The following is a 144,179-nucleotide window of genomic DNA, read 5'->3' on the forward strand; positions in this document are numbered from 1 at the left end:
CTTAAAATTAATAGTTAATTTTCATCAGTCACTGGGCTTTGCACAGGCCTGTCTCGATCTGTATTCATCAGTAAGTTAAGAAAAAACTTTTACCAGTGATAAAACAGACAACACTTCTGCACCCTCACATTAAAAGGAAAAAAAAAAAAAAGAAAGAAAAAAATACCAAATTAAATAAGTGATGGGGAAAAACCAAGGGAACAGCAATGGCCCTTGAAGACAGAACTTCTTCCCACTGTAACTGGAATTTATGGAGGGGAGGAGCAAGATTACTATTCAATCAGAACTACTTGGTAGTACAGAGCAGAATAGAAGAATAAAGGTAGAGGATTCATGATGGGACACTTGATAATGGAAAAAATAATCTGAGAAAGTTTTGGAAAGGACAGATGTTCTCATACAAATACAAATATGACATAATTCATAATAACTGACACTCTCTTTAGGGTCTTCTAGAGATGTCCATCACTATCAGTGACTTTCCAGAGTAATACAGTTGGGATTTTGGCACTCTTACTAATCTAACTAAGAACTATCGATGTAGATCTGTATTTACTTTTCATGTTTTCACTTCATATGCTTCTGAAGGTTTGTACATTAGACAATAATTCACATCATATTTTTTAAAATATATCTTTTGGCACACGCCTGAGTCATTTCCAATGAAATATGTGGATTCAAACATGTTACAACAAGCCCTTATTTAATTAATAATAATAAATCTAATAATTGTAGACTGATCTCTGTACAACAAAATAAATGGCATAACTGAATTATGGTTTTCACTCACTGTCTGTTAGAATAACACAAATGTTCTATGAAGCTTGGAGAACAGGAGAACAGAAGTCCACACAGCGTAAACAGTTTTTTATTTTCTGTGTTATTAAAGCTTTTTGTCTAGTCAGTTTGAAGCACCAATTAAAAAAATAAATAAATCAACTTTCACTGGCAAATGAATACTAATGTATACATATGTGTGAATACACTCATACCCACAAAATTTTGTTGGGGTTAAAAATACCACATACATGACAGTAAAAATCACTCTGATTATTTCTCAGGTTTTAAAAGTCTAATTACTGTGAATTATTAATGAATACAAAAAAGCCATATCAATAACCAAGTTAAAATTACTGCACAAATCACTTTCCCTAGTATTCCTCTTTCCTTTTCTCTGCTGTTGCATCTATCCTTTCTAAGTGCCTGTAAATTCAGCCTGCCCTGAAAGAAGAAAAAGGGTTACCCACAACTTGTGTACTCTGTCAGCAAGAGAGAGGACCTAAAAGTAGATGCAGCTAACTCATCTTGGACTCTGATAGCATATTTTTGCTTAAACAAGTGGCTGCTTTCCCCAAGAAATGATAATCACAAGTGGAAATGTTGACCAGTTCCAACTGGTTAAGGTCACCCCATCCTCCCAAGAGAGACCTGCTCTCACCTGACTCGGGCATTGGATGGTGATGACTGATGGGGGAAGCCAGACATTTCAGGAAATAAAGAATGTTAAAAATTGTGTGTTATATTCTGTAAAACAGATTCTAGTCCATTCTTTTCAAATAAATATTTTTCCACAAACCCAAGCACAGACTGTTGATTTATTTACTGCATATAATGGAAAGTTTCCTGAAAAATGCATTACTACTTAGAATTAATTGCACTTCTTGGAACTGATAAATATATGCATGGATTGTTACAACATGCTTTTGAATATTTTCTGGCCTTAGACTTTCTTTCTGCTGTGCATACAACAATGCCTGGTACTTACTCAGATAATTTCAAAAAAATAATTACTTTCTGGATGTTCCCCCCCCACCCCCCAAGCATTTTGGTACTCATAGTGGAATTTAATTATGCATGAAATAGCATTGTATTCCTGCATAAAGTAAAGTAAAGAAGGCCCTTTGCATTACTTCTTGTCCTTAGCAAGGAGCTACAGCAGCTTAAAGCTGACATGAGCCATATCAGCTGCGTGATGGGCCTGCCACACAAATAGCTCCAACTTGCACAAATCAGAAATAATAAAAAGCCTTCTACAGATTTAATACCCACATTTAATAAGTGCTAACAACTTCCTGATTAAATGCTCACTTTGAGAGCTGAGAAATCAGGATCTTTTTTCAGAGTGATTCATAATTGTTTAACCAAACAAAACTGTACTTGAAGTATTTGGATAGAAAAGGTTCAACTTTCTTTAAAACTGAAGGGTGTAAATAAAATATGTCACTGGCAATTTAGTATAATGCTTGTATTCTGGTTTAAAGTGTTGTAGTGTTTGAACTATGCTGTAACTGCTAGAAATCTGAAATTTCTTTGGGACAGTTGGTGAACTGTGACTATCAGTTTGCATTTGGTTAAAAGATTTTAAATAAATCTGTTGTGCATGAAGGCTGTATTTGTATGGGCAACTGTTTGATAATGAAAGTAATGATCCATCAACATTTTCTCTTCATTATGATTAATGTACATTTTGTAGAAGTTTTCAGTTAGAAAGAGTATGTTCTTCACTCAAAACTGAGATGAAAATTGAATAATGTTAAAGTTTGACAGGATTTTTTTTTTCAAATAGGTGAAAGATGTTCATAGCACTTTCAGCCCAGAGTAATATCAGAGTACTTCTTACATAGTAAAAGCACTGTTACAGCAGTTATTAGCTTCTTGTGTGCTGAGAAAGCATTATATGAAATGTTAGGGCTTTCTCCAATGGAGAAAGCAGACCCTTGCTAGGAAGGGCTAGAGTTCCATCTGTAGATGGATAGTCTGAAGCAAAGCAGAAGCATCCAGGAAGATACATTTATGAATGCTAGTACAGAAGGAAATTTGCTTGTATAGTTATTGTGATGCCTAATGCAAAGTATGATGAGCAATTACATTGTATCACCAAAGAAAATCTATAGTATGGCACTGTCTTCTACAGATAACCTAGTACATTTTATGAAATAATTATGTTTTCTTAAATATAGTGGCACTCAAATAAATAAGCAAATACTATAAATTTACAAACACAAATACTACATGTAACGAAGAGAAACTGTGGGCATTCTTCTGCAACCATGTTTTTAGAGAGTAGGTACAGTATTCTAGGAATTCATCCAACTGAATATGCACGTATTCTGTTCTACTTCATTCTCCTCATACAATACTATCGGTGTATTCCTGAAGTTAAAAAGTAGAAGAAACAGGCATTTAAGAGAAATAAAAAAGTAGATTCAGATTTAAAAATTCAAAAGCACTCCAATCTACCACTTGGCTGCCTTTCCCTTTCTAATTTTCATAGCAACTACGTTCTTCCTCTCTGTTTTCTTAATATTATTAATATATATATATATATTTTTAAGTGAGATTTAAGACAAGTAAGGCCATTTAATAAAATACAACACAGCTACTTAGACAGAAGATATATTATCATATTTTATAGTGCCTAAGATTTTCCTGTTTAAAAAAAAATGTATGGACACTCATTTCTTTGGTTTTCTTAGTACAGAACTAGGGTAAATACTTTTGAACTGTAAGTACATGTTGGTCTGTATCCATCCTGTGACAAACGGACTGCACTATTGCTTTTGGATAAAATTTCAGTTTAAGTCTATCACAAAGTTTCTATTAAAATCATGTCAATTGGAATTCCTTTTTGTTTCATTCTACTTCTTATCTAAATGATTGAGAGCACTTGAACAGAATCCATACAAGTGATCTTAAATCTCTGACCATCATTATGTACTTATTTACACTCCAACTCACTAGACACCCAGTCACATTTTTGTTCAGTGGAAAGGAGGTTTTAATAATCCTAAACATTTAAGACTCATACCTTCTGCATTATTACTCAGACAGGTACAGGACAAAAGGACAGAATGTTCCACTAATAAATGATATTCCTAACTCTGACTGATGGTATTATTCTACCCTAAAAAGTCCTTTCCCAGGGTATGAGGAAGGAGTACATTTCTTATATCATCATCAGCTTTTATTATGTCTTAATCCATATGTGGAGGTCATTTAAGTATAGTTATGTACTCAGTTCTCACTTTTTCCTTTTTTTTTTTAATGAGACAAGTGTTTTCTATAGAAAATATATAAAATATTAGAAAAAATCTAAACTAAACCCTAACTCCAAATACTTTCAAAACACACATTTAATTGTTAAATCTGGATTTAGTTCTAATTAAAATTATCTACTGCTCAAAAGAAAAAAATCAAAACCGAAGTCTTTTGCCTTTTGAGTCATGATTTACTCAATATACAGTTTTAGAACACAGGGGTAGGTGGATGAGATATACTGTTCCAGTAAGGAAAGTTAGAAGAATACAAAGGAGATTAAATAGGCCTGAACAGGAGGTTAACAGTTAGGGTAAGAGCCACTGAAAGAATATTGGGATGTAATAGAAGCTCCAGGAAATAATGATCTTGGAAACAAGTTCCTTCTAAAAAAAAAGTATATATATATATATATATCTTTTTTCTTCCCCTTCCATTTCTGTCTAGACAGTTTCAAATGCCCAGAATTGTTTATAAGTACTAAGAAAATTCTGCAGAAATTGGAAGAGAGGTCTTACTTAAAAATCCTACAGAATGATTTAAATTTTTCTAAGTAACAAGTTTTATGTGTAGGAATATGTGAACATTAATTGTTCTCAAAAAAATTATAAGTTTTCATTTTACTTATAAGAATATTCATGGAGATTTCTTCTAAAAAAATACAAATGTAAAGGTGATATTCTTTGTGTGAGTAGTACTTGAAGCTATAACTCAGATAAGAAAGCAAAGTGCCATGTTTCATTGCATGCCATGAGAGAACATTCTTTGGGGCATTATTTGAGCGTATGGTTTTATTTATTTATTTATTTATTGAAGTCAATTGCCCAAAGTTATATAGGACTGTGAAATAAGAATCATTTTTATAGTCAAAAAGAACTTGAGAAGGAAATGTGACAGGACAGTTTCCATACTCGCTGTGTTGAAATTTGCCATAAGGATTTTGCCCAAGACAGGAGATAGAAATACATGCTGAATTGTGCACAAGTTTTCTGATGCAGGGAACTGCTCAATAGGTTCCAAAATTCACAATCATTCCCATATGAAAATGAATGCTCTTTTTCGCTTTTGAAAAACGTGAATTTCATAAAGGAAAAGGCACATATACATTGACTTCTGTCATATGTCCAAACTTAATTTTGACTAAAACAAGTTTTTAAAATCGTATCGTATAATATTTTTACTGCAACACTGAATTACTATACAGGCTGTCACATGTGGGTGGCTGTCAACAAGCTGTACTTCATTACATTATGCCTCAGATCTGCAGTGAGCCATTATGACTCATTAAGGATCAGAATCATTTGTGCTTAACTGTAGCTTCTGCACTTTTTCATCTCACTGTCTATTTTTGTACATAAGATGTGTTTCTATATTTGTGTCATGCATAAAAATAAAAATTAATCGCAGTGATCCAGAGTGAATATATTAATACAGATTAAGACCGAGTTTGTAATTACAGGGTCTTCAGTACATGAAAAACAGGTGATACTAAAAGTCATCATTACTTTACAGCTGAAACTAATGAACATAACATGAATCAAACATTCATTTGGAATTTATGTAACATAAACTAAAATGACCTTGAATGTACAAGTGAATCTTGAGAAGTATGAAGCCAATGAAGGTAGGGCGCTTAACACTTCAAGTATCTTTCTGTAGAACTAAGCCTAAAGTGAATATACCCTGCAGTATTCATGGTGAAGTATCTGCGTAAATGCAATTAGTCACAGCACTCAGGAAAAGTAACACATTATTTTCCTCAAAACAGTCATATACAAATACTTGTGTTTATAATTTTTAATAAAGCTGACACATAGAACAGTGTTAAAATAGTGCTTTGGTAATGTCGGTACATGGAAAACGCTTTAAAACAGTTTGTCAAAAGGTACAATTGAAAAATTTCAAAATCACACTTTGAAATGTATGAATAAATTATGTCACTTCTTTAAATGAAAGGAACAAAAGTTATGCTTTTATTATAACAGTTCAGTCATAAATAGTATGAATGTACTAAAAATAAGGACTGGTTTGCCTTCAAATCAGAATTTAAAGTGGCTTCAACTTTGTTCTAACTTAAATATTCAAATTCTTTCTAGATAAAATCTGTTGTATACCAGTTTGCCTCTGAAAATAAAATGTTTGCTGAGCTCCACAGCCATTTTTGAATCAACATTAATATCATACATTTCCACGCAGATACACTGCCTTAGAGTCAGTAACAAGTCTCCTTGTCCTGTCTTTCTGAGAAGGACAGAAGGAAAACTGGTGTAGGACAAAGGTAATATAAAGAGGAGGAGGATCTCTTGTTCCTTACTACAATAGGAGTAGATGTTTTATTTGAAAACTGACAGTACTTAAACACAGGATGCAGCGCTGAAATATTGCTTCCAGGCGCAGTCCAAATAACTATCCTTGCAGTCTAAATCATTTCCTTTTTATAAGTCAAACTGAAGGTGACTGTTTTACCAAGCTGCCTTTCTAGTTGCATTATAAATGGAAGTTGAAAGAATATCTGTGTCCAGGACACAGGACTCATACTGACAAGAGTATAAAAGCCTAGCAATGCAACTGTGAGTCTGGGACACAAATGAGATTTATTCTGTCAGACTGGCCTCTGAATATATTTTGCAGAACAGTTCTTTGCCTCCCTTCATCATCACTTACTCTTAATAAAGCACTGCCAAAATGCCTTTTTCAGAACTGAGGGAAGGTGTTTTATGCACAAGAAAAATAACTTGCAAAAATCTATTCTTATTTGATATTCTGCCATCCTTAACCACTGCTGTTAACAGAGAAGGATCAATCATCAGTTATTATTTTAGGTTTTATGGGAAAAAAAATCCAAGGTTTTAAAATTATTTTTGCTTTACAAATAGCCCTGTAGATTTTTCTGTGTACTGAATAGCATTTTTGAACTATTTACATACCAGATCTTCAGCTGGCCTAGATCAGTGTAATTCTATAAAATCCAGAGGAGGTATGCTGTTTAAAGCAACAGTGAAAACTGGACTATGTTCTAGCCTTCAAAGAGGACACTGATCAATGAACATGCTTTTAATCAATGGGTCTGTTTGTAAAACAGGCTGCTTTTTAGTGTGAGATGTGGGGCTATACTACCTGATCTATACTCTGAAAAATGCTTTAATAATGAATAAAAATTCTCTTGTATTACAAGCACCCTATGGATTCTCACCCCAAATAGTATTATTTGAAATGAGGGAAAACTTTGTAGAGTCACTTGAGGATGCAATTTAAAAAAGTATAGCTGAGAGCAAAAATAAAAATATTTTTCATAATGGTGTTCATTTTCAGAAAGATTCACAGCAGCAATCACTCTCTAAACCTATTGCTTACCTTTACCTCAGGCAGAAATGCAAAGAAGATTAATAAGGTTTCTAATAAAAGAAAAACTTACAGCTTCTTTAATAGATATCCTTCTTTCATAAACACTGAAACTAAAATATTGCTAAGTATCATACTATTAATGCTTTGAACATGATCTTTAATACTTTATTTACTATTTTGCATGCTTCAAGGTCATAGAATTGTGAAGTTCATGTGAATAGACATACAACTAATTTGGGACTCTGAAACATTTTTAACTTCCTATATGAATATAGATGTGAATCATGATATTCAGCACATGTTGACCTTGGTAATAGAACTGGCAAAATAGACCTGGTAATAGAACTGAACAAAATAAAGTTATTCAAATCACTGTATTATGTCTCAAATTTAGAGAGGATAGCTGTTGTAGCCACAGTATATTACTTGATCATACCCTTTTTCTGAAACATTTCACAGTGCAGATGTAATACTACATAAACTTTTCCAGACAATTTCAATACAAAACCAGGAAACAGGTTAATGCAATTCACATTCACCAGCAACTGCTATATCTGAATCTCCAATACATTTACTAATTTCTTAAAGGCAAAAAAATTAGTGAACCAAGTCCATCTCATTGAAAAGAGGAGGAACATCACACCTCCCTAAAGCATCCAGTACTTTGAAAATCCATCATAGAACATATTAACTTCTAGTTTCAATTAGCATTGTCTATTATCCCTCAAGGTCAGTACTTTAATTTGAACTTCATTAATTATAATTTCATCTCAGAAAAAGTCATTATCTAATTATTATTTAATTGTACATTATTATTACTTAGCTTTATAAGGCAGTTGAGGGTAGACTTAATATAGGGGGCTTCAAGCAAAGTTGAACATGTTTCTTTTTAATGCACACTGTTTTAAGAAATGATAAATACAACAATCAAATGGTGAGCAATGGGATAAAACAGGACTGTGAGAAAATAAGAAAGGCTCTGTGATATTTCTCATGGATACAAGATATGCATCATGAACACTGTGTTTTGTACCCCACAACAAATGTTCCAACTCAGGCATAAAAATGCAGCTTGAGTCTTGAATAGCCATGTAATTCTCTGCTGAGAATCACTCAGCAGGAGGCTGAATGCACAGTTGTTATCTCACCTCTACTACCATTTTGATCTCTCTTACCACTAGGAGAACAGTTTAAAACATCTAAGCCAGTTGTGATATATACTAGAGTATTTTAGTCTGAGTTGCAAGCTACTTCTTTCTCTTCATACTGTTGAATTTAGTATGGCTTGAGTTTGCCAAAAGACAGTTCAGTGAAGTAGACATGGTGAGAACTAAAAGAAAGTCTCATTAGATTACACTCCCATCACTGGTCTGATTCACAGTCCTCTATTTAATATTTACTGAATCAGGAACAAATTGCCCATAGAGGAGGTGGATGTTTTGTTGATATTCAAGATCAGGCTGGCTGGGGATCTGAGCAAACTGATCTAGCTATGGATGTCCCTGTTCATTTCAGGAAAGTTGGACTAGATGACCTTTAAAGGTCCCTTCCAACTCAAACAGTTCTATGATTTCATGACTGTCACTGTGTAGTCCGTAACGAGTATTCATTTCCTTTTTCTCAAACTAGACAGATAGCTAATGAACTCAGAGTATATCATATTAATATCACTATGATATGCAAAAAGATATTACCAGCTTAAAATCTATCACATGAAGCTTTTATTCACATCTAACAAGACTGAAATGATGTTAAAAAGTGAAAGGGAGGAAAGCTATCTTTGCAGAGGATTGAGCTATCTGTGCTTTAATTTGTGATTCTTTTGAGACCAAAACAGACCATCATTGCCACTGAGAAGCTTAGTTATTTCAAATACAAGGGTCATCCACTACAAGAAAGATGAACTGTGCAGATCTATCAAATAAAGGACAGTTGCTTTGATTATTTATTAAAAGTAGTTATGACTAAAGTACGGATGTTCTTCAGGATGATAACTTGAAGTGTCATCTGAATTTCTGTTACCATTATGAATAAAGTACTCTTTTATGTATTCCTTGAATTTGCCTTCTGAGAATCATTCAGTTGTCTTCAGTTCTTGCTAACAGCAGCTTTCTTGGTATCCATAATTTTATAATTCACAAATTATGCATTTTTTGAACATTTACAGCTAATTAACAGATAATATAAACCTTCACAAATATATTCATATAAATCTGAATCAGATATAATATGCTAGCCAGGCTAAAAACCTTTTGTTATTCTTCTGCAAACGTTGGGGTATTCAAGTAAAACAAGCACTTATACTCATGGAAACAAGTATATTTCACCAAAAATATTTATTAAAAATGCATTTTGTGTTTCGTGTAATTCGTGTAGTGAAGGAATAACAACAAAAATTTATTTGGGTTTGTAACTAATGGAAAGCCTGCCAATTGATTAATTCTAATTAGTGTTATGAATTAAAAACTCATATACATAAATTATAAGTCAATATTTACATTTCACTTACAATATTTGTACTCCAATTTTTTATTTGCAGTAATTATTTTGTTGAATGTCTTTTAGTCAAGGCAGCTACCTGGGATATCTATTCGTATTGAGCAACTTTTCTATATTTCTCATTTTTTTCCACAAAGATCCAGTGCTTAAATTAAATACTGACTGTTTATTACAAGACTCAAACTCCATTAGACTTCATCTAAACACCTAAATAAATCAGATATTTTGCCTATAAAATAAATATTCTGTTCAATGAAGAAAACCTTAAAGATTTTTTTAAATGTAATTCTCTCTAGAGCATTATCTCAAGTGAGTTCCCTTTTCGGTGTGTTGGATTCATACTGTAAACAAATGTTTTGTACTTCACTAAATCACAGAATTTTATTTTATACATTTTAATGTATTTTATTTAATAAATTTAAAATTTATTGAATGAAGTCACTTGAGGCTAGACATCTAAGAACATCTCCAAAATAATTTCTAATATTGACTAATTTGTTAAATTGTTTACTTTTAAAGAAAATTATTTATTTTCTTCAGAATTATTAAGACCTCTGTTCTGTAAGTAGTCCATAAGAAACGAATTTTATTTTCCTATGTCTCTTTCCACTGGCTGACAACATCATTATATTCTCCAGTCTTCTTAAAGCTGCACTTGAACAATAATATGATCTGCAGCATTTAACAGACATCACTATGAAATCTTCTCTAGGAATAGGACTGTCAGCAAGTTTACTGATGGCTCCAGGCTGAGTGCAGCTGACACAACAAAAGGGAGGGTTACCATTCAAAGGGATCTCAAGAAGTGGGCACACAAGAATCTAATGAGGTTTAACAAGGCCAAGTGCAACATGTTGTGCTTCAGTTGAGGCAAGCCCAGATATGAGTACAGACAGAGAAGAACTCATTGAGAGCAGACGTGCAGAGAAGTACTTGGAGGTACTTATGCACGAGATGCTTGACTTTAGCCAGCAGTGTGTACTTGTGGCCTGGAAAATGAACAGTATCCTTGGCTGCATCAAGACAGAGGGCAAGTAGTGAAATTGTCCCCCACAATACTGCCCTTGTGAGGTCCCATCAGGAGTTCTAAGTCCAAGCCTGGGGCCCCCAGCACACAAATTATATGGAACTGTTGGAGAACCTTTCCGGTCCTACTCTGGAACTGATCAAGGATCTGGAGCACCTCTTCCATACAGAAGGTTGAAGGTGCTGGGCATATTCTGCTTGGAGAAGAGAAAGCACTAGAAGAGACCTCACTGTGGCTTTCCAGGTTGATTATGAGCAGGAGATGAACTGACTCTTCACATACCCTGATAGTGATAGGACAAGGGAGAATTGCTTTAAACAAGAAGAGAGGAGATTTAGGTTAAATATTGGGAAGAAAATTTCTACTCAGAGGGCAGTGAGGCACTGGCCCAGACAGACTGTAAGTGTTTCATCTCAGGAGACTTTCAAGGTCAGGTTGGATGGAATCCTGGGCAGCCTGATCAAGTGACTGGCAACTCTGCTCATGGCAGGGTGGTTGGAAGTAGATTATCCTTAACGTTCCCTCCCAACTAAGTCATTCTATGATTCTGTGACTTCATTTCTGAAGATGAAAGCACAGGAAGTACTTACCAATCTTTCACCTGTAGCCAGCTCAGAAAGAATGACAAGAGATTAAGCTGACTTGCAAAAGAGTGGTATGTGTTTTTGAAAGACTGAGAAAATGACTGGAATAAAATAACTGGAATTTAATTTCTGCACCTGCTTTTATTTGTCTTTGAGGGATACTTGGACACTTAAGGTTATTTAAGAGAAATCATTTACTTAACAGTGTAATGAGAGATTAAATAGTGAAATTCTGATAAATTTTAAAAGCCTGCTATTTATTCTTATTAAGTGCCTCAGAAAGGAAGAAGCTTGCAGAGGCAGAACTAGATGCAGACTGAGGAATACTCCAGAACAAGTTGTCTTCAGATACTTCTGAAGAGATCTATGTTATCGGGCCATCATCCCTTTCAAGACATTTTCTGCTCCAATAGTACATAGTTTAGTAGAGCACTAAGTCAGTAATACTTTGTTATCTAACTTTTGATCAGAATGGCAATGAGGCTTTTGCACTGTTTGAATAACAGTAGAAGGCTACAACTGTTATTTGGCATAATTAAAAAACAGTAAGTCAGATAAGGAGTATCCAGCAATCTTTCTGAGGCTGTGATAACCGTAAAACACTAAAGATGTCTGAGTAAAGATGGGAGAAGAAAAAAGATAGTCCTTATGTCCTGAATTCTCATATCAAAACTTCAGAGACAGGTCATCCTAACCTAGATGAATATATGGGAATGTAGCTATCAATGCTAAGTGTATGACATAATCTCTGTGGAATTACATACAACTCATACACACAGAATGCTAACACAGAATAAAAGTACTAGGAGTGAAGAGTTTATGTAGGGACCTGGGTGTCCTGGTGGACGACAGGTTGACCATGAACCAGCAGCGTGTTCTCATGGCCAAGAGGGCCAATGACATTCTGGGATGCATTAAAAAGAGCATGGCCAGCAGGTCAAGGGAGGTGATCCTCCCCCTCTACTCTGCCCTGGTGAGGCCTCATCTGGAGTACTGTGTCCAGTTCTGGGCTCCATAGTATAAAAAAGACAGGGATCTCTTGGAAAGAGTCCAGCACAGGGCCACAAAGATGGTGAAGGGCCTGGAGGATCTCTCCTATGGAGAAAGGCTAAGTGAACTGGGTCTGTTTAGCGTTGAGAAAAGAAGGCTGAGAGGGGATCTGATCCAGGTTTATAAATATCTGAGGTGTGGGGGACAAAGTGGCGAGGCCAGACTCTTTTCAGAAGTGTTTGGAGAGAGGACAAGGGGAAATGGACAGAAACTGCAGCACAGGAGGTTCTGCACGAATGTGCACAAGAACTTTTTACGGTGAGGGTGACGGAGCACTGGCACAGGCTGCACAGGGGGGTTGTGGAATCTCCTTCTCTGAAGATATTCAAGACCCACCTGGACGCCTACCTGTGTGACCTGGTGTAGGGAACCTGCTTTGGCAGGGGGGTTGGACTCGATGATCTCTTGAGGTCCCTTCCAACCCCTATGATTCTATGATTCTGATCAGTTACAGGTAAAGAAAAATAGTTACTATGAAATGTTTTGCTAGTGAATTAATTTAGAAAAGCTTTACTTTAAACTCTAGCAGTAGCCTGATTTGCCAGGCCCTTAACTATTTCCATCACAGTGATCTCTTAATACTTCAAAAATGCACATATTTATTGAGTTGCAAAGAAGGGAAGCTAAATAGTCTAGACCTCAAAACTGCTTTGAAAGAATCTCGGAGCTAGTACTGATACATTTCTGTGGTCTACATTTTCCACAGGGTAAGAACAAATCTCCTTCCCTTTCCTGAATCACTTGTACATGTGTACCTTCCAACATTCTATTGTACAACTCCATAATTCATAGACAGGTCTACACCACCCACAGGTACAGGGTTGCAATCTTAGGATTGCAACGACCATATTGCATCTGCACAAACCGTGAGGAGATGCAGCTTAGTAAGACCTCAGGTTATGTCAGAGGCCACAGCATCAGCATCACAAGAAGAAAATGAGCAGATAAAAAGAAAACCAGCATCTAAGATAATGTAATACTGAAGAATATTACTAGAGACATGCATCCTCCTGAAGTAACAAGGCAGAAAAGCTATTGAGTAAATGATATCAAACATCACTAGAACTTGTTGCAGGCACAGCAAGATCTCGTGAGAAGAGACAATTCCTCGCTTTTGCAAAGTTGCTTCTAGAAAGTTTTAGAAGGTAGAATGCTGCGTCACTTAGGAGTAGTAATGCGCACGCGCGATCCTAACTTATATAGTGATGCTGCTGCTAACAATAAACACCATTTGCTGTTCACCACATTGGTGTGAAGTGCAGTCATTTGGCTCCAGCCAGGCAGGTCAGTTGCGCAGACGCTAGCGGGGCTGGATCCGTAGGCCACTAACTCCTCGAAAGGGCAACAAATGGTGACCCTGACATGATAAGTGATGTCGTCAGGAGTTTGACATTGCCTGCGAGCCTGTGGAACCAAGACCGTGGAAGGCCAGTGTGGCGACATTCCGCCGAAAGGGTGGTGCCTGTGGCGTCTTGAGTGCCAAGTCCGTCGGTAGCCACAGAAGTTGGGAGCGGTGAAGATACTGCGGCCAGCAGCTAGGCATTCCCGAGCGCGTGATATCGGAGCCGTTCCAGTATGGAGCAATTAATTAAGGTACTCCTTTATTTGTCTAAAGATTACTGTAGCAAAAATGCACCTTCAAAGAAGGAGATTGCTAAGCTTATGTCTTGCTTGATGGGGGAGCAGATTATCTTCGCCCCCCGGGATGTTATTCACCCCGAAAAGTGGGATGACATCATGGCCGCCCTAGCACGGTATTCTATGCGGGATACTGCGACTAAGAAAGCCATGGAGTTACAAACTTGGGGGTTGGTGCTGACGGCACTTAAAGTGGCCAGGGAGGAAGGGAAGCTCACACGCACTGTGCGCAACCTTGACAGCCTTGAGAATGTTACGGGGGGCAAAGGGGGTTGGGAGGCTCTTCTCTTTTCACAGTTGATCGCGTGGAGAAAAGTGCGCAACAAGGACCGTTAGACTCGAATAAGATGGTGCCCTCTCTGAGGCTAACCGGCAAACAGAAATCCTGTCCAAAGCTATCTATTCTCTCAATCACTTTGAAAGGGGCGATAACAACCAGTGTCCAGTACAGAAACACTGGCAGCCGAGAATCATAACGGAGGGACCACCGGTGAAGATTAAGACAGATGGAGGACTTTGGGAAAAGGGTTGGTCAATATTGGTATGGGGTAGAGGATTTGCCGCAGTAAAACATCAGGAAACAGGGAACATCTTATGGATCCCCTCGAGAAAGATTAAACCAGACACGGCAAGTAAAACACTAGACACCTCAGTTTCCCATTTAGGTTCTTCTTGTGGGCCGAAGGCGACCTACGAAGGAGAAGCAGCCGCTGCTGATGAGGCCTCCAGCTCTCAACCTGGATTACCGACAGAGCGTGAAAAGAACGGTACCTCAGAAACACACTGTTTGGTATAATCAGTCTCTTAGCTCTGTTGCAAGAGGCACAAGGGGTAATTATGAAACTGCAGCCAGGCAATGTATGGGTCACCTGGGCAAAGCAAACTGGGCAACAAGATTTTTGTTTGGCTTTACAATCAGCTACCTCTCCATTCCAAACCTGTTTGATCGGTGTCCCATTAAATTTTCCATTAGACCTTCCTCTGTTCCGGGGTTACGTGTCCAATCTCACTCGTTGTGAGTCGCTATTTAGAGACACCCCGGCTAATGCCACGAGATGTCTCATACAGCTCCTGAATATGACTTCCCTACGGTTTCCACAGGAATTACAATTGCTTGGGTCAGAAGGGGTACCTGATGCCCGAGAGACATGCATCGGTTTTGCAGGGTTTGGGACAGATGGACAATTAGGGAGGCTTGATGTATGGTGGCGGTTGAACGGAAAGACAAACCCGTACTGGGACAAACAAAAGGGGCGCCCCACCACTTATGAATTAGTTAATCCAAGGGACATATATACATTCTCATGGGAAGGTTCTTATTGTGGATACACAGCAGAGGTAACACGGCATGGTTTCCCAAATAGTATGAACAGGAGTGATAAGGAATGCCGTGCATGTGCACCAAAGCAACAGACTTGCACACCAATCACTTGGAGCTGTTGCTGCAATTATACCAGATGGTAGAAGCAATATGGGTGGGGTATCCATACTGTCCATACAGTCTTAGCAAGGGTCCAAGATACAAAGAAATATTATGGGCAAATATAAGTAGGGTATTACCCCCGGTAGTGTTCTTGATTTGTGGAGATCGAGCGTGGCAAGGAATTTCAGAAAAGGCGATTGGGGGGCCGTGCTGCTTGGGAAAATTAACTATTCTATCACCACAGATGAGGGACTGGATGAACATAGCCCAGAGTTTCACACAGCGACGGAGCAGAAGGTCAATGCACACATTGAAGGAGGACTGTGGTGACGACGTACGGCTATGGGGACCTACTGCTCGGATTTTTGCCTCCATTATCACCCCAATTGGCACAGCCCATGCCCTGAAAAATATTGAGAGACTGGCGTGTTGGTCAGTGAAGCAAGCAAATGTCACCTCGCAGCTTCTGACGGATCTTCTAACGGACGTCAACAGTATCAGACCGTACTGCAAAACAGAGCTGCAATCGACTTCCTGCTTTTGGCTTAAGGTCATGGTTGTACAGACTTAGAAGGAATGTGCTATTTCAATCTTAGCGACCACTCAGCATTGTTGCATAAACGGTTGGACTGGTTGAAGCAACACATGCAAAAGATAACAGTTCAAAACAACCCGATTGGGGACTGGCTGAGGAACATCTTTGGGAACTGGGCTAGTTGGTTATCCCCTGTATTCAAGTGGCTAGGAGGTGCCCTCCTGACACTTGCCATATTATTGCTGATCATTCCATGCATATTTCGATGCACACAGAATTGCTTGCAGAATGCACTAGATCGCGATTTTGATCAGATAATAGATTATCATAGGGTCAAAGAAAGCTTGTAGATTAAGGCATAAAAATAGCCATTAGATAGAAGGGTGTAGGATTGGGAAAATTGCGTTCGCGGTGTAATGGGGCAAGGCTTACATGGCTTACTCGAGAGGACAATAGTATGTATAGGTGCAATGCGTAGATTTCGGGATGTACGCGACAGGGTCCTCTTGAGTTGTATTAGACTTGCTTTTGCAAAAAAGGGGGGAGATGTTGCAGGCACAGCACAAGATCTCACAAGAAGAGACAATTCCTCGCTTTTGCAAAGTTGCTTCTAGAAAGTTTTAGAAGGTAGATTGCTGTGTCACTTAGGAGTAGTAATGCACACACGCAATCCTAACTTATATAGTGATGCTGCTGCTAACAATAAATGCCATTTGCTGCTCACCACATTGGTGTGAAGTTGTCATGGTTTTATGATTTTTGGTACTGGTATTCCACATCATAACATCATGTAGTGCATTTAGAGTTAAAGAGTTAATGCTCCAGCTCCGTGGATCATCGATAGTTCCAGGTATACCTGTCTCAGAAGAGAAGAAGAACTACATTCCCCAGAAGATTTTGTGATGCTTTGCGTTCTTACATGTTTACGCTCAGAGGGAAAGATAAAAACTGTCTGCGGTCACGGGACACTTCTCTTTCCTTTGGGATCGACTGAGCAGTGGGTGCTCGCTGCCGTCCGCCTTCAGCGTTAGCGTAAGGCCTTCGGTTTATCGGACACTCTCTCTTGCTCATTTTACTTGATTTATTAGCTTTAATTCCAATTATATTGTATTATATTGTGTTATTTTGCTTTCCGATATCTATTTAGTAAATTAGCTTTCCTCCTCAGATCGTTGCCACTGTTTTGTTTCTGGGCCCATCTCCCTTTTCCCTTTCTCCCTTCCCCTTTTTTGGGGCGTGGGTCCGTGGGTCCCCCGCACCAATCGTCACGGAACCGGGCCGAACCTGCCCGTAAACTGTTGACAGAAGTGCAGTCATTTGGCTCCAGCCAGGCAGGCCGGTTGCACAGATGCTAGCAAGGCTGGATCCGTAGGCCACTAACTCCTGGAAAGGGCAACAGAACTCAGCTGGAGAGACATATCAGGCTCTCTCAGTCTACCATTAATACTACCTTTACAAGCTGTTTGCTTATTGGTGATTGGATTTAGATTACTGTACAACATTGTCACAGTAATTTTACCATCTACCATCAACACAGGCTGTTTTAAAATACTCTCAAGAAATTAATTTTATTGCATAAATACCATTGGTAGCATCTGGTAAATATTTTTGATACCTTTTGTGAGCAAATCATATTGTCCTAGGAGAAATCTTAATAAAGGCTTCTGTTATACAATAAACACCATTTGTCAGCCAAATATTTATTTACTGAAAATATTAGAACTTTTAGGAACTGCTTCATAATGTTGTGATTTAACCTAGTAGACAGATAAATATAATGTAGCTGTTGAGTCGCTCCCTCCAAGTGGGATGTGGAAGACAGTTGGAAACAAAATACAAGTCGGGTTAAGATGAAAACAAAGAGAAAAATGGAAATAAAAACCCCACAATTATTACTGCATATACAATGATGTTATATATATATATATATATACATATACACAATACAATCACTCACCACTTGCTGACCAATGCATAGCTAGCAATACAACTGCCTGTAGATCAACATCCTGCTAGCAACATAACACCTCACCACCCACAGACACAATATCCTGCAACCCCCAGGTAACAGCCACCCCTACTCTAATCCCCACAGCTTTATAGCCTTCTGCACAGAAGAATAACCCCTGACCAACATCTTCACCTGCTATTCACACCAACATCTTCACCTGATATGTATTCTGATAATAACCAATAACCACAATTAATAACTAACAAACAAACAAACAAACAACAACAAAAAAAACCCTGAATATCAACTATGGAATTTTCCAGAGGGTTAGTGTAAACATTTTTCATTATGTGATTCATTTCAAGTATCCTGTGTTCCTTTCACTGCATCAAGTGCATTGAGTACCATTCAGTATCTTTGCTGTACTGCACAGTACGAATTCCCTTGCTTTTCAGATTTGCTGGCTATAAATAGGCAAGTATTTGGTTAATCTATCTTCACTTTTATCACATTTGCAAAATATGGATGCCAAAGTATGAAGAAAATGTCTTTCTGTGATTCATAAAATTTTCTCTCCTCTCAGACTAATACCTAATTGAAACACTATAAATAATGAATATAGCAGCACATACTTTGACTACAATTCTAGAGATGTTCTGAAAAAAAAAAAAAAGATAGATAGATAGATAGATAGATAGATAGATAGATAGATAGATAGATAGATAGATAGATAGACAGACAGATAGAAATAGCACAAGAAAAACAAAGGAAATATAAATAAAATAATAATAATAAAGGTCTCCGCCAATCTATAGCTATTCTAAAATTTAAGAAAGAGAAATAATTTGTAACTTATTGTGTAATGTATTACTATTTTGGCATTGTAAAATATTTCATTTTAACAAGCTTCTGAGAAATATTCTAATTAAAAAAATAAGGCAAATCATTATTTTATTCATTAAATTACAGTCATATAACTCTGTTTGCAAGCTACAAAGATTTGTAACAGATTGCTTGCCATATTGCTGCTCTTCTACTTCAAGAGCAGTTACATGAAAGATTGTATCAAATTGTAGCATTAGAATTCAGATCTTGTCATACTGGATCAGAACATCTGGTCCACTGTCCTAACCCCGACAGTAGCAAATTCATATGCTTAATATCCATAAAGTTTCTGAATACTAATGGCTAATCTGCCATCCAGAGAGAAAAATTTTCATTTTTTTAGTTAATGCCTGGCCTAGAACCAGAACTTTGAGATTTTACTTCCTTTTGTGCCTTTGCATGTGTGCATGCACACATGAGTATGTGCTGTGTGTGTGTGAATGTATATGTGGAGGGTACATGGAGATATATGGAGGGACAGTTAGTACTCCGTACATAGGTATTAATTTTTTTTCTTGTTATTTTTAAAGCAAATCTTGTTATCTTGTTAAATCTTGTTATTTTTAGATAAATTGTAAATCTTGTTATTTTTAGAGCAGTTTCCAAATTGTTAAAAAGAGAGAGAGACAGAGAGAGAGAGAGAGAGAGAGAGATGAGAGAGATAAGGCTTTTCTCATATTTTAATCCTGCTACAAAAGGAACATCAGAAGTTAAGTTTTGATCTTTCATTTGTTTAGTTGTGGTTATCTTAAGAAGGTGATCTATGGAGTCCTGTAATACATATGTCAGAAAGCAATCAGTAAATGCTTATCTCATTCTAATCAATGTTTCCGAGTTATAATCTACACAGTTTTACTTCATGTTGACAGTCTCAGCCTGTACAAAATGAAATCCTCTTTAGAAGCATATATGCTTTATCGTCTTTTAATATAATATACACTAGACATCTGTGACAACACTGTAACATATTATAAGCATGTTTATTCTCCATATAATTAATTATCTTTTATGCATATGTCAATATCAGAAATTTGTGTGATTATGAGAACTTGCATTATGTGGGGCTTTATGTGTTCACATTTTCTTTGTTTTGTGTAAGTTTGATAGTGTGTTGGTATTTTTTCTTCTTAAGCCGCACAGACAGCACTGGGGATAAAAGATCCAGTAGTTTTGAAAGGCAGTAAAAATATCATGAAGTTGAGGAATGGAAATAAAAGAATACTACAAAAGCACAAGCAAGCAAGCAAACAGACAAACAAACAAACCTCAAAGGAGATATGTATTCTATGCTTTTATAAGATATTTTACATTGGATATATATTTTTAAGATATAAAAAAAGGACATTCTGTTGGAGTCAACTTTAACTAAATTCTAACATTTGCCAAAGATACTAGCTATGTCTGCATCCAGACACAGTTCCTACACCTTAATATATATATATATATTATAGGTTACTCCCTACTCTGAAGATACTGTAACATTCATACCTTGGTAAATGCCTCTTCTGGGGAAATAAGTTACTTTTGCAAACAAAATTTTAGTGACAGGGCGCCTAATCTTTCCTTATGTTACCAGAGAATTCCAAAGCATTAACTTTATCAAATCTATAGCTGATTTCATTAAGAATGTTGCACATAAGTTTTATGAGAATACATAGTTCAAATTATTCATTCAATATACTTGAGATCTACTTTTTAATCGGGGCCTTTCTCTTCTAGACTATGGAAAAAGTTATTTCTACAGCCCAAGAGAGTAACTAAATTTGTTTGTTGTTAGGTGATCTGGGAGAGAGAGAAGAGAGGCTATACTTGAAGTTAATGTACAGTTGGGAATATCATTCAATCAAATGATTGTGCTTAGTGATAAAAATACACTGTTACACATAACACTTTGAATCTCCTCCTGGACCCTAGGGATGGTTTTCTTGAGCTGTCTGGTGTTTGTTTGCTTTTTGGAGGTTTTTTGCTATCTTTGTAGAGTCAAAGATATTCACTTGTTAATTTGCAGAATGTGGGGTTTAACCACCCTCTCCTCTCCATTTTAATACCCTTTCACAAAATTAGAAATTAAAGCTGTCTATACTTAAGGAATAAAAATTTACCTCTTATAAACTGTTTATTTCTGAAATGCAGAGCATCCAAAATGTGTAATTATGAGTACTAAATATTTCAAACCTGTTCTGAAATGTTGACTAGTCAAAGAGCTCAGAAATCAATTAATTTTTCATTCTGATAATCTACTTTTACTTGAAGATTTTTCATTTTTAATCACAACAAAGAATCTTAAATATAATAAGCTTGAGATTCCCTTTGCAAATGTATTCAAGTACAACAGCATCTGGACATGTCTTAACAAACATTTTTTTTAAGTCCTTGATTGAGCCTTTTCATGGTAAGTTCAAAAGCTTGAAACATACAAAAAGAGAAGTCCATATAAATATTATTCATTTGGCCATGCTTATTTACTCTCTGTTGACAGCTATGAAATGAAATTCCTATTATATTTTTCAGATGAGATCTGGCTTGTATATTGAAGAATCCCAAAACACTGAAGCAAACACATATTTTACAGTGTCTGCATAATAAACATTTTGCCTCCAGGGCAGCTGTCATTTGACTACAGAATGTTTTAGATTTACATTCTGAATATATAATCGCTATTATAATGTTTCATATCAATAAATTAAAAGATAAGAGTTATGATAGGAAAGCAGCAAAATAACATGTCAAGGTCTGTTTGCTTTCCTATTTACCTTATCAATCATCACTCAATAGTAAGTCTTCGGGCAAATAAATCTGTCAACATGTTTATTTTTGTTGTGAGGTTTATCTATATGCTTTTATTTGCTCCCCAGAAAATGTTTACATAGTGATGTGCTTCCCCATCATGTGATAGTTTCCCATATTAGTTGTGAAGAAAATGTAAAATTGGTGGATGGACTATTACATACTGCTTTGACATTGCTGCAATGCATGTCTGGATCATTGTCTGGACAACTGAATTTATGGCTTCTCTATTCAATTTTATTTCAGGAATACTCTACTTTTACTTTTGAATGGTGATTATCTTCCTGTTGTAAGCTTGAAACAATCTTGTCCAGCAGACAGTGATTCAGTGGTATGCTAGAGATTCTGTTACTTGCCACAAAATGAAAAATAACTTACTGTGAATGGCTGTTATGCAGTCCTAAATGTTCCTTCATTGCTTCTGATGACTTAAACTGTTCTGCTATTAGAAATATATTTTTGAGAAATTTTCCATTAAAAGGTTTCTCACAGAAAAGAATTCAACATTATCCAGCTTGGTTTAAAGAGAAGTTTTGAAAGAAATTACTTAAACCTTTTTAATAAATAAATTATTAAAAATTCACATGCTGATTTACAGCCAGGTTGGAAGCATATATTTCAAAAACATTCATTTTTCTTATCTTTCTCATCATAAACATGAAAGTTTAAGCATAACATATATTTTCTGTGCAGGACTGTACATCTAGAAATAAAAGACTTGATAAAATGTAGCAAATCCAGTGGAAAGAAAAACATTCACTAAGATAGGTCCTGACTGCACACCTCCAAGAAGAAAGTTTCATGTTATATTTTGAACGATGTACAGGAAATTACTGAGATGAAGTGAAATAATGACAAAAGATGAAGATAAAATTTATCACTTCAATGACTTTCTTCTGCTGTCTCTCTGTAGCTCTTTCACACTGTTCTATTCCCAACCTACTTACAATATGCATTTTGAGCTGCTACAGTCTGCCATTTCAAACATCACATTTTCATGGTCACAAGACCATGACCTTAACTCAGACAGAACTTAAGAAAGTGGATGTCATCATCCAGGTCTTAAACTGCAGATCTTCCTATGACTGGAACAGCAGTGGGTGGCCACATCTGTGTAAGATGTTGTCCAGACATGAGAAGCCTGGCTGCCCTTGAAGACTGAGGCAAAAAACTTCCTGAGTATCTCAACTATCTCCATGTGTGTTGTAGCCTTTTCTCCCTTCTCATTTATTGGAGTGGTAAACTCTCTTTAGGCTGTTTATTCTGACAAATGTACCTGTTGAATCCCTTCTCTCTGTTTTTCATATCTTTCACCAAGATCAGTTTCATGCATGCCTTGACTTCACTCATCTCATCTCTCTGCATTCAGACAGTATCTCTGTATTCTTCTGAGCCTACACATCCCTACTTCCATTGCCTGTACAATTCCTTTTTCTCTCTCACCTTGACTAGTAGATCCCCACTCAAGCATGCCAGTTTCCTGTCTTCTGTACTTAATTTCTTATACTAGAGCATGGACAGCTCTTGTGTTAGCAGAAAGGCATCCTTAAAGACCTGCCAGATCTGCTCCACTCCTTTCTCCCACAGGACAGCTCCACAGGGGATCTGATTCAGTAATTTCTCAAACAGCTGTAAGATGGTTATCCTGAAATTCAGGGTCCTGACTTCGCTTTTTTCCAGGTCTATATTCCTCAGAATCACAAACTCAACCAGGATGTGGTTGCTACATCTCAGACTGCCTCCAGTCTTAACTTCCTTACTGTGTAACAGGTGCATTAATGTTTCATCTATGAATTGTCTAATAGCTGGACCAGGTAGTTATTCTCAACACACTCCTGGAGTCTCCTGTATTGCTAATGCTCTGTTGAAAGCCCCCATTAGGATGAGACCTTAAGAGTGCAGTACTTCCTGTAGCTCAAGCAAGAAGGTCTCATACACAGGCTTCCACTGATCAGGTGGCCTCTAGTAGACCTCTACCACCAGATGGCCATAGTAGGTCTGGTCCCTGATTTTTACCCACAGGCTATTGACCTGGTCATATTTTTTTCTCAGATGCCTTGCTATCTGAGACAGATTATAACCTAACTGGTCATAGAAATTACTGGGGGTGGCAGGGGAAATAGAGAACTTTGGACTGCGTAAAGCTTACTAAGAGACATTTTCGGTGGACTGTTTGAAATCTATTGCAATATATGTAGGGTGAGGATCAAAGTGGAAGAATGAAATTTTCCAGATTAATAAGGGATTATCTGTGGGAAAATACGAGGAAAAAAATTGACTTTTTTGAGAAATGTTAGGTTTTTTCAAGTTGGGTATGTACAGCACACACCAATTCTGTTTCACATGTAAGCATGAAACTTAATAAACTGTTACAGTGATCCTTAAATCAAAATGTAGATAATAAGATTATAAGCTCAATTACTATATTTTGTTTTTTATGAAAGGATGACATTTAAATAGCTTTCTCATCAACTCTTGATAGGACCACACACCATCAAAACTGTATCCTCAATTTCACTATCTTTCTGAAGGCCATCTGCTTTATTATGTTATCACATCAAAAATCTCATTTTTCTTTAATTTTATTAATCATTTATTTATTGTTATTGTGTAGTTCATTTTACATAGATTTGGTGATCCCAGCTTCATCTCCATACAGTAGATCTGCTCCTCTTCTAAAAGGGATATTCCCTTTTTAGTCACTTTCCTTTAGCTAGTTGGCTTATTATCCTTTGAAACTCATTGAATTAGCATGAGAAACTCATTATTGTCATCATTAATGTCAAGATGCAAAAAGTATAAAATTTTGACAAAAGAATTAATTGTTTCAAATGTAGCTAACAAATATACAGTGAAGTTGTATCTCTTGACTTAGTCCTGAGCAGTATGAGGGACTCCATTCTCATATGTGATAACACACTAAAATTCAGTACTTTTGAATAACAACAGCAACTAAGACAAAAAAGGAAAAAACTAGTAAATATGGTAACTTTAATAGGCATATGTACATAAAACTGAGGAAGACAGTTAAAAGAAATATCTGAAAACATGTTATCTAAGGACAGAATAAAGGTCAGGTTAAGATGATATAACCAAAATTCAGAGTAAATATGTAGTGTCTATCAGAACTCATTTGAAAACCAATATAATTCAGCAGGGAGAATAAATGGTTCTTAAGGATATAAAGTTGAAGGCTTATCCAAATGAAGAAAATAGTGGCATAAACTCTAGCAAGATAAATATAAAATTGTTCTCTAAAAGTGAACTCACAGAACTCAAACTCTGTTTAAACCAGCTTTTGTAGTAAAACAAATATTGTCACATTTAATAGCACCACATTTAATAGCACATTTGAGAAGAAGATCTTTAGCTGCTAAGAGGAAGCTACAGCAAGATGATTTTCATCTGTAATGAAAGATGGAATTAGTAGACAATATATTTATAATCTAAGAAGGAAACTACACAACCTTTTTATTAGAAATTTTTTATCTCAAAAGTATATATGAATTCTTAAAGCAGTCAAGTAGCACATTGTTTTGTCATCTATTCTGCAGTGCATTCAAGTTTCAGAAACAAACTTCATCTGTAATGTCTTTTAAATACAAGCATATGAAAGAAAAAAGAAAACAATAGGTCTAGTAAAAGATTAATAACTGAATACAGTACAGGAAATACAGGATATGATGTGAAAATCTTCAATTTCAAGGGAATTTACCATCTTAATAATCAGAAAACTACACCATTCAATGTAGTAGTAAATGACTTGGAAAACAATGTAGGTAGTGTTAAATTATTCAGGATATATATATCCACAGAGGTATTTAAACAAATATACCACAATACTGACAAAGAGCACAATGAAAGGCAAATCTTCTGCTTATAATTGCAGAACAATAAGGTCTCAATAAGGTATATCATTGATCATCAGATGAATCATTATCATTTTAGGAATGAGGTCACGTAATTAATCTGATTACTTAATTAAAAAGAAATAGGAAGGATGAATGAGAATTTGCCAGCATTTATACATGTGAAAGATATTACACAATTAAAACAAGACCAGAAGCGGTCAATAAAGGATAGATATAGTAGTGGCAATCAAGAACAACAACAACAATAACAAAGCATAATCTGCATCTGGAAAAGTCCTTCCTCCCAGATGTAATGACAGAGAAAATACTGTTCTTCATTTATTGTTGTTTTGCTTTTCCTAAGTATATGCTAATAAATTTTGTTAAGTCATGATTGCTTTTTAACCCTTTTGTACTATAAGAATTATAATACACTTCAAGTTTCCACTGTCAGGATGAACTACACTTCATAAAACAAGCCTGACTGATATTTTTGTATTTGTTATTAATATGTGTAATTGCATTTTGCCCTTTCTGAACTTGAAGATTAAGATTTAAAGCTAGTATAAAAGGAAATTCCAAAACTGTACTACAGCATACTTCAAATTCTTTTTGAAGCTCAGAACCAGTTGTTATAATTTATTATCTTTTAATTAAACAATAACAGAAAGTTGTTATTATAATCTTAGTCTCAGACTATCCAATGTGTCAATGGATGTAGTTTTCAATCCAGATTTGCACAAACTAATTTCATTGATCTATAATTATAATTTATTTCAATATTTATCATACCTTGCTTTAAATAGTCCACAGAATCCAAGGAAACACAAAAAACTTATTCTGCCATGCTGTCCAGATTCAGTTAATAAGCAGCATACTTACAGTTTAACTGCTTGCATCAACAGAAAGCAAACCTTTTAACTATACCTATATATATATAACCTATACCTTTTAACTAGAAACAAAGCAAAATAGATTTGCATAGCACCCCCTTTCCATGTCAACTAAATTTTGAATAGAACATTTCTACAAAATTTCTAATATGCTCAGTTATCTGGGAACACTCAAAAGTATCAATTCACAATAACTTAGAAGATTGTGACTCTAAATTCTGTTCTGTATATTTCATTTTGTTTAAATGAAGAATGAAACTACACCTATTACAATGCATAACCCTCCTGAAAAGGACTTTGGTGGTAACAAATATAGCTTCACCAAGGAAAAGTCTTTTCTGACCAACTAAGAGGTCTTCTGTGATGATGTAACTGTTCAGTGGACAAGGGAAGAGCCACAGACGCCATCTATCTGGACTCCAGTAAGGCCTTCAACATGTTTTGTTGTTGTTCTTGTTGTTATTGATGTTTTGTTTTGTTTTAGTAGGAGCTGGAATGTAGCTCTAGAGATCATCTAGTCCAACCACCCTTCCAAAGCAGGCTCCGTAGACCAGGTTGTACAGGTAGGCATCTAGGCAAGTCTTGAACATCTCCAGAGAAGACTTCACAACTTCTCTGGACAGCCTGTTCCAGTGCTCTGTCACCCCTTACTGTGAAGAAGTTCTTACACACATTTGTATGGAACTTTCTACGCTTCAGTTTGTGGCTGTTTCCCCTTGTCCTATCACCATGCACCATTGAAAAGCAGTTCCCCACTACATCCTACTATTCAAATTAGAAAGTTATGGATTGATAGGTGGACCGTTCAATGGACAAAGAACTGTTTGTGAGATTGCATACAGAAAGTGGTGGTCAACAGCATAATGTCCAGATGGAGATCAGTGATAAGTGGTGTCCCTCCGGGATTATTACTGTGCCCAATGCTCTTTACTATCTTCATCAGCAACATTCACAGTGGGATTGAATGTACTCTCAACATGCCTGAGGAATGAGATGCCATTCAAAGAGAGACCTAGACAGGCTTGACCAGTAGGCCCGGGAGAGTCTCATGAGGTTCAACAAAGCTAAATATAAAGCCTTGCATCTGAATCGCAGCAGCCTAGTAGTAAATATAGTAAATATCAATAGAAGCTGGGCCATGAAAGGACCAAGCCCTGATGAAAAGGACTTGTGGGTACTGGTGGATGGCAAGCTGGACATGAGCCAGCAATGCACCCTTGAAGACCATTAAGCCAACTGTACCTTGAATTGCATCAAAAGAAGCATGGCTAACAGTCCAGAGGTGATTCTACCCCAGTTATCTGCAGTGATGAGACCTCACCTGGAGTCCTGCATACAGATGTGAAGCAAGTATAGGAGAGACATAGACCTGCTGGAGCACATTCAGAGGAGGGACACAAAAGTGAACCAAGAGGTGGAACGCCTTCCCTACATGGACAGACTGAAAGAGATGAAAACTGGAATGTTTTCAATCTAAAAGATAAGAGATTTAGACTGGATATAAATTTTTTAAAATAAGGAAAGTGAAGCACAGAAATGGGTTACCCAGAAAGATGGTGGATGCCCTGTTCCAGAAACATTAAAGGCCAGGCTGGATAGGGATCTGTGCAACCTGATCTAGCTGTGGGTGTTCCTGATCACTGCAGAGGACTAGATGATCATTTTAAGACCCTTCCAACTCAAATAATTCTGTGATTCCACGATATCTCTATTGTATTCACAATAATTTTGCGCAGAAAAGAATCATTAAGTGCTGTAAATTATCTAAAATTACACTGTAATAAATCATTGAAATATTACAAGGGATTAGAATAATCAAATCAATTATAGAATATCCTAAACTGAGAGGAAACCATAAAGAACATTGAGTCCAACTCTTGGATCCACGCAAGTATCTAAAAATTAAACCATGTGTCTGAGAGTGCTAATTACAGATAACAAATTGTTTTTCAAATACCCTAGAGATTCAACAGAACATTATTGGAAATAAGTTATTAATAATTCAGTTGACAAAGATTAAGAAAAATAATGGTATATATGACTTCATCTTTCAACTGTAAAGGTTTTCCATTTTTCTCTTAGATTTTCTTTCTTGCATTTTTTCCCTTGCTTAGCAATTTAAGTAAGATTTCTTTTATCATCTATTACAAAGAGAACTAAAAATATGATACTGGTTCAATCTGATATATGGAAGTGACAACACTATTCAAGGGAGACTAATTGAATCACACAATTATAATTCCATAATACAGAGAAAAACTTGCTATTCCAGCAAGTGGGAGACCACCACAGCTATTAACTACAAGTTTATTCATTTTATATATTACTTTGAGAATAAATAGCTCCATATTGGCAAGACTATCAGAAATTCTCTTTAATTATTTTATTGTAAGCTGAAGGAATGTTTTTGTCAAGAAATTGAATGAATCTGTAATTAAGATGCTGCTTGTGTATCATAGGAAAATGCAACAAAATAACAACGAAGTTTTAAAAACTAAAAAAAGGAAATTAAGAAAATCTTTCTGTGAGACTAACAAATTAATGTAAAGAGTAAAGCACAGAACTGAACAATAAACGAACCTGATCTGTTCATTCACTTTTCCATTTTCTATGTTAATAGTTACTTCAGTGCTTAAAGCACAAGTCACTAGAACTGAGATATATGCCATTAGAAAAAAAAAAAAACAACAATAAAAAAAAACAACTGTAACTGTGAATTACTTACCTGAAAGATGTTTTATAATTTAAGGCTCAAGGTAAAGAGAACAGCTAATCAGTGTTAGGTAACAACCAAGTACTTATAGACAGAGAAATCATTCTACATTAAATTGATAAATTCATATCCAAAATGTTGTATATGTTTTCTTTCATGATTTACGTATGAATATCACCTGGACATTATAATAGTGTCTTTATTTGAAGTGATCTTCCAAAAACAAATTTTTTCATCTTCAAATGCCTCTCAAAGTTCAAATTACATGGTTTCTCCAGGGAGATATGATCTTTACTACCCTACTTCCATTTCATTTTTATCTATGATTTACTGATGCATGAGGGTCAGAAGTCATACCCTAGTATTAAATAAATAAATAAATAAATTCCACAGGAGACAAAGTCAAATAATATTTAAAAACATTAATATTCATCTCCTTCCATCTTTTGGAAGATGAATCAGTCCCTATGTGACAATAATATTAATCATAAATTTTTGAAAAATAGATGTCCTCAATTATTCAATATAAATTGAAGAAAAAAACAAAACTCTTATTAGTATGCATCCTTACATTTCTTTGTCCCTCTGTACATTACTCATAATAATATACTTTCTTTTCCACTTATCTTAAAGAACTGCTCCCTCAACACCTCCAGAGACTTTATAATAGCAATGCATTTAGCTCAAAAGCACCTGGATTTGGTATGTTTCTGAATGGCTGAGGAGAATTTTTATTTCCCCTTAGGTTTTTTTATCTTGCACAAAAGAAGAGTATTAAATTAAACATTTGAATGTTACAAGTATTCAAAAATATCACCTCAAGAAAACTGTTATCATATATATGCGATTTGAAAAAGTTTTCATTATTATATTTGTTTTTATTTTAGATAACTGTGATGTTAATAAAGACGATTAATGAGTAGTGCTATATTTCTGAACAGAGCTATAAAATGTCCTCCTTCCTATCTTTTGTTCAAAGCTTTTCCTCTATAAAATGTGAAACCAATCTGACTTAGGGGAATTAGGATGCTGTAGCCATAAGAACAGAACCACTGCTTTCAGTTGTACGTGGTCTTGAATATATTAACTAAGCAGGACTTGCATAGCAGGTAGTGAACTCTCTTCCAAGCTTCTAAGCTACAATGAACAATACTTCAAATTTTTAAAAAGGAAGGCAGCAATCCCCTGTTCCAATTTAGAACGCTCATGGATCCAGAGTATCTCTGTATCTAGAGACAATTGGCACTTGTAATTTGTGCCATAATCAAAACCCTCAAATTAATTGCACAAATTTGAAGTTGTCAACAGTAGATAACTTTGGTCGTCTGTACATCTTTCCTTCTTATCTGTGAATACTGAAGTAACCATAACAGGCAGAGCAGCACAGACATAGTTCAGGTTTCATTTTACCTGATCGGTGATTTCAGGGACAGGACTCGGCAATAGCAAAGTTATGACTGATCAAGGTCAAAAGGCTTGCATGAGAAATTAGCAATGATGAGAATCCAGCAATATGCCACAAAAGAGATTAAGGGACAGATACAAGGTACATCTTTCATGTAAGAAGTAGCTGTAAGAACTGAGATAGTTCAGCCTGAAGAAGGGCAAGCTCAGTGGAACAAGGAAAAGGGAGCCAGATTCTTCTCACTGGTGCCAAAAAGCATCATGCACAAATTAAAATGGATACTATTCTTTCTGAACATGGAAGAAAGGTTGTTCACTCTGAGGGCAGCTGAACAGTAGAACAGGTTTTCCAGAGAGGCTGTGATGCATTCAAGAGCAGAGATATTCAAAAACTAACTGGATATAACCCTGTGTAACCTTCTGTAGTTTAACATAACCTGCTAGAGGCATGACTGAGAGTTTCCAAAAGTGACTTCAAATGTTCAGTGTATCATCCCCAGTCACCTCAGCACTTTCATTTATCCTCTTTGCCTTCTCACAAGTAGCCATCATAAACCAAAAACAGACACATTAGCTTCACACTATGTGTGCCACTTCTAATGAGTTCACACTAGTTAACATCTTGTACTGCATTTTTAACTGTGTTAATTAATGACTGATTCTATACTAGTAAGGCTGCACAGTCTCAACAGGGGAATCCAAAATAAATATTATTTAAACAAAATTTGCATTTCTTACTGTAATAACAAATGGGAAATCACTCAGGGTTAGCCATTATTTGTTTTTATACTCAAAAATAACTCGCTTATCTAGGCTACCTTGAGATATTATTGATAACAAATTATGTTTGATTTTGCTTTTTTTGTTTGTTTGCTTTCTGGACATGCTGAAATACCATTGAAGATGCCTGAAAAATTCAGGACTTCATTCAGGACATTCTTGATCATGCCTTGTTGTTTTACAATTATATAGATTTTAAAAATGTAATTATATTAGTAATAAATTCCAGATATGTCTTAGAACTGATGTGATGTGACATGAACCCTGAAATAAATTCTTGATATTCACTTTTAAAATAGGTATTTAATAGTAGTAAAGGAATTAAGAGCTAGAATCAAGTTATCCTGTATAGACTTTACTGTGTAACCATAGATTAAAAAAAAAATAAATCTATTTTTGAAGGTTGTGCAAATCCAAACCTGTCTATGTTGTTCTAGCATAATACATCTACTATCAGGAAAACTTAGAAAATATTGTCTGAAGAATTGTGTATTGTGTTACTAAAAAGAAAAAAAATAAAAACAACAACAAAAATATTTAGAACGATCCAGTCTGTAAGCAATATAAATCTGCTATTTACTTTTAACATTCCTAAATCTCCCCTGAAATTGTCTAAAATCAATCCCCCTTGTCCTATCACAATCAACCCATTTAAACAGTCCTTCCCCTTCCTGTTTATACACACCCTTCAAGTATTGGAAGGCCACAAGGAGGTCTTCCCAGAACTTTCTCTTCTCCATGCTAAACAAATCAAATTCCCTCAACTTTTCCTCATAGAAAAGGTACTCCAGCCTCCTGATCATCTTAGTGGCCCTCCTCTGGACCCATTCCAAGAACTCTGCATCTTGTGCTGGGGCCCCCAGTCCTGGATGCAGTACTCCAGATGGGGACTCACAAGAGCTGCGTAGAGTGGGACAATCACCTCCTTCTCCCTGCCGACCACCCCTTTTTAATGCAGTCCAGGACACAGTTGGCCTTCGAGGCTGTAATCACACACTGCTGGCTCATGTCCAGCTTCCCATCCACCAGGATTCTCAAGTCCTTCTCTGCAGGGCTGCTCTCCAGGAGTTCTTCCCTCAGTCTGTATAAATACCTGGGATTGCCCCAGCCCAAGTGCAGCACCTTGCACTTGGCCTTGTTAAACCTCATTAGGTTCACGTGGGCCTATTTTGCCAGGGTGCCTAATTCCTCTGTGTAGCTTTCCTTCCCTCCAGTGTATCAAGTGCACTACTCAGCTAGGTGTCATCCACAGACTTGCTAGGGGTGCACTCACTTCTGTCATCTATATCATTGATAAGGATACTGAAAAGCGCTGGTCCCAAGACTGACCCTCAAGGGACACCAATTGTGACCAGCCTCCACCCAGAGATATAACCATTGTTCACAACCTTTTGGCTGTGATCTGCCAATCAGTTCTCAGTCTGTCAAATAGTCTGTCTTTCAAATCCATTCCTCTACAATTTAGAGAGAAGGATGTGGTGAGGGACCATGTCAAAGGCTTTGGAGAGTTCTGGGTAGATGACATCTGTTGCCCTTCCTCTGTCTACTGAGGTTGTCACTCCATCAAAGAAGGCCCCTAGATTGGTCAGGCAAGGTCTGCACTCAGTGAAACCATGCTGGTCCTGGATCACCTTTTCATCTCATATGCGCCTTAACATGGTAAACAGGGGGATCTGCTCCATGATCTTCCCAGGCACTGAATTGAGGCTCACCGGATGCAGAGAGATTAAAACTCAAAGGATTTATAGAAGTTTAGTTTTGTGTTATGGAGAAAAGAAGTTTTTCCTGCTTCTTAGAAACTGCCAAAACACAGAGAAAAGCTTTAAAAGGTCTCATCAACCTAGATTCCACTCTATCACAAACATTTCTATCAAAACCAAATTGTCAGAACTGTGAACTACAAACTTCCTTCCAAAGACATGTACTTGATGTGTGCAAATGGCATACATACTTCGTTAGGATGATCAAAACCAACAAAAAGAAACTCAGCATTACATTTTTCCAACAAGATGAAGTCATGAACACTGCATAGAAAAGCAGTGTAGAAGTATTTTTTTAATTGCTTAACACTTGAAATTGACTTTTCAGTTTTCCAAATATATTGTTTCGAATGTTGTAAATTTAATTACATCTTTGTAGAATTAATATACCTTTTGACTGCTGAATAAAAGATTGTGTCCAAACTGTGGAAGCTTTATACATGCTGAGCAGCAATTAGTACAACTTGTTGTACTAATATTACTTGTTTTATTTCAACAGAGGTTGTCCTCAAAACAATTCAGTATGGTTAAGATATCAAACTATGCTGGAAGTAATTACCAACCTGCATTCTTATTATCTGTGAGCTGTAATATTTTTTCAGCATTTCCTGCTTTTTAATTATTAACTGAAATCTTCCAGAGAAAGATTGATGAGTTATATTATTTATTTATGTGCACAACTTTAGTACTTCCCTATTGTCTCAGACTCTATATCAGTTTTTCAGGAGAAAATAAATATATTCAAAATAAGTTTATTTATGAAAAGTTTATATAATACCTAATCTTCACCCAAAACGAGATATATATGGGAGTTCCTTCATTTATAACTATATGACACTGTGATTTTGTGACACAAAGGTGATAGAAAAAATCCTTGTGTAAATGAGCTATGAGTTTTAGAATAGAATGTTACATAATTTTTAAAATAAGATAAATTTGTCAATGCAATAAAAATCTGTGCTTTTCCTTGTGATCTGAATATATCATTACCAAAAATGTTCTGAATTATTTTTCATATGTGACAAGAATAAAATATCTGTTCATTTGCTTTAAAGAGCTCTAATGCTTATGCAATCAATCTGGTTTCAAAAGTCACAGTCCCATAAAAAGCAGCAGACATGAAAAGCAAGGTTTTTATTGCATATCTTTCCTTTCTCTGGGTATGATTTGCATTCAAATACATGTTTCTTGGTTTTTTTTTGTTTTTAACTTAGTAGCCAAAGTTAGGGTTGAAAAGTTAGCAATATACTTAGCAATTAATATTTTCTTTTTATGAAGCAATGTCTGCAGATTAATTAAGCTTCTACAATTGACTGCACTTCTTATTAAAAAAAAAAAGAAACAAAATATATGACAGTAACAGTATTATTCGCAAAATCATCCTATGGACTAAAAGGAATCATATGGTGTATGTAAACAAATCACACAATGACAGATTGGTTTGAGTTGTAAAGAACTTTAAAAATCATCTAGATCTAAGCCAGCTACTCACTACTATGAGTAGGGACACATCCCACTAGAGCAGGTTACCCAAAGCCCCATTCAAACTGGCTTTAAATATTTTCAGAGATCAGGCATCTTCAGCTTCACTGGGCAATCTGTGTCTCACTACCATCATGGTGGAGAATTTTCTTTTTTGTATCTAATGTAAACCTGCTTTAGTTTAGTTTAAAACTGTTACATATTGTCCTATCATTACACTCCCTGATAGAGCCCTTGACAGTTCTGTAAGTCCCCTTTAAATATCAGAAGGCCACTATAAGGTCTATCCAGAGCCTTCTCTTTTTAGACTAAACAAGATCAACTTTCTCATACCTGTCTTCATTGGAGATGTGTTCCAGTCCTCTGATCATCCTTGTGGCCATTCACAACAACATTAATACTATGAGTCAATCATCCTAACCCATAAACAGCAAGCAGCCCAAGAGCCCCTTTGCAACTCTCCGTCCAGGCAGTTGGCTGTACATTAAGATCTCCCCTGGAGTACGGTCATATCTTTAGGCTATTTACGCCTGCACAGAGATCCACCTTGATGTGGTGGCAATTGCTTGCTGAGTTAACAGTTTTAAACTGTACTAGCTTACTAAGATTTGTGCTTGGGTTAATTGTGTAACCCCACATTCTATGTAGCAAATAGGCAATGATATCTAGCCTTTCTGAATCTTGTTTTTTAATTACTGTATATTTATTTCATGTCAGTAAGTACCTTCCTGCCTCTTTTTAAAAGTGAAATTTATAGTGCTGTAGAGTCCATCAGAGACAATAGATGAACTACTGCTTACCTTACCATGACATGAAATTGGAGGATAATATCTTCACACAAGTAATTTTCTGACTTTCCAGTTGAGGGAGTAGAGTGTTGTTTCTACAAAAGAATAGGATAATTTATTTCATGATCTTTGTGGCCATCTAGCATCACAGAAATTAGAAATAAACATTTTAAGTTGATTTGTAATACACAAGTATAGCGATTTACATTTATGTTTACGTTATGTTTATGTTTTCCTAGTATGAATATATATTTAATATTTTGATGCATGACATGCCCAAGGAAGTGAGGGCAAGTTGGAACTTATGTCTGTAGAGACATCAGGAAGACCTGACACCCTCCGGTGCTCTTTGTTTAACAAAAGAAATGTCCTTTGGACAGGAGGGAAGATGCCTTGTGGAGAATCACCATGTAAATACGATAAGAAGTGTTCTGAGACATCTTGGAAACAACAGAATGGTTGGACTAGATGATCTTGTAGGTCCTTTCCAACTTAATATATCTATGAACCTATGAACCTATGAGTGGCCGGCGGCAAGAAGAATAAGAATCAGAATGTAATTTACAAATGTAATCCTTCATAGAATATTAATTAACAAGTGTCAGAATGTAATTAACAAATGTAAATCTGGTGAGATTGTGAACCTGGAGTACTCAGCCAATGGGAAAACAGGGCAGGGAGTAAGTTCTGGGAAGAAGCTGTAATGAAAGCTGTAATGGTGTTCCCACAGATGCGCTCCTGTTGGCAGAATGCCTGACATTGCAATCGCAAATTAAAATTTTCCTCACCAGAGATTTTGTCTCCCAAAAATAATCTTAGATGTTTCTGACAGAATTGACTTAAGACTTATTTTGTATCATTTCAAGTAATCAAATACTCTGACATAATGGTATCTTCCTAATTAGGAAGTGGGATAAGTACAGCATTCAGAACTGAGAAAACACCAATCTTCTGTGAAGCATTATATCTTTTTCCTTTAATGCTCTTTACTCTCTCTATGATACTTACTAAATTTCTCTCTTGATTTTTTTTAATTAGTTGATAATCTTTTTTCCATGGTTGTTTGAGCAAAAATTAGGGGATTTTACCCTGGTGCTCTTAGTTATAATTCAGTTAAGGATTTAGGCTGTTAAATTGAAATCTCACAGTAAGCACTAAAAAAACTCAGCATGTGATGTTATAGTGAAAAAAACTAGAAAAAATAAGAGCTACATTCCAAAAATTTGGACAATGCACTTACTGTGTCATATTTTTCCTTCTGCTGCACATTTGCAACTCCACAGTTTCTTGCCAGTACTCTTCATAAACAAGTTCTGTTACCTTTTTCTGACTCTCCTTTTCAAATTGCATTAAATAATTTTGCCTAGCACGTGTCCCTAATGCTGATCCTATTGCTATAGGCATTGCAGACTTTAAAAGAGATGTTTATATTAAGTGCACAGGAGAAGAACACTAACAGACTACATTATCATATTTATTTTCCTTCTAGCTGAATGACAAAATGCAGGCTAAATACCTTTCTCACCTGCAAGTTGAACTCTAACTGGCTTCTTTCTTCAAATATCTCAAAAAAGTAATTAAAAATAGACTAAGGAAAGTATGTGACAGTTCTGAATTTTATCTCCACTTTTAAAATATCATTGTAGTCTTTAAGTGTTATATATGCTAATGCTGAATGTATGCTATTTTCAGAAATCTAGAGTCAAAAAGTATCTGTCGATAGAGATGCAATTCACTCCACTCACATGATAATCACTAAATAGGGCTGGCACTTCAAATCCTGATAGATACTATTTTTTGCATTTACAGAAGTTTGGAAGCTAATTAATGCATCACAAATGTTTATTCTTGCAAAGGTCCCGATCTAACACTGGCTAGCTGCCATTTAGGTTTCACCATGGCATTCAGAGTTGTACTCAGACATATCCATTTGTCACCTACCTACAATCATCTTTGAATTCAACAGTTGAGAAGGTCAACTGCTCACTTCCTCTGTGATTCTTTTTATTTCAGTATAAAAATTAAAGAGATTAAAAAAAAGAGAAATATAAAAATAAGCTACTGGATGAGCATTCATTCTTTTGCCTTACAGTGAGTTTTTATATTTAATATCACTGAAACAGCAGGCTTTTTTTTTCTTAGAGGTGCAAAACAAAAAAGAAACAACAACAACAACAACAAAAAGGGTACATCAAACTTTTAAATTTTAATTCCTAATGGAATTAAGAAAGATTTCAGGCAGTTTTTTGTTGGTGGTGCTTTTTTCTTTTTCCTAAACTTTAAAAGGTTTGAAAGTTTTTACTAAAAATTTTACCAAAACTCTGTCATCTGTGAATGCTATAATAATTATATAAAAATTGTATATAACATAATCCTGCTTGTATCCTAATTGTCAATCCAGGAGGGCATGTAGCTATAGTTTGTCCTGAATCATATCTGCCAAAACTATGTAGCTGACTTAGGCATACTTTGACATACAGAACAGCATATTATAACTATTTTAAAGCAAGTATCTGAGGTATGTGTTATAGTACTAGCCCTTCTATTGTCTAACATAGTAGTCCAAATATAAGTCAGGTAGTAACAATTCCCAATTCTGCAAGAAAAGATTAGTAAACAGATTCACAGGGTATGTTCCCATTTTCAAAACTCACAGATTCAGAAGTTCATCAGATGTAATGATCAATTAATTGTTGTGAATATTCTGAGACTGTTGTAATTCTTACACTGCATTGATGAAGCATACATAAACTTTACCCATCTGGTATTACAAGATTCCTGTTTTGAATGCTGTGCATTATGTATTACAGACACTGTAACAGTGTGTGAACACTGTGGGCAGACTGTAATGAGGTTATATATCAGATTTGGATGTACAGTCCTGACATTCATATTAAAATTAAAAAAAAATCAACACCCTGCAATTATGAATCTTAATTGCATTAGAAAGTAATGTCCTTTAATTCCTTTGTGCAAGAATTTGTTTACTTCAGTAACAGAAAGAATCACAAGTCAAGTCAGGGGCACTTGACATCTTATATATAACAAAGAAAGAATTTGGTGAAGATGCTTAGCAAAACTTTACTTAAATACTATTTTATTTGAATATCTTTAATTTCATTTAAAAATACTAATAACACTAAAGAGCAAACATTTCTGTAGCTGTGGAAACAGCTAAAAATATACTGAATTATACTGTGATACAAGGCAGTAACAGACTAGTGTGTGGATAGAAGTAAACAGAAAAAAATGTGGTCTTACGAGAAGAGGATGATAATGGAAATCTGAAAACACTTGTGAATGCTCTAAATATCTCAGAATTACTGAGAACAGTCAATAGTGAAATGGAGGGAATACTGAAAAATAATAGAAAAGAAAAATATATGTGCAGTATCTGACAGTTTGCACAGTGTCAACGGTTTACGGGCTGGTTCATCCCAGTTCTGTAATGAATGGGGAGGGGGGCCCATGGGCCTTTGACGCTGAAAAGGGAATGGGGAGAAAGGCAAAAGGGAAAATGGGACTAAAACAAACAGCAGCAATGATCTGAGGAGGAATAGTAACATACTAAACAAGATATCAGAACGCAAAATGACACAGTATAATACAATATTCTTAGAATTGAATCTAATAAATCAAATAAAAATGAGAGAGAGTGTCTGAAAATGAAAGGCCTTACTCTAATGCTGAAGGCAAAACAGCTAGGGAGCACCAGCTGCTGGGTCAATCCAAAATTGATTTAGTAGTTTAGTGGGTAGGGATGGTGACAGGAGGATGGTTGGACTAGATGATCTTGTAGGTCCTTTCCAACCTAATGTACCTATGAACCTATGAAAAGGGAGAAAGTCTGCGCATCATGACAGTTAAACAGTTTTTATCTTTTCTTCTGGGAAAATGGTGAAACTCAAAGTCCTCTGGGATACGTGGTTCTTCTTCTCTTCTGAGACATGTATACCTAGATGAAGCATGGAACTGGAGCATTAACTCTTTAACTCCCAATGCATTACATGATGTTATGATGTGGAATACAGATAACAAAATATACACAGGTACAGCAGTGTCCACACTACTGATTTAAGGAAACTTACAAATAGCAAGTAAGTTGTTTAACTTCAACTACACTGCCACTGAAAGAAGAGAATGTGCTTTCTTCCTGCACTTGGCATCTTTTATAGTTTCCCTCCCCATCTGTAGGCTGAGATGTAGTACTGTTTCATCAAGCTTTCTTCTGACCTTTGGAAACCTGTATTCTTTTAATTATCTTGTTCTTACTTGAGACAATAAATTAACTGAGCAGTCCAACTGACACAAGGGTCAAAGCTAATGTTAGCAAGGACAGTATTATCACTTGTTTACTCAGAAACTGCATACATTGCACTTGCACTCTGTCTTCATTCTTGTTTGTTCTTGTTTTCTATTTTTTTAAAAATAATTATTTAAAAAACAATTATTTTTAAAAAGAATTATTTCTTTCTTTTAAAAAAGAAGAACTATCATTATGAGAACATCTCATTATATTACAGGTGCATATTTCTGCCTTCAGGTTACACATGGATGAGTTGCTTTGTAAGTCTGCTTGGTGCTGGTAAATTAAGTATTCAAATAATCAGCGCTTTTCTTGAAAATTGGTAACTTCTTCCATATACCCTCTTGTTTTCTCACAATAAATTTGCTAGGACCCTTAAGACTCAGTGCTTGTGACTATTTCATGAACAATTCCAGTATATGTCAGATAATCAGAGCAAATAAACTATTTGCACAAGTTAGTGTTAACTGATGTGGTAAACATGAGAAATTACAAAGTAAAATAATTCAATTTTGATTATCTTGTAGCTTACCAATCATCCAACATCTTAGCAGACAGTACAATACATAAAACGGAAGCATTGACTTGATGGGCTTCTTACAATAGTTTATTTAGAATGTATAAGCAGCAACATAAACAAAAAAGATCAACTTATCTGGAATGGACTGACTGAACATTACAATGGTGATTACACTTACACATGGAAATATAAGTATTTTCACATGCAGTTCAGACTAAGTCCAAGTAGTGTACTTGCTAAAATGCAGGGGGAAATTGTGAGCTTACTTTCTTCTACCAATAAATATGTAACGACAGTGGAGTTGCTTTGATAATACTGTCTCAAAAAGGATTAAGTGGGATATATAATTCTGCAGTTCCCACTACTTTTAACATTCAGTAGTATTTCTAACTGCTTTGCTGATTTGCTTTCATGATGAAACTGCATGGAAGGGACTATTCATTATCTCTGAGTTCTGTGCTGTTATTCCTTTTCTCTTCAAACCTTGTCAGGACAGTTAATATTCCTTATCACTAAGAAGGATAAGTCTTCTTAACCTCAAGTAAATATGGTTTTACAGCAGCTCCCAGTGCACTAATTATTCCAGAATACCTGTGTGATTCCATTGTATTATCAGATAAGTGTAGACTTTGATATGCTTATAAAACACAAAAACTTCAGAACGTTATGTAAAGCATCAATCTTCTAAGATTTTGCTTGTTTCCTCTCTTTGTTTTCATATATATATATATAATGTCTACTTGACAAAACTGAAAACAAAATATGAAATTGTCAGCGGTTTGCGGGACAGTTTGACCCGGTACCGTGACAATTGAGGCAGGGGACCCACGGGCCCACACCCCGGGGAAGGGGAAAGGGGAAAGGGAAAAAGGAGAAGGGAGATGGGCCTAGGAACAAAACAGCGGCAACAATCTGAGGAGGAAAGCTAATTTACTAAATAGATATCAGAAATGAAAATAACACAATATAATATAATATAATTGGAATTGAGGCAAATGGATCAAATAAAATGAGCAAGAGAGAGAGAGAGTGTCCGATAAACCGAAGGCCTTACGCTAACGCCGAAGGCGGACGGCTGCAACAAACACCCACTGCCGAGCTCGGTCCCGAAGGGAAGAGAGAGTCCCGTGACCGCAGACAGTTTTTATCTTTCCCTCTGGGCGGAAATATGTAAAAATGCAAAGCATTGCAAAGTCCTCTGGGGAATGTAGTTCTTCTCTTCTGAGACAGGTACACCCAGAACTATCAACGATACACAGAGCTAGAGCATTAACTCTTTAACTCCCAATACTCCACATGATGTTATGATGTGGAATATTAATAATACAACAAAAATCATAGAACCATAACAGAAATCTAAATGTCTGTAATGACATAAACTATAATGAATGTATCAATTTTTCCAGAAGGAATATTATCATTTTCTGTTCACGCTGTAAGCCAAATCATGCTTGTCTAAGTAACAGACTGAAGAATAGGAACCTGAAGAGCTCTGATGACACATAGCAACAGATAGTCAGCTTCACATAGGTGCTCTCAACCCACTGACCTGGATTTTCAGCAGATGTTGCCCGGGTATTCAAGATGTATTCTAAGAAAGGTATGTATTAATAATTCATTATAGACTTTCTTCTTTAATCAGCTGTTTAAGTAATATTAAGAAACTCCAAAGTAGTAGTTCTTATGCTAACATCTTACAGAAATAAAAAACAAAAAAACAAAAAACTGCACATTTACTCCAGATCTCCTTCCTCCAGGTCTCAAATGTAATTTCTATCTCTAATTATGACCTTACCTCCTGTTAATATTGATTAAAAAAAAATGAGCTTGCCTACCACTACCATATGATTGTGATACTGAACATGGAATAAAACAGAAAAAAAAAACATTGTCATAATTTGTAATTACTTTGATAAAGCAAATTTTTTAAGTAATGGGTAAGAGTTGAAGAAAAAATAATTTTTCTACCCACGCATAATAGTGCATCTGGCAGGAACATTTTTATGTCTTATGTAAATTTGTAGAAGTTTCTTGTTTATACAATTGCACAGAAGGCTGTATGCATCTCATCTGTTATGCAATCCAAAATACCATGCAATCATCCTAACTCACATAAAGCTTAACTAAGCCAGAAAACCACATCAATTTACATGTAAAAACAGTCTGAGCCTCAATTTCTTCAATTTGACAATTTAGTAAAATTTGCACTGGTTTGGAAATCTTAGAAAGAATGCCATATTCATCAAGGGATAACTGTATTTAAGAGCAGTTTCTTACAATCTTAGCCATTGGAAAAGGTCAGAATATAACAGTCATTGTCCATTTTTCTAGTTCCAAATATGTTTCAAAGTAATTTATTGTTGTGACCTTTTGTATATATGTAAGTTTTAGGGACGATTAGTTAAGTTTTAAAAATCTTGTGATTTCTTAAGTTTTGCCACCAAAACAGACAGGTGAGTAGATCATAACTTTAGCTCTACAGTTGAACGTATTTAGTGTTCAGAAGCAATGGTAGTGACTTTGTATTTTATCTTTGAAAAGCTATTTAAAGATGCAGAAATATATAAGCCTACTGCTTCCTCATGACGGGAGCAGAGGAGAAGCGCTGAGCTCTGCTCTCTAGTGACTGTGATACGCCTCCAGGAACTGCCTGAAGCTGTACTGGCGAGCTCAGGTTAGATGTTCAGAGATTTCTGTGTTCAGGTAGTGAGATTTATGAGGATATTTGGTATGAATAGGTAATGAAAATGGAATTTTCATGGTAAATTTTGAACTTCCTCTGAAACCTGCTTTTTTCAAACTTAAGACTAGAGCTTAGACGACAAATACAAATAAGGAAAAAACAGATTAAATACACTGTGGAGCTTGGTGCTTCCAATTTCTGTGCGTGTGTAGTTGATTTATTTAGTTAGTTAGTTTGGGGGGTTAGGGAAGGGGAAGGATTTCTTTCATTTGCTTATTTGTTATTTTTGAAAAAGAGACTATTTTGGTGGCCTTCTAAATTTTGAGGTAATCTGTGAAGGAGAGGAAGAGAAGGAGCAGTTACAAACTGGGAGAACAAATCTGTTCCAGTGTACTCCAATAAAGAAGGAAAGAAAGGCAACGCTTCTATTTCACTATCAGTTGCTTAAAGTTATCAGGCAACTTTTTACAATTTTCTGTATTTTGAAAACTCTCAGCACTGCTACTGGTAGATGAATGAAATAGATGCTTTTTCATTAGCTTCCAGGATACTGTGAATATATTCATCTGATGGCATTAACACAGAGTACTCTTAGAATACAAATATAGAATAATGGGTTAATACAACACAATTTTCTAGAAATAGGATAAATTTTTGTCAACAGACATTACACTATTATATCCAGCTCTATAAAGCAGGCTTTAGAAGTGGTAGTAAAATCATCATTATTTATTTATTTTAAATATGTTTACAATTTGACTCATACAATTTGACTTACAAAGAATTGTAAAAATAAGGAAGAAAATTGCAATTATAAGTATCTCCATACTTTCACTATAAAAGAGAGAAGTTTAAAGTTTATTTTTTAGTACTTGTTTAGGAATAACATTAAGAAAAAGAAAAAAAGATTTCATTTGTGTGACTAGGTAAATTTTTCTAAGAAGGAAAATGTTATTGTGGCCCACTGAGAAAACTGCAGACATAATCATGTCCTAGTTCATATTTTAATGGCAGCTTGCAATGTTTCCAGAAGTATTAAAGCCTTCTAAATCCTAGAGATGTCTATAAAATGATGTATTTGGATGTACTGTAGTAGATCCTTTAAATTTTCTTTTGTTTTAGATAAAAGATTAAGACCAAGTAGGTATTTTAAGTCAGTTTGATTGTTCATGTAGAATGATAAATATGTTTGGTATTTATTGGTATATGTTGGACTTAATTTCTCAGGAAAACAACATAGGATAAATAAACATTTTCAGAAAGAAAATTTCATAGGGAGACTACTTTCAGTAATCCAATTTAGTCATCTAACTTTACTAGTTTTATTGCTTTCTAAAGTGTTGCAGTCCAGTTAAATATGTATTTTTATTTACTCTTTCCTTATTTTGATTGTATTTATCTTTACACATAGATGTTTAATTTATTCAAGGTGCTTAGTTGTCATTCTAGTCTGATGAAAACTTTTTATGAGAAGAATCCATTGTTGCATTGTTGCAGTGTTGCTTGATGTGGTGAAAGGATTAACCTTAATTGGCCTGAATGATAGTTCATTGGATGGGAATATATTACATCATGTGCACAATGCCTTTATAGACTTCCTAGATGCATAGAATATTTGTTAGAGTTATGTACATTTTTATTTGTAAGCTGTTACTAAAGGAAATAATTTCATGTAAGTCTTATATATACAATGTATTTAAGCAAAGGATATATAACAAAGATTGTAATTCCTAATTGAGATAGTGATATAAATGAGTGAAGAAGTTTGTCTCCATCATGGAAAATTTCCAAATAATAATGAAAATATTTGAATTATCTATTAAATATTTTTCAAGAGTCATGATGATTTGCCTATACTTCTTTTTTTTTTCTTTTAATAGCACCAGAATTACAATTATTTCATTAGAAAACAATGGAAGAATTAAAATTGTTGTCAGCATCAGGATATATAATAAATTATATATTCCAAAATATAAACTTATTTATATTAATTTATTATTTTAACAATAGTAATCATTACTCTTTCTGATTTTTGTGCAGGTGTTTATAATCCAGACTAAACTCAAATTTCTTACTAGTGCTGAAAGAATATAAGAGGGGAAAAAAACATCAACACACAGGAGAAGTGTTTGTGTCAAAAATATTGCTAGAAGATAAGAGCAGAATAATCAGTTTTTAGTCATTCACAGTAATTAGTTATAATCTTTAAGAATAGGGAAAATTATCAGAAATTGAAAAAAAAAAATTTTAATTATAAACCATTGAAATATTTATATTTCAGTATATGCTTTTATGTTATCTTCAATTTGGAATAATAGTTATAATTACTATAAAGATTAACTCTTGTCAAGGATATCTTGCATATATTACAAATGAAGATAAATTAGTCTTATATTTAGGGAATAAACCACACTATTTTTATAGTCTGTTTTTAACTTCTACAAGCACAAACATTTACAGCACTCATAGCAGTCATTATATTTCACATTTGTTAAGTATAAAATGTCATATGGCAAAGCAAATTAGCCATTCCTCAAGTAAAGTGCACCCTATAAAAGGTGTGGGACTGGCTCTTGCTAATTTGACTGCCAGCTGCTTGTATACCATTTATGCAATCAGTAATTTGTTTCTGACAAGTGTTATAAAGTGTTATCTTTATGATGTCAAATAGACTAATTGTACTTAGATATCATCCTTGTAACCCTTTTGGCTTCTACATGTTCCATTATGAATCAGGACGCTCATTTGTAACAGACAGGTATCCTTGGGCATGTCCTATTACTTTCTAAACACATTTCATGTTCTTGCAAGAGTAGGTAATATAAACTGGCTTTTGCATCAGATAAGCAACTGTAGTAGTGAGCAGATATTGGCTTTCTGATCCATAAAATTATGGTCATGATATGTGCTGGGAGTAGGAGAAAAGAACTGTGAAGTGATTAGTGAACTAATTCTCAATAAGTAAAATGAGCAGATACCATGATCACATGAAAGATGATAAATAATTGTTATATCTTTCCTCATGAAATGAAACGTGAGAAATATCATCTGATCTTTCTGCCTTACAAATTTTATCATGTTATTATAATCTTATTTAATCTGTTATTAATCTTATTTAATCAATCTCACATGTAGAACGGAGAAGGGTAGGAAGTAGTGTTTTCATAAGTAAATATAGTTCGCAAACTTGTTGAAGTCCACAAATAAAAAATGATCATATGATTATTGCATAATGTCATCATGGGACAAATTTAAGTTCTGTAGTTAATTTCACTGTCAGTTTTGGTGCCCTAATATTTTTTGTATTTTTTAAATTCTTTTTTCTATTTTGTAATATATGGCTAATTAAAATATATTCCAACAATTATTTCAGGGGATATGCTGTGTTCTTGTTACTTGGTTGGTTGTTTGGTTTGTTATTTTTTAGTGTTATTTCCATTGTTAAGGGCTCTTACACTTAAATTATTACAGTAGAAATATTAACTCCCTGGAATTTTTTATTTCTGCTTGCTTGGAGACAGAGAGGTGGGTATTATTTTTTCCCTAGAGTTTTTTATTGTTTTTGTTTCTTCTCTTTTCCCATTATTGTCTGACTTGAACATGCTTTTGCTCCTCTGAGCTTCTGTAACAATAAGCCTAGAGGCTTGCTGTAGAACACTTTAGCCTCTGGATCTGACCTTGCACACACGGGATGAATTCCTTATAAGAACTCTCTCTTCTAACACGAGTAGTCAGATAGATACAGATAAATAACTAATACTGAAAAAACACCATCTTCTGTCTACATAGTTTCTTAACTAATTCAAGCATCTGTGTTTATCTCAATGAGGTCTAATGTCAGGGGAGAAATTGCAAGTCTTAACATCTCTGCACTTGAAAAACTAAGAAAAAAAAAAAGCTGGTTATGTTCATATGAAAGTATATAAGTTACATGCAATCAGACAAATAGTTATATACTTGCTACTTTAATGCATTTTAAACTTCTCTTATTGTATAATCTGATCCCTATGTTAAACTTGCAATTTTTTGGTTGAGTCCTGCAGAATAGTATCTATGTATATGAAACAGAATGAGTTTTAGTCTGTGAGAAAAAGTGTCAGAGTTCAGATTTTGTGCTTGAGGCTCTTTCTCCCAAACCAAGGTGACCTTACACAAACTGCACCTGTAAGGCAATCTACAGCCTTTTCTGAATCCTGAAACTTATCCATGTGCTGGAAGAATGTGAGGTGGCACAGAGGTAAACTCTGCTTCTTGTCAGTTAAATAACGCACAAAAACAGATCCATGCTTGAGTTCTGACTTTTCTAGGTTTTCCAGCCTGGGTACCACTCATCTGTAAACAGACCCAAGTATGTAAAGAGAAGCAGAGCAGCTAATGGTAGAGTACTGCCCCAGATTTACTTTTTCAGCATGTCCGGAAAAGAAAAAAAAGACTATACACTGTGAGCAAATTCACACCAGCAGCTTGAAAGCCTTGATTACACTTTAGCAATTCTCACTGGAATGGAAAGGCTTCTCCTTTCTTTTAGAGAAACATCATAGTATGACATAGGGGATTGGAAAACAATACTTTTACTGAAGTGCACGTGGAGATTTGGTCACAGCCTCTCTCTATTGTATTACAAATACTCTGTAAAAACAGTCTGTAACACAGTGTTGTCTTTGATTTCTAGGGTTACTGCAGTACATGGCAGCTGCTTTCCCAAAGTCAAAAATACTGTTAATATTTCATTTCTTATAGGAATATCTTCAGCCTTGATCTTTCAGTGATCATCAATGGCTAACAAAAGAGCGGGGTATCTTCCTAATGTAGTGAGCAGACCCTCTAAAGAGTTCTCTTTGTGTTCGATAATAATATAAGGAGAAAGAATCACATAACATATTCTGAAGAGTACCAGTTAAGGAGCTTCACTTAGAATAAAATCTCCACTGTTAAAAATTAAGTTTTTAATATAATTTCTACTCAATTAATTAGAAAAAATCCATACATTCACAAAGCAAAAAGTCTTCTGTGAATATTTTAGTATATCAGCCTACAGGGTATAAAAACAGCACTTTACTCACTATGGTATGTTATGTTTTATATATTTCTATGTTTAAATCTTCTTTCTTTTCATCCCCTCTCCATCCCCCAAAATCCCCTACTATAACAGCTCCTCTAGACAAAATTTAGACAGCTGTGGGATGTTCACTAGACAGAGTTAGCCAGCACTATCAAACACAAAAATTAAAATCAGCATTTCATACATTTCACATACAGTGACAACTAGGTGCATTATCTGTTTTGGTTTACCTTACTACTTAATTTATCCACTAACATGTACAGAAGTCTGTTTTAATTTCACAAATAGCATACTGTGTTTAGATTATATATATTTAAGTGTGTATGGTTATATTTCTTCCCTAAAATTCCCTGACTGATTATGTCTTTGCAAACATAGCATAAAAAGTACTTAACATCACTTGACAATGAAATGTATTATGTATAAAAGTAAGATGTTAAGCAAATGTTTAATTATTTTCTAAATTTCAAAATAAACTAAAATAACTCTCTCTTTTGACTGACATCAAACTTTGATGTGACCTTTCTTTCTGAGTTTACATTCATAGTGCATATTAAAATATCATTATTTTCTGGATGGGCTAGGAATAATATCAAAGATATAGAATGAGTAGCTTTTCAAAGAGCTCTTTATTGCACCAGAGAAGACAAGAGAGCAGACTGCTGACATTTCCACTGCCTTGATAACACCTTTTCTTTTTTCTTCACAGTATAATTTCACTATGTTTTCATTTTTTTACCCCACTGTTACTAACTTTTGAATTTTTTATCAAGAAGAATCTGCTACCTGCACTTCTTCCTAGATTCTCTGATGTTATCTTCTCTTTCTGCAGTACTTTACTGCTAGTTCCTGACATGCAGTAACCTTCTGTCACTGATGAACTTGTTTTGATTCTAAAAAAATGACTCCTTTATTATGCAGTGACAATATAGCTTTTTTCTTTTACTTACTTTGTTTCAAGCTCCTGTTCTATTGTGCTATTTATAAATAACCAGTTTATGGAGTAACAGGATAGCAGTAGTATGCACCCTTAATTCTTACAGAGAGCAATGCAGTAATCCAGTATTACATTTCAGAGTCACATTCATCTTAACATTTTCTATGCAGACTTTTCCCACCATTATATTTATGTTGTAATCAGATGAACAAGCATCCCTAGGCTTTCTATTACAATTCAAGCAGTTTGAAATTCATAGATATTTTATGAGAGCATTCTTTTCATATGACTTTAGACAACTGAAAAAGCTTAGAGAGATGTCATCCTATGCTCTCTATTTTTTCTTCTGAGAAGAAAATCTACTGCACAGATGTGTCATTCTGGATACTTCCTTTAGAATTTAAGTTTTTAAAAACTGTTTTCTACAGATATTCTTTTCCATTATTTCTATCTCAAAATCAAGTGTCTGACTAGACTGATGAATTCATTCCCAAATAATCTAGTTCTATGCTTTTGGTTTTTAATTCAAAATTTTTATATGAACTTCTGATAAGCAGTTTGCAGTTACAGCTAATACATATTATATGCAGTTTCCACATGCAAATTTTAAGATTAAGACTGGTTTAAAAGTGTGAGCAAAATTTCACTGCCACTTTAATTGCAGAAAGTCTGTTCAGAAGGAAAAATTTTGAAAGACTAATATGTTTCTGTATCTTCTTCAGGTGAATTATTTTTTTTCCTGCATCTAAGAGAGGAATTCTCAATTGATCTTCAGTTTTATTTGTTTAATTTTATATTTATTTAATGTTTATTTGATAGCTTTCACTAGGTATATGTATTATCTAATATAATAGTACAATATATATAACACCAACATAATACGCTTTGTGAATTTAGTGCTATTAATTGGTTATATATCTGAAACTAATTGTTTGCACACACATGTATCCTTGAAATCACCAAGCAATACAAATGATATGTGCAAGAATTTAAGTAGAATTTATACCAACTGAATTGTTTATCTTCATGAATTTATCCTCACTATATATTGTTTATTCTTTTATCTACTTTGGGACCTCAGCAAATCTACACTCACTGGTTGTAATCAAAGAACATTATATAAAAGTTAATCTGCTTATTTTCTTTGCTGCCTTTTTTCCTGAGATTTCTTAAACAGAAATCTAGTTTCCATTAAAGATACATCGGGAGATGTATTTTAAACAGTTTCATTTTACTTTAAGTTTCAGAACTGTGTCAGGAAAAGAAAGGTTCGATGGGCTGTAATTAACAGAGATCAAGAACTGCTGTGTTAGAGGAGACAGAGAGGCAGATGAAAATAATAAAAGACCAAAAAAAAAAAAGAAACCAAAGACACAAAAGACTATTTCTGATTTTATTATATAATCAATGGATTGCAGCACAGAATGTGAATTAAATTGCTAGACAATGGATAAATATTTTTGCATACCTCAATCTAGAAATGATTATATCTAGAAATAAGTAACTGATTAAAGCTTCTGAGATCCTTTTACTATACTGTAAAGGAAATAATTCAGTGCATATACTGAGTACCATCATTTCCAGGCAGACTTGGAGAACACGTTCCTTTTCTTCCTTTTAAGAATAGAGTTTGGTTTGTTTTGGTTTGTGTTAAATGAATGAAGCAGACAGTTAGGCTTTAGAGAAATAGTGAGTGTATGGGTGACAAGTCATGAATCATGGGTCCAGAATTAGCTTATTTATCAATTTACAAGACATAATTTTGAATTAGAAATAACGTCTCTTGGTGTCTGTGATGTTAAAATACATTTTCTTAACTAATTCATGAACAAAGAACTTGAAAAGCTATGTTTTTCTTTTATATACTTTGAGCAAATTCCAGCTGTTTATTCAATTTTTTGATAGTGAAATGGAAAAAAGAATTATCACAGAATCACAGAATTGTAGGTGCTGGAAAGAGCCTCTAGAGATCATCTAGTTCAACCCCCTTGCTGAAGCAGACTGCACAGGTAGGCATACAGGTAGGTCTTGAATGTCTCCAGAGAAGGAGACTTCACCACCTCTCTGGGCAGCCTGTGCCAGTGCTCTGTCACTGCACTGTGAAGAAGTTCTTACACACATTTGTGCAGAACTTTCTGTGCTTCAGTTTGTGGCTGTTTCCCCTTTTCCTACCACCTCATACTGCTGAAAAGAGTCCAGCCTTGTCTCTTTGCCTCCCACACCTTAGAGATTTATAGACTTGAATCAGATTCCCTCTGAATCTTCTTTCTCAAGACTGAACAGACTCAGGTTGCTCAGCCTTTATTCATAGGAAAGGTGCTCCAGGCCCTTTTGTCATCTTTGTGGCCCTCCGCTGGACTCTTTCCAGGAGATCTCTGTCTTTTTTATACTGGGGAGCCCAGAACTGAACACAGTACTCCAGGTGAGGTCTCACCAGGGCAGAGTAGAGGGGGAGGATCACCTCCCTTGACCTGCTGGCCATGCTCTTTTTAATATGCACTTTAGGATGGCACTGGCCTTCTTGGCCAGCAGGGCACACTGCTGGCTCATGGCCAACCTGTTGTCCATCAGAATCTCCAGGTCCCTTTCCCCAGAGCTCCTCTCCAGCAGGTCATTCCCCAACCTGTGCTTGTGAATGCTATTATTCCTCCCTAGGTGCAAGACTCTACACTTGCTCTTGTTACATCTTATCTGGTTCCTTTCTACCCAGCTCTCCAGCCTGTCCAGGTCTCGCCTAATGGCAGCACAGCCTTCTGGCATGTCAGCCATTCCTCCCAGCTTCATATCATCAGCAAACTTGCTGAGGGTGGACTCTATCACTTCATCAAGGTCATTGATGAAGATGTTGAACAAGGTCAGACCCGGCACAGAACCCTGAGGAAAAACACTAAATAAAAGACTCCAACTGCACTCTGCACCACCAATCATAACCCTCTGAGCTCTGCTAGTCATCCAGTTCTCAACCCACTTCACCATCTACTCATCTATTCTACACTTCCTCAGCTTTTTTACAAGGATGCTGTGGGAGACAGTGTCAAATGCCTTGCTGAAATCAAGGTAGACTACAGTCACTGCTCTCCTCCCATCCACTCAGCCAGTGGTGACATTATAGAAGGCTGTAGCCTTCTATGTCACCAGGTTGGTCAAACATGAATGTCTCTCCTGGTGAATCTATGCTGACTACTCCTGATAATTTTCTTCTCTTTTAATTGCTTGGAAATGACACCCAGAACAAGCTGTTTCATCGCTCTATTATTAATTTATTTATCTTTAAAACATAAAGAAAATAACAAGAACTTTCTGTCTTTTCCTGAGTAGTTACATCAACTTGATGACTTGTGATGTAGGATTTAAACAGACTGAATGGCCAGACTCAAAGGGTCACTGTGAATGACATTAAATCTATTTGGCAGTTGGTAACAAGTGATATTCCCCAGAGGTCAGTGCTGAGACCAGATTTGTTTAGCACTGTATTAAAAATACCTTCAGAAAGTTTGCAAATGACACCAAGCCAACAAGATCATTGATTTGCAGAGGAATCTGGATTAAGTTAGATCAATGGGCTGTCTGCAGTCATGTAATGTTCAACAAGATTGGATGTCAGGTCCTATACTTGTGCCATAACAGCCCCATGTATTAGGCTTGAGGAAGAATGACTGGAAAGCTGCCCAGCAGAAAAAGACCCAGGAACACTGATTGAAGACCTATGCAATTTTAGAATGAACAGTTGTAATAATTTCTTCCTGGAAAGATGGTCAAGCACTGCAAAAGTCTGCACAGAGAGGTAGCAGATTCACTGTTCCCAGACATATTTGCGAAACACATGGACGTGACACTAAAAGATGTGGTTTAATGACAGAATGCAAATGATCATATTGATGGCTGGTGTTGATTGGTAAGGCATTTCACAGCTTAAAAGATTCTGTGTGTCTATCTAATAGATCTTCAGTAGAACTAGGTAACAACAATTACTCATCTGAAATGATCCCTTAATGTAAATTAATTAAAAATATCTGCTGCACAATCATGCTCCACTTCTATTTATTTGTAATAATGGAAAATGCTCTCCCCAAAATAAAACAATCAAGAATATGAACAGAAAGAGAAATAGTGATTTGAAAATCACTTTTTTTAGTAGCAAATTCATCATAATCTCTGTTTTTTATCTGAGATCTTCTCATCTCTCTTCGTTGTTTATTATTTTTGTTCTTAACACTGTCTCCTTTGGTCATCTCCATATTTCTTTCTCACCAACTTTCACCATTCACCATTTTTCTATTCCATTCAAACAGTTGAATAACAAATGCTGAATTTGAATCTCAAAAAAGTCTTTCATCTTCTGTTCCTTGAGAAGTTTTCTGAATGCTGTAGCAGCTTGTCTAGTTCTTCCTTGCTATTTCATAATACAAAGTCATCTTTGTAATCTAAGTATTACAGTTCTATAATTCTTTATTCATATGACACTGATACGTAGCTGGAAAATATTTTGTCTTTCTGGTCACAGAAACTCTTCAACTCGACTTCAGTTGATCTGAATGTCATATTAATACACTGAAGATAAAAATGCAAAAACAACATGTTTATTGAATGGTAATATCCCTGCAACATTTTAAAAATAAATTACGGTATAAATTCATTGACAGCAGATAATCTCAGAGGATGAAATATGCATCACTAATAAGTTCTTTACTCACACTAGAGGAGAGTGAATGACATAGAGTGCAAGATCTTATCTAAATGGCAAAAGACATTCCATTGCATAATAATGCATGTAACGCATCTGCTCAGATACAAAATAGGGAATAACACAAGAAGTGACTGCAATAATGATTCTGAAGACAGAGAACTTACTCTAGTTTTGGATAAGTGTCCTGTTGAGATCAATTAGATCACATAACTTCTGCAGATGCTGAGAATGGCAGTAATAAAACATAAAGCAAAGAACATATTGCACAGCATGCTGACAAGGTCAAGTTGATAGTAATGATGTGTGATGGCAGCACTGCAATAAGATTGTCTAATACTCTATGCATCTGATATTGGTCTTCATTACCTATCCCTTGGAGTACAGTCAGAAGTTCACTAAAATGATAGTGATTACCCAAAGAGCAAAGGGAAATAAGACAGTCAGTTTAGTACTTGTGCATACTGCAAACTGCATGAAGGCAGAAAAATTTCAACCTGATGTTCACTTTACAAAGCTTACTACCACTGGGGATCAAGTTGACTTCATACTTTCTTTTATTAATTTTTAAAATGATGCAGTGTTTTAAGCGCATTCGTAAGTTTATTTAGATAGTCCATCAGGAAACATCTCTCCTCAGAACAAAGCTGAAATCTACATTATAACTATATACTATAATTTAGTCTATAATGCATATCAGTTTCCAGACATACTGTTTTTCTGGAATCTCCAGCTTCAAGATAATACTGGCTGAACACTTAAAATCTTGGGGCTGTGTCCAGCTTCTATAAGACAGAGATGTTTGTATGTATTTTAAGTACTTTTGTGGTACAGTTTCTTTGCAGTTCTTCAAAAAACAAAACACAGCAACAATAAAGACAACTGTGCTTCCCATCTAATACAATACCAACCATTGCTCCCAAAATTTGTAATATTTTTTTCATAACTGCTTTTTTTTGAAAAAAAAGCCATTTATTTCAATAAAGCATCTATAGACTCTACTGACTACTCTCAAACATTAAGGTTACTTCTTGTGCATGTGAGTCTACTATGAATTTTCCCATGACTTTTCAGTATAGAGGGTTATTGCACCTGTGGCTTTGTACAGCTCCAGAGAGGGGAAAAGATGTGACCGGTTGGAGGAAAGCCTTCTGTTAGGAAGGTGCTGCATGCAGATTCCATTTTGAATGTGGTAGAGATGGGTAAGGACAGAAAATTGTGCCCATGCCCTTTGGATCATCCTAATGAGCCAGTTGTTGCAGAAATAATATATAGTGTTCTGGCTTCTGTATGTCCCAAAACCTAATCTAATATTTGGGACAAAAATGTCTTTGTGTATGAGAAGTATGATTCATACAAAGCAGAGGTTCATGGACAGTTAATTTTAAACCATGGTGGGCATATGCCACTTCTCTCTTCTTGACAATGGTTTATTTCCTGTATGTCAGTAATTTCTTTCTAAACAACACTAGTATCTGTAATGCCTTCTTCTGCCACTATTTTCATACCTCCACACTTCTGTTAATATCCTCTCCTCCTTCAGAAGTTTATTTTAAATTATGTGGGCTCTCTCTCTTCAGTCTTTACTTAATTTAGGAATTATATTCTGTCTAGGGAATCATTAATGGCTGTACACATTCAGCAGTGATAATCTCATTGGCATTATGTTGCATTTTCTGGCTTAAACATGCTTAATTTACTCTCTGAATACTGATTAAGGTTACAGCTTGCTTGGTATAAGCCTTTTCTCCTCCCAGAGACCTGGGTTTCTCACAGAATTTTTGAGATGCAAGAGGAGATTAAAGGGGGAATCAGAAAATACTGTAATAATTTGTTCCTTTAAATAAATGTCCAGGAGTTCACACTCACATCTTAAAACCTTCAGAAAGCTCACTGAAAATTCTAAATCCTTCTTAAGTGTGTTCAAACTCACAACTGCTTAAGAAACTTTGAACATATTAGCAACAATTTTTCAATATTATTTTTTAACCTACAGAAAATGTCTGTGGAAAAATATACATATTATACCTTTATCATCATTAACATTTTCTTCTGCCCCAGTATTTCTTTCTAAAAGGGGAAAAACAGCTTTCTGCATATGTATCTTTTATTATTCACTGGAACCGGTTGCACAGAGAGGTTGTAGAGTTTCCTTCTCTGGAGACATTCAAGATCCACATGGACTCCTACTTGTACAACTTGGTGTAGAGAGCCTGCTTTGGCAGGGGGGCTGGACTAAATGATCTCTAGAAGTCCAACCCGTACAATTTTGTGTGATTCTGTGATTATTTTATTCTTTTTCAGCTTAACTATAAAGAGTCAAAGTCATTACCTATGCAGAAACAACACACTGGAAGATTGCTGATACTACTTAATTATTGACAGAGTACAATTTTAACCTCTCTTACTTATGTTATGCACTTTAATCGATTAGAAAGTCTGAAGAAGATTAGTCAGTGCTTCAATTTTTCAACTCTACTTATAACAGCAGGTATGATTATGACTAATGCAGCCTGTATCAAGGTGACTTGTTAAAAATGCTGAAATTAAAAAGAATAAACAAAAACACATTCATTATGTTGCAGCTAAGAGTTTTTGTGCTGAATAAGAAAACAGATATACGTAGGCAGTATTCTAAGCATTGTAATTAGTTCTGCAATACGAAAATGAATTAAAATTTGCTGCTCTTTTCACCTGGGAAACATTTTCTTCTGAACATTTTATGTGCATCTATGACAAACAGAACAAGAGAGATTCCTGCTAGTCTGAATTCTAAAACAAAGCAAAACAAAAACAAAAATAACAACAACAACAACAAAAAAGATTTATTAACTTTTTCTCCATTCTTTATGCACTTATTATTTTTTCTGTAATAATACACAAGGGCTCTGAAAATAAGTGAATATGCTAGACATATCTCTCAGCTCAGAAGAAATGATTATTACATTTTTTTTTAAATGTCTGCAACAAATAGAATAAGAAAGCAAAAGTTGAGATACTTTCATACAATTAATTTCATACATAAATTACTTCTGTAAGAGATTATTTTTTATGTCATTGCCTCAAAGCTTGCTGAGAAGTCCAAGCAAATCCCTGCTACTCGTTCCTGGTAATGCTCGCTGCCCAAGGCCAGCCATCGCTGCTGCTGCTGCTCTCCCCTCCCTGTTTTTCTGCCTCAGACCATCAGAATGATGTGCAATGGGACAGTTGCTGGATGCTGGTGGTGTCTGTCCCTGCTTTATGCAATTCTTGCTTCAACTCTTGCTTCTTTCCTGGTAATTGGTAATAGCGTCTGTCTTCCCCTTCCCCATCTCCCTGATAAGGATTTGTAATAAACTGATCAGGCAATATTTGAACTGCTGTTTCTTAATCTCACACCAGGTATACACATATCAAGTAACCTCCTCTCCCTCCTATAAATTGGAGCAAGACAACCTCTTAGTTGTTTAACACCATTTAGTATTTTATGTGATTCTAAAATATCTGAATTGAACAATGAGTCTACTTACTCAGTACATGCTGTTGTTAGAGTAGAAAGTGATCATTTGGTATAACCATGTACAAGAGCTGTGTCAAAAGTAATGCCTCCTATCTTATTACATTGGACCATCACATCAGAATAAGATGATGGTGGTATAGCAGTAGAGGTTGAACTGTTCTGCCAATATTCTGTTACATTTTTTGGTGCGTGAGATGGCAACAGCAGGGCAATATGACAAAACGACGTTGGACGTGAAAGTTTGAAGCAAAGATATGGAATTTAATTCCTCCATGCAGAAAAAATAGCACACATCAAAATTAATCAACACTTGCTGAACACGTATGGAGACCAACCAGTGCATGTGAGCGCAGTGAGGCAGCGGATGTTATGCTTCAGCAGTGGCAACACCAGCAGTAGGTCACCTCCAGTGGTGCCAATTTTTACAAGCATAGCATGCATGCTCTTGTTCATCACTGGTGAGAATGCATAACTAATAGTGGTGACTATGTTGAAAAATACTTTTTTTCCACTTGAGAATTTGCTCCATCATCTAATGGATATAAATGGAAGGCATTACTTTAGGAGTAACCTATTTACTTTTGTATCCTATGCTGTAGTATACTAAGTTCTATCATTAATAAACCACTGTGTTTTGTCAAGAATTGTTAGTATTGGTTTTGTCATCCAAGAATTGAGTTTTTACCTGTTATTTTTTTGTTCTTCGAGATGGTTATTGTCAAATGCAACATAGCTGGGAGAGCAGTAGCATTTTTTTAATTACGTATGTTAGTAATTCTTCTTGAGAAAAGAGCACTCTCATTAAAAACCTTTCTATTTAAGCATTTCTGGTGCTCTGATGTAAGATTACAATTGTCAAAATGAAACATCTCTGAAAACAAAAATTGTTTGTACTTCATCTTTAAAAATTAACCTCTGACTACACTAAAGCAAGGGGAGAAATTTCATTAATTTGGACAGTATCACCTTATTTGTAAAAGGGTTTATAACAAAATTCATTTTCACAGAGTATTTCAAGAAGAAAGTTCTGACGCCATTCCCTCTCTCTCCCTCCTTTATTTTCAGTGCTTTTTTACATTCTAGAAATAAGATGATGACTTTACTATCACATCCACATTACAGACAAGAAAGCAACAGTCGTGAAGAAATTAAAAACAAAGTAAATTTGGCATTCAAGTGCAGAAGAGTGTATGTCTGTAAATGACAAAGTGCAATTGTAATAGTATCAGTTGAGGAAAGGCTCACACAGTCCTTGACATCACAAGCAATAAATTTCAATAGTTTATAATTATATATCTCGCTTGGAGATACTTCCAAGCTCCTCTGTTACAGTCTGTTTGCACATGTCCTGCTGGCTGGGATGGCCACATAAAAATATCTATATATGGTGTGGGGGCTGTTGATTGCATGTAGATGAGTAGCCTCAAGCTGTGTGGGCCAGCTTTCCAAAACAGCAGTAGCCTCTAGCACTACCACCACTAACTACTTAGCTGCAGCTAATATGATCCAGCATTCCATCGTATCAATCTCATCAAACAGGGTATTCCCTGCCAGAGTATCAATGACCTGATCCTCTTCCAAAGAGTATGCATCATTAATGAATGCTAATTTCGTTTTACTTTTAACAGAAATTGGCAATCAAAATATATTTTTCAAGGTTCTTAACATAAAAGTATCAGAATTTACATCTTATAACCTCCTCATTCAGCTTAATGCTACCTTAAATTTTAGCTACATAGACAAAGCTGACTTTGAGTATGAACAGTTGGTAACTTACTATTGAAAATATCAATTAGAAATGAAAACTCTGTTTCTGTTTTCTGTTCCCATCTTTGTTATGCATGTGCTACTTATATCTACTTTCCTACTGAATGCTTAGAGATTCAGAAACATTATATCCGTTTCTGCTACTTTTAATACATTCTTTAAAGAAGTTTTCCATGGACTTCATCTTCCATCACAGCCTTAACTACTAATAGATGTCCTAAGTACTTCAGCTCTTCCGATGTGATTACGTTTAATGATCTTTTGCCTTTACCTTCTTCTTCCTCTCCTGAGAAATGCATGTCTCTTTCTTACTGCTGTCCTTCATCACTCGATTTAAACATTGTAGCAAATCCATTTTCTTTTAAGTGATATCTGCGTCTCCTGACAATAAAGTACCTTTGCCATCTTTCAAAGAGTGCACTGTTTCTTCTGCTCACCTCTTGTTCCTCATATACTTGAAATTTCTCTTGATAATCATAGCCCTCTGTGTAATCTTTATATCTCCACAACTTTCCTTTTCTTATCTTCTCTTACGCTCAAATTCTTTATATGATCCTTTCTCTTCGTTTCTATATTTTGTGTCTTATGCCACTTTTATAGATATTTTTTTAACATTTAACATTTTTGTCAATATTAATTCTCCATTCCTAGATTGGGGCTTTCTGTTTGTTTGCTAGATTCCTTTGTTGTTTGTTTGTTTTTAAATTATGGATAAATTACATCTACATTTGTTTATTCACAGTCTCAAAGCTTTCCTTTCCATCATGATTTTAACATGTTCTCTTTTCGTGCTTTTTTGAAGAGTGGACACAAAAACCATTTTTAAGAAACGGTACTATTCCCTTTCATTTCCAATCAGAATAATTATTTCGCTAAGGATTATCTTTATAGCTTAAGATGAAATTAAGTTCTGAATTATCAGATGGCTAGTTGTATTAATTTAGTTGTATTAATTTAGTTGTATTAATTTAGTTAGTTTGGTTAACTGGTATCAAAATAGTAATTGCATTAAAGAAAAGAGAACAGAAAAACTAACAAAAACTATTTTCCTGAGTTCCAGTTGATAAATTCTGTTAAACATTATTCAAAATCTTATGTATAGAAAGTTTAGCAACACCACTTCAGTAGCATTTTACCCTGCTATACTACAAATCTCAGGGTAAATATAGAAACTAAAAACAACACTTGAGTATGTTCATGGGTTTTCTCTGAAGTTTCTCCCAGACATTTGATACTTCATTTTGTGCACCTCCACATCACAAAATGATCTTGAGGCATATTGAAAATGTTTATCTGGAGGAAGTAATCTCAGTTGTATATTTTCTATCTGCCTCATTATTTTCATATATAGTTTTGTATGATACAAAATTATATGCAGACATTTGTTTTAAAATGTAACAATTCATTTCAAAGCAATTATGTTTTTGCTTACCGTAAACAAAAGGAAAGTTCTCCGGTTCTCTATCAAGACATAAGTTACATGAAGTCAATGTTTCTCAAGAAAAATCTATCCCAATCACAACTACATTTGTCCAAATCAACATTCAATTTCATGTTCTGCAAAAGAACTAAAAGTTTCTATTATACCTTTAAGCCAGCAACTTTGAACCTAAGATACCTAAACACCTTTGAAACTAAAAGAAATATGACTGTTTCATGAAAATCTCATTTTATTATGAATATAAATTTTAGCAAATGTACCTTAAATCTTCTCATATTGAAAACAGAGCACATGGATTAATTTCTTAAAGAAGACAAGGACAGTGTGTAGGCACTGTTACACTGTTCATTCACATTCTGCTAGGATATTCCCACTGCAGGAAAAGTAAATACAGTTATTGTTTCAAAAATGTCTTTATAATTAAACAGACAAAGAAATACTAGTGCAACTTTTTGTTTGTTTGTTTGTTTAAATTAGCCTCTATGCCTTCAGGCATGTTATTAAGATTAAATTCTTCACTGAAGTAAGAGTGGAGGTAAGAGGAGAAATTTCTCCACTTTATCAATATGTATGCATTTATGGAAGCTGTTAACTTTCCAGTGCCCTTTGTTTTGGTCTCATATGGCTATGTAGCAGAATGATTTCTGTGTCAGTCCTCAAGAATAAAGATGCCAAAAAAAGAGGCATGCAGCTTTCAGTGTAATTAAAATGCCAGTACTCAAAATATAGTTACACAGGATTCAGTTCCTCTTCTAAAATTAAAAAAGACAGCTACAAGAAGCTAAAATTTCTATGTACTTATTAGACATTACGTAATGAGACAGAAGAAAGCACATAACTAATAATTAATAAATGTTAACTCCGTGATTTATGGATAGATAGTATTTTCATTCTGGTTAAAGTTAAAAGGTATAATAAGAACGTGTTTCAATACCAGAAATGTAAAACTGGCTTCTCTTCGTATCACTGTTATCTAGATTTTGTTTGGTTTTTGTTTTGCTTTTGTTCCCTCCCTCTCCTCATTTTACACAAGGGCATAAACAGAAATTAAATGCATATATTAAATTTAAGAATATCTAATATTCTAATATAATCTGTATGCTATTTCAATTAAAACTATAGCAAATGTTAATCCAAATCAAAACAATTTATTTCACTCACATTGCATATAAAGAGCTAATTAACATAGTTCTGAATAAGATTATACTTAAATGCAATTTAAATTATCTGTTTAATAAATTAATAAAATTCTTGAATTTTCCCACTATATAAATGTAATTAATATTGTTTTATTATATGAAAATTAGATTAGAAAAGAAATTTAAGATTTGAGAAAGTGTTAGGATGACCTTAAGGAATAACTTTATTTCAGTGTAACATATAGTTTGTGACTATTCAGGAGAATAGAATGAAGAAGGAAAATGTCTGGATTTTATAATCCATTGTGATAAGCAAAAGTAGAAGACATAATCCATTGTGATAAGAAAAAGCAGAAAACATAGATTCAAGTTTAAATCTGGACAACGGAATATTGATGAGGCCTTATGCAAAGATGTTCTACTATTTCAGAAGAGCAAGCTAGAAAGAACAGTAAGCAAAAATCACTGAGTTTCCATAGGCCTCATTGGACTGTAGTCTGAGATTTCACAAAGCAAGCAGCCTCTTTATACTGTGCAGCTTAATGCATAATGCATAAAATACTTGATTTGTGTGGGAATTCCAAGGTAATTTCAGAGGAAAACGAAAAAAGAATCAGATTTTTTTTCTTTTCACCTAAGTACACACATAAAAAAGGGATTAAGAATATACTCATCTTCCTCAACTCTGACACCCTTGAAATTCTTCCGTTTCTGGCTTTTAATTTTGGAACCAAGAAAAATCACCACTCTGTGATTTCTGGGGAAGTGGAAGAGATGGGTTTAAATCTGGGAGCCCTAATGAAGCCAAACTAAACAAAATAAACTGTTTGACCAGAGATAATGAAGGTGTGTTTCCTCACCAGCTGCAGCCAGACACAGCTTTTAATGTTGTGAGGTTAGCTGAGGAGCTGTGACTGAAAATAAATCCTTCAGCAGTCCGTAAAAGCACTGAAATCCTAATTCTGGATTTTTTGTTGGATACTGAAAATGAACATATAATTATAATATCAGAACAGTGTAAAAGTTCATTTGTGGTAACTTCACTAAAAAAGTGTTTTTTTGGTGTTCTTTTTTTTTCAGACTTGGAGCCTGATGCAATTTGATAACATTTCCTAGCAGTTATGCCTGCCCGAAGCTAAGGAGCCAGCATAATGCAAGCAAGGTTGTAATATATGGCTGGGACAAAAATGTTATTGAATTGCAATGCCTACCATATAATAAAACCATACCCTAAACTGCTCAGTCATGCTTCTGTTCCTGGAGCTTTCTGCTGGCTGGCTGAAGTTACCCACTCACAAATCCAGGTGTCTGGTTTGAGTACCATTCCCTGAAAGGCTCCTGTGTATTCATATTCATTACAGAGTAGGATTCAGCAATGAACTCTCTCCTCTCTCAAGAACTTGACATCTCAGATTGTGCTGAATACCTACCTCTTATTTCTTCTTTTATTTTTATAGGAGTTGTATGTTTGTACAGGAAAAAAATATGCTGATAGCATTTAACTTGGTACTTTTTATTGCTATTTTTTAAAGGTAGCTTAATAATTGAATTGTTAATGGTTCCAAAAAGCAACTTTTGATCTAAACCTAATGTTCTAGTAAGTAGTAAAGGCTGAAATAAGAAACTCTTTTTTACCTGAGCTTTAAGTACAATAGGGAAAAAAATAGACAAAATAAAATAAAGAAAGCAATATTATCTTTGGATAATATTGGCTGTGTATTTTTCACTGTTCGCAGGACTGTGTTTAGGCAATGAACAAAAATGCATAGAATGATTTGCCATAACTTGAGTCAGCACTACACTACTCCCTGCTGTACTTTGCTTTCAGCTCAGACAGTACCAATCATGTATCAGTGTCTGGCTGTTGCTGAGTGATGGGTGCATGCCCAGGGCTGGGCTGGATGGGGAAAAGCCACCTCCATGATGGCATAGTGCAAGGATGAGGCCACAGGACAGGATGTGCCAGGACACACACTGACCACAAACAGAAACTCTTATTTCATGTGTTTTCCTTCTTAACTGTGCATTCTAACATATTCTAGAGTTAAATCCTACTTCCACATAAGAAAATGATTTTTTTTTCTGATGATATTGGTAGTGGGTCTGTATTCAAGTGTGTTCTCATATTACAAAACAGATTAAATGGAATCTTGAAATTCTTCAAATATTCACTTCATTTAACAACTAGAGTCATGCCAGTGATTTTAGGAAAAACTGTACTGCTGTCTTGTTTTCCATGTATATAATTGCAATCTCATTCTTCCTCTAATCTACTGTCAAACCTAAACGGTAACAATTTCTACTCCAACAAAACATCATAGTTTCTTATTTTGTGTACAAATTTAAAAGAAAAATTAATTGATTTAATAATCTTGTTGCATATATGATAGTCCTTGATTTTTGTGCTGTAGAAACTTTTAACTGTTAAGTATTTAACTGATTGCCAGTTGGTTATAAAATGAAAACTTCAGGAAGGAAATGAAATTCAGTTCTCAAAACTGGAAGTTAATCAAATTTTCTGATATCTGAAAAATCCTCCTTAATTAAGAAACCGGATCCACAATATTATAATAATTTTTATATATTTATATGTAATTAAAATAATAATAATAATAATAAATCTTTTGATTAGGACTGCAAGGTGTTTTCCTCTGTTAAATTGAATATCTAGTTTTAGAAAATACTAGCAGAATTCAGCTGTTCCACTGAATGCAATAAGAATGTAGATGTAACTGAAGTCACTCACCTGAATATATTTTTGCTGAGTTGGGTCCTGACATATCAATTTCCAGGGTAGTGAGCATTCATTTAGATACATGATACTCTCTTGCTGTTAAATCTCTGTGTATCCTCTTGAAAACTAAGACATGGAAGAAAAGCTGTTTAAAGATCTTACAGTGGTATCAAAGTTATATTGATGGATAAATGGCTAAAACTATTCAACCATTTTTATGAATAGTCCTAAAGCTATGAAGAAAAAAAAATTACCCTTTCTATAATGAATTCATTGTTAAGATTTCTAGAAATATGTTTTTGTATGATGTAAACTACGCTTACATTCTTATTATATAGTTCTGTCCTAAAAATCATTTTCAATGTGTTTAGGTTGCATATATATTTAATAAGCCTGTAATTAATTCAGAGCTCATGTTTTGTCATACAATTTATTTATTTGCTTATTGATACTTCATGATAAATCGAAGATAAATCTAAGAACACTGAAGACAAAAGTTAAGATAATGAAAAACAAAACATTTTTTGAAGATACGCAAATGAATTTTTTTGAAAGACTTCTTTTTAAATAAAATGAGTCTGTGGATCCTGCTAAATAAATAATTCATGAGGAGGAGAAAATATTATTTTTTACTTTTTTTTGTCTGTTTTATATTTGTTGTGGACTCATACAATTCTTTGGCCTTCCGTGTTCATCTGCCATATACTTCAGCTCAGCAAAGAAAATTTCTGGGAACTGTAGTCATGTCATTGTTTTATGATTTTTGGTACTGGTATTCCACATCATAACATCATGTAGTGCATTTAGAGTTAAAGAGTTAATGCTCCAGCTCCGTGGATCATCGATAGTTCCAGGTATACCTGTCTCAGAAGAGAAGAAGAACTCCATTCCCCAGAGGACTTTGCGATGCTTTGCGTTCTTACGTGTTTACGCTCAGAGGGAAAGATAAAAACTGTCTGTGGTCACGGGACACTCTCTTTCCTTTGGGATCGACTCAGCAGTGGGTGCTCGCTGCCGTCCGCCTTCAGCGTTAGCGTGAGGCCTTCGGTTTATCGGACACTCTCTCTTGCTCATTTTATTTGATTTATTAGCTTTAATTCCAATTATATTGTATTATATTGTGTTATTTTGCTTTCTGATATCTTATTTAGTAAATTAGCTTTCCTCCTCAGATCGTTGCCGCTGTTTTGTTCCTAGGCCCATCTCCCTTTTCCCTTTTCCCTTTCCCCCTTCCCTTTTCCTGGGGCGTGGGTCCGTGGGTCCCCCGCACCAATTGTCACGGAACCGGGCCGAACCTGCCCGTAAACCGTTGACATTTTTGGCGCCCGAACAGGGACAAAACCAGCTGCCTTAGCCAGGCAGAGACATACTTTTAGAGTGAATCTCTGTCTCTCGTTAGCAGGCTTATCTGTACTGCAGGTGCTGTATGGCAAAACACGACCTTGAAGTCTGGGCGTACTGCCAGTTGTCCTGGGATATTTGTAAACTTTTTGGGTACTGCCAGCTAGTTTTAGGAAAAAAAAAATGCTTTCTCTTTTTAAACTGGTCTTAAAGGGACTGCATTTCATCGGTTTTTCCCTTGTAATGCTCAGAACGTACTGGGACTTAATTAAGTTTGCCAGTCTGATCCATGGAGCTTGGTCTCTGTATGATAAACTAAAAACACTGATGGAAATACCTACCTGGCTTTTGTATATGATGTGGCATTCAGTTCCAGAGGGAGTAACTCCAGATGAAGTTGCTAACTCTATGGAACTTGTGATTTTTAAACAGACTCCTGGCCTCTCCTTTGAATTCATTATGCGTTTTCTGAACGTCCATCCAATGCTTGTTATGACTGTGGTGTCAGTCTCCCTGAATGTACTTTTACTCAGTATTTGTATTTATAATATTTTGAGAAAATCCTCTCCAGAGCCAGAGAATACTGACTGGCAGGGAGTTTGGAGGGACTTAGGAGAGACTTCAGAGAAATGGGCATCACCGGTGTCATGGAACTTTTCTCCTGAACACCTGCAAGATCCTGAGAACTTAAGCAGATATTTGAGACAGGGATGTTGCGGCTCAAACAGATCTGAGGAGGCCCAAATTATTTGGGGTCTGGCTTATGCTTACCGGGCCTTATTCAATACTATCCCAGAGAGGCATAGAGTTTCTGAAATAGAGCGAGAGAGTCTCCGAGCCGAAAGGGACAGTCTCCTGATCCAGAAAGAGAGTCTTTTAACTGACAATCAGACTCTCCAGTCCAATCTAGATGCTCTCCAGGCTGAGAGAGACATTCTCCAGACTGAGAAAGATGCCCTCCAGTCTCAACGAGAAGCTCTCCAATCCAAGCGAGACACCCTCCAGACCGAGAAAGACACCCTCCAGTCTCAACAAGAAGTCCTCCAGGCCGAGAAAGACGCGCTCCAGATTGAGAGAGACGCCCTCCAGACCGAGAAAAACGCCCTCCAGACTGAGAAAGATGCCCTCCAGTCTCAACAAGGAGCCCTCCAATCCGAGAGAGACGCCCTCCAATCCGAGAGAGACACTCTCCAGTCTCAACAAGACGCCCTCCAATCCGAGAGAGACACCCTCCAGTTTGAGCGAGACACCCTCCTGTCTGAACGGTACTTCTTCAGAACTGAGCGAGGTACCTACCAGCCACAATAGCCCCTGCCCCCCAGCCAGGTGGGGGAAAGGAATAATAGAGTGTATTGGACTGTGTGGATTCGATGGCCTGGCACATCAGAACCACAAAAATATAAGGCCCTGGTGGACACTGGTGCACAGTGCACTCTAATGCCCTTGAGTCACCAAGGGACAGACTTAATCTATATTTCTGGGGTGACTGGGGGTTCCCAAGAGTTAACCATGTTGGAGGCTGAAATAAGCCTCACTGGTAAAGACTGGCAAAAACATTCTATTGTGACTGGCCCAGGGGCTCCATGTATACTTGGTATTGATTACCTCAAAAGGGGATATTTTAAGGATCCCAAAGGGTATCGATGGGTCTTTGGAATAGCTGCTGTGGACGCAGACAACGTTAAGCAGCTGTCTGCTTTGCCTGGCCTATCAGAAGATCCGTCTGTGGTGGGGTTGCTCCACGTGGAGGAGCAACAGGTACCGATTGCTACAAAAACGGTGCACAGACGGCAGTACCGCACCAACAGGGATTCCTTGCTCCCCATTCATAACCTGATTCGTCAGCTAGAGAGCCAGGGAGTGATCAGCAAAACTCACTCACCTTTTAACAGCCCCATATGGCCGGTGCGTAAAGCCAGTGGAGAATGGAGGCTGACGGTAGATTACCGTGGCCTGAATGAAGTCACACCCCCACTGAGTGCTGCTGTGCCGGACATGATACAACTCCAGTATGAACTGGAGTCAAAAGCAGCCAAGTGGTATGCCACCATTGACATTGCTAATGCCTTCTTCTCAATTCCATTGGCCACAGAATGCAGGCCACAGTTTGCTTTCACCTGGAGGGGCGTTCAGTACACCTGGAACCGTTTGCCCCAGGGGTGGAAACACAGCCCAACTATTTGCCATGGGTTGGTCCAAACTGCATTGGAACAGGGCGGTGCTCCTGAGCACTTACAATACATTGATGATATCATTGTGTGGGGCAATACAGAAGGAGAAGTTTTTGAGAAAGGAGACAGAATAATCCAGATCCTTCTGCGAGCTGGCTTTGCTATCAAGCGAAGCAAAGTGAAAGGGCCTGCACAGGAAATTCAGTTCCTAGGTATAAAGTGGCAAGATGGACGTCGTCACATCCCTACAGATGTGATTAACAAAATCACTGCCATGTCTCCACCCACTAGTAAGACGGAGACCCAAGCTTTTTTGGGTGTAGTGGGCTTTTGGAGAATGCATGTTCCAAACTACAGTCTCATTGTGAGCCCTCTCTATCGGGTGACGCGGAAGAAGAATGATTTTGTGTGGGGCCCTGAGCAGCAGCAGGCTTTTGAGCAAATTAAGCAGGAGATAGCCCGTGCCGTGGCCCTGGGGCCAGTGCGGACGGGACAGGATGTAAAGAACATCCTCTACACTGCTGCTGGAAAGGAAGGCCCCACTTGGAGTTTGTGGCAAAGAGCTCCTGGAGAGACCCAAGGCCGACCCCTTGGATTCTGGAGTCGGGCGTACAGGGGGTCTGAGGAGCGCTACACTCCAACTGAGAAGAAGATCTTAGCCGCGTACGAGGGGGTTCGAGCTGCTTCCGAAGTAATCGGTACTGAAACGCAGCTCCTCCTGGCACCTCGATTGCCAGTGCTGAACTGGATGTTCAAAGGAAAGGTTCCCTCTACCCATCATGCTACTGATGCCACTTGGAGTAAGTGGATTGCGCTGATTACACAGCGAGCTCGGATGGGGAACCTCAGTCATCCAGGAATCCTAGAAGTGATCATGGACTGGCCTGAAGGTAAAAAGTTTGGAACAATACCAGCAGAGGAGGTATCACGTGCCAAAGAGGCCCCACCATATAATGAACTACCAGACAATGAAAAGGTATATGCCCTGTTCACAGATGGATCCTGTCGCATTGTGGGTAAGCACCGCAGATGGAAATCTGCTGTGTGGAGCCCCACACGACGAGTTGTAGAGGCCACTGAAGGAAAAGGAGAATCAAGTCAATTTGCAGAGGTAAAGGCTGTCCAGCTGGCCTTAGATATTGCTGAACAAGAGAGGTGGCCAGTGCTTTATCTTTACACTGACTCATGGATGGTGGCAAATGCTTTATGGGGGTGGTTACAGCAATGGGAACAAAATGGTTGGCAACGGAGGGGTAAACCTATTTGGGCTGCTGAACTGTGGAGAGACATTGCTGCCCGAATAAAGAATATGGTTGTAAAGGTGCGCCATGTAGATGCTCATGTTCCTAAGAGCCGGGCAACTGAGGAACAACAAAATAACCATCAGGTAGATCGAGCTGCCAAAGTTAAGGTGGCTCAAGCAGACTTGGACTGGCAACACAAGAGTGAATTATTTTTAGCTCGATGGGCCCATGAGACCTCTGGCCATCAAGGAAGAGATGCAACATATAAATGGGCTAGAGACCGAGGGGTGGACTTAACTATGGATGCTATTGCACAGGTTATCCATGACTGTGATACGTGCGCCACAATTAAACAAGCTAAGAGAATGAAACCTCTTTGGGGGGAAGGGCGATGGCAAAAGTATAAATATGGGGAGGCGTGGCAGGTTGATTATATCACCTTGCCACGATCTTGCAGTGGTAAGCGTTATGTGCTCACCATGGTGGAAGCAACCACTGGGTGGCTTGAAACATATGCAGTACCCCATGCTACTGCCCGAAACACCATCTTAGGGCTCGAGAAACAAGTGCTATGGCGACATGGCACTCCAGAGAGAATTGAGTCCGATAATGGGACTCATTTCAAAAATTCTCTTGTAAATACTTGGGCCAAAGATCATGGTATTGAGTGGATTTATCATATCCCCTATCACGCACCAGCTTCTGGTAAAATTGAAAGGTACAATGGGTTGTTAAAAACCATGTTGAAAGCAATGGGTGGCGGAACATTTAAGCACTGGGAGAAGCATTTGGCAGAAGCCACCTGGTTGGTCAACACTCGAGGATCCATCAATCGCGATGGTCCTGCCCAATCCAGATCTCTACCTACTGTAGAGGGAGATAAGGTCCCTGTAGTACATGTAAAGAACATGTTGGGAAAAGCAATTTGGGTCCTTCCAGCTTCTGGAAAGGGTAAACATCTCCGTGGAACTGTTTTTGCTCAGGGACCTGGGTCCACTTGGTGGGTGATGCAGAAGAATGGGGATGTTCAATGTGTACCACAAGGGAATTTGATGTTGGGGGAGTGCGGTCAGTAATTCCATGTATATACATATATATGTTGTGTGTACTTAATGCATGTTAATCATTGTTCTTCTATACGTATATATCAAACATGATGTAGTGATGTGGAATAAGGGGTGGAATGTCATGGTTTTATGATTTTTGGTACTGGTATTCCACATCATAACATCATGTAGTGCATTTAGAGTTAAAGAGTTAATGCTCCAGCTCCGTGGATCATCGATAGTTCCAGGTATACCTGTCTCAGAAGAGAACTCCATTCCCCAGAGGACTTTGCGATGCTTTGCGTTCTTACGTGTTTACGCTCAGAGGGAAAGATAAAAACTGTCTGCGGTCACGGGACACTCTCTTTCCTCTGGGATCGACTCAGCAGTGGGTGCTCACTGCCGTCCGCCTTCAGCGTTAGCGTAAGGCCTTCGGTTTATCAGACACTCTCTCTTGCTCATTTTATTTGATTTATTAGCTTTAATTCCAATTATATTGTATTATATTGTGTTATTTTGCTTTCTGATATCTGATTTAGTAAATTAGCTTTCCTCCTCAGATCGTTGCTGCTGTTTTGTTCCTAGACCCATCTCCCTTTTCCCCCTTCCCTTTTCCTGGGGCGTGGGTCCGTGGGTCCCCCGCACCAATTGTCACGGAACCGGGCCGAACCTGCCCGTAAACCGTTGACAAGTCATTATTTTGCATATTGTTATAGTATAATTCTTTTACTCAATATTGTCAGCAACTTTGAATCTATAGCAGTTATTGCTCTAGCTCTCATTGAATACCTTTCATACTTTTTACTTGACATCGTTTGTGAGTGAAATATTTGCAACTGCATTTAGCAGGGAGAGACAGGCCTCAAAGGCAATGTCTGCTCTTTTTTTGTATAGATCTGATGGACTGTAGTTTACTTTAATAATGTTGTCCCCATGGACCATTTCCTTAACTATGACTCAACTGTTATTATTAATCTCCTAAATACATAGGACTACTTAATTAAATTTCTTCATGTCAAATCATAACTAAGAAAATATAAACTTTCCTTAAAAGCACAGAAAATCTAAGTGAAGTAGTCCTATTTTCAGATATTTTGACCATATTTTAAATTTCACCTTGTTCCATTTTTGTTCTGTCACTTGGCTAACAAAGTCCTACATTTGTTGTTGCAGAAATCTTGAGTTTTCACAATCTAAAGCAGATTACTTTCATTTCTCATTCTACTTACATTTGTATTCCATTATTATTTGAAATCTCCTGATTCCTTTCACCTTTTTCTAGAATTATATTTTTTAAATTAAACTTACCCTAGAAGTTTCTATTTTCTTCTAATAGCAACACACTGGGCTTTGGGTGAGTCTCTGAGGTACAGATCTCAAACTGTAGTTCTATTAATTATGTAAAATTAACTTTATCCTATGAGACATTCCAAATCCAAATCCCAAATTCCATGCAAATAAGTCTGCACCAAGATACATAATTAAGTAATATTTTCTCTTTTCCCTATCACAAAATCAGCTCCATAAAGAATTAATTTTAGTTGAGTTGGTTACTTCACACTGGACGTGGAATCATAAAATCACCAATAGTGGAAAAGACCTCCAAGATCAACCAGTCCCACTGTACCCATCACCAATATTTCCCTCTAAAGCATGTCTCTCAGTAAAACACTTAGATATTTCTTGGACACCTCCAGGGACGCTGAATTCACAGCATCCCTGGGCAGCCCATTCAAGTGCCTAATCACTCTTTCAGGTAAGTTTTTTTAGCATCCAGCATAAATCTCCCCTGGTGCAACTCGAGGCCATTCCCTCTAGTCCTATCACTAGTTACACAAGAAAAGAGGCCAACCCTCACCTTGCCACACCTCCCCTCAGGTAGTTGCAGAGAATGATAAGGTCTCCCCTGAACCTCTTCTTTTCCATACTAAACAACCTTAATTCCCTCAACCGTTCCTCATAAGGCTTATGCCTCAGACCCCTCATCAGTTTTGCTGCCCTTCTCTGAACACACTCCAGGACCTCAATATCTTTCTAGAAGTGAGGGGATAAAAACTGAGTACAGTACTCAAGGCGCGGTCTCACCAGTGCTAAGTACAGAGGAGTGATCAATTCCCTGCTCCTGCTGGCAGTACTGTTTCTGATACAAGACAGGATGCCATTGGCCTTCTTGGCAACCTGGTCATGCTGCTTGTTCAGTGTCAGTTGAGCATCCACTAACATACTCACTTCCATTTTATGCAGTCTTCCAGCCACTCTGCCCCAGATGTGTGGTGTTTTCTTGCAATGTATTAGAAAATGCTACTAAAAAATTACATTTTTAGCTGCTGCGATTTAACTTGGCAAAAAACTAAGCACCATACACAGTCTCACTTCCATCTCTTCCAGAGAAAATAGAGAAGAGAATCAGAAAAGAAGAAAAAAGGTAAAACTCATGGCCTGGGATAAGAACTATTTACTAACACAGAAAATGAAGAGAGAAAATATATGTGAAAATATATATTAAATAAAAATTATATATATATATATGAGAAGCTGAAAAACTTCAACATCCTTGGCTCTGTACAGCACTGCTCAGCAACAATTAAAACATCATTATGTTATCAACATTGATTTTCTCATAGAGCCAAAACATAGCACCATAACAAATGCTATGAAAATCGACTCTATCCCAACTTAAACCAGGACAGAGTATGAGAGCATTTCTGTGAGTATTAGAAAATCCCATTGAAACATGCATTTTTAACTCAATGGCATGAATATTCTATATAGAAATACAATCCCAAGAGTTTATTAATTTAGTTAAAGGATTCAAGGAGGAGCATAACTGAAAAATCTCATTCAACTCTGAGTTATTAATTTTCCCCAGGTAAAACTCAGAATAGTTCAGTCAAAAAAAGGAGCCATACTAAATCCATATTGCCATACTCATTAATTGAAACAGAATCTGATCTCACTACAATGTGTAAATTTATAAGTATAAACAAATTTTATTCTTATTACTTGATAATATAGAAGAGAACACTGAACTTATTATTTTCTGATATTTTATTGTTCCAAACTCAATTACTATTAAAAAAAAATGGACTAAACATTCAGTCATTGCAAAAGTCTGATCACAGGCAGCTGATTCATCAGGTTGCAAAGCAGTTTTATGTGTGCAAAGCTAAGGAAATCCAATGATTTTTCTAAGAGAAGCCATAAAGAAGAAGGATGACTTTTGGACAAGCTTCTATTGATCAGGAAGTAAAGTATGCTGTACATTTTTGTATTTCCAAAGGATTTCAGGAAATTAGATATCTAAAAACACTTACTTGACACTTTATCATTCCCTGAGGGCATTAAAATTGGTTATGTTGGATCTTTTATATTTATTTATTTTTTGACAGTATTTATGCTGTTTTCTTCTCTGAGTTATCTCTGATTGAAAATGTGCACTTATCTTAAGATATATATTTCAGTTATCCTTTAGTTAATGAATTAATACTTTATCAAGTATGACTGTTACATTCAGATATTTAAATGAAATAGCATCATGAACACATTAGTCATTTGTCAAAGAAAAAAAGATGCTGCTAACAGAGCTAAAACTCTAGAAAGAATCTTTGCAGAATATAGATCTGAAGAGATAAAAATGACAAATATATCCATTTAATCTGTAACTTATTTCAAGAAGTTTTGAAATTGTAAAAGAAGTTTTCTACATAGTTCACATTTTTTTCCCTTTCTAGAGGAGGGATGTAGATAAGCAAATTATGACAATTTTTTGTAGGAGAAAAACTTCAAATATTTAATGCACTATACAGATCTGTCAATAATATATATATATATATATATAAAAAAAAATTTAATTCAAGAGAAAACATTAAAGAAAAAAAAAAAAACAACCTCTAACATTTAAAAAAATGTTTGGTGATGGAAGATTTGTTCTGACTATAACACAAAAAATTATTCCAGGCCTTAGACATTTTCGTATAAGGTGAGGAATTTAAATTTATATATATACCGTTTAACCACTCTAAGTACCACTAATATATGATGGGTAGGGAAAATTTCTGTTACCCTTAAGAATAAATATGGACTTGTGGAAAAGCAGCATTAACAATGAAGACGGGGAATTAAAAAATGAAATTAATCATTTGCAAACAAACTCAACAGTATTGATTATTATAATTAATATTGGTTTATGAACTATTCCCACAATCATAATTCAAAAGAAACAATATTGTGTAGGAATTTTTCCAGTATGGATTCGTGTTAATGTTTACTCACTTTAATATTATCTTATACTCACTTTGGCTACACAAAGTCCTTTAAGTACCTCCCTGAACATTTTCCATGCGATTATTTCTGTTGGATTTATTCTCCAGTGTTTCTTTGCACTATCCTACTCAAATCCCTCAGTTGAAACCAGGACTCTGCCCATTCCTCCCGTGTATGTTGTCTAAACTAATTCTTTATATTTACATTTTGTCTTGTATATATTTCATCCATAGTTCAATCCCAGTCCCCATAACTAACGACCTTTTGGAGAAGGAAGAACTGAAACAACATATTCTAATCAGTGCTGCTACAGTGAAACTTCTACTATCTATATCTTACCTGTTCCATCAAAAAGGAGATGGAACAAGGTTGATAGTCGAACTGAACTTAAAATATTTCATCTGAAAAGAACTAATCTGAATACTTATACTAAAATATCTTCAAGCGTGTTAAAATAAGTAGATACTTTGCATAATACAAAGTAGTCTTAGACTCAACCAAAAAAAACAGCTAAAAAAAAAGAATTACAGAATTGTTTGTGTTGGAATGGTCATTAAAAATCATTGTTCCTGAGGTGCATTAAAAAGAGGCCAGCAGGTGAAGGGAGATGATCCTCTCCCTCTACTCTGCCCTGGTGAGGCCTCACCTTGAGTACTATGTTGAGTTCTGGGCTGCCCATTACAAAAAAAAAGACAGGGATCTCCTGAAAGAGTCCAGCAGTGGGACACAAAGATGACAAAGGGCCTGAAACACCATTCTTATGAGTAAAGGCAGAGCAACATGGGTCTGTTCAGCCTTGAGAAAAGAACATTCACAGGGGATCTGATCTATGTCTATAAATATCTAAAATGTGGGAGGTGTGAGGTGGTAGGACAAGGAGAAATGGTTACAAACTGAAGCATAGGAAGTTCAGCACAAATATGCGTAAGAACTTTCACCGTTAAGGTGATGGAGCACTGGAACAGACTGCCCAGAGAAGTTGTGGAGTCTCCTTCTCTGGAGACATTCAAGACCTGCCTGGACTCCTCCCTGTGCTGCCTGGTCTAGGGAGCTGCTTTGGCAAAGAAGTTCGACTAGTTGATCTCTGGAGGTCCTTTCCAGCTCCTACTATTCTATGATTCTGTGATTCTTTGATCTATTTCCAAACCCCCTGTCATGGATACAGACACCTTCCACTAGATCAGGTCACTCAAATTCCAGTCCACCTTGGCCTTAAACATATCCAGGGATGAAGCATCTGCAGTTTATCCGGGCAATCTATTCCAGAGTCACACCATCCTCTATATGAAAAATTTCTTCCCAACCTAATTTAATTTAATTTTCTACTTTTTTTAGTTTAATACCTTCATCTCTTACCCTGCCACTGCATTTCCCATTAAAGAGTCTCTCCCAAAATGCTGACTGTATTACAATAACTTTATAAAAAATTCACTTTATAAAAAAAACCTCACTTTATAAAAAAATGCTCTTTTTTCTTTTTCCTTCTAAAATCCTGAGCCATTTGATTAACTTTTAATAAATTACTGTAGCATACTGAGGAAAAATAACGGGAAAGCATTTTATTTAACAGTGATTATTTAAAAAAAAAAAAAAGTTTTATCTTGCTTGTTGAAGTAAAATGAGAAGTTTTCTTTTAACTAGGCTGGGAAGCCCTAAGGACCACTGAAAGGTTTTTAATTGTATATTTAATTAGAAATGTGTGAGAGTACTGTTTTTCAGCTTTTCTGAAGTTCATAGCTCCTGACAGAAAACCTTGTTTTAAGCCATTTTGTGTCTTGAAATGTTTCCCAAAAAGTGGGTTAAACAGAAGAAGCTTTAATTTTGGCTGTTTTCACTTCAAAGTCATTTTATTGTTTTATCAAGCTTACTGTAATAGCAAGGCAAAACTAAACCTTCAAAAGTAAGGATTTCCTGTAAAAGTAAGACCCCCAAAAAAGCAACCTTTAAATGGTCTAACAATTTATTGTTCTGCCAACTTCACCCACAATGGTGGAAGATTAAAGAGTAAAGAAAGAGTAAGGATTTATGTCTGACCACTCAGTTCAAAATTTGCAAAAGCTACAATCTATCCAGCAGCAAGTGATGGAGCTAAAGTGAAATGGACAATATTTCTTATAGTTGGTAGAACAACAATGACAATACTGCCTGCTATTGTCATGATTCCCAGCATTTGTTCTGAATCTGGACAAAATTTGACAAGGCCTCTATGTCTTCTGCCCAGTGTTCAGCCACAATGTTTTTACCAAAAAGTTGTTTGACAGAAGCTTGCCTGAAATTTAGGTTGCCTCAGAAGTACTTGCTTCCCCTGAGGCAGTTTAATGGATAAAGAAGTGCAGTCCCAACAAAATCTGACAATACTTCAACTACCACATTGCGAGTATGAATGCATATTGCTTTTAGCTGGATAAATACACTTCTGAAACTTTCACTGAGCCAGCAAATCTTTCAGTTTTTTAATGAAGAATGGAAACACTTTTTGCAGTTTTACATGACAAGCCTCGTATTCAAGGTATTTTTCATTAATGCAATATTAGAAATACATAAAAATATGTTAATTAAATTGTGATTTTGTTATTTTGAAAATAAATATAAGCTGAAAGTCAAGTAAATAATTAAATTACATGGTGTAGTAGACCAAACAGCTAAACTGAGAATATGTGAAAATGTCCTTCAATACACATAAAAGAGAAATCCAACATGACATAATATGTTAAATAGTCACAAAACTTTATAAGAACATAAAAGTGCTAAGGCATTTCTGTCTCACATTTACCTTGACTCAGTAACATAGAGATTTAAGATTCCTTAGAGCATGTCTGTTCAGATAAATTAATCTGTACCTTTCACAACTAGTAAAACCCAGCAAGTAGTGTCCAGGCCTTGTATTAGCACCAGAGCTCATTTTTTCTTTTTTTCTGGGTGAGCTGCATCTATACTTCATGATAGTCCATGTACTTCATGATAGAATATGATGAATATATTTAAAGGTAGGAAGATAGGAAATAAATTTTGTCAGAAATAATTTGATTAAAAGTAAGAATAAGCTTGAATACTGTGTAAACAAATATCTTCTGCAGAATTTTCATTGCTTCTCTGCCATCTACTACAAGTTCCCAAACTTATCTGAAATGCATTCCTTTAAAAAGCACTTCATAATACATTTGAATGCACAAAGATTGATATTAATTATTATCTCCAACTCTTTAAAATTTTATTTCAATTTAATTAATTTAAAATTAATTTAAATATTATTCTTTTAATATTCTTTAATGTATTTCCATACTAACTCCAACAGTAGAAACTAACAGAATGCTTTAGACTTCTCTATGGGAAAGATGAAATTACTTAGGCTGATACATGAATTTACACCATGTCCACAAGGGACGTCTCTACTAACACTCTTTTGTGCAGAATCAGTATTTGCTCTCTTACTCATGACTTACACAAAATGAAATTACTGATTTCACACAGTTTGATGTAATCATAGTAAAATGGCTTCATTCACATCTTTTTCTGTGGAATCAGTGCTGTATAAATTCATTCACTGTTACTACAGTTTTAAGATTATTACAGGTAGCATTATGCAGAGTTCAGTCTTGCCACTGGCTACACAGACCTGTAAATCATAAATGATAACAATGTGAGGTGTGATCACTGTCATCAGTATCCCAGTGTTGAGAAGTTCTGTGTTATCACTTAAAAACTATTCAGATCTGATTCTCTAGTAATTCTGCCAGAGAAAGTCCCGAATGAATGCTGGTTTACTTAGCCTAGACCTATTAAAAAGACACAATGCTTGCTGGTAAGAAGAATTTTTTGAAGTTATGATCCAGTGATTACTGGTGAGCCTTCTGCTGTAAGCATCTGCTCATGAAGTTCCAAGTCTATGAACAGTAGTAAACTCTTATTGATTTGTGGCTGATTTTGGAGGCACAGAGAGACACAATTCCTGAAGAATAGGTAGCACCCGGTGGACAAGATGACTCAAATAATTTTCACTATAACATCTTTCTTTTAATTTTTTGTTCCCAGGCAAAGTTAAGCTTCTCTAGGTATTACACAAATATAAATTGAAAGAAGTAGAGCATACTGGAAGTTAGCAAAGACAGTTGTCTTTGTGAACATCCACTGCATCTGCTGAAAACTTATTAGCAAGAATTACACAGAGGCTAATGCAGTATAGAGGATAAGCAGATTTGAGTTGTAATTATAATTAGAGATTTATTATTACAGAAGAATATAAATTAACAATCAAAATATCTTATTATCTACAATTTCTCACACTCAGCTTAGAGTTGTGCAGAATCTCCAGAATTCTGTTACACAGGCTTTCCAGTAATCTGGAAGGGTCTTCTGCAGATCAAGTCAAATCCTTTTTAGTCCATGCATAATACAATCATAATTTAGACTCAAGATTTAAATAAAGAATATGAATTATTAACTTAGTTTTTAGAAGTAGACAGCAATGGGAAGCATTCCTGGCCACTGGGGATTATGGGTTTTGCTGTCCAACAGCAGTTCCTGTTTGAGTCCCAGTTAGAGCATGTAGCTGCTTAATTTCACTGATATTGCTCTCTGTGCTGTTAAAATACTTTGTTCTAGGACCTCATCATCTCCAGGCAGATCAACACTTGGGTCATAGAATCATAGAATGACTTTGGTTGGAAGGGACCCCAGGGATCAAGTTCCAACCCTCCTGCCACAGGCAGGTCCTCCAGTGTCCAGATCTGACACTAGACCAGTTTGTCCAGGGGCCTGACTAAGTATGTGGCCACACTTTGGAGGCAGAAATGGGAATAGAATTGGGCAGAGATGTACATTAACTATCTGCTTATATAGTATAAATATTTACCTTCTTGTTGCATGTGCTAACCATGGCTCCAGACACTGGGAACAAGAAGCGCTGGTCACATTCAGGGATAAGATGAACAATGATGTTGAGACTATCATCTGTCCCTATACTTGTTAAAAGCCACAGTCAGTGGGTTGTCTTGCAAAATAATTATCCACTGGGTACTTTGTTGCACCACAACAGTAGCAGATTTGAGAATTAGATTCTTTATCTCAAATATTTTTGGTCTTGATTTTAGTGACAATAGAAAATGAAATAAAGTTGAAATCATTATGAAAAAATGAAAATGTTTTACTAGTTTCACATTCATTTCATGATCTTAAAGCTTTTTAATATCCATATTGTTTAATATATCTCCACAGATACCCTTGGTTGATAAAACTTAAACTGAGAAATGTCATAAATGGAGAATAATTACACGCCATACTTGCATAAACTGCTGACACATTTTACCCAGTACTACTACATTCAGTTTTACCAGTCAGGAATGAACAAAACAATCTCCTTACTAAAAACTACTCCTCTTTCAAATAAGACTTACAACCTCACAGCAAGGAAAATAACAGAAAAGCTTGCAGAGTTAAATACAATCTTTTAAGACATAATTATGAGACTTTCTCTTTAATTTGGGAAGAAGTGTCATCTTTAGGTTGGTTAAGATAGTCACTCAAGTTTTAAGAGGCCTCATGTACCTCCTCACTCTGCAAGGAATGATGCCCTAAAAAGAAGAAAAATAAAAGAAGGAAGGGGATATGTTGTTTACAACTGGATGGAACACAAAGAGGATAAAAGTACATCAGAAACATGTTAAAGAGAACTGGAGAAGCATATTTCTATATAAAATATTTTAAAAACATTCAGTAAGACATCTGAATTTACATACAGAGGGCAAGGAAAATCTAGAAGAATTCAGCACAGTAGGTGAAACAAGGTGATATCACTCTAGTGTATTTTCTTAAAAAGATGTGCATTCACAATGACAACATCTATTTTTTTTCGTGATTTTATTTTATGACAGTGCCCAAATTTTCCTCACAAAGAGAAACGCTGTTTCACAGAATCTGAAAGAGCTCAGTAAGGATAGGAAGCCTTTAATTTTCCATGAGTAGATGATCATCTGCATCAAACAAAATACCTTCTCCTATCTCACAGTTTGCATAAAGTTCCAATTTTGAACAAACTGACAGCTTGTGACATGAAAGGTAGCAGTTTTCTCACAGCCAAGCTCTGCAGGAGTGCTGTAGGAGTAAGATACTATCAGTTGATCACGTCAGTATGCATTAGGGATACTGCTCCACACAAAGATGTCCTCATTACCCTTTCACTGAACAGTAATGCTTGAGTCAACATAATTTAGGTGACATTTTCCCATTTCCAGAGTTACTTAATTATTAGCATTACTAAAGAAATGATAACAAATGATGCACGTATGCTTATATAACTGTACACATATACATATGTGAGTGCACATGCCTGTGTAGGTATCTTTGTACATAGACCAATGCTAGCAGATGTGTTGTAATTGAGTTTTTATAAATTCTCTACTTGATATCAAAAATGCTGTTTGTGATCTAAGTGATCCTTTCCTCTAGCCATTTCCACTCTACATTAAAATCAGATGTGAATTCAGCAGGCATTTTTAAGTAGGGACTCAGACCAGCCTGAGATTCGTTTTTTCTTTATTTCATCACTGCAGAATTTTGTCAGTGTTGCATTCATCTTCCAGACAGTCAATTCATCTTCCTGACTCAATTAAAAGTGATCTGATGCACTATAGTATGCAATTTACAAAATAAAAACATTTTATTAAGATTTATTGCAGTATCTTTATCCAAATAAAGAATGTCTGTCTTGTAGTGTTACATTCATGTCTTCTTTCCTTTGACAGTCCTGATTTTGTTGCAACATCCCTACATTTCAAATTAGTAAAACTTCAATTGTACAATCCCATTTTGATGATTACATTTTACAAAAAAGTGGGTATATTTTCCTTTGCAATCAGCTATTAAACTTCTTGCTTATGCAGTGGGTATTTCATGCAGATAGAGTGCTTTATATTATTATATATTCATGTTTTTAGGAACCATGAATTCACAGTAGATTTTTTGCACATTATTTTTTAAAAAGGTAAATACATTTTAAGCCATAGGAAAATATTGTGTGAATAGACTGGAACTGGAAATTTTGGTAGTGCACTAATGACTAATTTATGCACATAGTGCATAAACTGTGTGGAATTTATTAATACTTAAAATATGAAAGATAACTGTCATATACATTGATTACATTATTTCAAATCTAAATCAGATTACTTAGTTCATCTTTCACTTACTAATTATCTTTTTATTCCTGACAACACCTTTACAAAGAAAAGAATCAAAAATATGAGTGTACGTTTCCCAAAACAATATATAGTAATTATTTACTTGAGGGCAAAAAAATTTTCTCACAGTGTATATATATTTTTTTTCATGAAGAAGAGATGCTCACTTTGAAAAATGCTGTTTTTGTAGGAAATTCTGAAACAGCTGCTATAGCCCAGGGAAACCTGTTCTTTTCCTTAACAGCCAAGAGCTGCCACAGTTAATTCCTGACCTCTCAACTGGCCTCAAGTAGCAAATTAAAAAAATAAAATAAAATAAATAAAATAAAATAAAATAATAATAAAATAAAATAATAGAATAAAGTAAAATAAAATAAGACATTCCAAGGAACAATCACCATTAAACCTATCAGCTGCGTAAGCATTTGACTTATGAAATGTAGTTCAAAGGGAAACACCTTTCCCCTTTTCTCCAGTGACTGAATTTCTGGAGTAAATGATGTGTGAGCAGTTTGGCATTACTAAGTAGGAACAGTACCAAAGAACACAACAAAATAATAAACTGACCACTATACAGAGTGCTACGATATGAAGTCTTGCACTTCGTGACTTTGATCCTGCCTGAAATCTCACACAAGGAATCAAAACATGTAATTGTACTTTGAAAGATAATGAGAATGATTCTTTAGGCAAGACAGATTTATAAAATTTGCTACTTTTAAAAGCTATGGTATATTTAGTAGCAAATTAATAGATGCATGGTCCTCAGATTCTTTTGCATGCACAGTGGGAAACAACATCAATCATTTTTCTTCCTTATTCCCACTCTCTGTCTACTCCAAAACATTCCTTTAATCCATTTATATCACAATTAATTCTGATCTTGCCTTCTGATCTGGCACTCTTTTCTACTTGACATTTTCTGACTCCCACAGACAAATGAGAGCTGCTCCAAAAGTAATGTCTCCTATTTTAGTATGTTGTCCCACTAAGTCAGAGGTGGATTTTGCTCGTATGATAGTTACTGAATTCCTCCATGTAAAAGAAGTTGCACCTGTTGATGTTCATCCACACTTGCTGAACATTTATGCAGACAAAACAGAGGGTGATAGCACAGTTAGACAGTAGGTGGTGAGTTTCAAGAGTGGAGACAGTGGTATGAAATACAAGGAACTTTCTGGACAGCCATGCAGATTTTTTACATGCATGGCACGTATACTCTTGTTCATTACTTATAAAAATGCATAGTTAATCATGGTGACTATGTAGAAAAATAGTATTTTGTAGCTAAGAACTTGTTTAATGAAGTAGTGTTATTGTGTTCTTTGTATCTGCTGTAGTTTCCATGGAAATAGATAGGAGGTATTACTTTCAGAGTGACACAAATGCATTAATATACACTAAAGAACAATGTTTTGATTGTAGAAGAGAACAAAAATCTTTACTTGGCCCAGATTTCAACAAATATTTGGGAAACAATTTATGTGACTCTGTGATTTCTGTTCTTATTAGACAAAAAGGAGTATCACGTTATTCATAAAACTATTTATGTTTCAGATTAAACAAGAGTTGGGCTATATCTCATGCTGAAGCAGAGAGACTATAACAAACTAAAAAAATATAGTGAAATAATTGTGGAGGGAGATCATTTTATTCTTATTTCATTAAGCATATCAGCAAATAGATCAGAAAACCACACAGTGGGAATTGTACTTTATCCACCAAATTCTTTTAGATATCTTCTACCCTTTTCTTCAATTATTCATTTCATCACGGATCTCTTTAGTATTCCTGAGTATCACCAAATATTGTGTTTTATTGAGAAGACCATTCAGAGAATAAAATATGCTACAATCCAACCTATTTTTGACACCAGATTTTTATGTTTTATAGTCTTTTTAAGATAAAGAAATTTCTACTCACCATACCATCCTCAGGCCACAGACTCCTGCAATGTAGATACTGTGTGTAAAAGTTTTTTATTTTCTTTCTTCATTTTCTTTTGATTTAAAACTTAACACACACGTGGAAAGTGATTTCAGAATGTAACAAACAATCTCAAAGCCCTTTCTAAACTGAAATGTGGATGTTACTGTCATGGATTTATGATTTTAGTCGTCAGTATTCCACATTATAACATCATGTAGTGCACTGGTAATTAGAGTTAAGGCTTCAGTTCCATGGATTGTCGATAGTTCTGGGTATACCTGGCTCAGAAGAGAAGAGGAACTACATACCCCAGAGGACTTACATTTCTGTTTTCCATTCAGAGGGAAAGATAAAACTGTTTGAGTATCATGAGATGTTCCCTCTTTTCCCTTTCTGCTCATCTCAGCAGTGTGAGCTCTCTAGCTGCCTTGACTTCAACATTAAAGTGAGGCCTTTGGTTTTTGAACACTCTCTCTCATTTTATTTGATTTATTAGCTTCAATTCCAAACATATTTTATTATACTGTATCATTTTACATTCTGATATCTTATTTAGGAAATTAGCCTTCCTCTTCAAATTGTTGCTGCTGTTTTGTTTTTAGACCCACCTCACTATCTTTTCCCCTTTTTCCCTTTTCCCTTTTCCAAGGTATGGGTCCATGGGTCCCACTTGCCCCATTAATCACGGAACCAGGCCAAACTGGCCCATAAACTGTTGGCACTATTCAAAGCCCATATTAGATTCTGTTAAAATTCAGTTACATTGGCAGCAGAATTGTGTCACTATCTAAGGATTTTCAGGCTTCTAATCAATCTTTAATTTACTCAAAAAGACTATTCTGCAAAACATATTTTCAGAACATTACTGTATGAATTTAATAATCTACAGTGTGTCCAAAAGTGAAGAGATAAACTGTAACATAACAGGGATAATATTTCACTTATCTAGAGCTCACTGTCGTATTAAAACAGCAGATTATTAAAATGTATATTTAAATACACACATTCAAGAAATATTTTGTAGAGAAATAAAGGATTTTTTTTTTCCCTGCAAATTAAATATTATTGGAGATGACTCATTTTTGAAATATGGTGGCTGTTAGCAACAAGAATTTGATATACCTATTTCCCTGCCTCTAAGATCATGATGAACTGAAAACACTCAGTATCTCAGAAAAGTAAGTCAAAAAGCTACTACATAATGTAAATATTTTCCAGATGCCTACCAAGAATGATGGAGGGGGAGTAGATTGACTTTAATAGTGTTCAAATTGTACTTTGTGATGTCTTTCATTCTACATACAAGAGGCTTTCATTGTTGCACCTTCTATGTAAGTCTGGAGGAGAAAAAAACCTTTGAACATTATGATGAGTCAGAAAATATATAAACTATCTCATCAAATGAGGCAAGAATAAGAACTTTTAAATCCAATAATCTTTCCCTTTTTCAGTCTGTGAAAGGAAATTGAACATAGGAAGAATTAAAAGTAGAACCTGTAAATATATAAATATATAGATCACAGAAAAGTAAATGAAAATGTTACCACTTTCTCTGAGCTTTGCACAGGGGCTACAGTTACTTGTTTGGTGAAAGTGTTGCTCCTTCCATCAGTTCCTCTCCTCTAGACCTGGAAGTATCTCCCAAATATCAGTGAACAACTTTTTCTTCTCATGATTGATTGCTATTTTCCTCAGTGCTCTGGAAATTAAGATGGCTATTTATCTCTATATACAAAATAACATTTTATACCCTTTTAATCCTTCCAGGAACAAAACAAAGGATTTGAGTAATGAGAATACACAAACTTTCATGCAAATTATATTACTCTATGCTAAGACTACTAAGAAAACTTCAGCATTCCTGTACTCACCTGAAAATAGATTTACACCTTAGCTGCATTAAGCTATTTCCCATGAAGATAGTTGAGAATTTCAATTTGCTCTAGAAGCCTAAACTAATAAAAGTATATTCAAAAGTTCATTAATTTAAAGTGATCAATGTACTTTTCCACAGTATATCATAATAAAAAAGGAGAACGTATTTTTACTATATTTTTAAAATTCTGAGATGCCTATATGCATCTTCAGACTGTGGACTCAATAGAACGTATCCAGCATTTTCCAAACTGCATCTCTTCGCAGCTTACTATTGTCAGAGAAGAAGAAGAGTCGTCAGGAAGAGAGCTGACATAACAAATAATTTGAATTACATTTTTTTCATTTTCATAAAATTTTTATCAAAATAGTCTGAATAGTTAAACAGAAGTTGATCTTTTTTCCCCTTGTGAATTTATAATAAGGAAATAGAAAAATTTAGTTTCTCCCTAGATAGAAATCTTGACAGCTGAGTTCTCTATAAAGATATATTTGTAACTGTTCTATATTATTAACACTTCTTTTTTTTTAAACCAAGGAATTGAAAAATAAGTGTGAAACTTAATGCTGTAATTCAAGGTGAAGCATTTTACATGTAGATTTACATTATTCTTCTAGTAAATAGTGTTCTGAAGTAATTGTTTAATTTCACTCTGAAGACATCAGAAGACTTTTATAATATCAGTCCACCAAGCTTATGGTGTTGTCTTCTATCTCCCTTTTGTTTGCCTAAACCTCTCAGTGGAAAGGATCTGACATTCATGAACTATATATTTTAGATCAGAAGGAAATTAACAGAAAACTCTTTATTCCAAAATTTTTGAATATTTTATTATGTTATGAAGCAATGCTTATGTATTTATAATGATGGAAAGGAATTAAAATTTGGTTAAGTAGAAGGAAATTGATTCTCAAACCATAATACTTTTCCTACCAGGAGAGATTTAACATCATCAATTTTTGAAATATGACCTTACCAGCAGCATTTATAATTAGACTTCCAAACTAGAACTAATGTATCATCAGAACAAGTTTCTCTGTTACTGAGCATATGAACTCCATTCTATAAAAATGAGTTTTTGTAATGGTTGGAAAGTGTAAACTTTGGTTGGATTAGATGATCTTAGCAGTCTTTTCAAACCTTAATGATTACATGATTCTATGACTTTCTGTCTTATTTATTTTTTGTCATATTCTTTTTGCTTCTAAACTTTATCCAGGAAGAGATAACATCTGCAGGTTTTCTCAAACATCTATAGTTCAGATAGTGTTTAGAGGTATGGGATGTCACCATTCTGAATCTGGGGCTGCTCAAACATGTACTCAGCTCAGTACTGGACAGATATATTAAACACTTAATGGGTCCCCAGAATATTTACCCTACATAATGTAAATATTTTTACAATGCCAGGGGTCATACAGCAGTATTTAATCTCTCTTTGTTTTTCACTGACAGTCAATACTGTTGCAGTGCACTGAACTCACTGCAGTCTACTGTGTGCATATCTACATTAGGGTTTTATTTCTCACCAAGACTATTTTGAAGCAAATCTCCCAAATGCCTCAATTTAATGGATATATCTCAGAAATGAGTTATTTATTTATTTATTTATTTATTGGAAATGAAACAAGAAAATACATTCCAGAATGGTATGCAATTTGATCCAGTTGCTAATATGCATTCAGTTTATGAAATCAGACTCCAAATGAAGTGTTTGAATTCTGTAGGTTGGACATCAGGTACTCAGCACTGACAGTTTTATTCTTCAGATTTATACCGATTTTTCACCATACTATTTGCTAATACAATCATAGCCTAAGTACATTGCCATAATCCAGAGCAAGCCTAGTTAATACTGTCACTTGAATGATCTAGAGAATGCTGAGGTACTTTTTCAATTAGGGTCATAACAGAGATCAAGCAGGAGCCTATGACCCTGACTACACAAACTGCTCAATTGTCACATGTTGATAAATTAAGGAATTCCAAATGGTTAGTATGTAGCACAGGGAAGTCTGCAAATACTAGATCTAAAATTGTTGAACTCATTTTCTGAGGGAGAAGTTCACATCACATAAGTGGTGTAGAAGAGATCTTTCTCATGAAATATTGTTATGATAAGCAAAAGTTCCTACTTCAGAACTGTAAGGTGAAAGAAGTGCAAGAATTCCTCAAGAAAGCAGTTCATACAGATGAATTTTTTACTAAATTCTATCACATTACTCCTTATATTTGGAAGTCAATTGTCTGCTGTCTTTCACATTACTAAATATTCATCCATGAGAATAATGGTATATTCTAATGTAATTACATTTAGCACTCTCAGAGAATTAATATTTTATCTAAAACCTGACTTCAGATAAAAATAAGAAAATACTAAAACAAAAGTGTTCTGATGTCAATCATTTCATGATGAATATATCTGTATGAGATTCCAGCTAGACAAAAATGAATAGGAAACATGAAAAAAGAGGCATTCTAGATTAATAAATGATGCAATATAATAAATCCAGCTTCCATAGCACTACGTTTCATTGTAATTCACAAGACATTGATAAGACCTTTACTACCTAGTGTTATGCCTTGGTTTCAGCTGAGATAGTACTAATAGTACACTGATGTTTTGTTTGTTGCTGAAGGAAGGGTGTACACCTATTGCTGGAGCAGGCTTTTATGGTAAAGTAGGAGGGGATGGGAGAGAGCCAGGACAACTGGCCTGAATGAGGCTAAGGGTTATTTCATATTGCATGATATCATTTGGAAGGGCAGAAGGCCGTGGGAAGTCAGCTTGAGGCTGGCTGCCTCTTAGGGATTGGCTGAGCATTGGTCAATAGGCAGTGAGTAATTATATTGTGTAGACACACACACAAACATTACACTTTTCTTTCTGTTTTGCTTTTCTGTCTTAGTAAATAATTTCTATCTCAACTCATGACTTCTATTTTTTTCTAATTCTTTCCCTAATCTCAACTGGGAAGTAGGGAAGTGAACAAGTGGCTTCGAGGTTCCTTCCAGATTAAACCACAACACGTGTACAACTTTCAAGCACTTATTTCATGTAGGACGAAGAGTTCAAACGCATTTTTGAAAAAATAGATCTCAATTTCTACAGCTAATAAATATGGAACAAGTGTTCATAATAATATGATGAGACGTATAGCCCTTAATGCAGACTTCCAAGCGATGTTAGCTGTTGCATATAGCTTTTCTGAAAAGATCACTAAGTCTTTGAGGTAATTTTTTCTATGCTCGTTTTCAAATTAAAGGTGATTTTTTTTTTTTTGAAAGAATAAGAAAATATGAACTTCCTACTTTGGACTTACCAAATAATGAAAATGTCTTTCACATCTGAATATATTTGCTGAGAATTTTTATTTTTTGTATTCTGATGATTCAAAAATTGTTTCATTTTCAAACAGTGTACACAGCATACACCTACAGGAAAGGTGTGATTTGGGAAACAGTACCTATTAAAAATAAATAGAGATAAAGAATAATTTATATATGAATTACAGTCTGTCACTAAATTTGCTGCTGTCATCCTTGTTCTTGGAATAAACAATCTCTTAAAAATGTCTGTAACAAAAAATATCACACTAATTCTATGTTATTGTTGACCATGAACTTATTTATAAGTTAAGAAAGCAAAACAACTGCATCTGCTATTTTATCTGTGCCAAAAGGCTAGTTAACAGATAAACTGAGAAAATACTGCACATACGTACCAGTAAACTAAACTGTAAATTTCAGTGCATTGCCTTAGGTATACAATATTACACTGAAGTACCTTATTTTGTTTTGAATATGCTAAACTTCTTAAATCATTTAAATTAAGAAATTTCTCACAAGAAAAAACTTTATTTTGAAAAATGGACTCATTATATAAACTCTACAACAAATTTAATAAGTGAACTTGATTACATTCAAAAGATTAAACTTTTATTGAGATAACAGTCATTACCAAATGGCAACTAAAGTCACTGAGAATACTTTGAGCAACCTACAGATAAATCTGTATTATACTGTAGAACACTCTCCCAGAGGCACACTGAATCATGCTGAGATGTCTCTCTGGTGAGGTGCCAGGTGAGTGAGGTGGCACAATACAGGGAACTGAATCACATATTCATGAATCTCCTGCAAGAACAGGACAGCACTTGACAGCAGCATTATGCTCTCACATGTTATGCTGATTGCAGTCGTAGAGATCATTACTTCCAGATGCAAATGAAGGCTGCGGGGGAATGGGACATGTATGATGCTTCGTTATGTAGATAAAACAGTTGGTGGAAAGAGAGAAAGCAGAAGGTAGGAGTTAAAAGTTAGTTATCATAGTGAAAATAGGTCATATAGAGAGCTCCAAGGAAATTTTAAAACATTCAGATATTTATTAAAACAATGTTGTTTATATATATATATATATGTATATACATATATATAGAAAACAAATAGAATCATAGACCATGGAAGGGACTCACAAGGATCACCAAGTCCAACTCCTGGCTCCTCATCTTGGGATGTTCAAATTCCTTAAGTACCTCAAATTCTGTTTATCATTTTGTCTAAAAGCACTTTGAACTTGACAGTAATGACTTCCTGCCTTCTAGATCAAACCTATTTTTCACAAGAATCCATAAAAACTGCTTATTTTTTCTTTTATTTTTTTCTCATTCTCAAGGTCGGAACAGTGAGAAGAACATACAGTGCCCACAGAAGATAGCTACTGGATTGAGAATCATTAAAAAACAGCCTTAGCTACCATTTTCCTCAATAAGAAAGCCAGAGGAGTTGGCAGTGTCCTTTAAGATAAGGATTTAGGGCCTGGGACACTCATCCAAGATGTAGTTTTATTTCTCCTCTGTATGAGGGGACTTGAATGCACAGTTTTTATTTATGTGTATGACACCTCAAATACTTAGTCTTTGGAAGTGAATCCAAACTCCACATGTCCCAGTAGAAAATCATAAGCAATAAGATACAGCCCTTGTTCACTCGCTGTTTCTTTATCCCATCTCTTCTACAGCACAGTTAATACAGAATTCCTGCCTAAACTTTGTTTTTGACGCTGTAAATGTCTAGCACTCAGTACATAACTAAAAGCTTTAAGTTCCAGATACAAGCTGGGGAGTCTTTTCTGCAGCTTTCAAACCACCTGTCTTCATTTGTAAATGACTTATAAAAGATATAAAAGAAGATTTTTATATCTTAGGAATATATAGCCAGGCAAATGCAAGATCACAGTGGAATGGGCACTCAGAACCAATACTGGACCCTTTTGTCCATATATTTTGGCTTACAACCAGAAGGATGATTACTGTCTCGCTTTTCAAATAAAAATGTGACTTTTTACTTTGGAAGAAGTGAACTAATTATAATGAGAAGTGGAAGGAGATGATAAATATCCATTGTGAAGAAAAAAATCCAAATTGAAGGGCAGAATTTAAGACATGCTTTGACCATATTACTTTTACTTCTGATTTCCACACATAGCTATTCTGTATTTTCTAAATTATTTCAGGCAATCATAAAATATTCTTATCATGCTCTTGAAAGAAAGAGACATGAAAGAATTAAATATATTAACAAGTTATTGATATCAATTACATTTCTGTTTTAAATGTTTCAGACATTCAATCAGGATGCACAAAAATGCATAGATGATCAAACTGTGTAATCTACAAACTCTGTGATGTCATAAACTTTGTCATAGATGATCAAACTCTGTGAAATCTACATTAATCTAAATTAATTGTAGGCCATCTGTATCTTAGAAATTATTTAACCAGTCTACATAGTGCCTTCTGAAGAGCAGATTCAGGAAAAAAAAACCAACCAACTATTAGCAGGATCTTTGCTGAGAAACTGAACTATTTAATGTTAATATTTACAACTATTCAAATAATTGTTCTTATGATTTCTTTTTTATTTTTATTTTTTTATGGACTAAACTACTGAAAAGTAGTTTGTAGCAAAAGGCTGATGATCCTTGGAAACCTTCTGTCAGTTCCACAACCAAGAGGCTGACAATTTGTTTTCATGAACATTCAGATTTTTTTCGCAATAAATAATAAAAATACAGCAAAATCTGACAAACAGTCTAATAAGCCACCTGATTTGTAGAACTTTGTACCATACACTTGAATATCAAGAATAAGAATCCTCAGTCAGTTTTTCATTTGAACATGAAGTTTGCTAAAGTAAAAATTATAATGCTGGGGATCTGATGTCCACATTATACACAGACCACTGGAGTATTTTATTATTTGTTCATTTGCTTGTACTCTTCAAATGTAAGTGGAACAGTTGACAGGTTTGGCTTAAATGTAGGCTCTTGATCCAAGCTTAGATTTTGTTTTTGAAACTCAGCATATATCTATGTATGTGCAAATGAATTAAGTGCAAGATATGTACTTTAGGATGACATTAATGACTTTCTAGTATCCATTACCTGTGTTCAGTCTGAGCTTGTTTCTGTTACCTATCATTTGCGTCATAGTGAAACTCTGGGATTTCCAGTAGGCCTACTATATACAATACAACCTTTAGAAAAGGCAGCTTGAGACCAAGTGTAATAAACTTGTGCATATTGATTAGTCATAAACACCTGTGTTTAAGTGCCTGAAGTGAGTCCTAAATCTTTAGTAAATAGAAAAACAATTTGCAAGCCATATGTACATGTAGACATTCAATTTCGTTGCCCTATTTTGAGCCAAATCCCATCATGCTTCTTTTCAAATGCTTAGATATATCACTCTTGAAATCTTTTAGGGATCTTTTCAGAAAATTACAAAATGCTGTAAACTCTTATCTCCAATTGACATTAACATTTAATGCAAAATTATTTGCATCATCAGGATGTATCACCTCCCTATAGTTATGTAGTTATATAACTTCTAAAAATAAATAAAAGTCTGACAAAAAAAATCATATAGATGTCTGAAATGCAATTAAGAAAATGTTTTTTTTTATCGTATTGTAATAATCTACTGCATGTGTCTAGCAGATACTATTATGTGGAAGATAATAATTCACAAATAGTGAATAAACTGCAGATGTGAAGGACAACTTTTTCTTCAGTGACTTCAAGATTATGGAATTAAAAGTGAGAAAAGAATTGCAGTAGATTTAATCTGCTTATCTAAAATGTATTCAGCAGGATATTCTGGGGTACTGCATTTGAGAGCAGAAGGACCCAGAAAACCATTTCTTTGCCTAAGAAAACCTCATCAAAGGATAAGAACAGTCAATTTCTGCTTTAAGAGTACTAGAATGGTAGACATCGCATGCCTGACTGAACTCAGAAGCAAAAAGGAACTACAAGAGCTGGAAACAGAGAATAAATACCTATTAGGGATAGACATACAATGTCCAACTATGCAGGGAGAGCAAGTCTCAGAGTTTTACAGAAATGGACCTGGGGTCTTGGTGGATTAAATATTTTTCAGAAATGATCTCTTGTCAGTAAGGAAAGCTATTTGCCTCCTGGACTGTATTAAGAAGAGTGCAATCTGAGAAACGTGATTTTTCCTGTTTCTTTTTTTTTTTTTTTTAAATCACTTCTGAAGTGTTTTGTTCAGCTTTCAGCTCCTCAAAGACAAACTCACCCCTGAATCTTCTCTTCTCTGTTTGGTTTGGTTCCAACTCTCAGTCTTTCCTCATAGGTGAAATGCTCTAATTCATCATCTTCATATCCTTTGCATTCATCAGGCCTCCAAGGTCATTTTCTGCTAACATGCTTTTCATGTGGGGGTGTCCTTCAGCATGTAGTGATACTTGAAGTTGTTTCTTCTCAGGTGCAGCACTTCACACTTCTTGATGAACTATGTGATGTTCCTTTCATCTCATTTGTCTAGTCTCTGAAGACTGGAGACTCCAGCCTCTGGGTTGTCCCTCCAACAAATAACAGGATAATAAAAGCACTCCATGATGATCAGGGCCAGCAAATGTGAGGTTATTTTTCTCTGTCTGTAGCAGGCCTCATCTTTGTGCCAGGTCAGGTGGCCTGTAGCAGACATTTTTCTCTGTTTTTCCTTAAATCAAACACTCATTTGGCTTCTTCATGAACTCCAGTTCTTCATTCACATAAAGGAGTTTTTAAACTTTCTTACATTTAATAGTATTGTTACTTAAAACAAGAACTTTCTAAATAATTTATCAACACTTATAAATACAAGAAAAGATCTATCTTTGCAATTTGGATTTTGTTGATCATTGTCCAAGGGTTTTCTTTATTGGGAATGTGATGAGTAATATGCTAAAAAAAATTCTTTGGTACACTAAAGATGTCTAATAAACTTATGGGTATTATTTTAATTAGAATTGATTTAGAGAAAGCAGCCAAAGGCTTGATTCAAGATGAATACATCTGTATGATGTACTTGTAAATTATTCTTATGAAAAAGGGGTTTGTTACAGTATAAAGTGCACTAAGTTACCAATTGCTTTTTATCTCTTCAGTGGTGAAGACTTTGGAGAAACATTACCAAGCTTAGTATATCAAAAGCAGCATTACCAATAATTTAATAGATTGCTGTCACTCCTGACTATATTGAATGCTAGAACAAATTCCCAGTTTCCCTTCATATACAGCTGAGAACATACATGGATTCTGCACTTAGTTGAAATCAAATTATAGACCCTGTAGAGACCTGGGAATAAATAAGTTTAGCTTGTTGGGACTATCATTAAAACCGAAATCTTTAATCTACTTTCACTCAGTAGTAAAATAATTAATTGTACAAATTGTTTTCATCTTATATCCTTGTAGTAAAGACTAAAAAATATGTTCTGTGCATATGAGTTGATCTTTATGCAGAGAAAAATTAAAGAAAATTTTATGTGTCTGAGAATGGTAAATAATGAGTTTGAAGAGATAGTAACCTCTGATTGCCTAGATTTTAATTTCTCATCATAAGATGTTCTTGAAGGTGATAACAATACAGTGTAATCTTATTTTCTGTGGATTTTATTTTCTTTTTGGATATCTTTTAATCTCCAACAGATGGCAACACAGTCTGCGGAAGCACACACCTGGGTCAGGCTCTAGTAACTGGCACCTAGTCCACTCAGTCTCACCAGTAACTGGCATTCTGAACACAAAGTCTGTAGTACTCTTTTCAGTTTCTTTCTACATATCCCTGCAAGAAGGAGATCAAGATATAGTGTCTTTAACAGTAATACCAGTTAATAATATTAATATTACAATATTAATAATTAATATTAATAATATAATATTAATAACAGAAATACTATGAATCTTGAATACCATTCAAGTTGAACTACTCCATAAAATTCCTTGATAACAATGTCAGATCGGCATGCTTATAATTCCCTGGATCCTCTTTGCTGTCTTTCCTGTGGATTTAAGTCATATTTGCTAACCTCTGGATGTACAGCTTGGCATCCAGGAATCTGTTTAGAAAGATATGTGGTCCTATTTAATAACTGCCAAGCTCGGTGGATGCTTATAACAATTGACAGATGTGGCAAATATGACACACGACTTGCCATTTGTAGTTCTAGAAAACTGTCCTTAACAATCTGAATAAAATCCCTTAGATTCTCACTTAAGGTACCTCCACACCAAGATAACCATCTCTAGCAGATCAACAAATGGATCTTCTAAGTACGGTACTTAAAAGTACCATAGTACATATTATTTACAGAAAAACTAGACAAATTTTATTATTAAACTTTTTTTTTTCCTCAACTGCTTAAGAATGTGAGATGGTGTAACGCTAACTGTTGTCGTAGGCGTGGTTGGGACATCAGGATGTTACAGGACAGGACCTCCCCTGCTCTGAAATTAATTAATTATGCATGCTTAGGGGCGTAGATGATGATATATATATATGTTTATATATATATGTAAGGAGATGCCATGCCTTACTAAACACCATTTTGCCATTTTCTACATAACCATATTGGTGTCTGTGATGGCAGTGGCCCTAGCGTGGGGAGATCACTAGTCCTCAGCAGTCCAATCTCAAAGAACAGAGTCAACAGCTAACTGACTTTCCACTAATGAAAATTAAAAAATGAAACTTACAAGAAAAGTTAGAAAAAATGATTTAGAAACTGTAAGTCTACTCCAAATCTACCAAACTTGATGTGAAGTCTAGAAAAATGTGACTAAGATGCCACTTTAAATTGCAGTTCTAAAAGTGAATTTTTCTCCTTATCTACATAAATATTCAGATTTCATTTCTCAGTGAATGCTGGCATGTAAAGCTTCTGGGGTCACTGAACTACTAAAGCAGTTAAAAGTTTCCAGAGAAGTGAAAATCACAACAGTCACTGACATTCACAACAGGAACTTAGCAATTATTCTGAAATTGGCCTGTGTTGAGGCTGCAGGCAATACAAAAAGTAAAAGTCTATACTAGAACAATAACTGCATTGATAATGACATGGAAATGCATATTTTCTAAAAAACACGTGTGCAAATGTAATTATTTAAGAAGTATTAGCCTTCATCTCTGCAGTCTACCTTTCTCATCTCTTAGTGCATTGTTTCCTACGTAAATTGCTCAGAAAAATAAGTATTTTTGTAAGGCTCTCAATTTATTTATTAAAAATTTAATGGAAACAAAATGTAGATTTTTAAAATTTACATAATGGCAAATTATTTTTGAAGTTAAATTTAAGTTATTGCCTTATTACTATCTGTAACATTTTAGTTGCTTGTAAGATTGTGTTATTTTGCAGTACATTATAAGAATGAAAATTTCTTGTCTCAAGAAATACAGCAGTGGATATTTTTTCTACATTGGCTCACTGGAAAATCAGGATATATATTTAAATAAGAGTCTAATAGAACTAGCAAGTAAGTCTTCCTCCACAACTGATAAAATTAATGTCAGTGGGGAAACAGATCACTCAGTTTCATAGCATTTTAGAAAGCAAATCTTACTGATATTGTTTGCCAAAAATGTATATGAGCGCACATCAGATTAAGTTCAGATAGTAACACTCCTACGTTACTCTTTGCAAATGACAAATAAATACTAAAAAAAAGGATGTTCAGTAATGCAAGTACAATATCCAGTACTAAATCTATTATGGATGGAAGCAGTACATTTCACTCATGAGTGAGAAACAGCAATATATTTACTGATATAATAAAGAGATTTAACAAAGCTTAAATGTAAGCAAGCCAGTGACATAGGATCAGAGATGGCAAAGTACACATGATAATTTACTGTACAGAAAACAAAGTTAAACACTCATTCAGGAGTCTCTCCCATTGGGTCATGAGGTTCACACTGGACACCCTTGTTTTTTAAGCTTCTTCTGAGAGGAGACTACATGCAGCCAGATCCCATCTTGGTTCCAGACTTAATCAACAGTTTATGCCTAAACGTTGTGGAGACTCTTCTGCTGCATCATAAGGTTCAGAGTGGACTCCCTTGCTTTCTAAACTATTTGAACCTCAGAGGTAGGAAGCATAGATGTGGCTGAATTCACTCCTAGTCCCACATTTGGTCAATAGCTTATGTTCAAAGGATTACATGTGCACAATCAATCAAAGATGTAAACTTAGTGAAGCTAAGAAAGGCTAACAAATTATAAGTCATTTACTGAGGATCAGTAAGGAAACACAGCTGCAGGTGTAAACTCAAGAAGCATCACTACAGAAGAGGGATCTTGTGTAGCTTGCTGTTACACAGCAGAGCTCAAAAGGCTTTTGGGCTATTTAGTATTTATGGGGTAGAATGATTGACTCATATATTGGATAATTATTGGGGTTTTGAACTATATGTTAGTTCCTCCAAAGCCTTGTATAAACCAGTTCAGCACTCAGATGCTGAGCAAGGTACCATTTTGTCCATACGCTAGTCTAAGCCAGAAAGCAACAATTATTGTGGTCATCTCGTGCCTGAGAAAGGTGAAATGGCCTGGCTGGAAAGAGAAGAGTGAGGAGGGAGAACAACATCAAAAAAAACATAGCTGAAAATGATTGAAACTGATGATAATACGGATTTGTTTCATCTGATGACAAAAGTAGGCAAGGAAAGATTAGACAATTCAGATGGAGTTATCAGATGCATAGATTTTTAGTCAGATTAATAGCAATTAAATATATACACTAAGAATAATTACCCTTTCAGAAATAAATGCATCTAATCAAGGGTGTAATGCACCACTGAATTTTTGTTCAGGGGGCTTGCTGCCTAATAACTATTTGGTGATATTTGAAACTGGATGTAGTTATTAAATAGAATAAAAAAAAATGATTTTTTCTTGACATGAGCTAGCCTTTTTAATCTCACTCACATCCAAATACAATGACCCTCAAGTTAAATAACTGCACAGAAGCTAAAACATATGAAAAATAATTCTCCAGTGGGAAGATTTTGCTGAAAAAAATAGTAGATGTTTTTTTAAAATACTCAGAATCTGAAAGTACTCTGAATAAAATAAGGGGCATAGGGGCAGAATGTTGTTAATAAAGAAAGACTTAGTTGTTTTTCATTTCTCAGTGAGAATATACAACTTTGTATAGAACAATACTTCAAGATATATCAAAATAGCATATTTACTGCAGGATGGGAAGATGTTCCTGGCCTGGCAAATTTATTCAAACAGAATTCCTCTGAAATTATTTTGCTATGACAGAGTGTTGGTAGTGTATGACAGAGTGTTGGTAGTGTCTCTAGACAGAGTGTTAGTAGGCGTGGCTGGGACATCAGGACATTATGGGACCGGACCTCCCCTGCTTTGAGATTGATTAATGATGCATGCTTAGGGGCGTACACAAAGCACATAGAAGGATATATAAGTCAGTGTTTGTGACTAATAAAGGCCATTTTGCTGTCACCACATTAGTGTCCACTTGCAGCTCACTGGCCCTGTACTTTTAGGTCAGTCATAGAACTTCACGCAGCAGATGCCTCAAGATCGGTTAGCTAAATACAACACATAGGAGCAATATTTATAAGGAATACTACAGATCTTTAATTAATGAATGCTTTCAGAATTTGTAGAATGTAATTTGATTTTTACTTAGTCTTCCTATTGCAATTTTTAGGCGTGTCCTGATTTCAACTGGGGTAGTCAGTTTTCTACATACTTTCTGATATTCAGTTATGTTTTGACTTCAGGAGAAGAACAATGATGATAACACAATGATATTTAATTCATTGGTGAGCAATGCTAGAATTCTAAAATTCCTTTATGAGAATGGAAAGCAAGGCTGAATATTTTTCATTTTTCACAGGACTGTGATTAGCAAAAACATCAAGATGAATGAAATTATAATCACCATAAGTTGAGTTTGCCATAATTTGAGTTTCATTGAGAAAATTGATATGGTTTGAAATATAGCAGAGTTAAGTTGATTTTCACTTTGAAGATGAATATTAAACTCATTTAAATGAGTAGTCAAATCCACAAAAGAATTGATAATTCTGTCAGCCTTTTTTTAATCTTCATATTCTGGCAAAAGATTTCCTTTTGATTCCATAAATGACTATATTTAATTATAAAATCTTTTTAGCATTTTATTAAACTTAGAAAATTACTTCAAAAAGTAAATAATGTGCCCATATTCAGCATCTATTCTTTTAAGGAACTCCTAGATTTTTCAATTATTCAGTCCCTTGAATTTTATGAAATTCACTACTTTGATGTTGATTTGCATGACATTATCCATTTTCAAAACTTCTGTACATATGTTTTCTTGATGTGTGAAACAGCTACTTTTCATCAAATATAAGTTGCTTGCACCAATTGCATCATTTTCTGCAAATTTTATAAGTACCTCTTTTTTACCAGCTAACACAGGGACACCATCACTAGCTATACCAGATGGGCTGACAATAGTTGAGGAAAATTGCTTTAATGTATTTTTTACTGATTCATACAAATTAAGACCTTAATGGCATAAAATAATTCCTTCTACATTCATTATCAGTATCTCTAATAAAAATGGCAATTTGAGATGTATCTGTTGCAACAGTACTTTCAGTTATTACTAAAGCATATAATCAGAAACTAGCAGTTCTACTCTCCAAAATTTTTTCAACAGATTTTCTTGTTTCTTCAGTTCACCTGGCTACAGTGTGGTGAGACAAACTGATTTTTGAAAAAATCTGATTTTTTTAAATCAGAACAAGTTATATCTGCCATGCTTTCTACAATTTGCTTTATAAACTCACTGTCAGTAAGTGACTTTATTTGTTTGTTTGTTTACAGTAAGATTTGTTACTGCACAACTAGCTAGAGTTAGACCTGGTATAAGAGAAGTCTTCTATCGATCACCACTTAAGAGCTGATAAAAAATAGCAGGAACACAGACTCAGAAGACTCTGGATTAACTTAAATTAGAGATGAGTTTTGACAAAACTGACACTGAGGGAAGTTATTGGAAGAGTCTACAAGATTAATAAATGCTTTTTCAGGAGCAAAGTCAGAAAGGACAAACTAAGTTGAAAAAAAGACCCCATTTGGAAAATACACATTAATATTTGAGAGAAGCAGTATCAATATGAAATAATCTGAATGGAAAAAAAGTGTTGTTTTTTTTTTTTTTGTAAGATGTCTGGTTATCTTGTTAATAGTTGTATTATACAAATATCCTCTTCAATTTCTGCTGAGATAAAGCTGTAAATAAGACAGAATTTTCATAAGGTAATCGACATTGCATAATCTGCATTGAATGCCTTTCTAAATCAGCACACATCGAAAGCAGAGAAGGAAAAAAATAAAGTTGTTACTAGATGAAATGGAGTTTTCATTCTGAAAATTACTCTTTTTAATCAATTTGCAACTCTTCTGATGATATGTCATATTTTTCTGCTGATTCTTTGCCACATGAATCTTGTAAGATCTCTTGCCTTTTTATTTCAGTGAAATTATGTTGCGGATTAATTAATACAAGCCAGTACAGAATTTACAAGAGGCATGTAGGTTTTCTTTTTTCCCTAAACTAAATTTTAGATTATTTTGAATTTTCCAAACCTAAAGAATAAGTCAAAATATAGAGATTCATTTTAAGTGACTCTGGCCATGGAATAAACATCTTTTCAATGCAAGGAAATAGTTTTAAAGAGTAGATAGAAGCAATCTATTCAGAGATTTAACTTTTAATCTTTGTTCTTGGTACTGCAAGTGATTAAAGTGCAGTAGACTTAGAAGTATACAGGAATAAGGATTCAAGATTCTTTCATGAATGTTGTAAAACATAATTAATTGAACTAATTAGGTCAGGTCTACAGAACTGAAGATTCTCATTTCTAGCACATAGAAATACTTCTGAATGTATATATTCTACCATTTAAAGGCATCTGTGAAAGTTATTGCTCCTAGAAGAACCTGTCAACAGGTTAATCAGCATTCAGTTTTGTGCTTTGCTGTCCATCAGGCTCCTTTGCAATAGTGTTTTAACAGTCAGATATTGTTTTTTGTTCCCTGTGCACAAAGCAGCTTCATTTGTGAAGATAATTTTTGTGAAAAAAAAGTGTATTTTTCTTCTTCTGTCCTTAAGGTACTTTGCAACTTCTAGCAAGTTTATCTAGAAAATTTGCAGTCTGACAGTGCTCTGCTTTTTCTCATATGAAATGGAAAAGTTTTATCCATAGAAAAAAATGATGTTAATATCTAAAAGAATTTGAGGACCATGGCCAAAAATCTCATAGGTTATAAAGCTAATTGTAACTTGGTTAATAAAAAGTGTATTAAATATTAACAGTTGTTTATTTTTCTTTGTTGTTCAGTAGTTCTCATCAGTATGCACCCTTACTGGGTGCACTGATACAGACAAAATTGTCCTAGTATCACAGTCCTTTCTGATTTGCTGCTTTAGGGATACATTCATTTCAAGCAGCACAACAGATGTCCTAACTTCCCATAGAAGAGATAATCTACCATGTATTTTTTACAGTCTTAGAAACATAAATGGGGAAAAGTCTAGACCATATGCTTGGCATGGCAAATTGGGTAAGACCTGACCTTCTAGACAGAAATATCTGAACTAAATGTCCTAACTGTGTCCTTTTATTTTGCTTTACTTATTTCATATTCAGTATAGACTAAGCACGCTAGAGGATTGAGAGCTGATGCTTAGCGCATCCGTGAGGCAGTAATAGATCTCATTATATCTGCCACTGCAACTAAAAAGACAGATTCAGCTGACATATCATATGCATTTGTCTAGAAGATGAAAAAGCAATCTGACAGATCAGAAATTTAAAATACCATGATCCTTATTTTGTTACTCAAACTGTATGCAAATACTGGACTGAATTCAGAAAATGTACGCTTGCAGAAAACAAAATATAGAAGTGAATTCAAGACTACATATTTTATTACAGCGAAAAAAAAAAGGAGATGAATCTCCTTATGATCAAAGTCAAATGAGTCTTATTACTGTTATTATTAAATACTATCTTCCCATATTATCCATTTTCATGTTGAATATATATTGCAAGTTGTCATGATCTTAAGTATCCTACAGGGAAGAGTCAGGCTGATAGACAGTGATCCTATGCTCCTGTTTTAGCTTGGTGAAAATGTAATCACATGCTTTCCAAATACTTCCAAAGAAACAAACTAGACTTCTATTTTTAGAGCAAGATGTATACTTTAAAATGTGAATCTACAATCTAACCAACTCATATTCAGTATTTAGTTTTAGGGGCTGCTTCTGGGTGAAATATTCATTAATATCACATGAAACACTGCTGTCTTCTGTTTCTGACAGACTGTACACATAGAAAAGGTAAAAATAACCATAGAGTTGTTTAATTAATAGATTTTTATCTTTTAAACTTTCAGAGGTCAAGAAAGCTGTAGTTTTCCTATCAGTCTCCTTCAAGCTAGGATAAAATTGAATAAGTTCCATATACATTTTTGTGTGATGGAACATTTTTTCAAATTTGTTTTCCATTTCTAACAGTTAACATATTTTTTGGAGTTTTCTGCAGGAGCAGAAAGACTGTGAAGTAGATAGAGCCATGCTGAGAAGACAGAGGAGTAGTTATAAAGATGGGCAATATGACCTGCTTGTAGAATAACCAGCATGAGGTAGAAGTGCCAAAGAGCCTATGTGCATGCATGGGTACAGCTAGCCTAAGTCTCAGGACAAGGTCATATAAAGCTTACAATAAAATGGAAGTTACTTCAGGAAAGGCAATTATACTGCATGGTGCTGCTGCCTCTTTAGAAGAAAGGTTGAAGAACTATTATATTTATGTTCTATGCGTTAGATATTATTACCCTATTTATTTGTTTATTAAGCATTTCTTGTACCCCTTTAACAAAAAAAAATATTTCTCACTCCTTCAATTCATGTCTGCATATAGAAGAACTAGTTACTTAGGCATCGGAAATTCTAATACAGTTATCCAAGGTTTGCAGACAGAGGCTTGAGCTGGGTTTTTAGAAACAAGCCCTTAAATTTTATTCTGTCTCTTCTGCTGTCTGTCATATCTTGGCAGGATTATATCTAATTACAAAATGAATCCAATTATCAGATTGATAATATCCTTTCTAAATTAATCCTTTAAGCTCCATGGAACAAAACTGAATTGCAGCAGTTCTGTTAACTATAAGTTCTAAGAATAACAAATTATTATCAATTCAGTGACATTTGTTACAGAAAGTTGCTGATACAGGATGAAAAAATTCACTCGTAGTTTAAAGTGAATGTTGAGACTATATCCTTGAATTGTGTATTGATTACAGTAAGAGGATGACTTGATTCCCAAAACCTTTTAAAATATTGCTAACAATAAAAATTACAGAGTAATTAAACCACAAATATAAATTAAATTAATAATCTAATGGTAAAATTCAATAAATGTGTACCATTGGATGTACAGAAACATTATTGAATTTAAATGTTGGACACCATTCAAGAATTCCTGTTGAACTATTTTAGACATTTGAAAAAATTCTCTCTGCAAAAAGCCCGTGCCAAAAACAGTTAGACATCATATAATCTAACAAACAAAAAGCATTTAACAATAATGAAGTAGATAGATGTTTTACTAACAAAGATTGTGTGTTGGGAAAACAAGATACACAGAAATTTCTGTTCTCTAACAGAATAGTGGCCACATCTTCAGGATTTTCAATAACTTACTGGAAACTGATCATTTTGTTAATGATTTCCAAGACTTCGGGAATAAATGCTGAAGAACTTCTTAATGGATTAGATGTTGCTTGATAACCACAAATGCCACTGAAGCTGTCAAAAGCTCTTTATCAATGAAGAAAAATCACATCTGAATCAAGTATAGTGATATTAAGAGCCCTGAGAGTAAAAGCTTTTGCACAGGAAAAATAAAAATAAGCAAAAAAAAAAAAAAAAAGCAACAGCAACAAACAAAAACATATGAACAAAAAACACAAAACAAAGAGATAATTTCCAAACAGCAAGGTATGTTTCATCTTGTATTTGTTGAAGAGTGTTTTGATTCCTATTTATCCTAATTATTCTTCAAAATCTGAGGAAACTGTGAGGTACTATCCTATACTTATTAATTTCCCAGAAGAATATTGTATTAATAAAAAATATCTTCCTATTTCAATCATTTTTGAGAAAAAAAATATATTTCCAAAAATGCAAAATACAAAATTGAAGACACAACTTTCAAAATAATTAAAATAAAATCCAGTTAGTGAAAAAAAATGGAACCACAAAAATCCCATTTGTTCTATTATGTAAATAAAAATAAAAATAATTAAAAAGAATCGCAATCTCTATTGCATATAAAACCTTTAAATCAACTTTTTGTTTTTAACTCAGCTGTTCAATTTAGAATTGAATCTTTGACATAAAAACCCAGTAGAAATGTTAGATATTAAATAAATCATTGTGAAATACTTTTTATTCCTAAATGTATATTTTGAGAATTTAAACTTCACACACTCATGTACCCCAGAGAGATAAGATTCATATCTACTATGTTTCCTGTAAAAAATTTTATGCAGTCCTCATATTATGGTTCTGGTGAAGTTATTTTTAATACCTCAGAACTTTACTTAAAAATAAATCTTCTCCATATGTTTTATCAAACATCATTATGACTGTAACCAACAAAGCATAATCAATTTTTAGTACTCCCAAAAGAGGAAAAGTAAAATATGAATATTAACTGCTACCACGAAGAGTATCTATGAGTACAGAAACAAGTAAATATATAATGAACTTATACAGAAAGAAGATATTTCCCTATCATATATGTTCAAGTAAAGAAGACTGGACAGAAGTGTTATCTCACTCAAAAATGGGAATTGTGAATGGCTTTTAAATTAAATATGATTTCCCTGCAGCAACATAAGTTTCTTGATGAAGTCAATTGTCAAGACAAACTCTTCCATGCAAAGTCTGCAAGAACTAAGTTTAAAATGGAAATAAGTGAAAGGAAATTCCTTCTTTTGCAAAGAATTTTGCCTTCTTTCTGCTATTATTCTTCCTATTGTCTTTATTATTATTATTATTATTAGTTTCCAATTTTCATCTGTAACATAATTTTGTGCATTTTTGTGTCTTATCATTTCTCCAGACCTCTGTGACTTCAGAGTTGAAACTGAGGATATTAAATTAAGTAGTCCTACATAAAAAAGTTTTTCCATCAACTTATTCTCACAGTATCATAGTCAAGTCCAACTGCTCTGCTAAAGCAATTTCTGTAGGCAGGATTGCAGAGGAAAGAGTCCAAGTGGGTTTTGATTATCTCCACATAAGGAGACCACCTCTCTGCGTATTTTGTTCCAGTGTTCTGTCACCTTCAGGTAAGTTCTGTCTTCAGCTGGAGCTTCCTGTGTTTCAGTTTGTGCCCATTGCCCCTTGTCCTGTCACGCTAGTTGTGGAGGCCTCAGATCTATTGAGAGCAGTCCATAATCCGGTTATTTTAGACTGCCTTCAACAAAGGTCATCCGAGGAGGTAAAAGCCTTGTTGCGTTCGGCTCCCACTAAGTTTCAAACACCAGGGGAGGCCATCAAATACGTGCTAGATAAGGAAAAGATTAACTCAATAGAGCCAACTCAGGTGGCAGCGGCTGTTATAGCGATGTGCAAAGGCGGTTGGGGGGCCGTGCTACCTGGGAAAATTAACTGTTCTATCACCACAGATGAGGGACTGGATGAACATAGCCCAGAGTTTCACACAGCGACGGAGCAGAAGGTCAATACACACATTGAAGGAGGACTGTGGCGACGAGGTTCGGCTGTGGGGACTGGCTGAAGCAACACATGCAAAAGATAACAGTTCAAAACGACCCAATTGGGGACTGGCTGAGGAATATCTTTGGAGATTGGGCTAATTGGTTATCCCCTGTATTCAAGTTGCTAGGAGGTGCCCTTTTGACACTTGTCATATTGTTGCTGATCATCCCATGCATATTCCTATGCACACAGAATTGCTTGCAGAATGCACTAGATCGCTCTTTTGATCAGAGAGTAGAATATCATAGGGTTAAGGAAAGCTTGTAGATTAAGGCATAAAAATAGCCATTAGATAGAAGGGTGTAGGATTGGGAAAATTGCGTTCGCGGTGTAACGGGGCAAGGCTTACATGGCTTACTCGAGAGGACAATAGTATGTATAGGCGCAATGCGTAGATTTTGGGATGTACGCGATAGGGTCCTCTTGTGTTGTATTAGACTTGCTTTGGCAAAAATGGGGGGGAGATGTTACAGGCACAGAACAAGATCTCGTGAGAAGAGACAATTCCCCACTTTTGCAAAGTTGCTTCTAGAAAGTTTTAGAAAGTAAAATGCTGCGTCACTTAGGAGTGATGCACACGCGCGATCCTAACTTATATAGGGATGCTGCTGCTAACAATAAACATCATTTGCTGTTCACCACATTGCTGTGAAGTGCAGTCATTTGGCCCCAGCCAGGCAGGTCGGGTGCACAGACGCTAGCGGGGCTGGATCCGCAGGCCTTTAATTCCTGGAAAAGGCAACAGTTACCCCTTATTTAGATCAATGATAATGACAAAGCTCACCTCCTAATGTTCATAAATTTAATGTATTTACTGAAACGTTTAAATAAGAATGCAAATTATTAAGAAGAGAAATGACCAAAGAGAGATGTCCAGCCTATTAACTCACTGAGGCAAGAAAATTTCAGTCTTTACCTGTTGTTTCAGAAGCCCACAAGCAACAGAATAACGTGCCTTCCTTCCAGTGGCTCAAGTAACACTTGAAAAGCTGCAAAATATCTTTAGTATCTGCAAGATCTGTCCTCCTAAAACAGTGAGTCTTAGGTTGATCAAAACACTGAGAGGGAACAGCAAACTGTGGAAAGTGCCTTACTTATTAGTATAGGGGGTGGAAATAAGATAAGAACATACTCTAGGAACCAGACATATATGACAGAATCAGTTGTGAAAAAGGGAAACTGAAGGATTACAAAGGAAGAAGATAGTGTTCAAGAAAGACGAGACAATAATTACAGACTATGAAAAAGTACTACAACAGGCAGAGGTCAGAAGATACTAAAGTGTTGGTTTCTAGAGAAAAAGAACAGGGGAACAGGTATCTGAGGGAAACTAGATTCCAAGGATTTTGCTGATGACAATTTGATTTCTGTTTAACACTACACTCCCTTACCAGAATCAACGTGCTGTAGCAATTATTCCCTGTTGTCTATGACAATACGCAAGCTTTTTCAAGAAACTGGTAACTAGTAATTTTATAAAATTATTGCTTTTCATCATTTAATGTAGAGCAGAATAAATACATCTTAACATTTATTGTGTCAGATTATTTCATCCTGTATTTTTGATGAATCATGTCTAATACCAAAGAGTATTTTATTTTGGGAAGCTAACTACTGTAAAAAGAGATTGAGATATGAAAAACCTTCAGAGAGAAATACAAAAGATGCACTAAGTCTCTAAATGTATTGCATTGCTAATGTATCACTGATTCCTACAAGACCTCTGAGCTCTTTATTTAGAGTAGTAATAAAAGTCCTGAGCAAATCCATTTTCATTATTAGAAAGTTAGCCCAGAGGTTAAAATGCCTCTGTCAGAAAAGTTAATATTCCTCACTGCTCTGTTTTTCTTCCCTATGTTTCTGTCTCCTACTCTTTCATTTACCACTCTAAATAATTCCACTTGCTTCTTCAAGATTAGTCTTCAAAAATATGTATATGGTATACATTCTTTTATTTTTTTCTTGAAATAATTTCTCAGAAGGAATTGTGTCTACTCCTCCCATGCTGATTATTTTCTTGTACTCTGAATTCTGCCTAAATTGCCAATATCATTCTGGAAAGCAGTTTTAAGGACCAAAGAAATAATACAGATGAGAAAGATAATTTTAGTTTTCTCATACAAATGATGCAGCAAAAGGCAACAGATTCGATTAAGTAACCCCATGTTTGATGAAAGGTTGAAAACTGAGATTGATTGACCAAATAGACAGGATGCGAATCTCAACAGATTCCATCCAACCCCAAGCATTTTGTGATTCTGTACATTCATAGAACAAAAGCATACTGTTATTTTCCAAATATGCAACTAAATCTACAGACACTGAATATTTTCTTATTTTCTCTTCATGTTTTAGTGTAGATAACTGCAACCTAATGTTTTATTTTCCATATGAATCTTATTTTACTTTATTTTCTAATCTCTTTCACCACTTTTGCTTTTTTGTTTGTTTGTTTAGTTTTGTTTTGCAGTTTTATTGACAACAAAATATGTACAATGTTTCTTAAATTATCATCAACAAGCACTTAGGAGCTTGCTCTATTTCATATTTAAAAACTAAGCTTCATTTCTCCGAAATGGATCAGTTTTCCTGAGAAGGATGTTAAAATGCTCATCCAAGAACTACCAGCTGAGAATAGAGGATGGGAAAGAGACAATGAGTTTTGTGTCATCTTTTGCACATTCCTGATCTTTAGCTGTTTCAAGACCTGAATATCAGTGTATACATAAAAGATTGTCTTTGTTGACTGCATGAAAGATCATATTGATAAGAGGACAGTATAAGTAAAGAACCTGTTTCTTAGCAGAGAATTTGATACCTTCTTATCTGTACAATGTAAATAACTAATCGACAGATCTTCCAGTTCTTTCTATTCACTCTTTTCAATCATTTTCTTGACACAGAAAGTAGGAAAAATATCACATGTTCCTTGTAGTATGTATTTGGAAAACCTATAATTACTTTACATACAATATATTTAACCATCTGCAACACACACTTTTTTTTTTTTTAGTGGTAAGTTGAATGCTGAATGCTATGTATATCAGCTAATTGAGAATGCAACACAAATCAAGACAGTGTGCACTGTGGGCCAAAATGCCTGTGTTTCAGTTTTTGCAATTGTATTTATTAAATATTTCCTAAATATTTGCAATGGTAGCTTACAGCTACAAACAGTGTATAACCCTTGCTAGCAAAAACATAAAATCTCATGAACTATTTTTAGAAAGTAATGAATTATTTATCAAGGAACTTTTGCAATTAGGTTTTCTGTCCAGCTTCATCCCAAATTACATGTTTGAGGGTCATCAATTTCACTTTCTGTTAACTTATGAATGATAATCTTCCACTTTTTCACTGGAAAGTAATAAACTTTGTGCAGTGTCATATAAAAGGAAACCCCAGTTATGGAATACATGCAAGATATGCTCATTCATTAAACATAGACATTTTAAAAGAGGAAAATCTTAAGTGCTCGTAGTTTCAAGGCAGCTGAAAATTTATGAGAGCTTTACTGAATGATTTATGTAAGTTTGATCAAAAATGGGAGTAAAATAACAACTTCCAAATGATTTTTTTTAACTATGAAGTGCATCATTTTCCACTATTTGGAAAAAAACAAAACCAAATTAACAAAACAAAACAAACAAACAAAAAAAACTAAGAGAAATAAAATATTGTGTGTAAGCCTCTTTGACCATGTTAGCACATCAAGAGAAATAGATAAGTGTCTATGGACTAAAATGCAATACTTCACATATTCCATGGCAAATTAATTACAGTCCACCCATGTAGGCTGAACACATGATCAGAAAACTGTTCTTGTCTAGCAGAGGTTACTGCACAATAGTTACTCTACTAAGAACTTTTCATGATTTTTCAAATATTTATATTGTTTTATTTCCCAAAACATCTCTGTGCACCTCCTGTTTCTTACTTCCTCCCAGTTTTCTTCCTCCTTTTAAAGACACTGTATTTACACTGTGATATTCTCTCTTTAGGTACAGAATTTTTATCTATAACCATCAACAAATACAGTGTGGACATGGGCCAAAGAGTGAAAACATCTAGAAAACATAATCGCTGAAATATTAGTATTTCCCTGTAAAAATGAGTTTTCATGTTGCATTTTGAACTTTTTGTGGTAAGTGAACAAAAAAATAGGGGAAGCCTAAACTTGAGAAGAATGCCTTCTTATTGTTGGTAAGCTGATTTTTGCAGCAGGAGGGGAAGAAGGTTTTTTTTTACTTCTGATTTGTGTACACTTGCACATCTTTAATTGTCTCTCTAGACCCCATATAGAAAATGGAGCATAGTTAAAACCTGTGCACTACCATTCTTCTCATTCTAATGTGAGCACTGACATTTTGCCCCTGAAAGAATCATGAAACAGGTGTATGTATTTTTCTCTGTTGAGCATAAACAGAGGTTAGGACAACCATACCAAAAGTAGATGCTTAAAGTTAGGTGAGATTCATTCTGCCTGGGGCCTTTGGCTTCATAATACATATAAAACTGGTCTCTGGGGATTGGATCAAAACTTTTTTCTAGTAACCACCAACTGCGTAAACTGCAGCATATGAAAATTATTCATCAGTTGCTGACTTCTGTTGAACCACATACAAACAACATTTTGAAGTTCTAAAAAGATCAATGCTTAAGACGTGGTCAAATAATAAAATAAGTTGGTAATAAAACAATACAAGGTCCAATACTAGGTAAATAATTAAAAAGACAACACTTACAGAATGTATGTAAAATTTTGGGTCTAACTTAGACAAGGACAAAAACAGATCTTTAGAATTCCATAGTGTGAATTTAGTCTTTTAGTCTGGAGAAGAAGAGGCTGAGGGGAGACCCTTACTGCTCTCCATAACTAACTGAAGGGAGGTTGTAGTGAAGGAAAAGAGGGGGTCAACCTCTTCTCTCCTGTAACTAGTGATAGGACTAAAGGGAATGGCTTCAAGTTGCACCAGGGGACATTCAGACTGGATGCTAGGAAATACTTCTCAAAAGAAGAGTGGTCAGATGCTGGAATGGGCTGCCTGAGGTGGTGGTGTAGTCACCAACCCTGGAGGTGTTCAAAGAATGTTTAGAAGTTGTGTTCAGGAGCATGGTTTAGTGAGTGCTATTGGTGATAGGTGTATGGTTGGACTTGATCTTGTAGGTCTTTTCTGATCTTGGTGATTCTATGATTCTAATATCACTGGCCAAAATGTTTTTGTAGCTCTCAAAACACTAAGCTCTTTCAGTAAGAAAGTATCAGATTATACAACACTGAACAGAATGTTAGAAGAATCTGAGCTGTCTAGCTCAACCAGTGAATTCTCTGCCTTCTAGTTAATTTTGCAGTAATTTTCCTAAATCAAGAGAGTCAATGTAAAGCTATTATTTCAAATGACAGAAAAAAAAAACAAACAAGCAAAACAACAAGAGTAAATTCTGTAACTGATTAAAGTAAGTAGTTACCTTTCCAATGGAACATAGAATTGAATTTCTCAAAGAAATAATTAATTATTTAACAAGAAAAGCAAGTTAGACATGGGGAGAAGGGGACTAAAACTTGATAAATAATACTTTTAAAGGTGAGAAAAAATAAACTATTTTCTTTATATTAGATGGGAAAAAAACCCTTTAAAAATTCATTTAGAATAAAATTCATTGTAAAGAAAAGTATTCATTGTTTAAAATAGAATTCATTGATCTTTTATTTCAGCATAAACCTGTGTATACATTATAATTTCATACTAAAAGTAAATCTTTTTACCCCAACATTTGTTTTACTACTTCTAAGGATGGAATAATCAATGTCACAGGTTCTGTTTTAAACAATACCTTGGTGTATTTGCATGTTTGCTGCTGCAGGCAATTAGCATGTAGGGCAGGGAATCCACTCCTCCATGTATCTCAGACAAACATTAATATCCAGCTCCCAAGTATTAAATCTCAGAACTTTCTAAATTTGTTTTTCACATGGAACCTTTTAAGTAACCAAAAGACATTTCAGGAATAATATCTTTGCAAGCATAATAACTTACTCAAACACCTACTAAGAGTTAACACTAATATTGCTAAAGGATGTTGTCTATTGGATATGTGTATTCAGACTACAAATTGTCTAAGATTTCAGATAGTTAAACTGCAGCTTTCTTTCAGTTAAATTCATGAAAAAGATTGTCTAGTTGTGAAAATGGGGGTAATACCTGTACATACTATCTCACTCCATGTCTCTGCATTAAGATATCAGTCAATCTCCATTCTAAAAAACAGGTAGAAATATACCCTGGATTTCATGTGGAGGTAAGAGCATGTAATTCTGAACCAGGTTCTATTTTATTTTTATTTCTTCCTTCCAAATTCCAGGTATGTTACTAAAACATAGTAGGTCATGTAAGATTAGAAAATTCTTAAAATTATATCTGTTATTTTTGAAAAGTTTGAGCTCCTTTCTAGTTCTGAATGTTTTTGAATACAAAGCCCATTAAAATTAAATGTGAAATCATCATCATTTTGTAGTTGGTATTTTGCAAGCTTTGTGAAATATACTTTCCTTGAATAGACTATTTAATATCCACTGCAACTATAGAATCTGTAGAATGTGAGAATCCATGAACTGCACAAAATAATCCTGCAATACAATAATTATAACAATCTGTAACTATGTTAGACTGCATAATCAATATCAATCTCTCAAAAATATTCATTTTCTAATTCTGGGAGGCACATAGAATTTTGTTTGCAGTACTGTACTTCAGTCTTTAGGCTGGATTTTCCAAAATTAGCATACTGAATCATTATTTCTTCACTCTCTGATATACTGACAAAAGTTCTCTAAAACATCACTAAAGAATTCTAATGACATTGTCATTTTGTTACATCTGCCAGTTTTAACCTTTATGTATTGAGAATCATACAACCCCATACCACTTCCCAGTAATATCTATTTTTGTAGATGATTTGTTTCAGCCTTCTGCATGCCAGGTTATTTAAAGCTGCAATATAATCATCAGTTAAATAAAGAATTGTATGATACAGATTCTACCAACTGGCATAGGAACTTAGTCTTTTTTTTTTAATATTCTAAAATTATTTGTCAACTAAGAATATTTTGTTAGATGGTTGTTATTCAGTCATTGTACTATTACTGTATGAATGTATATAAAAGGGGATCCAAGTACAAATGGTACAATTGTAAAACTTGGTACAAATTTCAAACTTTTCAATTCTGAAAATATATGTTTACCAGCTTTTCCAATATACCTAAAATGGATGCAATTGTTTTCATTCCACACATTTTAGACACAGTTCACTATGACTCAACATCCTTGCTTTCACTCAGCATCACTGAAAATGTCAGCATTTATCTGAGATAATATTAGTCAATGGATGCTTCAAGAAAGAGAAAAACAAGATATTTTTGTTGGCAAGTTTACTTCCTCTCGAGGAAGAGATTAATTTGAAAATACCAAGCAGGAATATTTGTTTGTTTGTTTGTTTTTGTGATCATACACAAAGCTACTGGGTATTATGATGAAAACTGAATCATATATTTTGCCCTAAAAATGAGCACAGGAGAATCTGAACTAGAAGAAAACCCATACAAGTAATGCCCTCAGGTGGAGTTCCTTTCCTTGGTCTTCACTGGTAGCCAGGATTCTCATATCCCTGAACGTCTTATCCCTGAATCTGAACCCCTGGGTGGCAACTCCCATCCAATTGAGGACAAATCCCTCCCATCCCACTGGGAGAGTGGAGCAAGTTTGAGTCCAATTTATGAGACTGGATGTGTGCAAGTCCATGGTGGCTGGATGACATGCATACCAGGGTCCTAAGGGAGCTGGCTGATGTGGGTGCTGAGCCACTCTCCATTATATTAGAAAAATCATGGCTGTCAGGCAAAGTCCATGGTGACTGGAAAGAGGGAAACATCACTCCCATTTACAATAAAGGGAGAAAGGAAGACCCTGAGAACTACAGCCAGTGAGCCTTACCTCTGTGTCTGGGAAGATCATTGAACAGATTCTTCTGGTAGTGAAGATATTGTAAATGAGGGACAAGCAGGTGATCTGAGTCAGTCTGCATGGCTTCATCAATTGAAGGTTGTGCCTGACCAATCTGATAGCCTTCTATGATTGAGTGACAACACCAGTGGACAATGGGAAGGCAATAGATGTCATCTACCTGGGCTACTGCATGGCTTTTGACTTGATCCCTCACCACAACCTTACCTCTGCATTGGAAAGATATGGATTTGAAAGAACTATTTGGTGGATAAGGAATTAGTTGGAATGTCATGGCCAAAGGGTTGTGGTCAATGGCTCTATGTCCAAGTTGAGGCCAGTAATGAGCAATGGTGTCCTCCAGGGTTCTGTCTTGGGACTTGTAATCTTTAACATCATTATCAGTGTTGGAACTGAGAGCACCATCAGCAAGTTTGACACCAAGCTGAGCAGTGCAATTGAAAAAGTAGAAGGAAGGAATGCCATCCAGACGGACATTTAAAAACATGAAAAATGAGCCCTTGTGAACCTAATGAGGTTCAACAAACACACATGATTGTGCACTTGGGTCAAGGTAATGTCAATATGGACACAAGCTGGGAGAAGAAATCCTTCATAATAGCCCTGCTGAGGAGGGCTTAGTGGGTCCTTGTAGATGTAAAATTTAATATTAAACTGCAGGGTGCTCTTGCAGCCCAGAAGTCCAATGGTATCCTGGCTTCCACCAGCAGAGGGGAGGCCAGCATGGAGAAGGAGGTGATTGTCTCCCTCTCTTCTGCCCTTGTGAGGCCCCAGCTGGAGTACTGCACCCAAGCCTGAGGCCTTCAAAGCAGGAAAGATGCGGAGCTTTTGGGGTGGGTCCAGAGAAGGGCCACAAAGATGATCCAAGGTCTGGAGCACCTCTTCTATGAAGATAGGCTGAAGGAACTGGTCTTACTCAAACTGGAAAAGAGAAAGCTGTAGAGAGACTTTATTGCAGTCTTCCAATATATAAAAGGAGTTCATAAACATGAGGGAAATCAAATTTTACACTGGTAGATAGTGAAAAGACAAGGGAAAATGGTTTTAAACTAAAGGAAGGGAAATGTAGATGTCACTGGGAAGTTTTCACTGAGACAGTGGTGAGGTGCTGGAAAAGATTACCCAGAGAGGTTATAGATACTCCATCCCTTGAAGTATTCATGGCCTAGTCAGATGGTGCCCTGGGCAATCAGAGCTAGTGCTTGATCTAGCGACTAGCAACCCTGCCAGTGGTAGGAGGTATAGAACTTGATGATTCTTGAGGTCCCTTCTAACACAAGATATTCTGTGATTCTATGATAAAGAGCAATAATTTTATTCCTCTGAAATAAGAGAAGTCATTCTTGAACAAGGAATCATAAAATGCATAAAATACAACCCTCTTTTTTTTTTGGCAAAAGCTTTTAATATTATCCAAATGTAGAGTTCTTCATAATAGATCAAAATCTTATATTTGCAAAGAGTAGAATATCTTCACCCACCTGGTTAAGAAAGGTTTATTAAATGAATGCCTTCATGCATATCAGTATTTAATATGCGTTACCTAACAGTAATTCACTTCATTGCCACTTAGTGGCAAGCTGAATTTAAGAGAAATGATTCCTTTTAGATGAAGGAAATAAATAATAAGATGATATTTATATCATTCAGAATAGAATAACTTCCCCTCAATTAGTATTGTAGGTTTTAAAAATAAGAAAAAAAATGTCCTGCATTATTCTAAGGAAAACTGTATTGTGCTAGACAGCTTTACTAGAAAGCACAGAAAAGTAAAGCAAGAGAGACCCCTTGTGACCTGATTTTCATCTAATTAAAAACTGCTCAGAGATTCTATTAATGATGCTAATATATATTAGAAGTAATTATACCTTCTATAAGCATGTGTCTTAAATAGTATTCAAACAACTCTAAATTGTTATTCATTTCTATATATAAATATATATATATTATATATTGCATAAAACATTTGTGGTTTGACTCATTGGGTATATAGAAATGTATACTTCTCTTCAGTCTTTAAAATTGAATACAACCTCTCATAATTCATGTAGAAAAAATTCTGACTCTTATATGAAATATTTCAAACTCAAGTTGTTTTGGGTAAAGAATTTGTATATTCTTGGTGGATTTTTAAATCAGACTGTCTTCTTAAGGTTCTAAGTAAAAATATTCCCCTTTATCTTCTTAAAATGCTGAGTGAAATTTTGCTAAAATTCTATAATAAATATGGACCTGTAAAGCTTTTATGTGTGTGTGTCTGAATAGAGTTTACTGAAGAGGAGAGGGTAATCCATAAGTATTTAGACAACCTAAGGCAAAAAGAAAGGCCTCTGGAAGAGAATGATGGAAGAAACAGGAAGCAAAAAGATTAGAAATGGATTGTCAGGCCCTCAAGATGAATTCATAAATAATGAGGAAATAGAATTCATGTCTTTACAAGATGAGGAAGTATCTTGCAGATAAAGGAATAACTATAATTTTATCACACTTTTGGGGAAAACTTAAAAAATATGGTGTCAATCAGAAATAATGACAGAAACATTCCTGACAATGCTAGTTAAAGTTAGAACTGCACTAGATTTCTGAGCAGCATAATCCTTTAAGAGAAGCATAAGAAGAACAGAGGAATAAGTCACTTTACTCTTAACTAAAATGATCAGTCTCTTTTTTCTTTTGTTGGAAGTTAATTGGTTTTAACTCATTACATACACAGGAACAAAAATTCATTCATGAGAAAGATCTTTTATAATACAGACATAATCTGTTCAAGATGCAACTAACTGCAGAGCATTATCCTCAAAACAACTTAAAGAATTTGGGATATTTTCCAAAATAAACAACTTTTGTTAAAACAAAACAAAAAACAACAACCAAAATACCCGCCACTTTGTTCCTAAGGTAATTGTTCGAACTATATGATTCTTCTATTGCTTCACATAATTATTCTTAATTAGAAACTTAACTACTGTTGCCTTATAAGCCTCCAAAAGGGACACATATGTTAAACATGCAGATCTCCTGCAATGTTATTTCATCTAAAAAGTTCATACACAGTACCTATAAACATGTTATAATTTTTTCTGACTAAAAGGGAATAAACTGGACTGGATGTGTAAGACCAAATAGAAATGGTTGCTCAATAAACAAATTAAGTCATTACGCTATGAGAAAGGTGCTTTTCCTTTTCTTCAAGACCTTATGAGACTATGGAACTTTTCTTCATTATTAATTCCTAGAAGCTACTTTTCAACAGTGCTCAAGTTCCTAGAGGCATGTGCTTTTGCTGACTCCAGACATGAGTCTTCTGACACCAGGTCATGGAGTAATTCTATAGCTCTTGCAACACCATGAGCCTAGTTACAGGCAGCCAGGAACACACTGTACATAAAGAACAAGAAGGTTATTGCTCACTGTATCTAAAAGTTCACATTACCTTTATTATAGAATGGCCCATTAATCCTCTTAAGATGTGAAAGAAAAAAATCTTTCCTAGTTTCCACCCTTTTTTTTCTTCTGATGTTAAGCTCCTCCTTCTAGTGTTTTTCTGAGGCACTTTCTGAGGTCATTTTAGCCTACTTCAGAAGGACAAGTGCTGGAGAACCAGAGTCACTGGCATCCCTCAGTCTCTACTGAGAGGAATGGGGCACCAGCAGCAGGGCACCAGCAGCTTAACTGGGTCTTGCTTGGGTCTCGGAAATGTATTTTCTTCTCTCCCTTTTGGGGGTTTCACAGGGGAGGGTGGCAGGTGAACCTCTTCCCACACTCATGTGGCAAAAGATAATTAGCCTGCCCTCCTTAAACTTCAGATTATTTATGGATGTATATGCATATCTTTCTCTCTAAGAGACATGCTTGCTTGGTTTCTTGTAACTTATCCAATTAGGACTAGAATTTTGCTTGTATATGCATGACTGCGCTGGATCAGCCTGATAAGCTATCTCCAAAAGAGTCCCTGAGTAGGTTCATAAGAAGACTAAATACTACATAAAAGTGTGGTTGTATGATTCACCTTCCAGGATTCTCTTAGTCTCAGACGACTTTCTCAGATACCTTCCATGGATTCAGGTATGTCTTAGGTCAGTTAAAGATGTTTCTAGTAACTCACATTATATCAGTCCTTGAGTACCTGCCCAAGCTCCTTGAATTTTGTAAATGTGAATTAATTGTATAACTTGGGCTACAGCCAGACATTATTGTTCTGTATTTGTCTAGTTCTTGTCATGGAAAAGATAGACTATCTTTTGTCTACACTCTTAATGATATTCATAATTTCATATCTCTTTGTCATATGCTTCCAAAGATGAAACCATTTTTTAAATTTTTATGTACATAGAAACTTTCTGGATATTTAGATACTCTTTACAATTAACTGGTACTGCAGAAGTCCTACTAGATGCCTTACTCTATCTTGACATGCCTTAACACATACATGATTGCCCAAATGTGTAGAATGATGGAAAGCAAAAGCATTTCTCACTGCTATGAGCAGTTAAGAAGATATTATACTGAAAAAGGTTTATATTAGACTGACAGATTTTACAGTGTAGCCAAATGCTTGCTAGGACCAGAAAGACAATTCTTTTCAAATTACTGCAAGATCCCATTTCTGAGATCCCTTGCACTGTTGAGCCATATTATCTCCCTAAATCACTTACAATGAAGTGATTTTACCATCACAGAATAGTGACTACTAGATTCTGAAGGCTTATTGCCCGTTGCTCTTCCAATTTAATATGTCATTTTTGAAAAATTTTGAAAAAGCACTAATGTAGTAAGTATAAATTATCATTCAGAGCAGATCTAATGAAAGGCACACCTGAGGCAGACATGCCCTACTACAGATATAATCAAAAATGTATACATAAAATAAAACATACATATGTATTTCTGTGGTTTTGAGTCATTTCTTCATCTTAGTTATGCTTTTTTTTAATGAATCAGATCATTCTGTTATAGAAAAAAAAATATATTTTTTTTACTTTCTGCATTTATAGATAATTTCTGAACAGTATAGTTTTGAAATTCTAAGAAATGGCAAGGCAGAAACTCTATTCGTACATGAGACATAATTCCAAAAAGAGAAAATACAATTTTATTTCAATCTGTAGTACATCAAGAAAGCTGAAGAATTGTTTTAATTAGGAGAACAATGCTACAGATCAAGAGAACTAGTTGCTGTAACCAGCCTAGGAATTCTGATGACTATGGTGCCATTATAAAATATAAATTATTCTAATGCTGTGCAGAATAACAATTGTTTCCTTTTTAAGAATTTAAGTCTGGACAGATATTTAGACATTGCCAGTGTTGAACCAAAGCACTAAATTTAATATGCTTTTGAAGAGTTTTCATAGCTGGAGAGATAGTATAGGACACTTTATGGAGTGCATATGTAGAATGTCTTTTGTAATTGTATGGCCTTTGCTATGGCCTTTCTACGGTCCTAATTTAAGAATAGCCTCTAATGATCATTCCTTGAATCCCTGAGAACATGCTGTCTCAAGTAATATATTTTAAAGCTTCAGGCACATTACCTGTGCAAATCACAATAATCTTCTTTTTCTCAGTAATCTTTTCTTCAGTCACTCTTTAGGTCTTTAATGTCATGTCAAATTGCTAACATTATTCACAGTAATAGACTTTAATAACTGCCACAACATTTCACAAACAATCCAGGAGATTCCTGGAGTCTGTTGATGACAATTTTCTGGTCCAGGTACTTGACAGACTGACCTGAGGTGAAGCCTTACTGAAGCTGGTGCTCACCAATGCAGAGAAGAGCATTAGAGAGGTTAAGATTGGAGCCAGCCTGGGCTATAGTGGTCATGCCCTGGTAGAGTTTGTGATCTGGAGGATTGAAAGCCTGGATAAAAGTAGAGCAGGACCCTGAACTTCAGGAGAGAAAAATTCCAGTTGCTCAAGGAACTGCTGGGGGGGAGATCTCCTGAGAAACTGTCCTGAAGGGCATTGGAGCATAAGAGAGCTGGCAGCTCTTTAAAGACACCCTTCTGTAAAAGCTCTCCATCCCCTAGCAGAAGAAATTGAGCAGAGGAGGTGGGCAACCGGTGTGGTTAAGCAAGGACCTGCAGCTTAAATTGAAGGAAAACAGAAATGTACAGGAAATGGAAGCAGGGTTGCATAGCCTGGAAAGAATATAAGGACATTGTCTGCATGTGTAGAGATAAGATTAAGAAAGACAACGATGAAGGTGAACTTGTCAAGGGATGTGAAAACTAGCATAAAGGTACACAGGGAGGTACATATGCAGAAGGAGACAGAGCAAGGAGAGTGTTCCCCCTCTGATAAATGAGAATGGAGAACTGGCTTCCTCTAACATGGAAAAATCTGAGGTGCTCAGTAAGTGCTTTACCTCAGTTTTCACTGGTAGTCAGGCTCCCCATGTCTGCCAGGATGCTGATCCTCCAGGTGTAGGTGAGAGAAGTGGTTTCTGTCTCACTGTAACAGTGGAAAAAGTCTGAGACTTCCTCATGAAACTGAATGTATATAAGTCCATGGGGCCAGATGATATGCATCCCAGGGTTCTGAGAGGGATGGCTAATATGGTTGCTGAGCAGCATTCTATTGTATTTGAAAAATCATGGCTGTTGGGTAAAATCACCAGTGACTGGAAAAAGAGAAACATTACTCCCATTTTTAAGAAAGGAAGAAAGGATGACCCAGGGAACTACAGGCCTGCAAGCCTCACTCACTGTGCCAGGAATGATCATGAAGCAGATCCTCCTGGTTACCATGTTAAAGAATATACAAGATGAAGAGGTGATCTAAGACAGCCAGCATGGCTTCACCAAGGGCAAACTTGCCTGACTGGTGGCCTTCTATGATGGAGTGATGGCACTGGTAGACAGGGGAAGGGTCATAAACGTCATCCACCTGGACTCCCGCAAAGTCTTTGGTACAGTCCCTCACCACATCCTTCTCTATAAATTGCAGAGGTATGAATTTGAAAGATGGACTGTTCAGCGAATTAGGAACTGGTTGACTGGTCACAACCAAGGGTTTGTGAACAATGGTTCTATGTCTGGGTGGAGGACAGTCAGAAGTGGTTTCCTCTAAGGCCTGGTCTTGCGACAAAGTGCTCTTCAACATCTTTATGAATGACATAGATGATGGAATCAAGTGGACCTGCAGCAAGTTTGCAGATGACACCAAGCTGAGTCGTGCAGTTGATACACTGGAGGGAAGGGAAGCCGTGCAGGGGGATCTGGACAGGCTGGAAAAGTGGACCTGTGTGAACATAATGAGGTTCAACAAGGCCAAATGCAAGATGTTGCACTTGAGCCAAGACAATTCAGGGTATTTATACAGGGTGGGAGAAGAACTCCTGGAGAGCAGCCCTGTGGAGAAGACTTGGGGGCCTTGGTGAATGAGAAGCTGGACATGAGCCAGTAGTGTGTGCATGCAGCCTAGAAGGCCGACTGCATCCTGGGCTGCATTAAAAAAGGGGTGTCCAGCAGAGAGGGGGAGGTGATTGTCCCCCTCAACTAAGCTCTCGTGAGGGCCCATCTGGACTACTGCATCCAGGCTTGAGGCCCCCAGCACAAGAAAGATGCAGAGCTCTTGGAACAGGTCCAGAGGAGGCCCTCTAAGGTGATCAGAGAGCTGGAGCACCTCTCCTATGAAGAAAGATTGAGGGAACTGGGCTTGTTTTGCTTGGAGAAGAGAAGGCTCCAGGGAGACCTCATTGTGGCCTTCCAGTACTTGAAGGAAGCATATAAACAGGAGGGGGATGGACTGTTTACATGAGTTGATAGTGATAGGACAACGGGGAATGGTTTTAAACTAAGAGAGGGGAAATTTAGATTAGATGTTAGGAGGAAGTTTTTCACAGAGAGGGTGGTGACACAGTGGAACAGGTTGCCCAGAGAGGTTGTGGATGCCCCATCCCTGAAGGCATTCAAGGTCAGGCTGGATATTGCTCTTGAGTGACTGGCAACTGTATCCATGGCAGGAGGGTTGAAACTAGATGATCTTTGAGGTCTTTTTCAACCCAGGTCTTTCTGCTTCTATGTAATTACTATGGTAGCCTAGTCTAGGAGACATATTGTGACTCTTTCCCATCTTACAAGTAAAAGAGTTTGAAGAAGGAATTAATATGTGCGTTGTATAGATTTAAGCCTATGTATGTCATTTTGGCTTTTGAAAATTCTAGCATTTTTTATATCCCTTACTGATTGTTGTGCTTAGACGGAAGGAATAATGTGTGCCCATTTAAACTTTAAAGGATGGAAGAGCAGGTGTGAATAATGAGTGACAAATAATTAGGCAGAGAGAGCCTTTTTGTCTAAATGAATTCCTTATGCCTTGATGCAACAGTTGTTTCACTGTCATTAATATTATTGCAAAATTTCATCATTCATAAATTATGAAATAATAAAGCAGCATCATTAGGCAGACAATTCCAGATTATTCACATTAGTTAATAATACATGAATAAATCATTCTTAGAGACTTTTAACTTCATGGTAGCTTATTATAAACAGGAGATCAAAATGAAAAGAACAGTGGCAGCGTTTTCTTTCTGTTACTTCTATTTTGTACACAAAATAGATACCTAAAGGAGCATTTTTGAAGAACACATTGTAATTCAGAGTGTTTTCTTACGTTCATTTTCAGTAAGAAAAGTAGTTCAGTATATAGAACAAGCAAAAGAATCTTCAGGAATACCTTTTCTGACAATTAATGTAGCCACTAGAAAGTGATGGTTCACTAACAAGAAAAAAACAATAATTCTTACAAATACTCCATAAACGATTAAGCTTTCTAACTGAATCTTAGGGCTGGGTTATCTAAAGATGTATGGTTCGCTTCCAAACTATAGTATTAATGAATGAGCCATAAATCTAACTTTTCTTGCATATGAAACATAATAAGTTCATGTTAGTCTCTTGGCAATATTTTTCTTCCTGATCACTAAATTTGCATTTTGTATTTTCTTGTGATAGTTCTGAACAGACGCAAATCTGCCATTCTATGCAGTCCCAAAATATCCACAATGGTACACAGAGGAATAAGGTAGTAACAGAAGCAATTACACATCTTAAGAAATATATGTCTTCACAATAGTTGACAGAGTAAGGAACATTTCTCAAAGCAGTTATTTTTTATTCTAACATGAGAAAAAAGTCTAATAAGAAATGATTAATAATAAATAAGAATTTTTTATTTTATTCTTTTTTATTTTATTTTTTGCTGTCTGCAATGCTCAGATCTATTCCAATTCCTACTTTTCAAGGGATGATAACATTTTCTAAGTACTTCTGAGCTACAGGAAATGTTTGCAACAGATCACAGCTTACTAGACAAGGTGGGAGGGAATGCTATTTCATAGCATAGTTATACAAAATAACATTATATAAGAGTATGTGAGAAATATTCAAGTGTTTATTTATATTTTAAAATTGATTTGCAATTTAACACCCTTATGTATACCTGCTTGTGTCTCTAATATGTATATGTAAATACTTACTGGATGTTTTTTGATAGGATTAATTGTTCTTCAAGCTGTTTCTTATTTTCTCTAACTTTTCCAGTTCTAAAAGAAATTTTTGCTTAAAATTTTATTCACTTGGAATCCTGACTCCTAGATTTATTTTTCATTTTACATTAAAAATAAATAAAATAAAGTACTAAAAATAAATATTATAAAATAGTTCAATAAAATAAAATCCCCAAGTAAAACCTGAAAGAACTTTTAAGTCACTTCCCTGGCCAATAATTTTATCCTTGGATGTTGTTTACTGTCATAGAAGCGTAACTTCAATAGTTTTCCTTGAGTCAGTAGGTCATTTATTTTTTTCAGAAAAGCCAAAATATGAGACAAAAAATCTCAAGAGTATTATGAAAATTGAGTGATATATGAGATTTTCCTTCTACATACTTCTGCTATGACCTCAATAAGTGACACAAACTGCTTTACAAACACAAAAATCTCTGCACTACTAAACAAAATGGAACAAGGAGAAAGTTTGGTCACTGAACTCTTTGTCGTGCATGTTACTGTTAGTCTTTAAATCTTTTAGGTCAGCACCTTTACTCCATGCAATAACTGAGCATGTTCCCAACAAGCAGTGACATGACTCCACTTTTACACTGCTTCAGCACGTTTACCTCTTTTACATGCTATTATGTGACACTTTACCTTCAAAGTGCATAGCACTTTTTGTTCTTATCACATTGTATTGGGTTACAGTACAGACCTTACATTCCTTCAATATTTGCAACTGAAAAAATACTGGAGAAGTAAAATTTCTATGTCAGCTAGAGAACCCTTGGTCTAACTGTTATAAAGTATGAATGAAATTAATGAAATTCCTCTGAGAAATAAGGAACTAGAATTCAGTTCAGACCATTTTGGCTCTATAACATTCCTCTCTTTTGGTAATATTTATTTTTATTTTTATTTTTTTTACCAGCACAGATGTAGCATTGCTGTATAATGTGATACACTGAAGTTCAAAACAAATTTTCAAGCTGAATATCAGCATACTTAATTGTGTTTGGCTCTATCTTTCAAACTGTTCTACTGTGTAATAATAGGCATTATCTACACATTTTAGGCAAAAGAAGAAGAAAGTTTGATGGAACTGGTGAATACAAACATGCATAGAAGCAATACAATAGCTAAAGTGAGCTCCAAATAGCTCAAGTGTACAGCAAGTAGAATTTCATTTCTTCTGAATTTTGCATTGCTGATGGGAATTAATAAAATTTACATTTAATGTGAAAATAACACCATCCCACGATGTCCAGTCTGAAAAATGAAGCCAAGATGTTGTAAGTTACATAAGCAATTTCAAACAGAATTTTGAGATATCCTGTCATTTCACTGGAAGTTTCCTAATTCTAATCAACTGTGCTTGATTGATATGTGTGTTCTTATTCTTTCTTCTTCTTTGGTTACTTATGGCATCCACTGGCCATAGCATTCTTAACAGGCTCCAGTGATTTTATGATTTTCTTCTCCACCCTGGCCTTCCATAGTTTTACTATAACACCTAAAAAAACATCATATGTACAAACTTTACATCTCTTCTCTGGTATACCATTAGAGTAGCTGTACAAATCAAGCTACTTATCTGTTTATAAAGTTAAAATAAATAAATAAATAAAAGATGATCTAAAGAAAATACACCAATCAAAAATAGTTTTTCTTAGTTATTTCCACGGAGTAACACAGAGATTTTAATTTTCATTTTATTGTTTAGTATTGTTTTTATTATGCTTCTTCTGCATCTCTCTTTAATGTCTTCTCCATTTTCTGAGAGTGATAAGTGAATAGCCAAGGTTTTCTGTTTTGTTTTGTTTTGTTTTTCTTTTTTCAGATTTTACAGTGCAACTTAGTCTTGGAACAACTCTTTGATTCTTTGTTTGATCCTTTGTTTGATTCTCTGTCAGCTGTCTTCTGCACTGGTTAATACTACTAGGAAGAAAAAGGACACTTCAATCACTAGCTGAGACAGGCTTCTTTCTATCCAATTCAGAACTCAAGATGACCTGGAACACTGCCTATCAAAGAAAAGACAAAAAACTTTTTCCTGGAGCTGTCACAAATATTCTCATTTATAATCAGTCCTTGAGGGGTAAACCTTTTTTCTCCCTCTTTGTCAAAAGTTTTCTTCTGACCTTTCTTGTTAATATATGCTCTATGATCACAGCTGTCTTCAAAAGCTGATTTGAAAAAAATAAAATAATAATGGGGGAAAACGCTGACTTTTGAGTAGGTTAGGAACCATTCATTGTATCACAGAATCACAGAGTTGTAGGGACTGGAAGAGACCTAGAGATCATTGAATCCAAAGCCCCTTTCTTTTTCTATTACTGGAAAAATTACTAAGAGAAAATTGATAAATTGATAATTGGGTTATTTTGCTCCTATTAAGAATTTATACAAATTTTGTGGGGGAGACATAATATTAATACCATCTGACACAGAACAAAATGAAAATTCTGATCGGAAAGAAAAATAATAAAACTACAGCAACTACTCAGCTCTTGGAGTACTGTGTTTACCTGTGGGCTCCCCAGTACAAGACAGACATAGAGCCAATGGTGACATTTCAATGAAAATGCTTAAGAGGTTAAAGCATCCATTGTAGGAAGAAAGGCTGAGAGAGCTGAGATGGTTCAGCTTGGAGAAGAGAATCACAGAATCATAGAATCACCAAGGTTAGAAAAGATTGGAGATCATTTCTATAGAAGTGTTTAAAAAACAATCAGACAAGTTTTAAACTTCAAAACAAAAATTTAACAAACTTGATGTTTGTTTTTTTTTCTTACACATTTTTAATCATCACCTACATATACAAAATTGTTAGTGTTTAATAATGCTATCCCAAATTAGCTGGAATATAAAATACCATGAAATGGTGTCAAAGTAATCAGGACCAAGAATAATGCATTGAAATAATTTCAAACAGGAGCAGGCTTATTTTACTTCCTTTCAAGTTTCCCTGTGTCATCTTTATTGTTTTATACTTTTTACATTCCCCACACTCTAAAAAGGATGTCTGAACCATTTTCTGGAGTGTTCATCTTGCTTTTTGCCTGTCATCCCTCTTGTGTTTTTTAACAGGAAATCCTAAGTATTTGCAGTCTCCAGTTCATGTTATCATCTGCCTTGCAACTTTTGTTACTTTCATGCCTCCCACATGTAACTACACCCCTTGTTTACCTCTCTTGTGATCACATTGCTCTTGTGTTTATGTAAAAAGTGTTTGAAGTATATCTGGTTAGGGCAACACATGTTTACTTACTATTGGCAGTTTCACTAGCTTGGTATGCACATATTCATACTCAAAATAAATGTAATTGGATGCTGATTAATACACTTGTAATTTTTCAGACTTTGTCTAAACAGGAACTCACTAAAACTAAAAAAACAAGTTTTGAATGAGAAAATAAAAAAGTTGAGCAACAAAATATATACCATCTTCTTGGGGTGGATTTTTCTCATCAGTCTAGCAGTTTCCATAGATTTGTTAAGGTTACCTAAACTCCATATACTCTTTTCTGAGACCCTGGGTCTTTTTCATTGTCACGTTCAACACACATGAGTTGACTCTAGTTATATTTCCTAATGCAAACAGCTCATTGTACACTTCAGAAGCTGTCCTTAGCTTCTGTTGCAGCCTTCTTGCCTGGTATCACTTGTTAGCCTGTCCTGAAGACCAGGATGTACCTCAAGTACAACATTCAATTCTTCTCAGATGAACCAGAAGAGGTTCAGTTAATCAAAAGTCCAGTTTCATAAACAAGCCAAGCAAATTCTATGATGTTGTATTTTGCTATCCACCTCCCTTACACTGGGAACAGAAATTATATAGCCATGATAACAAGCAATGGATGCAGTTGAAAACCAGTCCTCGCATAAGGAAGGATAAAAATAAAGGTATATATATTCATTTTCAACCTTGTCTGTTCCATTTCAACTGCCTTGTGGCCATCCATGGAAACAATAGTGACTAATGGAAGAAATCAGGGGCTAAGGAAGGGGAAGAGAAAAAGAATCACTTCTTAGTAACACGAGTGCTAATCAGCCATGAAACAACACATCTGGTGTTATTGTAGCTACAAAGGTACAAAAGAGGCATCCTTATTTACTCCAACCTAGGTATTTCTACTGTAAGAAAAAAAATACATACATATACATACTGTACAATGAGCATGCAATGAGTTACTAGTAGAGAATAAAACTATTATGCCCTCCATCACTGCAAGGGAGAACATTTCATTATATTACAAAACCCAAAATAACTGGGGAGTGAGATGCAGAGACATCCTAGTACATACAGTCATCTTTATTTCAGCACAGCTTTTAGTTCTGCCTAAGTAGTGGCTTTACAGGGTACAGACAGCTTCTTGTAAAGCAACTCAGCTGTTTCTCCCATGTTCCACAGTCAGAAGGGCTCATTAACTGGGACATGGGAAAAATACAGAGACAGATCTTACCTAGTACTGTGACTGACCTAATAAGTTTACTCAGGATTTGATGCTCTGGAGATCAGTGAACAAGAACAGCTAAAATTGAAACAGAGTTAATAAGCTGTACAACTTTGAAACTGAAGGTGTCTTTGTACCTCTTTCTGGTATTCTCCTTCATGCGCTTCGTTTTGGTAACACAGTGGAGTGCTATAAGAGTGACTTCTAGACCTGAGCTACAATAAACTAATAAGTAATGAATACCTGTGCGACAGCTTCTTTGGTAAGTAGGGTTAATGTTCATTCCTACTACTGCATACAAAAATCCTATGAGTTTACAAGTTTGGTTTATATACACACTGTTTCTATAGCCCTCTATCATACTCAGTAATGCTCAGTGCCCCAGTCACACAGTGCAGGGGTACTCGAGCTGGTTCTTCATTGTGCAATTTAGATAAGGGAGGGAGTATACCCTCATTGTCATGGTATGCACAGCACCAAGTAACTAAAGTTTCTACTGTCTTCCTTTCCTTTTTCCCTAAAAGCAGAGAATGTTCCTACTGACAGATGATGGATTAATTGACAGAGAGACAGACTGATCAAGTAGCCAAAAAAACGAATAAAAATAATAGAAAAATAAAAATAAAAGTGGCATAAGAACTTTAAAGAGATAGAAAGTGAGAAAAATGTAACAAGAGAGGAAGCTGAGCACTCAGATGATTGTATGTAGAGTGAGACACTTTGAAATTAGTATCTAACTATCTAAAAAGATGGTACTGAATAACTGTGAGAGAGAATTTAATCCCATGTGATATCAGTACTGCTGAAAGAAGTTCTCATTAAGGAGATAATGTGACCAACAGCTATTATTATTTGTATGGATTCTTTTTTAAGAAATTGATCTTACTGCACTTTAACCTTTTTTCTCAGTTCTGAGAATCTTTGTTTTCCCATAATCTTTCTAATTTATTTTTAAACATTTATAGTTGTATTTTGCAAATTTTATGCTATGAATATTTTAATTTTGTGGTTGTTTATTTTGAAATGTCTATATTACATATTTTCATATATCAATTTATTCTTTTCCTCCTTTCTTTGCAGTCACTTCTTCTGTTCATTTGCCACTATTTTCTAAACTTATTTTCTCCTATTCCTTTTCATATGAAAAAAGATTTGGTACTGAGCAGGAAATTATAGGAAAAAAGGACTTACTGTTACAGGTTAAAGATTGTGGTATTGAAACTTATATATCTAAAGTGACATATAGTTTGACATAAAACTGGGATCCAAACGTACAATGTTTCAGCATTCAGTAAGCTGCATGAAATAAAATGTTCCTACAGGTCTGCTGATAGCAGCAAAGTCCATAAACCAGCCAGTAGGAGAGTATAAATGAAAAGTTGTTACATGAAAATGACTGCATTTCTGCTCTTCAGCTACCACTTCTGAACCACTGACTCATTCAGACTCTTTACAGTGAGTAAAGATTCCGAACAATCAGGTACTTGTTCATACTCATGGATGTGCACCCACCAATATATATTTGGTGTAGGTAACCCATTAGCTAAGTTACAAGAGTGAAATTCCAGGAGTTCTGACTTAAGACAAGCATACATACCTCAAATTAGCTGAAAATACTGTGCATATGTACTAAGATTGATTGGCACAAACTGTAAATTAAAATTTGTCAGAGGCATCATTTGGGATCCAGCAGCCTTGTCAAAACATTTCACTCTATGGGTTGTAAGTGAGGACTGACTCTATTGGAGTCAGTCAACAAAATATGCAGAAAAAAAGTCTAGAAAGTCTAGAAAACAAACACATAACCGAATACTGTAACCTAATGTCTTTATTGAAGATGTTTCTCCCTGACAAGTGGCACCTCCATCTTGATCAAACTTTGAAGTTAGTTCCACCCCCAGGGTGAAGAGTGTTGAGTGTCTTCCTGGATAGTGGATGTGTTCACTGAAGCATCTACTGAGAAAAAATATAAAGAAGCAATGTAACAGGAAGACTAAGTTGTCTGAACCCTTCTGTTTTCTTGGCTCACCACTCACATTCTGAGCCATTTTTTGCTACAAGATTCTGACATATTAAGGAGGCGAGATGGCAGTGTTACCATATGGCAATCAACATTACTTTGTTGACTTATACAAATAAACTTGTACTGTCATTGTTAGCAGTGGTCAACCAAACAACACAACCTCTGACAAACCATCACCACTGAAGATCAAAGTCTGAACTACAAGCTATGCTGGAATTCTGGTGGTGACTATCTGTATATTGCTTTCTATAAAACCTCCTTGCTTTTACTTCCTATCTTTTTTCTAGCATCATTTTCCCTTCCTCATCTCCCTAAGAAACTAGGATTTGTAACAGATTGGTCAGGCTAGCATTTGACCTCTTCTGTCTTAATTTCACTGTCAGGTGAGAGTATATATCAAAAGAACCTCCTCTTCCTTCTATAAATTGTAGCAAGACATAACTACATGACTGCATATTAGAGTACACTATCTGAGCCCTTGATTTCTAGGGTGACAGAAAATATGACAGAATGTTAACACACTTGGTCCCATAAATCAGTGGACTCCTGGTGAACCTTTAAATTCCAGGAATATCTTCTCCTTCTGGAAATAACTTCCATAGAGCAACAAAAAGTGCCCAGCAGTATTCTAAGAAAGTATATAGACTTTGTAGATCATTGTTTACTTCTAACTACAGATAGAAAATAAATAAATAAATAAAAAACCTAGCATCCTTAAAAACCACATAATAGAAAATTCTATGCCATTTAGAAATCGACCTGATTAAGCTGAATTTATGTTATAGAATTTTCAGTTTTCAGAGACAGTAATGTAAAGTGTGAAATGAAGAAATGAACATTAAGTTCAAAAAACACATCTCTATCATTTAGCATGGCATTAATGATAATAAAAATATGAGAATGTGGAAATATATGGTAAAAGAAATCAGAGCACACAATCTAGATTTCTGAAGTGATCAAAAACTAGCTTAAGAAACAAAGAATAAGAGATATCTATAATAATTAATTTACACTGTTTTAGTCAAGCTCCATTAAGATATCAGCCAGTGCAACTTACAAGGTGCTGAAGATCATGAAAGGTGATTCCAGGGTTGGTGGTATATAGATAAAATTTTAAAATGAGTAAAATAAGCCACAGAAGGACATTTTCAACATTCTGAAGATGAACAATGCAAATATTTCCAAGGTCAGTGTTAGTAGAGTACTCCCATTGTAAGTCAGAGCTATTATCAGGAAATGCCGACAATGGAAGTTAATCCCCTAATTGTGCTATGAAGTCTCTTTCAACACTTCTGCATGAAAATGAACGAGTTCTTACTAATAAGTCTTGAAATTAATAAACACTTAAATTTCACAGGTTAATGTAACTGTAACTATAGTACAAGGTATTTCCCCTGCTGATAACAAAAATTAAAAAATTCAATGTAAAACAAAATAGAGATAAAATAAAAATATCATATCATGAGAAATAGAGGACAAAGTTTCTCTGTCTGTAAAAATGGATTTAAAAGAAAAAGATCTTTGAAGCATATCAAATATTGGAAATAGCATAAAGAAGTAAAAAAAAAGCACAAGCTGAACACTTTTACGTATTCTTACTATTTGATATTTTCAGTCATTTAGTCAAATGCATCTCAACTATAAAACTGAGTTTACGGTATATTACTTAAAAGTTAAAGTTAAATACATGTCAAAAGCATGTTGTCAAAATATACAATACTTATTTTCTGCATTTGATCTAGTTTGACATGTGAAGTATGAAGTATAACAGAAGCTAGTTTCAAGTGCTTTGTCGGCCATTATTAGTGTTCAGTCTTGAAATAGTGTGTTGCTTCTTCCTTAAAATATGTTAGAAACTAAAGAAGGTTTAATTTTAGTTGTATTCACTTGCTACGTAAACTGATTCTAAATTACCCAGTTTATTAATAACATATTTGGAGCTGTAAAAAAAGAAAAAAGAAGCCATTCAAATTTAAATAAACACACATTTTTGAGCCTCTACAGAATATGCATGCTTAATTATATCACAAATTAACAGAGTGTTTTACTAGTTAAAGTAATGTTTCTTGTTAGCTGATTTAAAGATTTGCAAATGTGGTACAGATGCAGGCACTTCTCTCATAGCTAATTGGAAAATATTTCTTTATAAGTTTAATTTTCATTTCAAAATGCAGATTAGACTCACAAATCTCACACTTGCATTGGAATTTGAAATGACATAAAATTCCTCGACCCTTTTCGGATCTGCAGATTTTCTGATGCAAGCTCCTATTTCAAGTGTGGGAATCTACAGTTTCAGATAATGTTGCATGTTATGTTGACTTCTAAGCATAGAATATTTAGAACTGATTTTTTGTTTCAGGATGTGTCGTTTACATTTTAACATTCAAACATAAGAAATACTATTGAAATTATTTAATACACAATTCAAAATGAAGAGCTAGTTAACATACACTTCTGTCTACTAATATAATTATGGTAGGAAATTGTAATAATAATTCTTCCTATTTCTACTGTACTTTATTATTTAGAATGGAAAAGTATTTGACAACCATTAATTTGGTAAGTCCTTTGATTGTATAATATACTTAATGATGCTATCTTTTTTTTTATTTTTATTTTTTTTTTGCTATCTGTAATTAGAAATAGACAATAATCTACAGAGACTATATGCTCTCTTAGAATACTGCTGGGCACTTTTTGTTGCTCTATGGAAATCATTTCCAGAAGGAGAAGATATTCCTGGAATTTAAAGGTTACTGAAATATATATATATTTCAGAAAGATAGAAACTATGCTGAGAGAGGTTAAGGAATTGGTTCGGTGTTTCACAAAGAACTTGTAGTAGAATTAACAAAAAAAATGCACAAGATCTTTAATCATTAAATTATACAAATGTTCCCCCTTAAGAGGACAATTTACTTTTAACAATTTACTTTTACAGTATGCAGACAGCTTTTGAATCTGACCCGGTAATACATCTAAATATTTTGTGTATTTTTTATTAACCTTTATTCTGTCTATAATATGGAACATCTTAATCTGAAAAGACTTACACAAGATTTTACAGAGCTTGAACTATGGCAATGGTAGTTACTGGAGTAGGTCAAAAAGAATAAATATCAGCATATACAAGACTTCTATAAATCATACCATAGCTTCAATAACTCTGTCTTCTTTTATATACCACACATGACTTGCTTTCTTTTTTATAAACAGTTTTTCAGAAAGGTGTTATATTATACTGAAATAGTAATTAGTATTTACTTCAGTTATACATATCTGACCTTAATATCAAATGAGTTCATTGAGGTAAGTACTGATACAACACATGACAGAATAAGAAGACAGAATGACATTATTGTGAAATTTTCTTTCTACTCTCAAAGCAAATGGAAGAGGCCTTAGGAAGCTTTTGTACCTCCATTACTAATATTAGTACAGAACTGATAGGGAGTATTTGGCTATTATTCTGGGACAGGAAGGTGACAGAGGAAAGGAGCTTTTCTCCTATCTCATAAAATACATCCCAGTCCCCAAATCCTCCCATTTCAAAAAACTCTTCGCTCCACTGATGGGACTGAATGGGATTCTGCGTAGATAGGAAAGTTCAGTCAGGGTATGATTGCCTAAAGCTCACTTAGTGTCAAACAATCATCAGACTGCCTACTTTTCCATGGTAGCTAACTTCAGTAGTTCCCTTTCTTTAGCTAAAAGCTAACTGTGTCACCCAGGCAGGATTGGCTAAGGAGATGGACGCCTACCTCTTGAAGATAGCAGTGAAATTTTAGGAAAGATGACACACTGAGGGCCGTTACAGAAAGATAGCCTCATGGTATTAACACTAACACTGACTGATCAGAGTGTGGGAAAAATGGAATTTTCCCTCTGAACTTGAGAGTACTCAAAGGCATACCGTGGAATAATCATCTGGAACTCCCAACAACCCTCTGATGAATGTATATTACAAGAGATGAACAACAAATAGAGAGCCAAAAATATTCTCAAGAGTGAAACAGAGATTTGGGCCTCTTTGAAAAACAAAATAACTGACTTATGTACAACATAAAAACCATGTACTTCCTTGCTGTTTTGTTATTATTTTTGCTATTGCTCCTCTTTTATTTCATTTTATTTTGTTATTTTTACTCAACAATACCCAATTAATACAAGAGCTTTGATTAGGTTTTGAAAACAACACAGAATTGAACTTTTCCTCTTTCTGGAGAAATGTTTCAATGAATTAGGTTATTATGGAAGGCAAGCAGTACTGACATAGAGTGTTTTATTACAGTGTTTCATTTGATGTCTGTTCTAAGAAGAAGAGTCATTTAAACATGCCTGCAAGAACATCCTGACATGTCTGTGCTTCCAGTATTCAATAGAGACTAGATGCCTGAGGAACAATTAATATCTGTTTTAGAGTTATTTTCTTCCTTCCTAGGACATTCCAGGGACCTCAGGCAGTAATTTTGTAGAATGTATCAACATTATTTGGGAATATATCTAACATCATAGCTAGGCAACAATAAAAGATTATTTAAATTAGCCAATGAAAACTGGATCAAAAGATTTTTCCAAGTTACAGTGAGATCTTCTTATTCACTATTTACACCAAGAGAGATTCAGGTTTAATTAAAAGTGTGTTTAAACTAGCATTTTATTTTAATTACAACTGCAAAATTACAAGATATCAAAGAAAATAGAGAGAAAGTAAGAGAAATGAAAAGTGGGAAATCTATACACAGAATCAGTGCAAGAACTACTAAGCTAATTTTGTAAAATCCATGGCTCTCACTTCAGATAATGCTTTCTATTTTTGTTTTCTAAATATATTTGCATTTCACATCTTCTTTGGTACTGTTGGCTATTGATTTAGCTCTTGATTACAGAATATTGACACCACACTAAAAATACTTTGTATGAAATTTCTATATGAAACTAATCTAATTGTCAACAATCTATATTTCCAAATGTGTGTCTTTTTGTTGTGGCTGATATTGCTATTCATTTTGTATGCTTGCCAGGTGACAGCATGCTCAGAAATGGCTCCTATATTTTGTAAATTATGCAAAACTCTTTGCTAAAAAACTTTGTAAAGAAATATTTTCTCAGTTCTATTTTCATGAGAGCAAGGTCAGATTAAAAAGAAGTATCTACTTTAACATTTATGAATTTCTTTTATAGAAGGATTCTGAATAAAAATAAATACAAAGGAAATGGGGGTTTTCTATCTATATTTAACAAAATTACTTCAGATTTTCACAGGCAACGTGATTCATCAAGTGGAAGTCTTGCCTAAGTAATATGATCACCTACACTCACTTTGGCTGATGAAGAGAAGGCAATGGACATGTCTTTCTGGATTTTAGTAAGGCCTCTGATACTGTCTCTCATGATATTCTTCTGGATACATTATTCAATTTTGAGATAAACAAGTTCACACTACATCGGGCAATGAACATTCTGAATGGTATTGCTGAAAAAGGCTATAGTGAATGGAGCTACATCTGGCTGGCAGTCATCAAAAATGTCTCTAGCACTTCATTTTAGGACCAGTCCTGTTCATCATTTCAACAATGACCTGGATTTGGAAGTAATGCATCCTCATCACATTTGCTGATGATATCAAACTGGGAGGTGCTGTTGGCTCCCAGAAGGGGTGGAAGATATAGCAGAGGGATCTAGTTAGACTGAAGCATTTAGCAATCAGTAATGGTATGAGGTTCAACAAAGGAAAGCATCATGTTCTGCACCTGTGACACAATAATACTGAACAGAGGTAAAGGCTGGGAGAGAAGTTGTTGGACAGCATCTCAGCTGGGGGGAGAGGGTTCGGGGGAGATATCTGGACAATACCCTCATTAATACACTTTAAATTTTGGTTAGGAGCAATTTTTGATGTTCTCTTCAAGCTGAGTAATTCAAACTGATCTAATAATTTAAGGAATTACAGCAGCAATGATTGTTAATGTTAGTCTAGCATTTTTATCTACACCTGAGAGTTCTTTTCAAGCCTACAACAGAAAAGAAGTGTTGCATCACAACACATTGCTAAGCAGTCTTTCAGTTCCTTATACTGCCAGCTTTCTACAGGTGCTACTCTTGAACAAAGAATCTGTTAGAACCAATTCTCTTTATTATTCCAAAGAATGAGCAGACTTTCTTACTGTGAATTTTATAGTATCAGAAATATTCTGCTTGTAATTTGATTGAACTATTTTATTCACCATGTTACTTAAAACTGAAAAGGAAACAGAAGTGTTTTTCATTGTTATGAATGAATGAATCCAACTATGTAAATGCAAATGCTGATGAAAAGAAATCACAACCAAATATCTCCCTATCAAACTACTACTGAAAGGTCACATAAATGAACATTAAACGTTATATATTTACATATAATACATGTACTCTTTACCTCATAAGAATACTATCTTTATAAAGTGCCATGCCTCAGAATTTTGTATTCCGTATCTATTTCTTGGTCAAGGTGGCAAAATAGTTTTCTTGGACTGGAAGGTGATGCTCAGAAGAAAAAGAAGTAAAATGCCCTGTATAGAGTCAGTGAAAGTTACTATTATCATTTATGAAGTTAATTTTGTTCAGTGTTAGGCTGATTATGGCATGTACCCTTTGTCACTGACAAAAAATCTCTGCATAGACATTTCACTTGAAAATGTTAGAGTTAGATGAGAAGCAGGATGAGAGCAGATTTCTTTTAAAGGACAGCATAGCAGTGTCTTCTGGATATAAATACATCATCTATTCTGAAAGGACAAAGCTGTAATCCAAAAATAGCAATTAAAAGAACCAAGGAAAAATCTAACTTTTAATATCTTTCTAAAATTGGACAACCACAAAGGGAAGGTAGTAGAATTTCAGTCTTCTTTGACTTAATTTTTTAAATTCAAGATAACCATAATGAACACATATTAAATTCACGTGCCTGTTGTCAACGGTTTACGGGCAGGTTCGGCCCGGTTCTGTGACGATTGGTGCGGGGGACCCACGGACCCACGCCCCAGGAAAGGGGAAGGGGGAAAGGGAAAAGGGAGATGGGCATAGAAACAAAACAGCAGCAATGATCAGAGGAGGAAAGCTAATTTACTAAATAGATATTGGAAAGCAAAATAACACAATATAATACAATATAATTGGAATTAAAGCTAATAAATCAAGTAAAATGAGCAAGAGAGAGTGTCCGATAAACCGAAGGCCTTACGCTAACGCTGAAGGCGGACGGCAGCAAGCACCCACTGCTGAGTCGATCCAAAAGGAAAGAGAGTGTCTCGTGACCGCAGACAGTTTTTATCTTTCCCTCTGAGCGTAAACACGTAAGAACACAAAGCATCGCAAAGTCCTCTGGGGAATGGAGTTCTTCTCTTCTGAGACAGGTATACCTGGAACTATCAATGATCCACAGAGCTGAAGCATTAACTCTTTAACTCTAAATGCACTACATGATGTTATGATGTGGAATACCAGTACCAAAAATCATAAAACCATGACACCTGTGAATTTCTAGGCAGTGTAGTTGGTCTTATAATAGTCTTGTATAATATGTCAAAAATGAGAAAGACACAGACCAGGCCTGGAGACGAATATGGATAATTCCAATTGCTCTACAATTAGGGGGAAATAAAATGACCTTCAACTGATCCTCAAATGATCCCAGAACAACATAATTGTCATATAAAATGTCTATTTACTTTTCATTCATCCTGTTTTGTCCTAGTTATTACAACAAGCTCTAGAACTTCGAGTACGTGTGTTGTATCATGCTTGGTACAAATGTTCAGATGCTATTTTCCATTACCACATAGCTTCAGAGTTTGTTAGAAGTAGTCACTCATTACTTCTTTACCACAGGTGCAGACTGGAGAGCCTTAGTTGGGATAGCATAAAAGTATATTCAAGCTATGTGTTTCATATCCTTTGAAACATTTGTTTCCACTCCTTGATTTTCTTTCTTTGTAATGCAAAAACTTCTTTAGCTTAGGGTACTGATCTTGGAATACAGAATCATTTATTTTCGAATGGCCTTCTTCCTGTTCAGTGATCTGCATGAAACAGAACAGTGGTTGAAATCCAATTCATGCAGCACAGTTACTTTGCAAAAAGTAAAACTATCATCAAAATCATCAGAGTGATTTGGTGTAAACAGTTATACCCTCACAGCCTGTGTTACCACTGAGCTATCTTTGTGTTAAGCAGCTTGCAGTATCATTTCTTTAGTACTTTGTAAATACATAAAGCACTACAGTCATGAACACTACAAAATTCACAGTCTACAGAAGCACTACATTATCTTTCTAATTTTTATAGGTCCGATAATAATAATCAGACAGTCCCTGTTCACATAACCAAAGAACAGGAGAGATCTCTGAAGGTCATGTTGTTCAACCCTCATTCTCAACAGTGACCACCTGGAACCACTTGTTCATGACCTTGGCCAGGAAGCTTTTGAATATCTCCAGACAGGAACATTCCATAACTTCTCTTGGCAACATGTGCCAGTGCTCAGTTACTCTCACCATAAAGTGTTTCCTGATGCTCAGAGGGAATTTCTTGTGTTTCATTCTATTCGTACTGTCTCTAGTCCTGTCACTGAGCGCCACTAAAAAATGCTGGCTCTGTATCCTAATTTCAGATATTTCATAGAACCACAGAATAGGTAAGATTGGAAAAGACCTCTAAGATCATCTAGTCCAACCATCCACTTACTACCAACATTGCTCACTAAACCATGTCCCTCAGTGCCACATGTCCATCACCTCCCTGGGCAGCCTGTTGCACTGATGACATCTCCCTTGAGCCTTGTCTTCTCTAAGCCAAATAAATCCAGCTCTTTCAGTAGTCCTTTGATCATCTTGGTGACCTGTCGTTAGGCTCTTCAGCATATTCTGATGCCAAGGGCTGTTCTTCCACATGATCAGGGCTTGGCACTTCTCCTTGCTGAACTTGATGAGGTTCACTTCAGCCCATTTCTTCCACCTGTTCAGATTCCTGTGGATGTCAGCACAGTCCAACCACCTGGTGTATCAGCTACTCTTCCTGGTTTTGTACCATTAGCAGACTTGCTGAAGCTACCCTCTACTCTATCATGCAGATTAATAATGACCTTAAATAAGACTGGATCCAGTATTTACCACAGAGGTACGTCACTAGTAATAGTCACCTCCAAATAGACTTTGTGCTGTCAATCACTACCCTCTATTTTTTGGACATGTAGACAATTTCTGATTCACCTCACTGTTGACTCATCCTGCCTTCAACAGCTTCTGTGTGAAAATCATACGAGGGACAGTGTCAAAGGCCTTACTAAATTCCAGAAACAGAACCACCACTTCTCTCCCTTCTTTTAACAAACTATTCATTACAGCTGACAAGCCTATAAGATAGGTCAATCATGATTTCTCCTTGTTTAATCTGATTTTTTTGTCCTTCATGTGCCTGGAAATGGTTTCTAGGATCATCTGTTCTATTATCATTCTAGGAATCAAGGTGAATCATAGTGGCCTGTAGTTTCCTGGGTCATCCTTCTTGATCTTCATGAAAATAACAGAAATATATGCTTTCCACCAGTCTTCAGTTACTTCTTCCAGACATCACAAATGAGCAAAGATTATTGAGAGTGGCCTCCCAATCAAATCTGTTAGCTCTCTCAGCACTCATATGTGCATTCCAAGAGGGCCCATGGAACTTTTATATATTCAGATTACTTAAGTATTCCCTGACTTGAGTATTCCTACTGAAGTATTTCTCTACTTCCACAAAGGGTATATTTCTACTTTGTTTCTTTCCCTTTCTTCCTTGTCTCTGGAACAAGAGAAAAGGAAAAGGCTAGTCTTGCTAATAAAGACTGAAGCATTCTATACATTCTCAGACATTCTCAGCCTTTTCCTTGTCTTCTATGACCAAGTCTCCACTCGCATTGAGTGATAGATCTACTTTTTCCCTAGTCTTCCTTTTGTCAACGATGTACTTAAAAAAGCCCTTGTGGTTTTTTAAATCCCTGGACAGATTAATTTCATTTGGACCTGGCTTTTCTAATTTAATCCCTGGCTTCTCAAACAATCTTTCTCTTCCTAGGTTACTTGTCCTTATTTTCATCTTCCCATCATCCTTCCATTATGGCTCATTAATTCTTCCTAGTGGTCTCCTATGGTTTAGGTTTAGGTGGGCCAGACCTGTGATTGAAGGCATATCTGGCTCCTCTTTAACTTTAAAAGTAGTGAACATTACAGTTCCAAACCCAACCATTCTTTTTGGTGTCAAAATCATCAGCTTCTATTTTTCACCATCTCCAGAGGTTGCAATTGCCTTATTAATGGAAGGTGAATGCTGCCTGCTTCCCTACTGCAGATGGGGCCAAAGGGAGAGTAAGATGTTTTGCCTCAGAGATCTCCCTTTCATCTTTTCTGATGCTGTGCATCCTATTCAGTTCCTCAGGATCGACACTGACATGCATCACAGGGGGAAAGAGCATCAGAAAGCATCACAAAGCTGCTATCTGTGTTTGTATTATCAAAATTACTTTTAGCATTATCCCTTGGAATTTATCAGTTCCAAGGAATACATATATATATTGTCTGTTCCATCGACAAATCTCAGATACCTTCTTCACCACCATTGATAAGCCTTCAGAAAGGGTATAACTGCTGCACACCTTGTTGGAGTTTCAATTGGTTATTTGCTCTGTTCAGAACTTTGCCTTGCACAGGTTACTCTGACACAACAAAGGTTTTCAGAATCTTCATCATGACACTGAGATCTGTGGAGTATCAGAGTGGTATGGTCACTTAACCAGAGTACACTGGTATATGTAAGTCACTCTGAAAGTAGTGCCTTCTATTTATTTACTTGGAAACTCCTATTTATTTCTAACAGATACTAAGAGTACAATGACATTATTTGATAGAGAAAATTCTCACCTACAAAATACAATTTTAATATAGTCACCACTATTAGATATGCATTTTCACCAGCAATTAGGAAGAGACTGCATGTCACTCACATAAAAATATGAACCAGTGGAGGTGACCCATTATTCCTGACCAACCTTCTGAAATACAAAAACCACTGCGTCACTCAACCCACATCCCCTGTTTGGTCTCCATAAACATTCAGCAACTGTCAGTGAATGTCAAGGAGTGCATTTTTTTCCACATGGAGGAATTCAATTACACTTTTTTTTTTTTCATAAGCACTCCCATGTCAGATGCTATGCTGTCAGACTACACCTCTGCTACCATCTGTTACATGCAAAAAAATGTAATGGAATATTGGCAGGAGGGTTCAACCTCTGTGTCATACCAACAACATCATCCTCTGATGTTGTGGGCCAACATAATAAAATAGGAGGCATTACTTTAGGAGCAGTCACTATAGATGTATGAAAGTTCTTTCTCATTTGACTGTCTAGCTGCTTTAGAAGGGTATGCATCTCATGTAGGTCTATGCAATATCTGTTAATGTCATATAGACTCATCAGATAATCTAGGATGTTGAGCATAGCTTTCAACATTCAATTTTAACTCAATTATCACATCTGACTCCACTCTATTATCTGAAGTTTTTGAAAAAGTGAATTTTGGTGCTTGCACTGTTTTTTCCATTTTTATATTCATCTTGAAATAAGGTTTTTGCTTTGGGATTTATTTTGTTTTGGTGCCTAAACAGCAAACAAAACCATTTGAAACTTAGGATCAAAATGAAGGTATATTTATGCTGAAAAGGAGCTATGTATGTCAGAATTCCAGATGTAATCACTATCTTTGAATTTTTCTTTCTGCTTAGTTTGAAGTTTTATGGTTGCATTTCCATACATCCTGAAGGTTTGAATTACTTTATCTAGAAATATATTAAGAGTTCAAAGTTTATTTGGCTTCAGTGACAAAGAATACGTCTTGAAGGCAATTTATCATATACAGGCTTAAAGATTTCTAGCTTTTTTGTTGATAGGATATAGAGCATAAAACATGCAATGAAAAATTACTTCCATCACTCAGCTAGCTATGTTGCTGTGAATTAGCTCTTCCTTTTTCTCTAATTTTTTACTGTTTCAGAGAACAAAAGGGTGACTGTTGCCATATTAGTCATCATTAAATAAAGGATCAAAAGCTTAATATAATATACAATTTGAGATATACCAGAGTGTAAAGTGCTATTCCAACAAAATTAAAAGTAAATAATTTTAAATTGCTTAATTACAGGACAGAACAATTTGATAACTAGATAACGTGAAAGCACATTTCTCTTGTGATCTTGCTGATTTCTGAACTTACTGGTAGTGTTTGATAGAGCAATTCATTTATAATTCATACACTAACCACATCAGTATGTAACATGAAGGACTTTTAGTATTTTTTGTTGTTATTTTCTGATGATGCACAGTGCAATTAATATAACAATGCAAAATCATTTTTCATAGTTCTGTGAATATAAGTGAAAGACACATAATGAAGGCTGCATTCCTTCTGTTCCAAGCACATAACTAATTTTTTAGTTATGTTTCTGCAAACTAAATATTGATAACCTATATCAAATATAAAATCTTTTGGGTTTCATATTGCTTGGTGGTTTTGTTTTGGTTTAAGTAGAATTACACAAAGGTACATGGGTAAACAGACTTCAAGAGATACAGCAGGGGTGTAACAAGGCCTCCTGAGAAACCTGCCTACAGTCTGTGGTTGCAATCTTCAAGCACATTTGAAGAACTCATGCAGAATGTAATAAGTACTCTGCATGTAGAAGTCTTAGAGAACCAAATCCATAATTACTTTCCTTTGAGAATTCTCATTGAAGCCAATGTAGTTTTGAACTCTGATCAAAAATAAGATTAAGCCTTTTTCTTTCTGTTTTCTACTATGCAATCATGTCTTTCTTCCTTATTTAACACAACCAGAAGTAACTAAAAAATTTTAAGTGAGAGACTTAAAAAGTTTTGATCTTCCAGAATAAAGATGCAAATATATCTGAGAAAAAGAATCTTTATTTAGAAGTCAAGGAAGTTATTCAGAACACTTCCTACAAACAGAAGTATTTTGATGGCTGTGGGACTGCAGCATAAGGGAGCACCATGTTCACACGACATAGAATTTAAGCTAGTCAGTGAAAAGAAGCACTTACAATGTCAGCAAAGCAGCTTTTTCTAACACAGTTGTTTTCATTAAAGCAAAATATTCCAAATCTTTAATGTGATCAAAATGACGGGGATATTTTAGAGCTCTAATGTGATTATATTCTCATTTAGAAGGCAGTGTCTTAGAATCTTGCTGCTTCCTATGCAGCTACATAACAGCATACAAGATGTTGATCACTTTGTGCAGCAACCTGGAAATGGCAGAATATTGAGGGTTTTTTTGTGCGTAAGATCTATGACTAAAATGCTCCATGAACTGAATACTAATATCTGTCATCCCATTAGTTAAATTGCCTAAAACAGCAGTTCTTTGCTGAGGGTGGAATGGAATGGTGTTCAAGTTTGGATTTTTGATTTGTCATCTTTTCTTCTCCTCATTTTGGGATAATGGATTTTTTGTTTTGTTTTTGTCTTTTTGTGTGTGGGGAGAGGGTTTGGTGTATTCTGTACATTTGTTTTAGATTGGATTGGTTTAACTTTTAAATCTTCTCATGAATGATAAATATGCACAAGTGAAATAAACAGAAGAAAATCTTGTACCTTAGCAATGGCACATGGCTGTACATACTTTTCTCTACTAGCACCATCCATGGCATATTTTTAGCCCCTGACAACTGCCATTTTTCAGATTAAAACATGAAAAAAAATTGAGTGTAGCTGTTAGAACTAATCCTAATAAACTAGTTGAATGTCCTTCATAGTTTAGAGAGAAAAAAAATATGTAAGCATGACATATGTACCTGAGCTGAATGGATATGTGCTGCACTATATCAGCTGATCCCAGAATCAAAGAACACTAATCCTATCCTCTATTAATAATTTGTATAAATTTACCCTTTAAGGACTCTGTTAAACATTATGAAGTGTTATTTACATTGTTTGAAAATTAAAATCTATTGTGGTATTACTTATATTTCCATGTCAATATTTTATTAATATTTGTATGCTAATTTTTTAAATGATTTTAAATCAGTTGTAATGAAAGATATTGAAAAGAAAGATCTGCAACTATAGCAGTATTATTTCTGCAAAGAAGCTACTGAATCATTTTGTCTCTTTTCTCTAAGGAATTTGTTTGCAAACAGACACTGATTTCTATTGTTTTCACAATAGATGTACTGAACAGCTTGAGTGAAACAATATATAATTGATGTCTTGACTAGTGTGGTGTTCATTAACACATGAAAATATGGATAGTGGCTTGTATTAGAATAATCAAGGATATACTACAATGAAGAGAGTCTTTCCATTAAAGAGGACTGTCATTTTACAGCAGTAGTTTACTGCCCTTGAGTTGTTTAACAGTATGATGATGTGAATGCAAATGCACTGATGTTTGTTATGAAAGCTATGCCTTTCTGCCCTTCATTTAAACCTGCTACCACTTCATATCTGTGAATTTGAAGCATCACTAATTTCAGAGTCTATGAGTTGAATTTAAAATCTCACTATAGAAGAGATAAGCTGAAAAAGCCTTTCTATTCATATTCTGTTGTGATAATCTCTTTACGCTTTAATTGTCATAGGGTATAAACTTGAATTTAAAATATGTAGAGTTGAATTAAAAACTAGAACTGAGCATGGAAGGATAATCTTTTTCATTTTATGT

Source organism: Cyrtonyx montezumae, unplaced genomic scaffold (assembly GCF_038088225.1).
Source record: "Cyrtonyx montezumae isolate F1298 unplaced genomic scaffold, pur_monq_1.0 scaffold_3, whole genome shotgun sequence".
In the NCBI taxonomy this organism is placed as follows: domain Eukaryota; kingdom Metazoa; phylum Chordata; class Aves; order Galliformes; family Odontophoridae; genus Cyrtonyx; species Cyrtonyx montezumae.